Below are 144179 nucleotides of genomic sequence, written 5' to 3'. Positions count from 1 at the left end.
CATTCATAATATGGCACGTAGGGGCGTATCATGATGCCCTGCACAGAGTCACACACCGGTTATTTTCGCTCTAAAATTCAAACCTTCTACTCACCTTTTGTCGGAGTTGATGCTGCACTTTAGACAGGCCACGTAGGAAACAGGGAGAGGCCATCTCTGCTCACTGGTTCCAACTTGTTTAAAGTTCGTGCATAAACTCGGAGACATTCAGAGTTAAATGTTTTAACTGTAGAGGTCTCCAGCTCAAAAGAACAGACGATCTGCTCTGCTAAAATCCAGCATTGTGCACCCCTGGTTTTCTTTAGGAATGGTGTACTCTATTGTATGAACTTCGTTAAAACAAAATACCCTGCATTTGGTCTTAGAGAATACATGTTTCTCCAAATTAAAAACATTCATGGATCAACATGAGAAAGCATCTCATTGCATATTATTTGAAGGAATTGTCCCTGACAAATACGACAACCCCATATGAAAAAAAACTTGACATTGCAGCATTCGAATATGTAACATCGATTGCGATACATGGGTATAGCAGAGCCTTCTTGTATCTCCCAGCGGAGAGACTGACGGAAATGAAGCTGCCACTGTACCTTGTCCCTTTGCCGAGCCCCGATATAGCACCGGTTATCACCACCACTCTGTTGAGCACAGCTGGCTTGGGCATCAGTCTGACAACTTCTCGATGGGCTCTTGGGGGCGACACTCGCAGAGTGTTCGCCCCCGGGCAGCTTCAGGCGATGGTACGCCCTGGTGTCACGTGCGGGCGGGGACTGCGGGGATTGGACGGGGGGCGCGAGACGCGAGCATTAGGCTCAAGCGCCGTTATGCGAAGAGAAAGGGCATCGGAGGCGGTTGAATTCTATTTCAGGACAGGAGGCTCCGATTATGCTATACTCATTTCTTTATTAGAAATGCCCAGCAGCCAATAAAAACACATAAAAAACTACAATACCCATGAACACTTGGGTAACAACCATAGAGTCTGTAGTATATAAGGCCAGGTAGATAGTCACACTTCCTCTTTCTTTGCTGCTCCGCTGCCAGTTAAGTACTTTATTATTCTACTTACGATTTAATGTCATTTATTTGCCCTTTTGATATGCGCTTTGCTCGCACTCTGTGCCGCACTGTGCTCCGCGTTCTCTCGCGTCTGTGCCGTTTACGAATTTGAATTGTGCAGTTTCGGCGTTGCGCGGCTGGGAGCGTGTGTTCGCCTCCCTTGCTGTCCGGGTGCTTTGTGCCCGGGGCATTTATTTGTGGAGTGGGAGTTGGGGTTGTAGAGGACCAGGGGCGGTGCTAACATTTGAAAGTGGTGGGGCGCAAAGTGATTTGCATACAGCACTGTAGCGAGCGAGCGCAGCGAACGAGGCCGAACCCCAAAAGGGGGGTTTGGGGGGATGACCCCCCCCATGAAAATTTTGAAAAAAAAGGAAGAAAAATCGTGCATTTTCAAGCAAATTTGAGAAAGCAGGAAGGTTAATAAAGCAATTGTGAAAGTGCAGTTATTACATTAATAGATGGCATAACATAGGTAGCTGCTTATTCAGTATGACCACATAGCTTCATAAATTCCGTCCTATTATGCTCAGACTGAATCCTGTCACCAGGCCAACTGGCTCACTTTCAAGAACAGGACCGTATTCAAACCACTTACATGGACATACAAATCAGCAAATGACATGGCATTCAACCTACTCTCCGACACCCTATCATGCTACACACCAACTCGGAACTTTAGATTCACCAATCACAACTTTCAAATCAGCAAATGACAAGGCTCCCAACACCCTCTCTGACACTCTACCATACTACACACCAGATCAGAACCTTAGATCCACCAATCACAACCTTCAAACAACACCAAAGCCACCATTTTTGCCTCCTAGTTCTGGGACTTTTACATCTCTGTCCTTCTACACTGAAACTCCACATCACCCAATATGTGGCCCATCCAATCTCTGCAGGAATTTCAGATGGCATTGAAAAGACATGTGCTTCAAGGAAAAAGCACAGCGGCATGGCGGATGTCGACAATGGCATTTAAAGAACGTGCAATACAAAATAACGTTATATGGGTAAACATTTTTGTTGTTTTCCCCAAACATTTTTTATTAAGTAAATAGAACACTATGAGCGATCCGTACAGGAGAGCTGCATAATTGTGACCAATTGACTACAATCAACATTCAAGGGGAGAGGATGTAGCCTTACGGCTAGAGCGGTCGGCTTCGAAGCTGGGTAACCTGGTTAGAGTCTCAGCAACAACACTCTTCATCCTGTGATTCAGGGCAAATCACTTAATCTGACCGTGCCTACCAATAAAAAAATGAAGGTGTTCATCTATAACGAAACTGGTGCTCATGTAAAGCGCTCTGATACCCGATGTCTCAGGTCTAGTTCGTGCTATATAAAACTCCAAAAAGAAAAAATCTGAACTTCAAGGTCTGCTTAGCCATACAATATGACTATTCAATGATCAAATTATACAGGTCCTACACACGGTCACTGCAAGGAACCTATGAAGCAATGACTGATGACTCATATGCCTTCCCCATAGGCCTATACACCCAGGAAGCATTACGTGACTCTTGCTGTAGCTACTCTGCGAGTCACTCTTGTGGAATGCTCAAGAGGAACTGACCCTTTTCTAAGCGGAACAGCTTTGAAAAACCGGAAAGAGAATGAGCTTTACTCTGTAATGCTAGGAGTGTTGTCTTTATATCTTTGGCACCTCACCTGTTCTAGGGCCCTCCGATACGCATGCTTGAGCCTGGAACTTCCCATTATCAGAATAAGTGAGTGGATGTGGTTGTCTGCTTGTTGGTCAACAGACCCCCAGGCACACAGAACAACAGACCACCCCAGGGACACAGAACAACCGGCCCCCTGGCACACAGAACAATGGGCCCCCTGGCACACAGAACAACCGGCCCCCTGGCACACAGAACAACCGGCCCCCTGGCACACAGAACAACCGGCCCCCTGGCACACAGAACAACCGGCCCCCAGGCACACAAAACAACAGACCCCCAGGCACACAAAACAACAGACCCCCAGGCACACAGAACAACAGACTCCCATGCCCACAGAACAGACCACCCCAGGGACACAGAACAACCGGCCCCCTGGCACACAGAACAACCGGCCCCCTGGCACACAGAACAACAGACCACACCTGGCACACAGAACAACAGACCACCCCAGGCACACAGAACAACAGACCTCCCCAGGCACACAGAACAAGAGACCCCCAGGAACACAGAACAAGAGACCCCCAGGAACACAGAACAGACCCCCCACACACAGAACAACAGACCCCCCCCCACACACACAGAACACACCCCCAGGCACACAGAACAACAGACCCCCAGGCACACAGAACAACAGACCCCCATGCACACAGAACAACAGACCACCCCAGGCACACAGAACAACCGTCCCCCAGGCACACAGAACAACAGACCGCCCCAGGCACACAGAACAAGAGACCCCCAGGAACACAGAACAAGAGACCCCCAGGAACAAAGAACAGACCCCCCACACACAGAACAACAGACCCCCCCACACACACAGAACAACACCCCCCATACACACAGAACAACAGACCCCCAGGTACACAGAACAACAGACCCCCAGGCACACAGAACAACAGACCCACAGGCACACAGAAAAACAGACCCCCAGGCACACAGACCAACAGACCCCCAGGCACCAAGTTCAGAGAGGGACATTTTGGGTCACCCTTACAACGAAGCACCATGAATGAGCAGTTGCATCCAGGTAAAGAACTAAAGAAGGCGTAGACACACAAATAAAAGGTGAAAAGATGTAAAGTGAACTGTGTGGGTCTGTTAATTAAATTTGTATAGTTATAACTCTATTAATTCTACAGTCAGGGGCCCCAATGCTGTCACACTACGAATACATACTATACAGTGTGTTACGTTTCTACTGATACCTAGGTGGTACCTCTATGTTATGTGGGCATGAGTGTAATGGGAGGCGGGGGGGCCGGAGAAGTTGTAGATACAAGTAGCTTCTCCAGGCGACTTACACCCCTGTCAATGGAAAGGTGCTAGTTGAGGGGTAGAGTGAAGCTAAGTGAATTTGACCTGCAGCAGCTCCAAGTCCTATCCAGAAGTGAACGACCAAAAACATTTTTCTCTGGCTTTTGCTCGGCTTATTATCATCAACCATGAGTAATGCAATCCCTACCCAGTTGCTAGGCAACATAAGGGATGTTAACCTTCTTTCCCGCCCTGTAGTGATCAGATTCTATTACACGACCAGAGGCCTAATTACTGTTTTATCTCCTTACTGAACTACTTTGGCAGCAAAGATAAACTATAACAAATATATTTCTTCAACACGGATATCAGATAACAAGGCAGCATCTGCAGTCCAGGCCTCCATTCTCGATGACATCACGGTGAAAACGATGACATCACAACCCTCTGCATGAATAGTCCAGAGGTGGCTATATATATGGGCTTTGCTTACTTACTATTTATTTGTTACTGTACTTTGAATTCTCTGAAGGACATCAGTGTCGGCTTGCCCGCCAGCTATCAGCGCATTTATATCTTGGTTTAGACGGGAGACAGTGCAGAGTGGAGTTAGAGACGAGCAGCAAGCGTCTCCTCGATCCCATTGTCCGCGCGCCAACCGACCCTGCAGGAGAGAAAGAGGGAAGCTGTCAGGCTGCCTTCGGGGGAAGCGAGTAAATGCCCGCCTTTACTCCTGACACCTTCCAAGCGGTGGACTAGCCAATCCTGGCGCTGCATGCAGCGCCAGGATTGGCTAGGGGGGCACATTTACTACTCGCCCTTTTTCAACGTGTTTTCAGCGGCGGCGCCTGTAAGAAGCAGCACCCCCCTTGGTTCCTCTCTATGGGGAAAGTCTAGCGCGCATGCTCGGGCAAGGTGGCACCTCAACTTGTCATGCGCAGTACTGCTGCAGCTGAGTGTGGACTGTCACTCAAGCTGCAGCAGCCCAGCCAACCCCACCTCCCTGCGCACTCCCGATTGAGTTGCGTGTGTCCCACTCCCGGCGGATTCCCGGCCGGTAGCGCTGATAATAACATAGAGGTAATTATTGCCAAAAATACCACGGTGCGTCCATGTGGCTTAGTGGGGCTACGCCCCAATGGACGCACCGCGGCTGTAGAGGACTCGCGCTGCTTGAGCGAGCTCCTCTCATCAATTTGAGGCTGCCAGTCTCCGCGCATGCACAGTGGGTATTTCCGGCGCTCCGTGTGGAATTGAAACCGGAGCCTCTCTGACAGGACGTCCATTGCGACTCTCACGCCCACAGCCTCTCATTTAACCCCTACTAGACGCCGGTTGCTGGAAGAAGCTTCAGGCAGGAATAACTTGCATAGGCTCTGCCTAGAGTGCTTTTTTATTAGACGGCAAGCCCTCCCTCCACTTTTTAATTGGTTTTGAAGCATTTTGTCAGCTTTCCTTGGCTTGCTGTGGGGTTTTCGTCACTCCCGCTGACCTTTGCCCTCGGCAAATTTATTTACAGTCATCTTGTGGGCAGAATAACACTATTGGTGTGTCATGGCTGAATACTATTATGAAGATGACAATGATTATGAAGATGAGGCCTCTGAGTCTCTTGAATATGACTTGGAGGAAGCCCTTGATAGGGGTGTACAACATTCCATGAACAGGGCATTGGTTTGTGCAATACATCCTCTAAAGAGACATTTAACCCAATATGCTCAACAACAAGGTTGGGTCCTTACATCGCGTAAGTCTTCCAGTTCCCCAGGAAATCCCCATTCCTCTGACTTTCAGCAATTGGCTAAGTCTCTGTTCGCTGCCAAGTCCACATCTGCGGCTGTTGAAGTAGACAATGACGATCAGCTCTCCTCCTCTTCCTCAGAGCACGTTCCGCCACCTCCGAAGAAGAGGAAGTGCAAGGTACATTTTGTGGATGCCCCCACTCATCCTCCAGTCCTCACCTTTGATCCCACGGAGATTGTCCACCCCAATTCCACAGCTTGGCTCCCATCCCCAGCGGTGGCAGAGTATGTGCAACATCACATCCATCAACCTTTTGAAAAAGAGGTCCGTGCATGTCTCCGTTCGGAGTGCCCTAGACCGGATTTGGCAGACAACTTGGCAGACACACCGGAGGTGGATCCCACTATGATCACTTATCTTCTCAAGTTTGCGAAAGACCCGAAAAAGGGCCTGGATCGTTCCTGGCGTTCATGCCAGGACAAGGTCCTTGACATGCTGGGTCCCCTTACAAAGATTTTGGATCTTGGTTTCCAGGCCAAAGAGTCATCGGCGATGGTGGATCCGGATGAACTCATCGAGTGGGCACAGAGGGCGATTTGCCAACTTGGCAATGTCAATTGCGCACTCTCCAGTGAGAGGGGTCATTCTATCCTTTTGAAACTCGATCCCAAACTGGCGGAGCTTTCCACTTCTGAGTCGGGTCCTGCTGCACAGGGCTTGCTTTTTGGTCAGCCTTTCTTGAAAGAACGGACTCAGTTTGTCAACACTTTTAGTGGATTAGACAAACACCAGGCCTCGCTTCGCCGGACCTTGCGTCCGGTTTTCAACAAGGGGACGCTCGTTCGGCCATGGTCAACAACAGCCCAATCAGAGAGGGTTCCAGTCCCACAGAGGAGGGAATCAGGTTTCCGGCAATTATCAAAGGTCCATCTTCTATCCCTCTAGAAAGGGCCGCGGCCAGTACGGAAAGGGACGTTCCGGTGGCTCCTCCGGTGGATATCAAGATTCCGCAACTTCAGGTGAGCCTGATACCTGCACGCAGTGTTGTTCTGGGGGGCAGGATAAGTTTTATCCTAGACAATTGGCGCTTGATCGCAAGCGATGCATGGGTGCTGGAGACGGTCCAAGGGTACAAGATAGAGTTCTATCAACCCCAGTAGTCTCATCTTCCTTCTCCTCTTTGTTTTTCCCAAAAGGATCAGGAGTTCATCACCGAGGAGCTCCAGTCACTTCTCTTAAAAGGGGCGATTGTTCCAACCGTGCGTCATCCGCAGGGGTTCGTCAGCAAAGTCTTCCTTGTGGAGAAGAAGGGAGGGGGCTCAAGATTGCTGCTGAACCTAAAGGAATTCAACGGGGGAGTGGTCTACAGACACTTCAAGATGGAGGAAATCCATCTGTTGCGAGATCTTCTGCGCGAGAAGGACTGGATGGTTCGTCTGGACCTCAAGGACGCTTACTTGTCCGTACCCATCTTCCGCCCGTATCGTTGCTTCCTTCAGTTCTACTGGCGGGGGACTTGGTACGAGTATCAAGTTCTCCCGTTCGGCCTCTAGTCAGCCCCTTGGTGTTTCATGAAGTTGTTGAGGCCGGTCGTGGAATCTCTTCGCAGACGAGGAGTTTGGTTGATCATTTACTTGGACACATCCTCCTTCTGGCAGATTGTCCGGTCAAGCTAATGTCTCATCTGGAGTGGACCATAGAGTTCTTGCAATCTCTCGGCTTTCTGGTGAATGTCCAGAAGTCTGTGTTGCACCCGACTCAAGTGATAGATTTCCTGGGTTTCAAAGTCAACACTCTTACATGTCAGCTTCTCTTGCCCAATTTGAAGATTCGGTATATCAAAAGGGAATTGACTTCCATTATTACGAAACCGACTGTGTCATTGAGATCGTTAGCACGAGTTGTCGGACTCTTGGCTTCTTCCCTTCAGGCGATCTTTCCGGCCCGCTGCATTACAGAGCTTTGCAGCGCATGAAGATTCGTCATCTCCAAAACGGCGTCCGATATTGGGATCATATTCCTCTCTCGGAGGAGGCACGGTCGGAGATGCAAAGGTGGCTGGATCCTATGGAGGCTTGGAATGGGCGGGCCCTGTTCGGGTCCACGCCAGAGGTGCTGATCCAGTCAGATGCCAGTCGTTGGGGCTGGGGGGCCCGTTGCGGTCCTGTCTTGACCGGGGGACGGTGGTCTCCCCAAGAGCTCTCCGTCCACATCAACTGTCTGGAGCTCTTGGCGGGATCCTTTGCGATTCGTTGCCTCTCTCCCTTTCAGTCAAACTGCTGTATACTCCTCAGCATGGACAACGTATCGGCAGTCTGCTACATCAACAAACTGGGGGAGACTCAGTCGAGGTTACTGGCGGAGATTGCCAAAGATTTTTGGCACTTTTGTCTGCAACACAAGATCACGGTTATTGCAGAATATCTCCCTGGTTGCAACAATATCATTGCGGATTGGAACTCGAGGCATCTGAGGGACTTCAGCGATTGGAGGCTTCATCCTCGCGTGTTCCGTCATCTCCTCCGGACGATGTCAGATAGACCTCTTTGCATCCCGCCTCAACACGCAACTTCCATTGTTCTTCAGTTGGAAGCCGGATCCGGATGCCCTAGCCACGGATGCCTTTCTCCAACCGTGGCCGACAGCGCTGTGTTATGCCTTTCCCCCGTTCATGATGGTCCCCAGGGTCCTGGCTTATACGAAGCGCTACCAATCAGAGTTAATTCTGATTGATCCTCTGTGGAAGGCTCAAGCATGGTTCCCGGCTCTCCTGGAACTGGCTTGTGCGCTACCGTTCCTTCTTCCCCAGAAGTAAAATCTCCTGTTAGATCCTCTTCTGAATCCGCATCCCCTGATTCTGTCAGGCTCTCTCCTTCTCTGGCGTGGCGGATTTCGGGGAACACTGGTCAGTCCCGGGCCTTTCGGCAGACTGAGGTTACGTAGTTTTTCGGCTCTGCTTCGCATATCGCCACCATTTTATGCTTAGCCGCCATTTTGTGTTGCCTCAACTCAGGCAGCACGGCTAACACGGTAAATATGGAATTTTTGCCTTTTCAGCTGCTCTATGTCTTTCCTGTTAAAGACCAAACCTTGTCCTTGTTTACGAAACTGATGTCAGGGTCTGGCCGAGTACGTAAAGCCATGTCTAGACTGATTAATCCATGTCTTACTCCACTGCTTGGGTCCCACCATTCTTCTCATCTCTTTCTTGTTTAACTGGCCTTCACCATTCTCTTCGTGTGTTCTCTTGTTACATAGCCCTTCCTTTTGAAGCATGCTACACATGTTTTACCACCTGCAAATTGAATTACGGGCACTAGTGTTGATTAACCTGAGGGGAGGAGAGCACGCGGGGTCTGAAAGGAAGGTGTGTTTTAGACATCCGATAGCTTGTTTTCGAACTATTCCTATTTGTCTGTTTTGTGTGTATTGGGAGTTGCCATTGTAAACTTGTTCTGTATAATAGACTGTGCGTCACAGATTGAAGTGGCAGTCTCTAGAGAACCTACCTGTGTAGTACTTCTTAGATAACTGTGCTTAGCTGCAGCTAATAAATCTACTTTTCTACGCCTAACAGAGTGTCTCGTGTCTCTGTCTGTCGAGGCAGGTGAACCCGGAGATCATAGGCGTGCCCTGCGCTGCCTGGCCCATAAGGTCAGGTTCCCCATGACGCTTCCAGATTCATCAGTGAAGCCTGGTCTCCAGGTACCCACAAATGCTACAGAGGCTCTTGGTAGCGATGGTGTGACTGGTGTGTTCCAACGGCAAGTTGATGCAACATCAGCTGATGTTTCTGTGATGGTCAATTTTTTGGCCTCGCTTGCTTCTTCTGGTTTGGCTTATCACACGGTGAACAATTTCCGTTCGGCTATTTCTGCGGGTCACCTCCACGTAGACGGTAAAGCGGCGGGTGAGTATCCTTTAGTAGATTCATATAAACAAAGAGATTCTATCAAGAAAAAGTGCAAGTGTTTATTTTTAAGGGTTTTCATATATATATTTGAAAGAGAGGTTGGCTCTTCATCGGACCAGTGGGATGAAGGCACTATGTGCTTTTAAAATACCCCTCACACACTAAGAGTCCCTTAGTGTCATGCTTCATCATGGGGGTCTTCCCGTCCCTCTACGAGGGGGGGCGTGCTACGACCTACGAGCTACGCGGGAGCACTTTAATTTTGTGGTGAAAGACTATGTGTTTGTGCAGTGACAGTGGAGGTGGTGAGGTGTAGGGACCTAATAATGTGATTAAAAAAGTTAAAAATTCCCTGGCTAGTGGAAAAAATAATTTTATTCGCTTCCCTGGCTGGGAATATTAATGATGAAGCATGACACTAAGGGACTCTTAGTGTGTGAGGGGTATTTTAAAAGCACATAGTGCCTTCATCCCACTGGTCCGATGAAGAGCCAACCTCCCTTTCAAATATATATATGAAAACCCTTAAAAATAAACACTTGCACTTTTTCTTGATAGAATCTCTTTGTTTATATGAATCTACCAGGAGGGTGATTCTATCGCTTCCTCTACACTTCCTTTTTTGATTAAGAGTATCCTTTAGTTTCTAAATTGCTCAAAGGTATCCGCCTTGCGAATCCTCCACGTCCTAAATACATTTCCCTATGGGACGTGTCTATTGTTTTGCGTTTTCTGGAGGATTGGCCGGTCAATTCTTTGCTGTCCCGCAAACAGCTGTCAGCCAAATTGACTATGTTGTTGTGTCTAATTTCCTGCAAGCGGGTGTCTGATGTCCGTACTTTGGACCTCGCCGGACGCAGTTTTACTCCTGAGGGCGTCACGTTTCGTCTCTCCAGGCGTACCAAGACCAATACTGCGTTTATTTCTTATCCGTCTTTTCACGCACATCCTAACCTTTGTGTTGTTCAAGGTCTTAAAGATTACGAAGTAAGTACTTCTTCTTTTCGTTCTGATATGCAGGGTCATTTGTTGATTGCTTTGCAGAAGCCCTTTCGCCCCGTTACCCCGGCTACTTTGGCTCGTTGGGTACATTGGCTCATGGCAGAAGCTGGTATTGATGTGTCTGTGTTTGGGGCGCACTCTGCAAGGGGGGCTATGGCTTCTAAAGCCTTCTCATTGGGTGTTACGTTGTTTGATATTATGAAGGCCGCTGATTGGTCCTCTGATTCTGTTTTTAAAACTTTTTACTTTAAGCCTATTGATCATGTTGCTTCTGTTGTGGAGGATCAGCTTTAAACAAGCATAATCGGAGCCTCCTGTCCTGAAATAGAATTCAAAATTTGCAAACATACGTGACAAGAATTTTCAATTCTATTAAGGACAAGGAGGCGAGGATTATCCCACCCATTGTTGTATTCATTATTGTTACTGTTCAAGATTTCCTTGCTGTGGACATGCTGCAATGATCTTGTTTTCTACCCACCCTTCTTTATGAACGTTTTGTACAGGCTGTGTATTACGGCTTTCTGTCTCTTTTCAGGATCTGATCTCAAGTGATGATTCTTCGTGGAGGCCTGGATTTCCCTGCCGGCTCCTTTGAGGATTATGGTTCCTGCCTTCAGTTTGGTTGTCGTTCTGAGTTTTCCTTGACTGTCCCGGATTGGCGATGGTGTTATACCCTGATTGACTTTCCATGTTACTTTTTCTACTTCCTGAACAAAACATTTTTCTCACCAAAGAAAGAGGAAGTGTGACTATCTACCTGGCCTTATATACTACAGACTTTATGGTTGTTACCCAAGTGTTCATGGGTATTGTAGTTTTTTATGTGTTTTTATTGGCTGGTGGGTGTTAGACCTGGCACCTTGGCGTGAGTCTCCCTTCCTCTTTTTGCTGATGTGCCTCCGATGTTTTGCTGGTATTTGATGCTCAGGGCACTGCGCCACGGCCATTCTGTGCCGCAGTGCAAGTGCTCCCAATGTAAAGTGTATGTGCAATTGATTTCCATGATTGGCTTATTTGGTTTACTATCAGTCCCCAGTAACGTGCACGAGGAGTGCCGGGGCTTGTATATACAAATGCTGCTGGTGGGCTTGCAGCGCTGATTGCGCCACCCACAGAAGCGGCCTCGTAAGATGTGTCTCGGGTCCGCCAATGCTGACCCCGCGTACAGTCTCCTACTGCACGCTGATTGCACAAGTGCCCACACTTGCCAGTCCCTAAACCTTCCCTCACCTTCATATCAGTCACCCCTATGGTAGACCTACAGGCAGGGTGCGTTGCACGCCTAATGTAGGACAAGCCTCGAGTGTGGCATGTCCTAGTAGTGAATTACCGCCATTTTGGTTCTTCACTATTGAAGGGCTACCTGTTCTGTTAGGCCAGACGAGCTGTCGGAGCTATTACACGCTATAGTCCTGGCAGGCTCCGGGAACACGGTAGCAGGTCGAGTTTAGTATGCCTGAACTCAGAATAATAAAATACTTCCTTTAGTAAGGTTTATTTTAATATCCTGTGTTTGCAAACGCTACTTTTAGAAAGTTAGCCTTTGCTCAACTAACTGTTCAACCGCCTCTGCCAGGATGTGTATCTGCTGTCTGGGTTTGTGTGAGTGACAGGGCTGGGAGATTCCCGGGGATAGTCGGGTGCTCCAGGTGGTGAATAGGGTGCTTACACCTGGATGGGTGGGCGGAGTAGTCCTTGACTCTGAATAGGGTTGTGCTCCTCCACCACAATACTGGCTCCACCACCCCGCAGAGCGTCTGATGTCTCTGCCCTGAACCCAGAAAGAAGACGGCAGCGTCCTGTCAACAAAGTACTCCAGAACTGGGTTGAACCAGGCTCAGGCCCCCTGGCATGCGAAGACAAAAGAATCGCAGTATAAATATAGGAGCTCCACTCCTTACAAATCAGATTCGGATTCAGATTCAGTTTTGACCACGACGAACCTCTGCCTGACTAGAAGGACCAAGAGAAGCTGAAGGACGGAAACCAGTCTGTATCCTGTTAGACTGGCCTGCAGTGGTGCCTTGCTGAGAACGGAGAGGAAAAGACCAGAAAGGACTTTGTAGACTTGTGCCTGAAACCATCTCCAAGGGCTTGATCGAGAGCTTGCCCCCTGAACGGAACCCCAGGACCATTGGGTTCTATCTGCTTGTGCCGTCTGCTGTTGGGCCTTAAGTTCTTATTCCCTCGCCAGACTTGTGACTCGGGTGCCTTAGCCTCCCTCAGGTCGTGACAGCTCTGAGCCTGGTCGCACCGCCGTAGAGAGCCCCGCTCATCCCTGAGTCGCTCTCCGCTTCAGTGCCGGGCCGCCTGCTCTCCTGTCACCTCGCCGCTAACGGAGCGCGTTGTGTGCCTCTCACCTCTCCAGCCGGAATCTGCACAGAGAACATTTCCATAGCCTCGGACGGTCCGTACGTTGCAACGTACCCGACTGTCTCGCTTTGTCCTCCTGCATACCAAGGCTCGTGCCGCACCTCAAGAAAGGCCTCCCCGTACAGTGGTACTGGAAGCCTGGTGCTGCACCGTCTGCCCGAGAACGCGACTCCCCTCACAGATCCACGAGTCAGACCCGGCGTGCTAAGAAGTCGTGCATCCCGCAGGCCTGAACGGCGCCTCGCCCAGTGAGCTGCATCGATCCCGGATCGCCGCAACCCTCCACAGTCCTGCTCCCCTGCCTCGCTCCTCGAGGGAGACCAAGCCGGAGAGATCCTCTGGAGAACCGTCGGCCTCGTTCGGGGTCAGCCCTCACCAGCCGCGCCTGAAACACCTCGGACTTCCACAGCAAGGTACACTTGAACTCCGTCCCAAGTTCATATCGGATCCAGGGTCCGCAACGTTCTTATTTCCCTGTCTTCGTACCTTGCCGAACAACGAACATTGAAAGACTAAGTTTGCCTTTTGTAATCTGGTGGCCCCCATTCGCTAAAAGTTATTGTTGGTCTTGTGATAATCCAGCTTGAATATATCTTTTATATAAAGTATACGTATTTTTGATACAACCATTTGACTGGTGTCCATTTGTGGTGAGTCAGTGGGTTTGCTGTGTGTGATCATAAATGCTTAACTTACTATCGCCCTGAAGAAACTCGCCCTTTCCCGCCCGTACCACAGCTCTTCCACGGCAGCGTTACAGGAACTCCACTGGCTGCCGGTCCATCTACGCATTCGCTACAAAGCAGCGTGCATTGTGTTCAGGGCTATCCATTGCCTGGGCCCAATCCCTTTGCGGAGAATGTTTGCCTGGTACCTTCCATCCCGAGCTTTACGTTCCTCTTCATCCAGGCTACTTATAGTTCCGCGCTTCCAGAGAGTGAGGATGGGTGGCCGATCGTTCAGAGTAGCGGCGGCCAAACTCTGGAACTCCCTGCCAATATCCCTGAGAAGTCTTGAGGATCTCTCAGCCTTCAGAAAGGCGCTGAAAACCTACCTCTTCCCTAGGACAGGCTGAGTTGCTGAATTTGCTGGATCATGGGTCAAAGCGCCAGGATGCCCTTGGTGGTGACAGGTTTGCGCTATATAAGTATACCACAATACCAATACCAATACCAAGATTAGCCTTGTCTGCTCGCGCCACGTTGCCTAGAGGGTGAGCTGGGGTTATTCGAAGGAGTAGTTCCCTTGCCCTGACGATTGGGTCTCAGGGTCCCTGCTTGTCACAAGTACCTACCTGTGCCAACCAGAGACCTTCGGGTTCCAACATTGGTACCAGCGGTGAGGATTTCGGATTTGCATTTATGATTTATATACAGTAAATTACTGATCACCACGTAGTGAGAGCAGACCAAATAACGAAGCCACAGATTATGTTCTTTCCGAGAGATCTCCAATCTCCAAACCATGCCTGGTTCAGTCCCCGTGCGAGCACCCTCTGTTGTACTCTCTGTGATCTCTGGAATCGATGATGTTGATTGGGAAGGGTTAGACAAACTCGGAGCGGAGCAACTGAAAGCTCTGTGCGGAAAGTTTCGAGTTTCCCAAGCGGGATGCACCACCAAAGCCCAACGCATCACGGCATTGAGAGCCTGGAAAGAGTCCAGAGAGCCAGCAAACCAGGTGGTAGTGGATCCACCTGACAGCCTTATAGAGGTGCACGGAGGCCCGTCGTCAGAAGAGCTGGCGGACAGGGCCGCAACCAGAGTGCATGAGGTAGAGATGGCCAGATTGAAGGGTCAGATGGCCATGGAGGCAAAAAGGATCCAGTTAGAGCATGAGATACGCTTAAAGGAATTGGAGCTGAAAGCAAAGAGCTTGGACGCAGCTCCTGGTGGCAGCACAACGCCAGCCCAGGTAGAGTCAAGGGTCTACGTACCGAAAGATGTGGTGAAGGAGTACTTTAAGGGAGATGACATAGGACAGTGGTTCCGGGCCTACGAGATAGCCATGTCTTCCCACCGGGTCCCTGAGAAGGATTGGGGAGCGGGGTTGTGGGGACGGTTCCTGACCGAGGGGCGGGATACCCTGTTAGATCTCCCTTCCGAAGAGTCCAATTCTTACCCACGAATGAAAGAAGCCCTGATGAATCGGTTTGGTTTAACTCCTGAAATGTACCAACAGCGGTTTAGGAAGTGTGTGAAGATTCAAGGGGGTACGTATGTGGAGTATGTGACCTTTTTCTGCAGAGCGCTGGATGGTTGGGTGAAGGGTAGTAAGGTAAATGATTTTCAAGGGCTTCTTGATTTGATAGCATGGGAGCACTTGTCGGATAATTGTTTTTCTGAGTTACGCTAGCACCTTATCGATAGCAAGCTGTCCAACCCGAGGAAGCGGATCGCTGGCTCAGCACCAGGGTCCACAAGGGTCCAGTGGGAGACTCAGCCAAAGGTGGGCAGGGTCCCCAGCAGAAGAGTGGGGGGGACAAGGGAAAACAGAAAGGGTTCCAGAAAGGCCCCCAAAGTAATCCCCAAGGGAACCAAGAGAAAGGTTCTCAGTCTTCTCCACCCCCGAAATCAACCGGGGCCCCGACAGGTAAACCTGTTCCAAAGGGGCCCATCACCTGTTTTAGGTGTGGCGACCTGGGTCACATTGCCTCTGATCCTAAGTGTCGCTTATTTGCGAAACCCGCACCCACTGGTGCTCCCCCCCGGCAACTAGTAAATGTTAACTTTGTGGAGGAAGTTTCCGTCCAAATGGGTGGGGATCCCGTTCAGATGACCCTAGTCTCGCTAGGAGACAATGAAATGGTCCCCAAAAACTACCTGCCCAATAACACTAAAAAGTATGCGCAGGTAGTGACCATCAACGGTAAGAAGGCGGAGGCTCTTCGAGATACAGGAGCCACCGTGACTGCAGTGAGGCAGCACCTGGTGTCTCAAGAGCAGATCGTACCGCACGCATACTGTAGGGTTGTCCATGCGGACAATTCTGAGAGCCAGTGTCCGATGGCTCAAGTTCCCTTTGAGTGGGGGGGGGTCTCAGGTACTCTGCAAGTCGCTGTGAGGACCTCCATGCCTGTAGATTGTCTGCTAGGGAACAATTTGGAGAACTCCCTTTGGGAGAAGGTGGAAAAAACGACTCATCTGCGGATGGTGGGTCTACCCGACTGGGCGTGCGTGACCACACGGTCTATGGCAGCCAGTAGGGGTGTTGAAGAGGTTCTGGAGCCTGAAGGAGAGGCCCAGGAACCGGCCTTAGAGAGGCGGCACCGGGGGCGCGGACAGCCGGTCCCCGATGTTCCCACGGTCCAGGAGGAAGCAGACCTCGAGGGGAATGCCCTGGAGCCTACGGGGGAACAGATCGCTGAACTGGGAGACTTGCCTGAGCTGACCCATTGGCAGCAAGAAGGAGGTCCCTCCAGGGAGGAATTCTGTGAGTAGCAGAAGAAGTCCCTTCTCTAGCGGGTATGCGGCAGCAGGCTGCAGACCAGACCAATAGTGTTCGGTCCGGAACTCACTTGGTGTACTGGGAGAACGATCTCCTGTATTCAGAGCCTAAGGCTGCTGAACCTGGGTCTGCCCGTGTGCTGGTGGTACCCCAGAAGTTCAGAGCCTTCCTACTGAGTTTGGCTCACGACGTGCCGTTAGCAGGACATCTGGGGATGGACAAGACCTATGACAGGCTTGTCACCCACTTTTACTGGCCCCAGATGCATCGGAGCTCAGACGCTCATTGCAGAACTTGCCAGACTTGCCAGGCAAGTGGTAAGTGCGGAGGGAAGAACAAGGCTCCCCTCCAACCATTCCCCGTCGTCAGTACCCCATTCCAGTGAGTGGGAATTGACATTGTGGGGCCTCTGGACCCCAAGACAGCCCTGGGCAACAGGTTCATCCTGGTCTTGGTGGACCATGCCACCCGGTACCCTGAAGCCATCCCTCTGAGAACAGTGACGGCCCCCGTGGTGGGACGAGCACTGATGGGAATTTTCTCTCGAGTAGGATTCCCTCTAGAGGTGGTGTCTGACAGAGGTAGCAACTTCATATCGAAATATATGAAGTCCCTTTGGCAAGAGTGTGGTGTAACGTACAAGTTCACCACCCCTTACCACCCCCAAGGAAACGGGTTGGTTGAAAGGTTCAACCGAACCCTGAAAGGCATGATTATGGGCCTATAAGGACCAGTGAGGCGTAAGTGAGACGTCCTCTTACCATGTCTACTGTTTGCGTACCGAGAGGTGCCACAGAAGTCGCTTGGGTTCAGTCCCTTCGAGCTACTGTACGGTCACCCGGTCCGAGGACCTCTGAGTCTGGTTAGGGAAGGCTGGGAGCAATCTCCCAGGAAGCCTCCCCAGAATGTATATAGCTACATGCTGGCCTTCCGAAACCAGACCAGGTGATTCAGGAAACTTGATGAGGCAAACCTGGAAGCCAGCCAGGAGGAGATGAAGCGGTGGTACGACCAGAATGCCACTCTGTTAGAGCTTCAGCCTGGACAAAAGGTGTGGGTCTTGGCCCCAGTGGAGCCCTGTGCACTTCAGGATAAGTGGACGGGTCCATTTGAGGTTGTGGAGCGCAAGAGTCCTGTCACCTACCTGGTGAACTTGCAGACTCCCAGGAACCCTTTACGGGTCCTACATGTTAACCGCCTTAAGCCCCACTTGGAGAGGCCAGAAGTGGGCATGCTGTTGGCAACCGATGACGGAATGGAAGAGGAGAATGAGTCTCTTCCGGACCTCTTGGTAGCCTCTGAGCGAGATGGGTCAGTGGATGGAGTTAACCTCTCACCCTCCCTGACCCCCGAACAACAGGACGATTGCCGCCAGCTGCTGGGGCAATTCCCTGACCTGTTCTCCCTGGTTCCGGGTGTCACAGATTGGTGCGTCCATGATGTGGACACCGGAGACAGCTTGCCGGTGAAGCACAAGGCTTACCGCGTAACTGACAGGGTACGAGCTTGTATCAAGGAGGAAGTCTCGAAGATGTTTGCTCTTGGGGTGATTGAGTCCTCCAGCAGTCCTTGGGCCAGCCCAGTGGTCTTGGTCCCGAAGGCTGCGACGCCGGAAGCCACACCCAAACTCCGGTTCTGTGTGGACTATCGAGGACACTATTCGGTCACGAAGACCGACGCACACCCCATCCCCAGAGCTGATGAGCTCATCGATCGGTTGGGAGCTGCCCGGTACCTCAGTACGTTTGACTTAACGTCTGGGTACTGGCAGATTGCCTTAACTGACGGGGCCAAAGAGAGGTCAGCGTTTTCAACCCCAGATAGGCACTACCAATTCCGGGTCATGCCCTTCGGGATGAAAAACGCCCTTGCCACCTTCCAGAGGTTGGTCAACCAGGTGTTGGTTGGACTGGACGCGTTCACTACCGCCTACCTGGACGACATCGCAGTGTTCAGTGGAACGTGGGAGGAACACTTGCGACACCTATGGGAAGTGTTGGCGGCTCTGCACAAGGCAGGCCTCACGATCAAGGCAAGCAAGTGCCAGATCGGGCAGGGATCCGTGGTGTATTTGGGACACCAAGTTGGGAGCGGCCAGGTGGCGCCCCTGCAACCCAAAATTCAGACCATCCTGGCTTGGGAAGCCCCCAAGACCCAAACGGAGGTGAGGGCCTTCCTCTGACTCACCGGGTACTACAGGAGGTTTGTCAAGGGATACGGCACCATCATCGCCCCCTTGACAGAGCTGACTTCGAAAAAGCAGCCCCGGAAAGTGATCTGGACCGACGCTTGTCAGGAAGCCTTTGACACCCTGAAGAAAGCCATGTGCACGGCGCCCGTGCTCCTGGCTCCTGATTTCTCCAAAGAGTTCTTAGTGCAGACAGAGGCTTCAGAGCATGGGATTGGGGCTGTCCTTTCACAGACGACTGAGGAGGGCTGGGATCACCCTGGGGCCTTCATCAGTCGGAGGTTACTTCCACGGGAACAGAAGTGAAGTGCGATCGAGTGAGAAGCTTTTGCTGTGGTCTGGGCACTGAAGAAGCTAAGACCCTACTTGTTTGGGTCTCACTTCCGAGTTCAGACGGACCACAGGCCCCTCAGATGGTTGATGCAAATGAGGGGTGAGAACCCGAAACTGTTGAGGTGGTCCATTTCTCTACAGAGTATGGACTTTACGGTGGAACACCGCCCTGGCATAGACCACGCCAATGCTGATGGTCTGTCAAGGTTTTTCTGCCTTAGTGATGAGGAACTCCCTGGGCAAGGGTAGTTCTCCTCACATTTCAGCTGGAGGGGACACGTGTTAGAGCTGTCGGAGCTATTACACGCTATAGTCCCGGCAGGCTCCGGGAACACGGTAGCAGGTCGAGTTTAGTATGCCTGAACTCAGAATAATAAAATACTTCCTTTAGTAAGGTTTATTTTAATATCCTGTGTTTGCAAACGCTACTTTTAGAAAGTTAGCCTTGGCTCGCCTAACTGTTCAACCGCCTCTGCCAGGATGTGTATCTGCTGTCTGGGTTTGTGTGAGTCACAGGGCTGGGAGATTCCCGGGGATAGTCGGGTGCTCCAGGTGGTGAATAGGGTGCTTACACCAGGATGGGTGGGAGGAGTAGTCCTTGACTCTGAATAGGGTTGTGCTCCTCCAACACAATACTGGCACCACCACTCGCAGAGCGTCCGATGTCTCTGCCCTGAACCCAGAAAGAAGACGGCAGCGTCCTGTCAACAAAGTACTCCAGAACTGGGTTGAACCAGGCTCAGGCCCCCTGGCCTGCAAAGATAAAAGAATCGCAGTATAAATATAGGAGCTCCGCTCCTTACAAATTAGATTTGGATTCAGATTCAGATTCAGATTCAGTTTTGATGATGACAAACCTCTGCCTGACTAGAAGGACCAAGAGAAGCTGAAGGACGGAAACCAGTCTGTATCCTGTTAGACTGGCCTGCAGTGGTGCCTTGCTGAGAACGGAGAGGAAAAGACCAGAAAGGACTTTGTAGACTTGTGCCTGAAACCATCTCCAAGGGCTTGATCGAGAGCTTGCCCCCTGAATGGAACCCCAGGACCATTGGGTTCTATCTGCTTGTGCCCGTCTGCTGTTGGGCCTTAAGTTCTTATTCCCTCGCCAGAGTTGTGACTCGGGTGCCTTCGCCCCTCCCAGGTCGTGACAGCTCAGAGCCTGGTCGCCCCGCCGTAGAGAGCCCTGCTCATCCCTGAGTCGCTCTCCGCTTCAGTGCCGGGCCGCCTGCTCTCCTGTCACCTCGCCGCTAACGGAGCGCGTTGTGTGCCTCTCACCTCTCCAGCCGGAATCTGCACGGAGAACATTTCCATAGCCTCGGACGGTCCGTACGTTGCAACGTACCCGACTGCCTCGCTTTGTCCTCCTGCATACCAAGGCTCATGCCGCACCTCAAGAAAGGCCTCCCCGTACAGTGGTACTGGAAGCCTGGTGCTGCACCGTCTGCCCAAGAACGCGACGCCCCTCACAGATCCACGAGTCAGACCCGGCGTGTTAAGAAGTAGTGCGTCCCGCAGGCCTGAACGGCGCCTCGCCCAGTGAGCTGCATCGATCCCGGATCGCCGCAACCCTCCACAGTCCTGCTCCCCCGCCTCGCTCCTCGAGGGGGACCGAGCCGGAGAGATCCTCTGGAGAACCGTCGGCCTCGTTCGGGGTCAACTCTCACCAGCCGCGCCTGAAACGCCTCGGACTTCCACAGCAAGGTACACTTGAACTCCGTCCCGAGTTCATATCGGATCCAGGGTCCACAACGTTCTTATTTCCCCGTCTTCGTACCTTGCCGTACAACGAACATTGAAAGACTAAGTTTGCCTATTGTAATCTGGTGGCCCCCATTCGCTAAACGTTATTGTTGGTCTTGTGATAATCCTGCTTGAATTTATCTTTTATATAAAGTATACGTATTTTTGATACAACCATTTGACTGGTGTCCATTTGTGGTGGGTCAGTGGGTTTGCTGTGCGTGATCATAAATGCTTAACTTATTATCGCCCTGAAGATTAGACTTGTCTGCTCGCGCCACGTTGCCTAGAGGGTGAGCTGGGGTTATTCGAAGGAGTAGTTCTCTTGCCCTGACAATTGGGTCTCAGGGTCCCTGCTTGTCACAAGTACCTGCCTGTGCCAACCAGAAACCTTCGGGTTCCAACACTGGGCATTTCTAATAAAGAAATGAGTATAGCATAATCCTCGCCTCCTTGTCCTTAATAGAATTGAAAATTCTTGTCACGTATGTTTGCAAATTTTGAATTTTGGCGGCGAGTGGGACATTGCACAACTTTAATTAAACGCAGAGTCTTTCGTTAACATGGAGCAATCTTCTGCTTCTGTACTTGAAGCGCTCCTCATGCTGGCAGCGGCAGGCAGAGAAGACCTTCTCATTCCTGGCAAGCTTTGCTAGGCGTGGGTAGGAATGGAGAGAGGGGAGCGTCTAGCAGCAGGAGGTGTGTCAGCAGCTGTTGCTGCATGTTTATCTAGAGGGCTCACAGTCTCCTTCGAATTTAGGTTTACCCTCAGGAATTCTTCCGTGGTGACGCAGGTACCTTCTCCTGGGCCCCTTAAAGTTAAAGGTAAGGCTAAACCTGGGAAAGGAAGGAGGGGCAAAGTGGCAACAGTGTATTTCCTACGATTAATGTGGGAAGGCTCAATTTTTAAAAAGGCAAAATAAGGACCCAGTTTATATCTAAGAAAGCTAATTGTGTGCAGATGGCGCCATCTGGTGGCTTCATTAGAATGAGCTCAGTTTACCTGCTAATACAGTGGAGGCCAGCAATAAATGTGGCATTTTTGGCAAGTTTAAGGCAGGGGAATCTGGTTTTTGCAGTCAGCAAGATAGATAGGGGTTTATCGCCTGTGATATCATCTGTGCATGGCGAGGACTTTGTGAGTCCAGATGCTTCCTTCAAGAAGCTAGTATATCTTTTATGTAACACATGTAATCCTAAGTCCTTATGTTTTGCAACAGGTTCTCATTTAAAGCGCTCTGACACCTTCGGGTAAAGTTTGCGCTATATAAAATCACATTAAATAACTAAATAAAAAATAAAACAAGTGGCCAGTCTTTAAACACGCTCGGGAGGCTCCTAATTTCAACAGCATGCCAGTTGCTGCGCAAATTTCTTAATCTTTACCAGACACGACACTTCAGGGGGTGCGACTCATGGCTATGGTTCCCAGTGCCTAGGTGACCAGGGTAAATGGGTGTGGATTCCACAGGGCGTTTTCAGATCAGAGCAGGTTGTCGTCGTTGCAAGGGAGCTGTAGGAACACGGCTGCAAAATCAGGCGTTTTGCAGTCCCCCGTGGGCACAATACTGTCAGACGCAAAGAAGGGCAGTGAGAGTGACATAACCAGGCATCAGGCGTCCTGCACTGCCAGAAGTAAGAACACCAGGAGTATTCCAGCGATATTTCCTACACCACTGGATGCCAGGAGAGCAGCTCGATTCCAGATAGTTGTGAGCTGGAGGGAGTTTGATGGCGGAGTTGAGGATGGTGAGCTGCACGGTAGTAGCAGTGGGGGGGGGCAACGGTCGTAAGGAAGGGGTGGTAGGTTCTTTGGCATGAGATGAGGATGAAGTTTCTTTAGCGGACGGGGAAATATCAGTTACTGGTGAAAGAACAAATGGGTTGGATAACAGCTGGGCAGGGGTGGCGGGGGGGGGGGGGGGGGGCTGCTAAGGAGTTTTTCCAGCTTATCTTTTCTACAGAATGCCCGGTCGTACAGTGATTCAGCTGGAAGTCTTATGAAGTAGAGGAACAGAGGGGTGAAGCAAGGTCCAGTGATAGCATATCCAGCAATGAATACGTCAGGAGAGGATTCATTAAGGTTTCAGAAAGGTTTAAGAGGGGATAGGGGTGTCGGTACTGATGTGTCACATTCTGCTTTTTCTTTGATTAGTGACGCTTGTTATGTTCCTGAAGGTCCGCCCCCGGCGCCCCGAGGGCTGGACGTGTTGGACATGTGACTCCCTATAATAAAAAGAGGTCTAGCACGTGCGCGGGCGTTCAGAGAGAGAGACGCACAGACCGAGCAAGCAAACTTATTCCCAGTGTTCGACTGAGTTTATTCTAGGGCCACGTGTCAGGCCTAGTCAGGTTTAGATGCCCCTGAGTGCAGGTCCCAGAGTGATCTCCCTAGGGCAGTCCTGTCCCCATCACCCGACACAACAATTGGCGACGAGGGTGGTTGTCGATCCCTCGCTCAGGGTGTGTGTGTGCCCCTCCTGGGGTGAGGCGGCTGCGGGCGCTCCCAATTGCCTGCGGTGCTCGTGCCTTGCTGCCACACACGCCCCGCACTGCTCGCCTGGAGGAACGACTCTGATCCCTGGCCCTCGACAGGTGAGCAGCGCTGGCTTGCACCTCTCTGCTGCGCACAGGAGCTCGATTGGTCGCGCGAGGTCCTCCCTCTGTGGACCCTCCACGCCCGGTGCCGCACTGTGCTTGGCTGCACGTGCGTGAATCGCACCTCGGTCCTCCCTCTGTGGACCCTCGGCGCCCGGCCCTGCCCAGCTGTTCGAGGGGACGTGGTGCTGACCCGTCCCGGGCCTTCATCCTACCACCCGACTCTGGAGCGCCAGGGCCATCATTGACTCGGCCCGTGGAAATTACCTCGCCGGAGCGCGTTCGCTGCTCCCTCCGCACTAATCGGGGTGCCCCTTCGGATCATCCCCCGGCCGCCCACGGACCTACTCCAGAGCGTCCATGGCGATGGCTACCATTCCGCCCATTGAACCGTTTGTGGTGGAGGGTGCGCCCTCCACTCTCGCACCGAAGTGGAAGGAGTGGGTGGACAGGCTCCTAATATTCTTCGAGGCCACCAAGGTCCACAAGGAACAGAAGCGCGCTATGATCCTTCATCTTGGTGGCAAGGACATCCACTCTATCGCCCGGACCCTCACGGAGGCGACTCCCAAAACCCATCACACCTTAATCAATGCACTCAACGCGCACTTTGAACCAATGGCCAACCAGGATTATGAACGATTCATTTTTCGGCAAGCACGGCAACTGCCAGACGAGTCGCTGGACGCCTACCACTCCAGGCTAAAGAAACTAGCACTAACATGTGGATTCCAGGACGTCACGGAAGAGATCAGGGGCCAAATAATCCAAGGATGCACCTCTGCTAAGCTGCGCGAGAGGATACTGGAGGAGTCGGGGAAGCCTCTGCCAGATATCCTCATGCTGGGTCGCACAAAGGAGCTGTCCAAGGCCAGGGCAGCCCACATGGAAGCGGCACTACAAGCCAACATGAAAATGGAGCCGGTTAACAAACTACAAGTCCGTCCACAGCCCAAATGGGCAAAACGAACAACAACTCCTCAGGGCGGAGCTTCAGCGCAGTCATGTGGCTACTGTGGCGGCCCCAAACATCCGGCGCCAGAATGCCCAGCACGGGGCAAGAGATGCTCAGGGTGCGGAAAAATGAATCACTTTGAAAAAGTGTGCCGGTCCAAGAAGTTCGGCAAGCCTCGACAGACAATACACACGGTGGCTGAGCCCGAAGGTGCTGAAGGAGAACCCAGCAACAGTGATATGGACGATGATGAGGAAGAGCGATCCGTACACAAGGTGCACATGATCGGCACCGCCACCAGACGCACCAGGACGCTGCCACAGTGCGCCATACAGGTGGCCGATCAGGACATCATGGCGACAGTCGACACAGGCGCCTCGATAAATCTCATGAGTGCATCCCTCTACGGAGACATGGCTACTCCTCCCAGCCTCGGCTCCACTCCGATCACCGTTTTTGCCTACGGTCAGGACGTTCCCCTCCGCATCCGGGGAAAATTTAAAGCAGCGGTCCGACACGGGGACAAAATCACGCGAGCCAACATCTTTGTGTCGGAAGAGGGTCAAGGTATGCTCCTGAGTTGCCGGACGGCAGAGGATCTGGGGGTAGTCACATTCGCATTTGGTGTGCATGAGGAATCGGTACAGCAACTAATTGTAGACTTTTCTGACCTATTTGAAGGAATTGGCTGTTTCAGGGGCCGGGAGATACATCTGCACGTGGACCCCACTGTTCAACCGGTGGCCCTGCGACACCGTCGCGTTGCGTTCCACTTGAGACCACTGGTCGAGGAAGAGCTGCAGAAGCTGGAAGCAGCGGGGATAATCGAGAAGGTGTCCGGTCCCACCCCCTGGGTGTCGCCCATCGTGGTCACGAGGAAGCCAAAACAGCCTGGAGCGGTCCGGATTTGCGTGGACATGCGCTTACCCAATGCTGCCATCAAGAGGGAGCGTCATATCACCCCCACGATAGATAACCTGATTGGTGAGATGGCTGGCGCCCGGTGGTTCTCCAAATTGGACCTTCGGGCAGGGTACCATCAACTTGTACTAGACAAGGAGTCCCGGAACATCACGACGTTCTCCACCCACATTGGACTGCGCAGGTACACCAGGTTGAGTTTTGGAATCTCCAGTGCTGCCGAAGTTTTCCAAAATGTCATCCAGGAACTGATCGCTGGCATACCGGGGGTAATCAATGTCAGTGATGACATCATGGTGCACGCAAGAACAATCCCAGAACACAACCAACGCTTGGCGCAGGTATTCCGCAGGCTCCGAAGTGCCGGGCTCACCTTGCACCGAGACAAGTGCGAATTCCTCCAGCACAAACTAGGATTTTTCGGGTACGTGTTCTCAGCCGACGGCGTCAACCCTGATCCTGACAAGGTCAAAGACATCAAGGATGCACCACCGCCCACGACGGTCACGGAGGTCCGAAGTTTTCTCGGGATGGTAAATTACTGTGGCCGTTTCATAAGGGACTTAGCCAACCTGACTCTCCCTCTGAGTGAACTAACCAAAGACTCCACCCCATGGAGCTGGGGACCTGAACAGGAAAGGGCATTTCAAGACATTAAGAGCGCACTCTCCAGCAGCACCACGTTGGCGTTTTTTGACCCATGACACTCCACTCTCATTGCAGTAGATGCCGGACCGGCGGGACTGGGGGCCGTTCTGATGCAGAGAGCCCGAGATGAGATAGACTGGGCCCCTGTTGCTTTTGCCAGCCGGTCCCTCACGGACATAGAACAAAGATATTCCCAAATCGAGAAGGAGGCCATCGCAATACATTGGGGATGTCGTCACTCCCATTTGTACATCTATGGCAAGCCCTTCACAGTGGTGACGGACCACAAACCGCTGCTGGCTCTGTTTTCAGGCACCTCCTCCAAGCCACCCCCTAGAATTGAAAAATTGATTTTACAACTGCAAGAATATAATTGCACCATCGAGTACCAGCCAGGGGCAAAGAATCCGGCGGATTACCTATCACGGCACCCTAGGCCCGCGACCCCTGAGGAGAAGGATGAGGCAGAAGAGACGGAAGCCTATGTACAGTGGGTCGTGGCCAGATCATGCCCGCGCCCCATATCATTGGAAGAGGTCGTGAGCACCACGGCTCAGGATACTTGCATACAGCGGGCCAAAGATCTGCTCCGAACAGCCAACTGGCAGAAGGCCAAGGAGGGCTGGAGGGTACTCACACCAGAGGCTCAGAAGATAATGGACAGCTTGTACCACGTGAGGGCTGAATTAAATGAAGATGCGGCGGGATGCCTCCTGCGGGGGCATCGCTTGGATAATCCCGACGGCTCTGACAGGACGAGTGATTCAACTGGCCCACATAGGACACCAGGGGATGGTCAAGACGAAGGCCGGGCTGCGGACGAAGGTATGGTTCCCGCTCATGGATGACATGGTGGAGAGCGTGGTGCGATCGTGCGCGGCCTGTCAAGTCACGGGCGACAACCCCCGTGAGGCCCCCATCATTGTGGAACCCAGGCCACGAGGACCCTGGGAGAGAGTCAGTATGGACTTTGGCAGCCTGCCGGATGGAAGACACACGCTGGTAATGATAGACGACCACTCAAAATATCCTGAAGTCGAAATTGTCACAAGCACCAGTGCAGACTGTGTCATCCCCAAAATAGAAAAGATCATTGCCACTCATGGAGCCATGAGAGAGCTCAGAACAGACAATGGACCGCCATTCCAGGGTCAAGACTTTGCTGAATACCTTGCGTCTCTGGGAACCCGTCACAGGCGCATAACACCTCGGTGGCCTCAAGCCAATGGGGAGGCCGAGAGGTTCATGAGGACTTTGAACAAGGTTATCCGTATCGCCCATGACAAGGGGCAGTCAGTGGAAATGGCCATTTTCACATTTCTCCGAAGTTATCGCCAGACCCCGCACTCCACAACTGGGGTGGCCCCCGCACACCTCCTCCTAGGAAGGGTGATAACTGACTCCATTCCTCATCACCCCCAGTGGGCACCTGCAATGATAGATGAGCACGCAGTGGAGAAGAAAAGAAATTCTGCATGCGAAAAGATCAGTAAGAGAGGCCGGGCTGTGGCCCGCACTTCAAAAGAGGTGATGGGGTGCTCATCAGAAATCGTGCAACTGGGGGCAAGTTTAAACTTAACTACGAGAAGCGACCATGGCGAGTCATTGGAGTGAAAGGCACCCGCCTCACGGCTATTCGAGGACGAGACAGGGTGACTCGCAATGTGTCTCATTTCAAACTGTATCATCCTTCAAGCCTTGAGCCAGGGCGCCAGCAAGGCGGTGAACAAACCGAAACCGCAACCACTGTGCCGGCCGTTGAATCAACACCTCGTCACGAGGTCAGGCAAAGTAGCGAGCATCAGGTTTCCAGCGAAGAAGTGGGAGGTGACGCGGAGGCCCTGGATGAGGCCCCAGATCCGGAGGGGGCAGACAGAGAGGCGCCAAGACACGAGTTGGAGGTTGGAACGGAACTGATGACTCACCGGGGATCCCAACGTCAGCTACGTGATAATCCCACCCCCTCCGGCTGGCTGAGAGATTACTTTACGTAAGACTGTTCCCATTTACATATATACCTGTGCTGTTTGAACTGAATGCGCTGGCATTTAAAGGACGCTGAAGGTATCGGTCCAAATGTTTCATGAGCAAGAAAAGTTATGGTTTAATTGTGTTCATTGTTTGCATTCTTTTGGTTTTTCCTTATTTTTAGGAGGAATGTTATGTTCCTGAAGGTCCGCCCCCGGCGCCCCGAGGGCTGGACGTGTTGGTCATGTGACTCCCTATAATAAAAAGAGGTCTAGCACGTGCGCGGGCGTTCAGAGAGAGAGACGCACAGACCGAGCAAGCAAACTTATTCCCAGTGTTCGACTGAGTTTATTCTAGGGCCACGTGTCAGGCCTAGTCAGGTTTAGATGCCCCTGAGTGCAGGTCCCAGAGTGATCTCCCTAGGGCAGTCCTGTCCCCATCACCCGACACAACAACGCTCAGGAGGGTAAACACGAGGGTTCAAGTTCGGACAAGGTTACGTCATCCATAAGGGAAGGGTCTGACGGAAAATTAGAATCTGATCCAAAAAGGTCAACGTTTTTAAAAAGATTACAATTTATGGGTGTTGCCATGCCTTTGGGCGCGCATTTGAGCAAAACTACAAAGAAAGGATATGGAAAGGGGAGTTAATTTATGTTTTTAAGCTACGTCCAAATGAGATACAGGCTAAAGAAGGTTCTAAAGAAGAGGCTTGGGAACTTTCAAAAGGCCGAGGGTACCTACTAACATAGATTTATGGACGTCAGCTCTTCTCATATCTGCTAGTGTGTATTGTGAAAAGTTTCCAGAAAGATCTGTTTCTATTTTTAAATATATTGATCTCATTCGGAAGGCAGCTACTGAATTTGGGGGATACGCATGGCTTCATTATGAAGAAGAGTTCAGGGCAAGTTTAGCATTACTGTTGGACGAGCCTTGAGGGGAGGTTGACAACGAATTATGGTTACAATGGAGGTACCCCCAGAGACTGCCCCCTTCCTTGCATACGGCCAGTGGTTTGGCGGTAGCTTACCGGCCCTTTCCGTTTAGGCCCACCCCGTGGGGGGAATGGGGGCATGGAGCAGACCTCAACCCATATTTTCAGGTGAATGATGGAATTTCAATACAGGTACTGCGTTCGGAATCTTTGCTAGTACACGCACGTATGCTCTAGATGTGGGGGTAGGCATGCAGTCACACAATGTTTCGGGGCGCAACCACATAGGGGGTGCAGCTTTTCAGGTAGTGAGAGAGGGTTTACTCCACAGCTTGGTAACAAGGGCTTTTACACCGGTCAAGGTGAACATTTTATGTAAGTGGTTGCAGTCCTAACCAGATACTCAGGCCGCTGTGATACTCTATTGGGGTTTTCGAGAAGGTTTCATGTTAGGTTCCCAAGGCCCAAGGAGTCTCAGGTTTGCACAAAATTTTAAATCAGATTCTTTTCCACACATAGTTCGGGGGAAAGTTGTCAAAGAAGTCCAAGAAGGCAGAATGGCAGGTCCTTTTCGGCACTGCCCATAGGCAAATTTGATTGTTTCTCTTTGTTTCTCTTTTGGGAGTAGTGCCGACGAAAGCGGAGGGTGACTGCAGGATAATTCAACTCTTATCATGGTCTCAAGGTTGTTCAGGTAACGATTTCATTGCAAAGGAGGATTCCAAGGTGCACTTTGAGTCGGTGGATTCTGCTTTACTGATGGTCAGGGATATGGGCGTCAGGTCACAGTTAGCTCAGTGCGATATCACACGCCTTCCGGCTGTTGCCTGTGCATCCGTCAGATTTTTCATTGCTAGGCATCTTTTTTGCAGGTACATATTTTGTTGATAAAACTCTTCCTATGGGTTGCGCCATATCATGCAAACCTTTTGAGGCTTTTAGTTCATTTCTGCAGTGGTGTTTTTCTTTGATCACAGGACATACGGGCATTACACATTACTTGGATGCTTTTATTTCTTGGGCTCAGCTGAATCTCACCACTGTGAAGCTGCTTTGCATGATTTTCAACAGTTTGCAGAGACACTAGGAGTGCCGCTGGCAGAGGACAAAACCAAGGGACCTTGTGTTGCCTTACGTATCTTGGCATAGAGATAGACACTATCAAGATGCAGGCTAGGCTTCCTCCAAAGAAGATTGTCGAAATAGCAGGCCTTTTCGGATCATGCACGCACCTTACACAAATTGAAGCTGGTGGAGGCATAATGTTTTGCTGGGGCATCTGAACTTTGCATGTACAGTCATGCGCGCTGGTAGGTCTTTTGCAGACGGTTGGGTTTATCTATGGCTGGTATGAAGCTTCCTCGCCACAGAATTAGAGTGACAGCGCATATGTGAGCTGATTTTGAGGTTTGGTCAACATTTTTAGCTGATTTCAATGGCGTAACGCTTTGGTCCCGGGACGAAGATTTTGTTTGGCAGCTGCAGCTTTTTTCTGATGCTTCTGGCGCTCATGGTTTCGGTCTTTTTTGGGATGGTACATTGTGTGCGGAAAGATGGCCGGAGAATTGGTTTGCTACATAGAAGAGCATTGCTTTTTGGGAATTTTTTCCTCTCATAGTAGCTCTTGCAGTTTGGGGTCCCAATTTGGCTAATAGAACAGTTTTGTTTAATGTGGACAACAAAACAGTGGTGGATTTGGTGAACGGTCACAGGGCAAAAGACAAACCGATGTTAAAGTTGCTGCAGGGGTTTATTCTAGGAGGTTTAAAGCTTAACATTGTTTTCAAGGTCAAACACATTGCAGGCATTGCAAATAATATTGCGGATGCACTTTCTCATTTTCAGTGGGAGAGATTCAGTGGTTTGGCGCACGGAGCGGATTTGAGAAGGACTCCCATTTCCCAGCTAGGTATGGAGTTTGGGGCTGTGACTGCTTATCAGCTAGTTGGAAGATTCCTTGGCACAAAGTCCCATATTGGCTTACAGGTGAGCGTGGCTGAAATTTTTACAGTCAGGGGCCATTTTTCGACGTCACGATGGATGGGGTGTACGACAGCATAGAGATGATGTAGTAAATATCATTATGCTTAACATCAAGAAGAATGTTTCCGCAACCACTATTGCTGGTACATTACCAGGCATTTCTTTTTACGGAAAATCATTCTGGGGATATTAGCCTTCAACGAGAGAGATGGGTAAGCATATGCTACAAGGTTGGGCCAAGTCACGTTAGAGGGGTTCTTATCAATGGGAGCCAATATCTGTACAGTTGTTCTCTAGGATTCTCCAAGTCCTTCCCCTGATTTGTTTTCCAACTTTGAATTCCATCTGATAAAATTATGCATGTTGTGGTCATTTTTTAGAGCTTTTCGGGTGCCAGAATTGCTGGGTTCCGCCATCTATAATGATCTGCAGACTTTACAGGTGTCAAAATTTGATTCCCACATTGAGATTTTCCCAGAGCATTCCAAAACTGATCGGATGGGTAAGGGTTCTACAGTAACTTTACAGGCTTGTAAAGGCTTGTAAAGGCATGTAAACTTTACTCTCCCTGACCAACGACCCCGCCGCCGCCAGAGCCAACCTTCACGAAGGGATGAAAGAGGTAGCCGAGTGGATGTCGACCAGCCGCCTGAAGCTGAACTCGGACAAGACGGAAGTCCTCATCCTGGGCTCCTCGCCCTCCGCCTGGGACGACTCCTGGTGGCCCCCCGCCCTGGGCACCGCACCCAAACCGACAGACCACGCACGCAACCTGGGCTTCATCCTGGACTCCTCCCTCTCCATGACCAAACAAGTCAAAGCCGTCTCCTCGTCATGCTTCAACATCCTGCGCATGCTACGTAAGATCTTCCGGTGGATCCCCACCGAGACCAGGAAGACGGTCACCCAGGCCCTCGTCACCAGCCGACTGGACTACGGCAACGCCCTCTACGCCGGAACCACTGCCAAGCTCCAGAAGAGACTCCAACGGGGGGGGACACAGTCCAGGACCAGAGGCACGGAGCAGGAGGGACTCACCGGGCACACTCCGTCGCTGCTGCTGGGGCCCACATGCTGTGAGTGCTGCACGCCGCCGTTGCTCTCCACCTACACGGCCGCCGGCAGACTACAGCTCCCAGCAGCCTGTGAGGGTCATTTCCGGTTGCTGAGCGCCCGGAGGCGCTGATAAAGGACGAGGCTCCCTCCGCGTCGCGGGACGCGCGCGGGACTGCGCCGGGCTAAGCCCGGGCAAAGGGCGGGCCCTCTACGGCCCTCAGAGGCACGAGGAGGACGGGACGGGCCACCCCCCCTGGTCATTTTAATTTTCATCAAAGAGGTACTGTGATTTCCCTTATCATTTCCATCGATCCCCTTGGTGATTTGCATCATACCATGTCTATCTGGGAGGAGCTCAATGCCCTGTGTGGAACTATATATATACCTGACTTGCTACCTACTAAAGGCATAGCCACCAATCCAGATGATGACACCGCCACCCTACAGATGCCACCCCTTTGCTCTAATAAACCTCAATCTCGAGCCAAAGCATTCCGGGTGGGCTCAACCCTAAGAGAAAGAATGATGATGCTTTTGTCAACGGGAAGCCTGCCAAAACCCAAAAACTATGCTCCAGTCCCTCTCAGCCCCACTCCAACCTTAGCTCTATGTCGGGGGATATTGAGCATGGAAAAATGGAAAACTGCCCACCACCCCCTCAACCAACTTTATTGGCTCAGCTTGAGCATTTATTAACCTCCCTAATGTCACCTCTGGTGGCAAAAATTAACGACCTGGGGGACAGGATATATAGCATTGAACTGATAATAAAAACACATATTCCATCAGGAACCAAACCAGTATTATCAGACCCTCCTATTCCCCTCACTGTCCTGGAAAAACCCAAACTGAATACCTGCAGGAATTTGCATTCTCAAACTATACCATTTGTGCAAACTAACCACATTGAGGCTATACCTGAACCTGTTAGAATGCCACAAATTAATTTACCCCCTGAAGCCGCCCCTTATGTGACCGTTGTCTCTGGAATCCCTCCACTAACTTGCGGAAAACTTGAAACACGTCAAGATCTCTTACATAAGGCTATGTTTTGGTTACAGACCAATAGACCCCTGCCTCCTGACCTAGATGGGGGGATCCTAAGCGTTAGGAGGGTGGGGTGGTTGGGCACTTTGCAAAAAACCATTCCAGGGGACTTGGTGCTAATTAGATTCAAGCACAGGAAAATAGTCCCTTATTTACGATCCTGCAAGTATAAAGAGGGGGATGGCCCAATTCGTATCTGGGACTTACATGACTTTTATCCAAACATCCCACCTACCCAGCTACCAAGAACAGCAGTAAAAAACTACAATGCTTGGGGCGGGGGACTCCGCGCATCTAATTGCCCATAGCTTACTAGATGATTCACCCTAAATCCCTACCCCACTATATTGCACTTAATGCACGATTCCTTTTTATTTATTTTTTAATTGTGCTTTTTTTGACAGGGAATTGTTTTATATGGATTAGCTGATTTGTTTTATTAATTCAATTATGTTTTTAACAATTGATATGTAATGAAATCTGATGTATTCATTTTTGCTATACTGTTGCTTTTATGATTTTAAATCAAAAATCGAATAAAGCTAATCTGAACTGAACTGAACTGACTCCAACGGATCTAGAACGCCTCAGCCAGACTCATCCTCGACGTCCCACGACACAGCCACATCTCCAGACACCTGAGAGACCTGCACTGGCTCCCGGTCAACAAAAGAATCACCTTCCGTCTCCTCACCCACGCACACAAAGCCCTTCACGATCAAGGCCCGAGCTACCTCAACAACCGCATCAACTTCTACGCTCCCAAACGACACCTCCGATCAGCCAGTCACGCCCTCGCCGCCGTCCCCCGCATCCGAAGAGCGACAGCAGGAGGAAGATCCTTCTCCTACCTGGCCGCAAAGACCTGGAACTCCCTCCCGACCGACCTGCGCCTGACCCAAGATCACCTCGCCTTCAGGAAGAAGCTCAAGACCTGGCTGTTCGAGCAGTAGCAGCACCCCCCCCCCCCCCCTAGCGCCTTGAGACCCTCCGGGTAAGTAGAGCGCTCTATAAATGTCTATGATTGATTGATTGATTGATATAGGTGGTTCCCTTTGTCCTTTGCAAGCTTGGTTGGATTTTTTGGGCGCGGGTGGGGCTATGTTCAAATTTCTTTTTTGCCATCAATATGGATCACGTCTTTCAGCCTCGCCATTACTAGCAGTGCTTAGGAAGTCTTTGATGAGTATTACGAGAACCCACAAAAATTGGGGAAACACTCTTACCACATCGGGGCGGCTTCCGAGGCAGCTAGCTGGGGTTTTTCAGTGGGAGACATTAAAACATTCGGGAGATGGTTTTCTGATTGTTTGTTGCGTTACATCAGGAAATTGGAACATGTGGTTCGAGTTCCGTGATACTAATTGTCATTTCTTTCCAGGTGTGCCCTTCTCCTGCAAGCAAGTTTGGCTCATCGGCCATTCGTTCATAAAATGGGCAGCTATATCATCCTCACTGCACTTCTGCCACGGAGAGTATGGCGAGGGGCGGACAGCTTCGTGGCTGTAGAAAGAGCGGGCAGGAAGGTCAATTGGGATTGGCAGCGTTTCTGTTTTGTACATAGAATCTTTTGGCTGGTTCATGAAGAAGTTAATAAGGGAGACTTTCAGTACGATGGGGTTCATCTGTCGTTTACTGGAAATGAGATTTACTTGCTACATATTTTTTTTTAAATGATTGCCGGCATTTTGAATATTAACCCATGGTGTTAGGAAGTTACTGTTATAGCGACAGTGTAACTGCTTGTTTTAGCATTATGGCGATGTATTTTCCTTTGCTTACTGTTATCCTTTATACCCCCTCCTCTTATTTTTTCCTTATGTCCTTCCTCTCCCCTTTTTCATCCCAATTTCGCTGTATTTCTTCTTTCTTTTTCTTGCTCTCTCTTACTATGCCATTTATTGAGACAGTCCACAGTATTTCATCCGCATACTTCAATTTAGATTTGGGTTCGTGGATACTTTTCTTCTGGGTACTTATTTATTGCCCTAATGCGATTTCACTGTTATGCGACAGTACAGTGCGGTTTTGCATGTTTTATGAATCTATTTTGCTATGTTATGAATACCGTTACTGTTTGGCGACAGTGGTGTTTTCTCTACTGCCCTACATGTGGTGCCAGTTCAATCCCTGGGGGGAACAGGAAAAACACCTGTGATGGGTTTTTTCCTGGTGGCAGATCTTGAGGAAATTAGGACAGGCAGGAAAGGTTTGGGGGCATGAGGAATAGGTTTGGGCAGAGGGAAGCAGGGGAGAGAAGTTGGAGTCCAGAGGTAGGCAGGACACTGAGATAGGCGTTTGGGGAGGAGGTTTAGGATGAACAAGGTGGGCAATTTAGTTGATAGGGGTCAGGGCTTAGGGGATGGGATGTTAGCTTGGGTAATGTTATATCTGATATTATGCAATTGTATTGTACTGCCTACCTATCCAATAAAGTGGCCTTTTACCCTCTTTGGCGTGAGGCGTGGTTATTGCCCGATAAATGTAAATGATCCCACTGATTCAAAACAGAAGCAGCAGCAAAACCAGAAAAGCCAAGACACCCATCGATCACTGCAGAGGAAGAAAAGGCACGTTTGCTTTACAGGCCCTATGCTAGGAACACAACCGTTAATATCTGACAATATTTACACCACTCCCAATCGAACCATTCTATCCGAACCATAACGACTATGGTATAAATGGTGGAAGCAATGCTATTTTTAGATTGCCAAGTTGTCCTGCCCGTAGCAGGACAAAAGTTCCTGTTTTCCTGTTTGAGGTGGAAGTAACACGCCCTGCCAACCACAACCAGGCAACTGCTGCTTGACTTCTGGGGCCCTGCCAACCACAACCAGGCAACTGCTGCTTGACTTTTGGGGCCCTGCGAACCACGACCAGGCAACTGCTGCCTGACTTTTGGGGCACTACTTTCATCGTCCACTCCTGCAGCCTCGCTCAGACATGCTGAAGTGTATGCCTGCTTGTGCCCGGGGGACAACACAGTGCATTCTAATAGAAATGCACTCAAGTAGGTCCCTGCTTGTCCCCCAGGGGCACTGTAAAGTGCAAGCAATGGAAACAAAGATAACCCCCTTTAAGGGGCTTGTCTTGAAGCAAGGAGAAAACAATTAAAAGGTCCACGTGGGCTGTGTTAATCATATATAATTAAACAGAGATCTAAGTTGAGAGACAAATAAAAAAGCATTGGCAAAGACAAATAAAACAAGCAATGACAGAAACAAATAAAACAAGCATTGGAAATAAAACAAGTATTGGCAATGCAGTGGGGGGGTGTGTGAGAAGGCATCGGAGAAAGTTGTCTGTGCAATGGCCGTGGAAGGACACAAATGAAAACATGTCCATCATAAGGTGGGACTAACAAGCCTACAAACCAATCAGAAGTCACCATTTAAGACACCAGCCAATGAAAATGATGGGTGGAGAGTGGGCGGGGTTTATATACACTATAGTGTATACAGCATGTCTCAACGAGACAGTGCAAGCGCTGCCTAGTCGAGACCTAAAAAGTCAGTCTTAGAGCTTGGAGTGAAATTTATTCCAGTAATAACAACAGACCTAGTCAATCTGAAAATCGAACGATTAGAATTTTGCCGGAAAATCCTGCTCAAAGCCTTTTTCCACAGCAAAGAGAGCGTTGAGATTCCAGAGCCATCGGGCTTATCCAATAAATCTTCTTTCATACTCCCGGCATATACCATTCCTAAAGAGACAGTTCTATCATCTATTACACAACTTGAAAAGAAAAAGCCATACTACAAAAGAAATATCACACGACACCAACAAGCTGCCATCAGAGACTTACGAAATGATGATACAATAGTGATCAAACCCACTGATAAAGGGGGAGCTCTTGTCGTGTGGTCGAAGGAGAAATACATTGCTAAAGCAAACAGCCACATATACAATGTTGAGTGGTATAGACAGTTGAAGGAAGACTCCACTAGTCATATACAGGGAGAAATACATAACAAACTCACATGGGGGCTAGAACAAGGGATTTGGGGCCAAAAGGAGTTTGAATTCTTAAATAAAGCCAACCCACGCACCCCACTCATTTATTTTTTACTGAAAATACACAAAACCCTCAAAGAACCACCCGGAAGACCAATTGTGTCCGAGTGAACTCAGTTCTGGAGCCAATTGCCAAATATGCGGATGTCTTCCTGAAACCGTTCATGAACCAAGTTACATCATACCTTAAAGACACCACAAATTTCATCAGTAAAATTGACGGCCATCCATTTGACGTCAACAAAGAATGGATGGTCTTGTTCAATGTCACTTCTGTTTAGACCCAGATCCCTCAGGATGAAGGTCTGGAAGCGATAGAACTCTTTCAAAAAACCCGACCAAAACCGCAAAGATTTCATTCAGAATTCATAATGGACTCAGCTAGAATAGCACTTCAAAAAAATTACTTTCGATTTATTGACACGGTCTTCATGCAGGTGAAGGGGACCGCCATGGGGTGTCCCTAAGCTCCGGAGATGGCGGTCCTCTTTATGGCCCTGTTTGATTACGTTTCATTCACCAAAACAACCCTTACTGTCAATACATACAATGTTGGTATCATTACATTGACGATATATGGTGCCATTGGGGAGGCACAGCCGAACAACTATCGCAATTCTATGAGCGGCTAAACACGAGACACCCAGACATCAAATTCAGCATGACTAAAAGCCAGACGCGGTTGATGCTCTTAGATGTGGAGGCTTTCCCACAAGATTAGCAATTGACAACTACATTACATAGAAAACTCACTGATAAAAATACCATCCTTCATTATCAAAGTTTCCACCCGCAAAGTTTGAAAGCAAATCTTCCATACAGTCAATTGCTAAGAGTAAGGCGCAATTGTTCCCGAAAGGATGACTTCATGGGGCACACTGATATCCTGTGCGACCATCTGAAGGCAAGAGGCTACCCGAAGAAGATGCTCAAACATGCCAAAAAAAGAGCATGGTATACACCGAGAGAAGAATTATTAACAAAAAAACAAATAAAAAACCTCTCGATAAGCTCATGTGCGTGACAAGATACGGTTCACACACTATTAAATTCCGAAAGATCATTTTGAACAATTGGCATCTATTGTACAGATTAGAGTGTCCAATGGAAAGACCATTATTTGCACTAAAGAAAAATAGGTGCATCGGACAACAAATCATAAGAGCTGACCTGGGCACCTCCAACGTCAAGACGGATTTATGAACAATATGGAACCTTAAACCAGAGAAAGGAGACCACAAATGTGGTAATTGTACATCATGCACCAACACAGTGGAAGGGATAGAGTTTGAATTCAACTCTATTAAATGGACTCACAAAGAGTTCACACATACAGTGTATGCAATTATGTGCCCATGCCCCAAGCTGTACATTGGGAAAACCAATCAACAAATAAATCAAAGACTGACACAACATCGGTCTAGAATTAAACAAAATGTGTTGACAGCACTAATGGTTTAACAATTTATTGACATGAATCACACTGAAAAAGATCAAGTGGACAGTGCTCTCGGGTATCAAAACCCCACCCCGAGGAGAAAGTGTGGAATCAATACTTCTCAAGCGAGAAGCCTATTTAATACTAAAATTCAACTGTGTAGTAGACGGGTTGAACAAAATGACAGAACTTCAACAAACATTGCGTTGAGCCCTCTGTACTTATGACTCACCAGTTAATTCATTTGCTTAACCTAATCCCAAACAAGCTTTTTATTTTGCTCAAGTAAATAAAGTTATGTTGTATACATAATTTGTTTACACTAACTAGTCAGCCACCACAGGAATAAATTTTTTTCAGAAAGTATGTAAATACAACAAAATGAATATACACTCAGAGCAGGTAAACCGTCGTGGCCACACCTCCTTCCAAACACAGAAACCACAACCACCACAATGCAATGCGCTGACATAAGCACTTCCTGTTCAAAGGTACAAATTTAAGTAGTAGTCTTCGCGCTCCCGCTCGAGACAACAGAACGACAGGACGACCGTTAAGGCATGACAAAAATTATGAGTTAAGGTAAGGTCCACTGACCCTGTTAAAGCATTAGTGAGAAAATATCCTAAGGCGCACAAACTAAAATGCTCATTTGTGTTTCCCTTCCTCCTTTGATTAGACTAACTGAATCAAGTATGTGTTAAAGGTTTCCTGCATTTCCGAATACAAAGACCCAAGAGAGCTCTCAGTATTGTAAGTAAGTCCAAACGCGGCATAAACATACATATTAAAACAGCACACCACTTTTGTGTGCATTATTCAGATTAGCAAATATGTGTCACAGGATATTCTTTTAAACAGAAGGTGCCACAAACGAGAAGCGCCCTTCCCCTTCACACAGCATGTAGCAGAAAACTACTGACACGCTCTGAAGTAAGTTTTTTTTAAAAAAGCCCATCCTTACGATTCTGTTTTACTGCTTTATTGAACTAAAACATGGTGGTGTTTCTGTCTTTAACTCACACCTAGGTTAAACTGTTGAAAAGACTTGAGGCCAACTATCCACAAACAACCCAAATCAACATAAGTTTCTACGCTTTTTAGTTTTACTGGAGCAATATATATATTTCATGGCCAAATATCAATCGATACTGAGACAAGATGTCTGTGTCTCTTTCCGTTTTTTCCACTACAGGTCCAGCCTTAAAGTTCTTGAGAATCCTGACTGAGTCTCTTTACTGATAAAGGTACTTTACCCACTACAATAATTAATAGTCTCAATAGCGAGAAAGAGCCCATATTTATGTGTCCATTCTATTAAACCAACAGATTACACCGTGACCAGCCCTGATGAAAATCCCACAACATAACAACGGGATTGGGAACACGTCGGCTTTTCCTTTTCATTCACAAGAGGTCATTCACTAGTCAATGTCTAGCTAGTTTTCTGAGGAGGCCATCACCTAAAGATTTAGCCCCACAGAAACACTGCTCTTGTGATAGCAGTCCTAACTAACTAAGGCATTAAGTAGCAGGCTTCAGGATTGCTTGTTGTAACTGATTATGCTGGTGTAATTATTACATGATGTAATTTAATTTTAGTAACAGTATTTGTTGTAGCTTGAATAATTCATGTCTCTTGTTTACTATTCTTCAACTGTTAATTGTTTAAAATATTGGATGTAAACTGATTGAGTTGCGCTCAGATATATGTAATTGTAAAAAAACATTTAAGTACATAAGAAATGAATGTGATAAAAGTCACATTTTGCATATGAACAGTGTGGTCAAGGCACTAAGTCGGCTTAAATAAATAGCAACATTCTAAAGTAATAACTAGGGGATCTTCTTTCTTTCTTAATACTTTCTAAAAGTGGCATTTTCAAACGCACAATTTAAAAACCATCTTTAGTAAAAGATGTGTTATTAAATTCTGAGTTCAGAGAGCGTAAACTTTATTTTTCAAACTTATCCCTATGGGAAGATATGCTTGTAAAATGTTACAAAGCATTCTCCATTCTGTCCTATGGGGCAAGATAGCCTTTCAATCGTGAAAAATGAAATTGCCAGTATTTCACTATCAGGATATGTTACAAACATCAGTACATGTCCTACCTTTCACATACACTACACCTTGGCCGGGGGGGGGGGGGGTACCTTGGGCCTACCATAAGAGTGTCCTATATGTAAGAAAAGGGAAGGTTAGGGCCTGGCAAGTGTGTATACTTGCCAAGGCGACATGGCAGTTAGCAGACTGCGCACTGGCACTTCAGTGGCAGACCTGAGACATCTTTTTAGAGCTACTCATGTGGGTGGCACAATCAGTGCTGCAGGCCCACTAGTAGTATTTGATTTACCAGCACCGACACACCCAGTGCATTTTACTAGGTACTGACCAGTAAATCAAAATATACCAAGCAGGGAGAACCAATCATAATACCAATTTACACAGAGAGCATATGCACTTATGCACTGATTAGCAGTGGTAAAGTGCCCAGAGTCCTAAAACCAAGAACAACAGGTTAGGAAAAAAATAGGAGGAAGAAGCAAAAAGTTTGGGGATAACCCTTCAAAAAGGGCCACATACAACAGCTCTCAAGACCTGGGTGTTCGAATAAACCTACAGGACCTGCAAGCGCCTGGATAACCTATTGGCTGATTAGCCGCGCTTTATGAATCCTGCTCAATTGAAGCCTTGATCACTGTGGAATTAACAGTTATCCTTTTCATAAACAAGTAAAGTGAAGCAACCAGTTTTTTTATAGTCTCTATCTAAGTATCGATGTCTTCAAGATGGTGAAACACTGACCCATCAATTGCTCCTTTTTTCCATTGAAGGACTGAAGATTTAACTTCGTATACTTCCTGCTGCAGTTCTTCGGTCACCAAATGGGCCCATACAGTTCATTAGTTTTATGTTTTTTTATCATTGTTACTTAATGGGAGCCCAGTCGGAGAGGAGTGTGGTACAGCGCTGTTGAATTTGTCATTACAGTTTATTATAGTAGACTCTGGAACAGGAAAAGGGCTTTGTCATGCTGCTTAGTGACAATGAGCAGGACACATCACTGGATGTGTTATCTCGTCACCACACCCAGCAGTGACATCGTAGACCACCTCAATCTATGTATGCGGGAATTAAGTTGATAACATTGATACAAGGTCTCTTGTCTTGTGTTGATGGTTAAAATTTGTATTGTGCTTATATACATAACCAAAATACACACAAATGATAGACAGAATTCGGAATAATTCAAACATTCACCCCCAGTCAAGCGATCTGGGTAAAATCCATTGGTCTTTTGCTCACCATGCCAGGCCAGTTAAGACTTAGCCATATTCAAATCATTGGCCCTGCTCGACATGGATACAGTTCATCTTGAACTTTCAAGTCAGGTCCTCCCTGGACCAGAAACAAGCATACTGGGACCGGTTTCTGGGTATCACCCCTTATCAGTCATCTTGAATCCAGTGTACAGTGAACCCGGGACCCACGTCTAGGCATAGCTGTGGCCCTTTATATGGTTCCTCCCCAGGGTGGGCTTTCCTATGGTACATTGGCTGTGCGGTGCCCTTCTAATAAATGCCTTGTCACTTTCTGTACATTCATATGGTTACTTCATTAAGAACACTTTGTAACATTCTCAAGGAACTCGCCCAGAGTTCTGCAAAGTCAGCCCTTACTTCATCACCTAACTCCCCATTGCCTCCGAACACAACATATTGATAGCAGATCTCAGCTTCCACATGGAAGACCTTGACGACGTCAGCACAGCCAACCTAATAGAAAGCATGAACAACATTGGCCTCATCTAACTCGTCATCGACTCAACACACATCGTTGGGCACACGCTTGACTCCATCCTCATCTCCAGAGAAACAATCAAGTACCACCATCTCACAGAACTTACCTGGACCGACAACTCCATTGTCCACTTCACCATCACAGGGCACAATACTACGGAAAACTAAGCCAAACAACCCAGCACAACTGGAAAACTGTCTCAGACGAGAACTGAAACACTCTCCATGCCAACTGACTGGACACAGCTCCAGACCTTAAACAGGAACTTCACAGACTTGATCACCGACTATGTCACCCCCACGGAGCTGACCAAGATCAGAGGATCGTCAAAGAGTGTCAACTTCTTAACCCCAGAACTTCAGACCTCTAAAGGAGACTGTTGTTGGCTAGAAAGAAGATGGCGTACCAATAAGGATCCAGTGCACTACACCACCTTTAGGACATCGATCAACCACTACCACCTCCTCCTTAAAGAAGAGAGCCCTCACATGCTGGATAAAGATCAGATCAAACCACAGCAATGAGCTTTTCACCATCATTATGGAATTCAGCAACCCTGCAGCCACTGAGAATATCATAACTCTCTCCTAGTATCTGTGCTACACGCTTGCGGACTACTTCCATTAGAAGATCGCTATCATCTACAGGGACTTTGAACCTCAGCTCTCTTCCAGTGACAGCCTCGACCTCCTCACACCCACTGACACTAACTCTGACCTCCGGCACGCTTCCTGGGATATCCTCATTGCAAAAGACACCACCTCTATAATGAACTCCATGCAGTCTGGGGTCCCCACTGATCCATGCCCCCACCATATCTTTAACCTCAGGAGCAAGGTGATCAGCTTAGAGCTCACAAACCCACCTAACAGATCGATCACCTTGGCCTCCTTCGCAGAAGAGTGGTAACATGTGAAACCCCTCCGAAAAAACATTCAGCAGACCTAGAGCAGCTGAAGAACTCCTGACTGATACCCATGCTCTCGTTCCTGGACATAGTCTTCGAGGACAATCAACAGCAAGCTCAACAGACACCTGGAACACAACAACCTCCTGGACTCCTCCCATTCAGGCTTCCATGCCAATCAAAGCACAGAGACTGCCCTGATAGCAGCCACAGATGAGATCAAAGCCCTCCTGGACCTCAGTCAGAATACAGCCCCATCCTCCTTGACCTCTCGGCTGCCTTCGACATGGTCTCTCACCAGATCCTGATCAACAAGCTCCACCACGTCGGAATCCAAGGAAATGCCCTCAAACGGAACGCCTCCTACCTCACCAGAAAAACTCTACGAATGAGCCCAAGGACATCATCTGTGGTACCCCACAAGGATCCTCCGTTATCCCCACCTTCTTCTACACTTACATGATACCCCTAGCCAACATTATTAGTTTGCACAGGCTGAAAGTCATCTTCTACACCCACCTCACCAACTCCAGAGACAACTTACACAGGTGCCCGGCCAACATCACCGACTGGATGAAGCACGACTGCCTAAAACTGAACACAGACAAGACGGAAGTCCTCATCTTCAGTAACTGCGCATCTCCTTGGAGCGGCGCATGGTGGTCAGCAGAACCTGGCTTCTTCCCCTCCCTTATAGACCATGCTCATGACTCACAATGCACATGCACTGTAGGATCTTTAGATCTTGCAGCTCTCAATCAGCACCAGACAAATGATCACCCAAGCCCTGATGACCAACTGGCTTGGCTACCTAAACACTGTAAGTAGGAATCAACACTAACCTCCAGAGACAACTGCAGACAATATAGTACTCAGCAGCAATGCTAATCCTCAACGTCCTGAAGCAGACCCACATCACTCCCCACCTCAGTAAACTCTACTGGCTCCCAGTCCAGAAAAGAGGCAAAATACCGACCCATGCTTATAAGGCACTCCACAATGAAGGATCGTCCTACATCAGCCAAAGTGTATTCTTTAACCAGCCCACCAGACACCTGCATTCTGCCTCCCTCTTGCTCGCTCACACTCCCAGTGTCAAACCAGGCACAGAGGCTGCACTTTCTCCCACCTGGCTGTTAAGACCTGGAATTTATTTATTTATTTAGTCACTTGTAGAGCGCGAACAGCTACCCCCAACGGGGGTGTCCCGGAGCTGACAGCGTGTGTGGTCCTAGAGAGTCAAACAGGAAGTTCCAACCGGCTAGATCTGAGAAAAAAAACAGGTTTTAAGTTTCCTGCGAAAAGCAACCTCGGATGAAAGGAGTCTGAGTTCTACTGGGAGGGCATTCCACAATCTGGAAGTGGCTATAGCAAATGCCCTACCGCCTGTGCGAGATAGACGAAAACGTGGGCAGAACATAAGCCCAAGATGGTTGGATCTAAGATCCCTTGTAGCCAAAGATCGTCTGACTCGGAGCCTTAGGTATGCAGGACCACGACCATTGAGGGCTCTGAAAGCAAGAAGGCCTTGAACTGGATACGGAATATCACAGGTAGCCAATGGAGTTTGGCCAGATGGGGTGAGATCGAGTGGCGGTATGGGATGTTGCAGATCAGCCGGGCCGCAGAATTCTGCACTAATTGCAGTTGATTAATGAGATATGCCGGGGCGCCAACATATAGACTGTTAGAATAGTCCAGATGAGATGTGATTAGAGCGTGTACTACTGCTCTGCGGGAATCAAGAGGTAAGAAAGGAATGATTTTTTTAATCATTCGGAGTTTTCCGAAGCAAGCAGATGACACCTTATTAATTTGGGACTTGCAAGATAGTGCTGTGTCAAATTGAAAACCCAGGTTGCGGGAGGCAAGCACCGGCACAGGGGGGGGATTGAGTTGAGATGGCCACCAAATATTGGAGGGGATGGGAGATTTTTGATTAAAAAATAGCACCTCAGTCTTGTCAGTATTCAATTTTAAATTGTTGATGGACATCCATGAGGCGATGTTAACCAGACAGTGGCGGAAGTCAGCCATAGCGCTGTCAGAGTGATCCCTAAAAGAAAACACAAGCTGAGTGTCGTCAGCATAAAAGATCACTCTGACGCCCCATGCCTCGACTAACTCCGCCAAAGGCCTCAGGTACACAATAAATAAGAGAGGACTGAGGGCAGATCCCTGCGGAACCCCCCATCTCAAAAGTTTTTTAGATGAAATAAAGGGTCCGAGGGAGACCTGTTGAGATCTGTTTGACAAAAAAGATTTCACCCAAGCCAGAGGAGTTCCACCAACACCTACCTCCTGTAAGCGAATCAGTAGAGTGTCGTGCGAGATGGTATCAAATGCTGCGGATAGGTCGAAGAGGACCAACATGGCCTCCTCGCCCCTATCCACACACTCGCGGATAGATTCAGACACTTCCAACAAAGCTGATTCTGTGCTAAAATCAGGCCTAAATCCTGACTGAGTGTCATGAAGGAGGTGATTGGTTTCTAGATATTCAGAGAGCTGCTCCTGAACCGCTTTCTCTAACACTTTTGCGGGCTTGGGGAGCAGTGAAATGGGGCGGTAGTTGTTAAAGCAAGATGGGTCAGCACCAGTTTTTTTTAAGATGGGTATCAGTAGTGCCTGTTTCCATAGAGAGGGAAAAAAACCAGACTCCAATGAAGAGTTCCAAATATCCAGAAGGGGCTTAATCAATAGGGGTGCTAAATCACTCAGGACATGAGCTGGGGCAGGGTCCAAAGGAGAGCCAGATTTACATTTCAAGTACAAAGATAGAGCATGGTCTTCCGTTAGTGGCCTGAATGAGGTCAACACTTCCGCACAGTTGATGGACTGGGCTGGCGGTACAGCGAAAGAAATAAGCTGGATGTTTACTGTGATCTTGTTTATTTTCTCATAGAAGAAGTCGGAAAGTCCTTCACTGAGTGATTGGCTTGGGATGATACAGGAGGCCATTGCGGGAGGATTAGCAAAATCCTTAACAATATTAAAAAAAAGGGCCTTAGTAGAGTTTTCTGCTCTTTGAATTTTATCTGCAAAGTATTCTTTCATAATCAGACGTTTCAGTTTGTGGAATTCTTTTAGCGCAGATCTGTAGCGGGCTTTGGCTGCTGGGTCATAACCCGGCGCCAACTTCGCTCCAGTTTCTAACAGTTACTTCTGTTTTCTCGCAATGACTTAGTGAACCAAGGGGAATGAACTTCCCCTGCACTGGAGATCCGACTCATCAGTGAATCTGGAAAGATCTCAAGATCTGGCTGTTCAACTGATGAGCCCCTCCAGACAGCAACTGCTCCCCCAGCGGCTTGAGAATCTCACGGATGATTTGCTGCGCTTAATAAATAACCATTGGTTGATTTGAGTCCGTACATTCATATAGATGTTTCCAAGTGGGGACTTGGATGTTGTTTAACTTTCCCTTGCTAACAAATGCCTTGCTACAAACAGTGCAGTCTTCAGGGTGGACTTTTGATGTTGTGTTAACTCTCCATTTATGAATTAATGGTCACATTCAATACATTTATAAAGTGTCTCTCCTGTGTGAACATTCTGCTATATTACATTTTGTTTTGTAATTGATCCCTTGCCACATTCTATTTATTAATAGGGTTTCTCCCTAGTATGGATATGTTGATGCTGCATTAGCTTATTCTTCCTCGGAAGAGTTTATTACACTCTGTAAATACATAGGATTTTTTGCCATGTAAATTTTCAGACATCGCTTCAGTTGTCCATTTATTATGAATGCTTTGAGGTATTCAATACATACATTTTCTCTCCTGTGTGAACTTTCTGATTTTGTATTAAATTTTGCTTTGTGATGAATGCCTTGTCACATTCTGTAAACTGCTAAGTCGCATTCAGTACAGCCCTATCGTTTCTAACCAGTGTGGAATTTCGGATGTACTATTATGTACATTCATAGGGTTTCTCCCCTGTGTGCACTATCTGGTGATGCATAAAACATGACATTATAATAACCACCTTCTCACATTCAGTGCAGTTGAATGGTTTCTCCCCAATGTGGATTTTCTAATGTCACTTCAGGTCTACATTTGTTATAAATGCTTTGTCACATTCAGTGCATTCATAGGGATTCCCCGCCAGTGGGGACCTTTTGATGTTGCTTTAGCTGTCTATATTTTATAAATGCCTCGCCACATTCTGTACGTTCACACGGTTTCTCCCCAGTGTGGATATTTTGATGTCGCTTCAGCTCTACATTTCTTATAAATGCTTTGTCACATTCTGTACATTGATACGGTCTCTCTCCAGTGTGGACTTTTTGATGTCACTTCAGCTCTCCATTTGCTATAAATGCTTTGTCACATTCTGTGCATTTATATGGTTTCTCCCCAGTGTGGATTTTCTGATGTCGTTTTAGCTCTCCATTTGTTATAAATGCTTTGTCACATTCTGTACATTTATATGGTTTCTCCCCAGTGTGGGTTTTATGATGTTGTGTTAGCTGTCCATTTGTTATAAATGCTTTGTCACATTCTGTACATTTATATGGTTTCTCCCCAGTGTGGGTTTTATGATGTTGTGTTAACTGTCCATTTGTTATAAATGCCTTGTCACATTCTGTGCATTTATATGGTTTCTCCCCAGTGTGGGTTTTATGATGTTGTGTTAGCTGTCCATTTGTTATAAATGCTTTGTCACATTCTGTACATTGATATGGTTTCTCCCCAGTGTGGGTTTTATGATGTTTCATTAGATGTGACTTTCTAATGAATGCCACATCACATTCTGTACATTGGTACGGTTTCTCCCCAGTGTGGATTTTCTGATGTTGTGTTAGATGTTCATTTGTTATAAATGCTTTGTCACATTCTGTACATTCATACGGTTTCTCTCCAGTGTGGATCATTTGATGCCGTTTTAGACTCTTCTTCAATCTGAACAATTTATTACATTCTGTACATTTATATGGTTTCTCCTCTACGTGGACAATATGATGCTGCATTAGGTCTTTCATTGAAAAGAACACGTTTCCACAGTCAGTCCATCGATCTGGTTTTTCTCCAGTATGAAGTTTCTTATGTCACACTTGCTCTTTTTTTGCCTAATAAATGTTTTGTCACATTCTAGAAATTCATTTGGTTTTTCTCCTTTGTGTTCTTTCTGATACCAGGTTATCTCTTTATTCGTAATGAGCACCTTAGACTTGCTTCAGTATGCCAGTGTGTTGTGTCTCCAATGTCTATCAGCTGATATCTAAGAGCCAAGTACAGACCTCATTGGGCAGTTTGGGTTTTCTGCCATAGAAAAAGACTTCGGCGAGGCATTAGCCTTCAAGGGAAGAGTTTTTGAGGCATACTGTTTTTACATCACTCCCCACACCAGTGATGTTTAATAGCTTTACTTTTGTCATTCATTACTGCATTTATTTCACCTGTTAGATTAAGAAAAAAAAACAATGATTAAGCTTAAATGCAAAGCCCATCAGAAAAACCTATTGGCATTTAATGATACATTTAAGTGTCCATATAGACAAGTGCGCTGAAGAAATTCTAGATTCCACTTTCAATGTAAAGATGCGATCGGCAGAGTAAGGGCATACGATCTTTCTGTGATCTCCTTCTATTGAGGAGTGTGGACTCAAGGAGAAACCAAGAGACCAGAGGCTGTTGATTGTTCAGCGTTCAGTGAGTGAGATCTTCTCTCACGACGCACTACAATGTTAAATTCACAGCAACAAGATGCCGCCCTTCTTATCCAGGGAACGGTTCCTATTATCACACGGCCTAACGAATAATGCAAGATGGAACCTGTTAGAAACCTGGTCTCTAGTTGGCAGAGGTATGCACCATGTCCAGGTAGGGCCAGCAATCCTAGTCAGGGTAAGTCACAACACAATTCCAAATTATCCTGCACTCACCCCCTGGTAGCTGGGCACAGAGCAGGCAGGCTTAAAAGGAAATGTTTAAAGGGTTTGTGCAATAACTCATGCAACAGCACAGTGCATACCTCACATAAAGACTCATTTTTGAAATATAGAGAACATTTATCTGAGTAGAACAAGTCCAAAACGATCATCAAAATCAATCAAGTAGAAGCTATGATATTGAATTTTGAAGAAATAAAAGCTTATAAAATGATTAAAAGCAGTTAACACTAAAAAAGGATACTTCAGGTTGCTCAAGAGGGACCGGTACAAATTGAAAGTGCAGGCGGACTACAATGGCGCGTAGAAAGACTACAGGGACCCATTTGGGCCCACTGAATACAGTACCTTGGAGCTTGGGGTGCAGTGTGCGTGGGGAGGCCATGTAACATCTAGCGGAAGAGACTTTGCTGGGCTTCGCACTGCGTCACATCAGATTTGGCAGAGACTCAGCTGCAGAAACCACTTCTGAGGTCCAGAACTTGGAGGGGGCACCTCAAACAAGGGTAGGACTTACAGAAGGGAGAGTCCAGCAGCATCAGCAGAACTGCAGGAAGTCTTTTGTGTCTCTGACACTTCAGAAACAGGAGGCAAGCTAACAAGCCCTTGGAGCACACTTTGGAGTGAAGGCAGAGTCTAGCTATCCTTCCAGCAGTCATAGAGCTGCACTCCACAGGGAAACACACAGAAAAGCAGTTCTTCCACAAAAACAATCCACTTGAGTCTTTTCTGCAGCACCACAGTTCTTCTGACAGCGGTTCTGTGTAGATCCAGATCTGTCAGATTTGACGGGGCCAAAGACTTAGCACTTACTTCCAAATATGCCCTTGATATGAGGGAAACTCTAAAGAGTGGTTTTGAAGTGCACCAGTATCTCTTTCAATCCCAGCACTCACTCCAGACTACCAAAGGGAGTTATCAGTAATTTGTATGGGTCAGTCCACTACCCTGTGATGTGTAAGGGTGGGCCCCTTCCTCCCATCTGCCCAGGAAAACCCATCAGAATACAGATGGGTGCAGATGGGTGCTAAATCACACCCAACCCCTGCACTGCTTGTGGCTGTCTAGACGGAAGGCACAAAGGGGTTGGTCACCTAGCCCAGACGTGTATTAGAGACAGGGTAAAAGGCACAAAGAGCAGTACAAGCATAGAAAAGTCCACTTTCTAAAAGTAGCATTTTTAAAATAGGAATGTTAAATCAGACTTTACCAGTAACTAGGATTTATCATTACTATTCCAAAGATATTAAATATGAAACATGAAACAGTTCTAGCCAATGAAAGTCGGCCTGACAGCAGTGAAAAATGAATTTAGCTATTTGTCACTACCAGGACATGTAAAACATAGAGTATATGTTCCAACTTTTACTTACATAGCACTCTCCCTTTGGTTTACCAAGGGGCAGTTTATATGTAAAGAAAGGAGATTTGAAGGCTTGGCAAGTAGTAATAAATATAAAGCTGATGTGGCAGTAAACTGCATACACACAGGCACTACAGTGGCAGGCCTAAGACATGGTTTCAGGCTGCATATGTGGGTAGCACAATCAGTGCTGCTGACCACTAGTAGCAAATAATTAGCAGACCCTGGGCACATGTAGTTCACTTTACTAGGGACTTATAAGCACATTAAATATGCCAAGTGAGTACGAGCCCATGTTATCATGTGTAGGGGACACAGCACAAACACTTTAGCACTGATTAGCAGTGGTTACGTATGCAGAGTCCTAAAGCCAGCAACAATGAGCACAGAAAATGGAGGGAGTTGGGTAAAAAGTTGGGGAAAGACCAGCCTAAGACTGTCAGGTCTAACAGAACCTTTTCCAGTGAATGGGCCACGCAACAGAGCATCACAATAACAGCGGGAAACATAAGCAACTGCCGCAAGGGAGTACTTTATACTTTCAGTCCAACAGTCACATGTCTACCAGTCAAATGAACTCAAATTTCACTATACTAATCTACCACTAGTCCTTTTTGGGTTCCGGAGTAGCGCAATACTCACCGAAAAGCGCGGCAACACCTTGTCGGGAGAAGTAAGCGCTATATAAATGCAATTACAATACAATAAAATCAGAGGAAGACAGAGCATATAAACACCTCAGCCAAACCGTGTGTCTTGGATGTTAAGATACCCATAAAAAGTCAAACCCTTCATCCCTTCTTAAACTCTAAAGACTTTGGAGCAAACTTTAGTCCTCCCAAAGTTAGACTACAGCAATAATCATGGGCACCACAAAAACAGACCTTGGACCCCTGAAAGACACACTCCATGCAGCGGCCAGACTTCTGTCCGGGGAGAGTCGCTTCAACCACATCACTCCTGCTCTCAAGAATTATAACTAGCGGCCAACAGAAGCAAGAGCTACATTCAAAACTGTGCGCATAACCAACAATGCATTAGACACTGAAAACCCAATTTACCTCACAGATAAATTAACAAAAGCTGTCCATAAGAGACCCCTCCGAAGCTCTAACAGTCTACTCTTGATTCCACCAAAATTTAAGAGAGCGAAATCTTGAACATGTTGTTTCTCCGGAAATGCCCCAGAGAATTTGGAACTCACAACCGCAAGATTTACGGGACAATCAGTCATTCCCTCACTTGAAGAAGACACTGAAACTGCTTCTCTTCAATAAATACCTAAACTTCCCTTTTAAACCGCCAGTCCAAACTACTTGCCTCCATCCCACACCCTTTAACTTAGTATATTGTGGGGCTTTCATACTCCTTTTAATAATTGTATTCAATTTAACTATCCCAAGTGCTTTCCAAAAAGTCTTGTTGTTTTGGTGCTAAGGATTAAAATAAAATATATCCCACATGCATAAAGATTCTCATGAAATCCCTATTTTACGGCACGGACTTCTGTGGATTTGGCTAATGTGAACTATGGTTAGCTAAAAGAAAACAGATGCTGATTTTACTCACATATCTGTAAAGTATAATGTGCATAGAATGTAATTATCTTTTATAAAATAAGTGTTATTCTCAAACAGTTGAATTCCTATTTTAGACTTTGAATTGACACGTTGCCAGCGCTCCGAGACTGAGGAATTCGAAATAGTGGCAAAGGTGTGCTATTTATAAGTTATCCACTTCCTACATCCAAATATACCTCTAGTGTGGTAATATTACATCCAATAAAAACTGCACCCTGCAGTTTCACATTATTTATAATGCAGTAGTATCCCAACAAAATTTGCACGCCTTTGAAACAAGGGTCTTATTCAGCCCCACTGGTGTTCAAATCTTTTGACCTCTGCAGTATGCTCCGTTCTCTGAACCTCACTGGTTTGTTAAAAACTCACCTTTGTGAATAGAACCCTCTGTAGAGTTGTCATACTTTAAATCCCTCCCAGTTCCAGGAGTCGGGTACTTTTCAATCATGACACTTGAGGAGGAAGGAATAACCAGCACTTTTGGCATGCAGCTTATCTTCTCAAATTGCTTGTGTTTTTAATAAGACAATCTAGTCATTCGATACATATCAATAACACATGCCTTCCTAACTAGAGCATTATTATTTTATAAAAGTGAGTTTAATTTTGGATATGATTATTAGCATCAAAAAGATGCCTGTTCTTCTTGTGGAGGCATAGTGATAATTCTTTCACATTGTTTATAAATTAGGGTCATCCAACGCAGGTTGACGAGGGCCAGACTACACACCCATTCTGGTTCCCATTTTCATTAACAACATGTAAATAAAATTCAGGTGGATGTTGTGAAAACCTAACATGGCTCCACCCTGTCTTTACTGACCAGGTAGGTTTACATGATGGCTCCATGTCAATGAGAATGCCCTGCTCGTCGTGTCCCTGCTCGTCGTTTCCCTGCTCGTCGTGTCCCTGCTCGTCGTGTCTCTGCTCGTCGTGTCTCTGCTCGTCGTGTCTCTGCTCGTCGTGTCTCTGCTCGTCGTGTCCCTGCTCATCGTGTCCATGCTCGTCGTGTCCCTGCTCGTCGTGTCCCTGCTCGTCGTGTCCCTGCTCATCGTGTCTCTGCTCATCGTGTCTCTGCTCATCGTGTCCCTGCTCGTCGTGTCCCTGCTCGTCGTGTCTCTGCTCGTCGTGTCTCTGCTCATCGTGTCTCTGCTCATCGTGTCTCTGCTCATCGTGTCCCTGCTCGTCGTGTCTCTGCTCATTGTGACTCTGCTCATCGTGTCTCTGCTCGTCGTGTCCCTGCTCGTCGTGTCTCTGCTCGTCGTGTCTCTGCTCGTCGTGTCCCTGCTCATCGTGTCCCTGCTCATCGTGTCCCTGCTCGTCGTGTCCCTGCTCGTCGTGTCCCTGCTCGTCGTGTCTCTGCTCGTCGTGTCTCTGCTCGTCGTGTCTCTGCTCGTCGTGTCTCTGCTCGTCGTGTCTCTGCTCATCGTGTCTCTGCTCATCGTGTCCCTGCTCATCGTTTCCCTGCTCATCGTGCCCCTGCTCATCGTGCCCCTGCTCGTCGTGTCTCTGCTCGTCGTGTCCCTGCTCGTCGTGTCTCTGCTCGTCGTGTCCCTGCTCGTCGTGTCCCTGCTCGTCGTGTCCCTGCTCGTCGTGTCCCTGCTCGTCGTGTCCCTGCTCGTCGTGTCCCTGCTCGTCGTGTCTCTGCTCGTCGTGTCTCTGCTCGTCGTGCCCCTGCTCATCATGCCCCTGCTCATCGTGTCCCTGCTCATCGTGCCCCTGCTCATCGTGTCTCTGCTCATCGTGTCTTTGCTCCCCAAGCCTATGCATCCATTGCTTCCCCAGTCTGTCTCCATGCTCATCCTATCATTACAACCTCCGACTATGTTTCATTAGTCTGTGCACAAACCTACTAGTTACAACTTAGAATTTTCTCTTTATTCTGCTCGTTGAGGAGCCCTAGGGATACTCGCATCAGATTCATAGCAGCCACCCAACAGGGTGTTAAAAACCAAGTAAAATTAGCACCATCATACTGCTTAACATTATTAAATACCCACAAATAAAATAATCAGGGAACTCCTCTTCTCTTGGATTCAATATGTCCATACAAGGCATTTCCCTTTATGTAATAAAGCATTCTCGTTGTGTCCTTACTAAATGCATAGTATTAATTTGCTAAAAGAAATCCTGGATTGCTTTAAACTGTATCCCTGTAAGCCCCATACACCAGAAACCCAATGGATACGCTATCTTTAAGATTAATGGTAAAACACACAATTGCCATCACATCCATCTACTACTAAACACATAAGTAAAAAATATGTAAATTTACAATGCCACTAGTCCTAACTCTAACAAATGCGAGACCTATTGATTTGCAAATGCTTGTTTTTTTCTTGATGTTGTGCAGCATTGGAAAAGCTTATACATCTAAACGTTGAGACTTCTTGACTTTGCCAATGTGTGTTTATTATGGTTGTAAACCTCCTGTTCCTTGTGTAGATCTGCTCAGAGCCTCTGATCTCTGGGTATTGCGGTGGGTGCAGCTGGCTGCAGCACACTCCGCAGTGCAAAAAGGGAACACTTAACAATTCCCTGCCCTTCATGGCAGGCACCACATGGTGCAGAGATATGTCGTGCCCCCAAAACCCACAGCTGAGGGCCAGGAGGGAGACCCGCTACGGTCCCCAATGTCCCTTTCGGTCTCCCTTTTCATGGCAGGATAACTGCCATGAAAAGGCGGGCGCAAAGGGACACTGTAATCCCTGAGGTTGTGCCTGGCAGGCACTGCAACCATTTTCGTGAATACAACCATGAAATCGGGCTCACCTATGGATATCATCCCAGCTAGGATTGCTGCCAAATTTGCCGAACAGCTGGCCCCCCATTTGCTCAATCCTTAACTGCTCCCTTAGCGAGGATAAACTGCCCCCTGCTTGGAAAGATGCCCAAATCAAACCTATACGCAAGGACCCCAAGATCCCCACCACTGAAATCAGCAATTACTGATCCACATACCTTCTACCCCTACAATCCAAGCTTATTGAGAAACACATTAATAGACACCTGTCAGAATATCTGGAGACCTACCAACTTCTGGATGTCTCTCAATCTGGGTTTCGGGCTAAACATAGCACCAAATCCGCCCTCATTGAGGTCACTGACAACATTCGCATGGCTGCTGACAAAGGTCAGGTAGCTCTATTGGTGCTGCTTGACCTGTCAGCAGCGTTTGACACTGTCTCCCATCACATTCTTCTGGACAGATTCTATGACATAGGTATTCGGGGTTGGCTCTGAAGTGGCTCACCGACTTTTTAACAGATAGAACTCAGACTGTCACCATGGGATCTTTTAAATCCACTACTACCAAGGTTAGCAAGGGGGTCCCGCAGGACTCCAGCCTGAGCCCAACCCTTTTTAACATTTATGTCACCCCTCTGGCCAGACTCATGAGATCCTTGGGATTTACCACCATTTCATACACCGACGACACTCTGCTCCTACTTACATTTGATAAAAATACACCTGACATCGAACTTAGGTTCTCTGAAGGCATGAAATCCATCGCTGCCTGGATGCGTAACAAATATCTACAACTTAATGCGGGCAAATCTGAAATCATGCAGTTCGGAGGAGCTGCCACTTATTGGTCACCTACCTGGTGGCTGGAGAGCTGGGTACTGCCCCTACTCCTAAAAAAGTTGTCAAGAACTTAGGTGTCAGGATTGATCACAAACTCACTCATCACACACACGCCAATGCCACGGCAGGCTCTTGCTTCTACATTCATGGTCTCCTGCGAAGGATCTTTCCCCTTTTACCCTCTTCCACTAAGAAAACGCTAATGCAGGCCTTGGTACTCAGTAGACTCGACTACTGTAATGCCCTCCTATTCTCAGCCAGCCATTAATAAACTTCAGGTGGTACAGAATACTGCTGCCCGACTCACTGGCAACGCCCCAGCGAGAACACCCTCGGCACCGCTCCTGAACCATCTCCACTGGCTCCCTATAAGGAAAAGGGTGAAATTCAAAATAGGCTGTATTATTTATAAAGCCTGCAATGGTCAGGGTCCTACGTATCTCAATAACAAGCTCTCTTCCTACACCCCTTCACGAACTCTTAGGTCCAGCACTGAGCATCTGCTCATCGTCCCCAGAGTCAAAAAGGCAAGTAGCGATGGCAAGGCATTCTCCTATCTCGCCCCTCTATTTTGGAACAATTTACCATCTCATCGTTTGGCCGAATCCATAACAAAGAGAGCGCTTTCTAGACAATGATCCCCGCGAGGCTGTCCTGCTAAGGTCAGGCTATGTGCCAGAGGTACCACCTCCGTGCCTTGCTAGGTGCCAGAGGCTGCCACCATGCTCAGGTCAGGCTATGTGCCAGAGGTATCACGTCCTTGTATTGCTAGATGCCAGAGTCCGCCATGCTCAGGTCAGGCTTGCTAGGTGTTAAAGGTACCCTCCCCTGAGCAGGCTGTGCCCCAGATGTTGTCATGCCCTGACCAGGGAAAGTACCAGAGGCTGCCATCCTCAGCTCCAGACGTGTATTAGCTGTATCTTGCTGAGTAGGCTGAGTGCCAGAAGTGGCCAAGCCCTAGCCAGGGAGGGTGACCAAAACAGTCGATTTTGACCGTTAGCAGTAGCCCTTGCAGGTCACGTGACATGTTGATGCCAGTGCAGGCTGCCCTGGAGCCGCCGTCCTTGGATTACGCTGCGTGACAGAGATGCAGTGCCTATGCATACCTGACTGGGTGCCAAAGACTGCAGTGCCCTGGGTTCGCTTGGTGCCAGATGGAGCAGTGCACTAAGCACCTGCCATGCCCAGTGCAGATTGGATGCACTGCCAAAGACGGCAGTAATGAAGGCGGACAGGGTACCAGAGGCTGATGTGACCACGTCAGGACATGCTCTGGGCAGACATAGTTGCAGAGTCTGTGCTCCCAGCTGGCGCTTCCCTACACTTCAGTACCCAATACAGGCATTTGGCACGGGATTCCGTGCCCAGTAAGGGCTGGTGGCAGAGCATGCCTGCCCTCCAGGTTCGCAGGTCCGCATCTTTGGCTGCTGTGCCATCCACGCCCCTGCCTCTCTGTGCTCGGAACAGGCAGCATGCCAGGGCACCCGTGCCCAGAGCAGAGAGGGAGTGGGGGAGGAGGGGTAAAGTGACACTGTGTTGAGGTCCATTGGCGCATATGTCACTCTGTGCTGCCAGCCATGCCGCTCTCTCCTCCCCTGCCCCCCTCCGCAGTCCCTGCAGCTGCTGCCACGTGTGTCGTGACTCACGCAGCCACTCGCTCAACTCACTCCAGCATGTGCCCTTTCCACAAAAATGAGCATTTAGAACACCTACTTTCCCATTTAAATAACACACTTCGCAGCCTCTGGAAACTCCATTACCAATCTGCCGAACACAGAGTCGTGGCATGCTCCCCTCACGCTGCACTCTCAGCAGTAATTAACTTTTCAGACTGTCTGGAATGACAGTTGCATGGGGGCATGTAAGTACCTCTAACTTCACACATCTATACACACATGAATGCAATTAATCCAGCACTGCTCGATTACCCACTTCTGGAAGCCGAAGTGCACCGACCTGCCTTCTCTGTGTGAAAATTGACAGCAGCCTCCCTCAAACACCCCACCCCCTTTCCTGTGCACCCCACATTCACCTGGCAGAAGCTGTGTGCTGCTAGAACACAGGGTAGAAGCCACCTCATCCCTGTCAGCTGGGGCTAGATGCATTGATTGGACCCAGAATGGCACCGGCGTTTTAAAAACAAAAAAACACCACTTAAGAAAGTTAACAGCAATCCCAGCCTGGAAGGTCCCGGCACCCAGCTCTGTCCATTCCCCAGCTCTTTAGGGTTTTATTAAAAGGCGGGTCTGACGTCATTCAGGAAGAGGGACAGGCCCTGCATTTCTTCTCCAAGGAAACTTTTTTTCCTGCCTTGAACTTGCTTTTTTCTTCCCACCTCCACTATTCTCTGCAATGATGCGACTAAGGATTCTTAAAAGGAAAGTAACCGAGCACACATTCTGCGGTGCACCGGGCCATCACACACTCTAGCGTGGCTTGTAGCGCTGCAGGACAATGTGGTGTGCGCTCTAGTCTATGAGCGTGTACGCGATGACGTGTCACGCCATAGACTGGAGCGGAAGGCGCGCGCATGCGCAGGAGAGAGAGACTGGAAGGCGCGAATGGGGAAACAGCAGTTGGCGACCGGAGCTTACAGCGAACAGACGCTCGGCGCCCTATGCTCATGATTACTTTTGTTAATGAACAATAAAGCAGTTCTTCACCATATGAGGCTCAGTGCAGTGAGTTTGGGGGCAAGGAAGGAACATTACATTGGCGACGAGGCTGGTACCACGAACACCATCGAGCACAGTGGACAGGAGCAAGCACCCCCAACAACCCCACACCAGCCAGAAGGACAGAACAGCAACAAGGAAGAGCAAAGGGCGTGGCAGCAGCGAAACAGCTCAAATATAAGCCAGCATACAATCAAGCATTCAGGTCAGTGCTGCCCAAGGGATAAGAGCCTACAGCCAGCATCCTGGCAACCAAAGGCACCTCCCCCAAGCCAGAGGAAGGGGCGCAGACTGATAACCCCACGCAAGCTATAAGGGATAACACCCCAGGCAGTCCTAGAGGTCAGGGTGACACGGCAGGGAGTGCAGGAGCACCCGGTGTGCCCGCCCAACACAGTGCCCAGGCGGTAGACCCCGGAGGCGAGGCCAAGATGGCGAATCAAGCTTCAGCCCTGATGGCCCCCGTCCCATTCCTGCCCAGACCGGGGGAACCACAGTTAAAATGGGAGGATTGGAAGGAATACTTTCAAAATTACATTGAGGCACTCGAGGATGAAAATGAGGGGGAATACACTCCGGCAAGGAAAAATAGACTGTTACTCCACAATTTAGGCCCAGAAGGGGTGAGAGTGTTCAAAAACTTGGTGCCCAAGGAAAGGGATGCGACGGAGACAGATGTCTTCAAAAATGCACTAGAAGACTTGGACAGTCATTTCCGCCCAGCAGTCTGTGTCTCCATAGACCGTTACAATTTCCAACAGCGGAAACAAGAGGCAGGTGAATCCATTGACGACTACGTGGCTGCGCTCCGACGACTGGCCATCACGTGCAAGTATGGTGCCCTACAGGATGAATACATAAAAGACCAGATCGTTATGCACACCACTAGCAGGGCCGTGCAAGACAAGCTATGGGCGCAGAATGAAACCTCGCTCAAGGAAGTCGTGGCAATGGTGAAAAAGGCTGAAATGTCTAAACGCGGCGCAGATGCGGCCAAAAGGGAAGGCACGCAGAGACAGATGATTAACAAAATAGACGAAGCCTCACAGCTCAGTAATCAAAAGGCGACGTATGGAGAACAGAGGAGGGATACAAAATGGAAAGGGAAACAGACGGTCCGCCCTAGCACAGGCAACAAGTTCTCATGTTATAGATGTGGAAGCACGGCGCATTCCGCTCAAGATAAACGCTGCCCCGCGTTTCGCGCCAGATGCGCGTTCTGCGGCCTGGTCGGCCATTTTGAAAAAGTATGCCGCAAGAAGGGGAAGAAATCCACGGTCAAGTGTGTTGAATCTGCCAATGCGGAAATAAGTGAGGAAGACGACTTAGAAGAGGGTGATATGGTGCTGTGTATTGAAGACCAGGTGCTGGAGGTGTCAGGGAAGCGAAGAGATAAGCCGCGCACGGACATGCTCATAGGTGGAGTGAAGGTACACGTGGCCGTCGACTCAGGATCTCCCTGGACCATTGTACAAAGATCCATATGGGACGAAGACTTCGCACCAGTAGTGGGACCGGACCTACTGCCACCGGACATCAAACCCATCTCGTACACTGAGAACGCCATTCCCCTGGTGGGGTGCCGAGACTTCACATTTGAATTCAGAGGGAGGTCGGCCACATGCACCCTGTACGTTGCTGAGAAGGGCCCATCGGTGCTCGGATGGAGAGACGCAGGAGATCTGGGAATCATACTCAAACCAGGCGGGAAAGAACAAATATTGTTAACAGACGAGTGGCCCCTCACGAAAGAAGAAGACTGGAAATCTGCATACCCCAAAGTTTTCGAGGGTACGGTCGGTAAACTGGACAAATTCGTCCACAAAATGGTCCTCAAGGAGGGAGCAATACCAGTAGTACACAAAGTCAGGAATATACCCATGTCCACTAGTGGAGCGGTGCAACAAGAACTTCTCAGGCTGGAGGAGCAAGGCATCATAGAGCCGGTGGACAGTTCGGAGTGGCTATCCCCCTTGGTGGTAGTCAAGAAACTTAATGGAAAGGTTCGTCTCTGCGTGGACCTCCGGGAACTCAATAAAAACCTCGTCGTGGAGAAATTTCCCCTTCCCAGGATCGAGGAGATGCTGGCAAAGACAAAAGGTGTCACCCATTTCTCCACCATAGACCTCACGTCGGCGTACTATCAAATTGAGCTGCATCCCTTGAGCAGGAAATACACCTCCTTCATTACGCCCTTCGGGTGCTACCAGTTCCGGAGGATGCCCTTTGGTCTAGCATCTGCAGCGGCCGTATTTCAGAAGCTGATGCATCGGTTGTTCAAGGACATCTCAGGGGTGCAGTACTTCCAGGATGACATTCTGGTGATGGGTGCCACCAAGGGAGATCACGACAGAAAGCTACACAGAGTCCTAGGAGTGCTGCAAAGCAAGGGACTAACTGCAGAATGGAGCAAATGTAAGATTGGGACTCACTCGGTAACGTACTTGGGCCACGAAATCGGCACACATGGCATTTCACCCAAGGAAACAAAACGTGAAAGCCATCAGGAATGCCAAAGCTCCAAGTACCAAGGAGGAAGTGCGGTCATTCCTCGGAATGGCTGAGAATTACAGCAAGTTCGTGAGGCACTTTGCCACCAGAACATACAGAATGAGGCAACTCATCAGAGACAAGGCAAAGTTTGATTGGGACTCGGAAGCGCAATCTGAATTTGACACGATAAAGGATTGCATCAGCCAAGCTGTTCCGCTGCAAGGGTACGTCCCCAATGGCAAGACCATAGTGACGACGGATGCAAGCGATAAGGGCTTAGGGGCAGTCTTGGCACAGGAGAGGGAAGATGGATCCATCGAAACCATCAGCTTTGCCTCCCGCGCGCTGTCCCCGACGGAACAAAGGTACAGCGTCATTGAAAAAGAGATGCTGGCGGTCACTTGGGCCATGGGCAAGTTTCGGCAGTTCATTTGGGGTACGAGATTCAAGCTTCAAACAGATCACAAACCCCTGATTAAAGTCCTGACGTCCTCGGGCCATGACACGGCGACCCCGAGAATTGCGAAAATGACATTAAAACTACTTGATTACACCTATGACGTGGAGTACCTACCGGGAACGCAAAACAGGGTCGCAGATTACCTCAGTCGGGCTGCGGCGATGGAGGATGCGCCGGAGGAGGCCCCGGACAAAGAGGAGATGGTGGCCAGCATGGCGGACCATGAGACGACGATAAGCTGTCAGGAATGGGCGGCTGCATATGAACAAGATGCGGAGAAGGTGGAGATAAAAAGACATCTGACATTGGGATGGCCGGACAAAAAGAAGCTCAAGGAAGGAGTGCGAAGGTTCTACGAGACGAGAGAGGAACTGTCCCTGAGCGATTCGGGAATTTTCCTATACAGAGGAGAAAGGGTAGTGCCACCGGAAACACTGATACCCAGGTTGTTGAAACAACTGCATGAAGGACATCTGGGCATCGTAAAGACCAAAGCAGGAGTCAAGCAGATGTATTGGTGGCCAGGCATGGATGTCCACATAGAAAGACAAGTGAGGGAGTGTGGGCAATGCCAAGGAGCGGACAAAGTGCTACGACCACTCAGACCAGCCTTGGGGAAGTTTGACACCCCACAAAGCCCCTGGGAGAACGTGGCCATTGACATACTGGGGCCCGTCCTGGACAGCAGAGGTGTGAACAAATATTTATGTGTGGTGATAGATAAGTATTCCAAATGGCCTGAAGTGGACATACAAGAGTCCATGGATACGGACACGATACTGAAATTTCTGACGTCAGTGTTCTTAAGAGAAGGCATACCCAAATACATTCTCAGTGACAATGGACCGCAATTTGTGTCGGACAAGTGGATTCGATTTATGAGGAGGAACGGGATTGAGTCAAGACACACGGCTGTCTACCACCCAGCATTCAACGGCCAAGTGGAGCGGTTTAACCGCGTGCTAATGGGATCCATACAGGCAGCCATCTCACAGGGAAAAGACTGGGAGATCGAAGTGATGAGCATGCTGTGGGCCTACAGGATCACCCCCACGGCGGTGGGGTACAGTCCGTTCTAAGTGCTAAGAGGACGACATCCGTTCACCCGGGACAATGTAGTGTGGAGAGAAAAGACAATCACTAGCAAGTGGTCCCCTGCAGTGGTCCAGCACAACCTGGAGAAGGCCCAGAAGATTTACGCGGCACACTATGACAAACGACGCAACGCAAAGGAAACAGAGTTGGAAGAAGGAGAATGGGTCAGGGTTAAACTCCCTACCATACAAAAGAAAGGTGAAAGCAAGTTTAGCCAGCCCTTACAGGTCAAGGAGGTGCGAGGCAGGGCGGCTCTCCTCAGCGACGGCAAAGTGTGGTCCCAAGACCGCATGGCCAGAGTCAACAAAATAGATACAGGAGGAGTTCCAAGAATCAAGACCTCCACTGGGACACAATGCCCAAGACCTGTGGGATGGTGTAGGAGATGACAGAGAAGTGGAAAATCCCAACACAGAGTCTACCGACAGAGAAGGTACACCGGCCGGTGTAGCACAGAGAGGAGATCAGAGAGACGGCGAGGAATCACGAGGAGAGAGAGAGGTGGAAGAGAACATGCCGGTAAGACACACCCGAAGCGGCAGGGCAGTTACAGTGCCCTCTCGATATAGAGACTTTGAAATGAGTGGACACTAGTCATGATGTACTGATACCTCCCAGGTGCCCTCCAGAGACATAGACGTTGGGACTGGGGGACACCCAGTGGGCTTGGGGGGAATGTTATCTGGTTACTGTTAAAGGGGGGAGATATGTGGTGTGCGCTCTAGTCTATGAGCGTGTACGCGATGACGCGTCACGCCATAGACTGGAGCGGAAGGCGCACGCATGCGCAGGAGAGAGAGACTGGAAGGCGCGAACGGGGAAACGGCAGTTGGCGACCGGAGCTTACAGCGAACAGACGCTCGGCGCCCTATGCTCATGATTACTTTTGTTAATGAACAATAAAGCAGTTCTTCACCATATGAGGCTCAGTGCAGTGAGTTTGGGGGCAAGGAAGGAACATTACAGACAACACTTTTCACTTCTCACAGCTCTGCTGATGACATGGAGCACTAGTGTACTCTGCTGCAGGAATGCCTCTAAGATCAGATAGCGAAGAACTCCGCAGACATACTCCAAGTCCAGATAAGATGTTTTCAAGTTATAACACTTTCCTTATTTTGAAATTTGTTTCATACATTTTAAATTTGAACTATTTAGTGATATGTTGTGAAACATTGGGCCCCGCCTTTTCCGCCTTTGCAGGTGAGAAAACTGATTGCACATTTATTGCACAGTTTTGGCAGAAACGAAAAGCGAGGAGCTGGGATTCTGTGACCTACCCAAGATAAGAGAGTTTGGTGAGGTGGGTGTAGACACGATTATAACCAGTGGATGGATTCCCCTCCATCGTGTCCAGGCCCCGCTTGCATCTGAGTGCAGGCAAAATATGTCAGTGCGATTACACGCCTTGTCAGGGTCACTTCTGGGGCATCCTGCAGACCTTCTCTTCACAGGGGACGGCAGAGACAAAGGACCCACTCGCTGTACTCCTCTCTCTGATGCTCTACAGGGCACTCATAGCCTAAGGGGATCGCAGGACACTCCCTGGGACATTCAGTCGGGTCTTCAATCGACTTCTGGGGGCTGGGGGCAAGGAAGGCCTAACTGCTAACGGCAGAGCTGCAATAAGGAACGTCTACTCAGGCACTCCGTTCGTGCCGTCAGCCAAGTGTGCAGACGTCACCCTTTATTATATACTCCCCGGTCCGCCCCTGGCCCAGGGAGTTGATTGCGCTACAAAGTATTGCAGTGGCGGGGTGGCTCACTACATCCCATCCAACCTAAGAACCTGGAAAAAAACTATAACAGAGTCTCATGATGTAACTTCCCTGGGGATGGCTGTACTGACTGTGGCCAAAATCGCTTTGTTCGGCCACCCCCCTTGTCTCTCAGGGGTAGCCTCGACCGTCAGGTCCCGATCGATCAGCACTTCTGCTTATGCCTTGTCCCACACCTCTCTGTCAGGCTCTTATGCCGCCGCACTAGGACCAAGGGCCTTCTTGAAACCATCTGTCACAGAATAAAGTCCCCTTTGGAACAATTATAAGCAGTCAAACACACATACACATAGCACATTACTAGTTAGTACATTCTTTCAAATTTGAGCAATACTAAAGATGATGCAAAAATAGTCAGAAATCATAAAAAGTACACAATTTAATATTTTAAAAAAACCATTTACATTAAAAAAGGATAAACAATATATCCTGATACAGTACATGCAGATAATGATCACACAGTGGGAAAAAAAAGACAACACAATGGTTAAAAGATAACACAGGGATACGATAATGCAATTTCAGTAAATCATGTTCCAATTTTGTGATTATATCTATCCAATTGGAAAAGTTGTACAATCCAATGATTTAGTGTATCCCAGTACACAAGGGCATCGACGCGTTTCGGTTTTGGCAAATTAAATTTCCAAGCCAACACCTTCATCAGGATAAAATTTTACATTCCCACAATATAAGAAACATCTGCAAAGAATATAAAAATATAATATCAAAAACATTGGCACTAATATATTATTGCTAACCAAATATAGCATCATCATCATATAGCCGCTCAATAAGTGAAACATACTAATCTCTATAACACATACATACCACATCCTTAAAAGCAGTTAAGCATGAGTCTTCAACATGAAGAATATATTTTAGGATTCTCAGACATATAGATTGAAATATAATATTTGTGACCATTCTCAATTCTAAATCAAAGATGGTAAACTGGGTTTTCACTATGGTCATACCACTCACCAATTTGCAGTATAGAGGGTAAGGTAGGGTCGCCTCATAGGTGTACTTTCTTATCAAATTAAACCCTCACCCCTGTGTTGGTGGAAGTTTACCTCATAAAGTTGGTAGCCACAGGCCAGTTTTGGTCCTTCCAATATTTTATCACAAGGTAGGAAGTGATTAAATGCACAACCCACTGCTGTCGCCTGTGAGATTTATACAGAAGATGAATTAATAATCATAAGCAGAGGAGGAGCTTCGCGGGCAACCAAGATGGCCGCGTGAGCTCGGAGCTCCGAAGACCTCCCGATCCTCCGCAATTATCCTGCCACCCATCCTGTCCCACGTTTGTGGGGATCTATTGCTGAGCCGGTGCTGAAGCGGTGCCCGCTTTCGGAATGAAAATCCGACATTCCTGGACTTAGCTAGCTCGTCGGAACTCTGGTGGCTCCGCCTGCGACACTGAAGACTGTCGAGGGGCGCAGCGTTGTCTTCTTGTGGACCTCCCTGCCCGCGCTTCGTCTCCCCGGCGAATAACACCGGAACCTGAACTCTACTGCTGAGTACCTTCCTCGGTGACCTTCGGGGTCCCTACCACGCCGGCTGAGTGCACACCACACGGCTCCTTCACCCCCCTGGACCACCCTGCCCGGGCGTGCCAACATGGCGGGCAGAGGGGACTCGGACAAAGGCAAGCCCCCGAGAGTCAGTAGGAAACCGACCCAGTCCCAATCCACCATCCCAGAACGATTCTCCCAGTCTAAGGGGTCACCGGGACAAGTGGGCCGCGCTAAGGACCCGATAAGGGACGACTCTCCTGACGACTCCGAAATCACGCTTCGGGACGTGATGGGTGCGATAACTGGGGTGAAGACGGAGATGCACGCTCTCCATGAGGCACTGTCTAGCAAGGTCGACTCTCTGAAGATCGAGTTGAACCTCATCAGAACTGACCTCGGAAAGACCAATGACCGGGTGAAATCATTGGACCTCAAGACATCGAGCCTGGTCAATGATGTGTCCGACATTCAAACTGAGGTCCGCGACTTGAAGATGGCGAACGGACTGATGGCACGCCGACTGGATGAGTTCGAGGGTCGTGCGCGACGCCAAAACGTCAGCATCACTGGTGTACCGGAGAAGGCCGAGGAGGACTCGACTGAACTCTTTGTTGAGGACCTTGTGGTCAAGAATCTAGCACCGGGGGGCCTGAGCAAGTTCTTCTCGGTGGAGAGGGCCCACAGGATACCGGGTGGGCCGCCAAAGTTGGGCGCTTCCCCTTGCCCCATCATTGCAAGACTCTTTAATTATAGGGACCGGGACGCCATTCTGCAGGCATCGAGGTCCGCAGGCCCGCTGCGCTTCCAGAACTCGGACGTCAACTTCTTCCCTGACTTTACCCAGGCTGTGCAGAAACGTCGCCAGAGCTTTGCTGGGGTGAAACGAAGGCTAAGAGACTTGGGACTGCGTTATTCTATGCTTTATCCGGCCAAACTTCGCATTGAACACAATCACCGGACTCTGTTCTTTGACTTTCCGGGCGCGGCAGGAGATTGGCTTGATACTTTGTCCCAAGAACGACCCGCCCCGGCAGACCGGACGGAGGAGGCCACCGGCGGAGCGGACTCTCAGGAATGACTGCCTAGACTTTAGTCTTTCTGAAGGGTTGCGGCTGCGAAGGGCATCGGCTGGAGACATTGCAGCAATTGGTTTGGATATCCTTGTTAGCTATATGGAGGGTGACGGGAGGGGATAGGATGCCTCCTTTCTCCTCTGTGGGACTTTCTGTAGACTGCTAGTTGGGGTGGCTATTAGTCTAATGCAGGGGTGCAGGGTGGTGGGTAGTTGGGGTGTGATTTTTCTATTTTCTTTCTTGTTTCTTTCTCTGTTCTGGCTGGGGTCTCAATGGAATGTTGTGATTGCTTTGCGGGCACCATTGCTGGTGGGGGGGAGGGGGCGTAACGTCCTTGATGATGGGGGGTAAATCTCTTAATTTGCTGAGTTGGAATGTGAACGGGTTAGGTGACCAAATTAAAAGGGGGGTTGTACTGCAACTGCTCAAACGTTGTTCGCCTGATGTTGTTTTCCTGCAGGAGACCCATCTTGTGGGAAATACGTGTAAGGCTTTGAATAGGCGGGGGTTTAAGATGGTGGCTCATTCGGGGTTCTCCACGGGATCCAGGGGGGTGGGCATCATGGTGCGCATGTCCCTCCCGTTGGAGGTGGAGTCTATACTTGTTGACGAGAGGGGCCGATATGTCGCGGTGGTGGGTAAATGGGAGGGACGCACTCTGGTTTTGGTTTCTGTTTATGTTCCCCCGGGGCTGCAGGAGACTACTTTTCGAGATCTGGGTAGCGCCATTTTGAATCTCCCTGAAGGATTGCTGATCGTGGGTTGGGACTTTAACTCTGTGGTATCGGGAGACTTGGACCGCTTCCCATCCAGAGACTTGCGTGCCTCCCAGTCCTGGCTCTCTGACTTCCTGGGCTCCATGGGGTTGATTGATTGCTGGCGTCTGTTACACCCTGCCCTGCGACAGTATACCTTTCTTTCGGGTGCCCACGGCAGCCTGTCTCGTATCGACTACGTCCTCACCCCCACGGCCCAGGCGCAGTCGGTCTCTACCGCTCGTCTAATGGCCAGGGGCATTTCAGACCACTCCCCGGTTTGGGTGTCCTTTGATTTTCAGATACCCGCGACCACGAGAGTGGCTCCTATTAATCCGTGGTATTTTCGAGACCCAAAGACTAGGGATCTCCTAGCTAAATCTATAGAGCGGTACTTCGCTGAGAATACCGGTTCGGTTGATTCTGCTGTCTCCTTGTGGGAGGCCTTTAAAACTGTGCTCCGCGGCGAGGCCTTCTCCCTGATCGCAGAGGCCCGCAGACGGCGGGATGGGGACGTGGTGCGGCTGGAGTCCGAACTCGCTGACTTGAACTCCCAGCTGGCCCTGGGGCCGACTCCTGAGCTACTCCATGCCCTCTCCCTCAAACAATCCGAACTCCGGGCCACTGCTGCTGACGCGGCGAGGGCCTTGAGCAGGGAACAGCAGGGCAGGATATATGATTCTGGAGACAAGGCCGGTAAACTTTTGGCCTGGCTGGACAGACGAGAGCTCGCGTCTCGTGTGGTCCCGGAGATACTGGGTGACGATGGCCTGGTCCTTACGGACCCGGCCGCCATAGTTGGGTCATTCGCAGAGTACTTTGAGGCGGTATACACGTCTGCGACTTCCCTACCGGAATCTGCTTCGACTTCCCTTCTGGAGGGCATCGAGCTTCCCTGCCTCTCAGATGTCGAGCAGGAGGACATGGACCGAGACCTGACGGTGGATGAGGTGGCGCTGGCGATTCGATCGTTGCGTTCCGGCAAAGCGCCGGGGCCCAACGGCATTCCTGTTGAATTGTACAAGCTCAAGGCCGACACGGTGGCCGCGCCCCTGTTAGAAATGTTCCTTGAAGCCCGTGAGGCCGGAGAGCTCCCGCTCGACCAAAGACTCGCCACCATAGTGGTGATACACAAGGAGGGGAAGCCACGTGACCTTTGCCGTTCGTATCGACCCATCTCACTTTTGAACGCCGAACCCAAGATCCTGGCCAAGTTATTGGCCAACCGACTAGTGGGGGTGATCTCGGACTTGGTTCATCCGTACCAGTCTGATTCATACCACACCGCAACACGGCCCTCAATCTTCGACGACTTCACGCGGTTATGGCGCGAGCACACCTTCTTACTGAACCCGCGGTACTCGCTTCGCTCGATGCCACCATGGCCTTCGACTCGCTGGAGTGGAACTACCTGTGGGCAGTGCTTGCTAAGATGGGGTTTGGACCCGTTTACATTGGCTGGGTCCAGCTCCTGTATTCGGCCCCGCTGGCAAATGTGACTGTAAATGGTCGGCTGTCGGCCTCCTTCGCATTGCGCAGAGGCACCAGACAGGGATGCCCGTTGTCACCACTCCTGTTCGCCTTGGCACTTGAGCCCTTGGCGGCATGGATTAGGGTGCATCCCGATGTCACTGGGATAACATGGTCTCCGGGATTTGAGGATCGGGTGTCGCTATACGCGGATGATATCCTCCTGTACCTCACCTCCCCTTGCCGCTCGCTCATAGTAGTGTTTGATCTGTTGGGCACCTTCAGAACCTACTCGGGCCTGGTTATCAACTGGTCCAAGTCCTCACTGTACGCATTGTGTGGGGACACTCCGCGCCTTCCCCGTGGCTGCTCAATACAGATTGCCCAACAGGGCTTTAGGTACTTGGGTATCTACGTTTCGCGGGATCCCCGAGCACGGTACTCGCACAACCTGCTTCCGCCTCTGGCGAGGTTACGTCGAGATGTGGAGGGCTGGAAAAAACTGCTGATTTCCTTAATGGGCAGGGCGGCGCTGTTCAAAATGATGGCGTTGCCACGGTTCCTCTATGCACTACAAAACACCCAGGATCCGACGCCCGCTAAATATTTTGGGGAGGTCGAGTCCTTGCAGCGAGCCTTATTGTGGGACGGTAGACCGCGGATCTCCCTGGCAAAACTGACCATACCGTGCTATGACGGAGGCATTGCCCTACCGGACATACGGCGTTATTACTGGGCATCCCAGCTCGCGGCTATCAATCATGGCCTATACGGCCCGGCAGTCAGCCCAGGCTACGCCATGGACCGGTGGCTCATGAACGATGGGAACTATTACAGGGCGCTATATTCCAAGTCTCTGGATCGGAAGTTGACAGGCCCCACTAAGACGGCAGTGCATTTGTGGCGGGCGGTTACCAAAACTCTGGGCTGTCAGGGTAGGATTTCCATGGCCACTCCGCTGTACGATTCTGACCTGTTGGGGAAACTGTGGCACACCAAGGGCTTTGATAGGTGGGACACCATTGGTATATCGAAGGTGGGGGATGTGATGGCCGGGGGCGGGATCAAGTCTTTTGATGCGCTGCAGTCTGAGTTCCAACTGGGGGCGACAGAATATTTCAGGTATGCACAGCTTAGGCACGCTCTCTCCTCCCGTGTAACGGCGGGAGAGACGGTGCCCGAATCGTCACCCCTGGAGGACAGGGTGCTGGACGGCCATATGCCGGACAGCACCATCTCCCTAACCTACAAGAAGCTCATTAACACACGGGCTGACCTGCTTCAACGGTTGAGAGAGCTCTGGGTGAATGATGGCATTGAGGTGGATGATGAGGAGTGGCAGTCGGCGGTCTCTTCCCCTAGGGAGGTGGCCATATCGGCGAGACTCCGCCTTGTCCAGCTGAAGATACTACACAGAGTTTACGTTACGGGCCCCAGACTCATACACATGGGGCTCTCGTTGGATGGTACTTGCCGGAGAGGATGTGGGATGATTGCGACCTTCATGCACATTATCTGGGAATGTCCTGCAGTGGCTCGATTCTGGGTGCGTGTGCACGAGGTGATGAAGGATGTGACTGGTGTGGCTTTACCCGCGGAGGCTCGGCGCTGCTTACTTAACATTTGGGGCCCGAATGACTATAATATGGCCCAGACCCGCTGGGTCACTCTGGGCAACATGATAGCCAAAAGAGATATAGCTCAGAGATGGGGTGCGCCAGTTCCTCCCACGATTGGTTTGTGGGAGACCAACATGGACTGGTGCATGCTACGCGAGAAAACAGTATATGTAGCCAGGGGCAAACCGAAAATGTGGAGGTCCGTGTGGGGTGCTTGGAACTCGTGTCGAGGTGACATTTGTACGCCCCCTGTGGAGATGGAACTTGATGTCCATCTGTCTCCGTAGCGTCCCTTTCCCGTGGTTCCAGGACTGCTATCCTGTTGTGTTACTCCCCTCATGACCCGATGTCGATGCCTGCATTGCAAGCTGTGTAGGGTGTGCGGCCCCCGATCTCCCCCAGTGATGTAAGCCCAACGTATGTGATGTGTCCTCAGCCTAATTTCCTTTTCTCCCTTTCTTCTCTCGTTCTTCCTTTTTTCCTTACTTTATTTCTAGCAGCTTTTGTTGTTTTATGGTTTATTTATTTTAATGTTCTCATACAATTGAAATTAAACCTGACTGCTCCTGTCTATTGTTTGGTGCACGAAAAGAAATGCTACCTTAATGCTGCCTGGCCTCCGGGATGTATGGCTGAATAGTGGTGTACCTTTTCTACAAATAAAGGTTTTCCCAAAAAAAAAAAAATAAATAAATAAATAATCATAAGCAATTTCTTTTCCTTTTATAAACACAGTTCATTTTTGCATAGATAACGCTCACCCGTGAGGACTTTGTTATATATTTCGTCTCTCAGCGCTTAGCTAGATGAGTTTGTTAAATTGAAGACAACTTACCGTCTATCTGGAAATAAATTGCAAATTGCAAAAATAAAAATATCAAATTTGAACACATTGCCAAGTTAAGCAATATATACAAACGTTATCATCCTAGTCGAGTGAGTGTTGGTTCAACTAGAACTCCACAAAATGCATAGAGGTTTCACTAGCATGTTACGTGGAGTTTCAATGCAATGCTAATGTGCACGAATGACACATTTCCATAAGTTAAATGCAATCTATTTCGGGAAAATTTCCTAGCAAAGACAGTTACTCTAAAACCTTATTAAAGTAGAATACATATAGTAGATTTTCATAAGGTCAATATCACTATACTTTAAACCCTTGCAATCCGGTAATTTTCACCTCAAAAACCCTTTAAATAATAAAGGGCGGCTAAACGGCACATTACATGTCTCTCTAGAAAACGGGCATGCAGTAGACAGGAAGTATACCTTAAAATATTTGGCTCGGCGTTGAGTGGCTAACAGCTCTTTTTCGACGAAGCTTAAAAAGCGAGACCGCCAGCAGTCTACAACATAAGTATGACGATCAGTATATAGAACGCATATATATGCAGTCCGTTTTTTAATTAAATCAGGAGGCGCCTAAGCAACGTACCTGCAATCGAGTGGTGTGCCTTCCTACTTGTGGGGTTCTGTTATTCAAAATCGGTATCATAAACTATCAGGTCAAGTAAATACCTAGAGTTTGCGCGTACTTTTCTGACAAGCGCGAAGATCCTCTTCCGGTTTGTACGTCAAGCAGAGAGATAGAACTGGAAAACAGACTCGCGAGATCAGTCCGTTTACCGAGGACAACTTATTTTCTATTTCTGTCCTATATTTCGTAAACACCCTATGATTATTAGAATGTATACAATTCTCCTTATGTAAGATTTATGCAAGTTAGATTTCAATTAAATACACCTATAGTGTTGTTACTCCATATTAAGATCGTATTTCGAATTTGGTTTTTATAATTTGAATTTGGCTTTCATGATTCGACTTTAAATTAAAGAATAACATACATAACAAGACCATAGGACCAACATGTAGCCCTATGTTATATCTTGCCAAGATATTTAGGTTTAAATCACCTACACGTTATGAGCTTTTGATTCCAACATGGCGCTCAATATTATGGTGGTGATTGTTGTTGTCTATCTACACCAGTATATTAGCCTCATAGTTTTAATGTCCCATAATTTAAGGATTGTTGTATTCAGCTTCTAAGGATTTTTAATATTAGCTGGACATACCTGTAAGTTGATTCATCTTCAGTACATATTTTAACTTCAGTGCATGTTTAACATCACAGGACTATGAAGTTTACAATTGGTTTATAAATCCAGACATTATGCATAGTATTTTTTAAGCATTTGTTCCTATCATAGCATTATTACACAAGTACGGTTACATACGAGGTTAATATATCCATACACAATGTATTTTAACTATAGTACCAGTTCCAATGTAAACTAGAATCTCAAAGAATATTTAGAATAACATTGTTACAAAGTGATATTATACCAACATGTGGATTTACATATAAGGGAGATACATTTGAACAGTACAATGGGACTATAGAAGCTTGTTCCAATGATACATAGAATCTCTAGAGCTATTATACCTAAACAATTTATATATATAGGGAGATAATCATAGTTGCAATGCCCAACATCAGATATTATCATTGGGAAGTTCCTGATGTTTCACTTGGAACCATTGTAGATACACTCCTCACCTGTCGGTATGAAGTGCAATTGGAGCCTTCTATATATCGTGTATTCAATATCATAGAGAGCTCAATCCTATATAGCAATTACAGAATAGGTAGATTTTTTACGGTTTGATTAGACGTTCCCATTCCTCTTTTGAGTTTAATCCTGCTCTGACAGTATTCAGAAGGGAAATATACCATTGTTCCCGGGCTTTGCGCTTAAGCAGTATATTGCCACCTCGCTTACCTATTTTGATTTTCTCAATAATGAACCACTTGAAATCATTCTCACTGTGGACCATTTTGAGAAAATGTTCAACGAGGGGTGCAGTTAGCTTTTTCGTTTTAATGGCTGACCTGTGTTCTTGAAAGCGTGTCCTAGCTTCTCTGCAAGTTTCCCCAACATAACAGAGACCGCAAGGGCACTGTAAAAGATATACAATATTTTTACTTTTACAGTTGGTCAGACATTTACTTTTCAATGTTATACCGTTTGTTTTCATCTCATTCACCTGTAGGCATTGTGGACATATATTACAAGTTCCACAGCGAAAATTAGCAACAACGACACTATTATCAATCGTTCGCTGAGTAATTTTGGGATCTTCACGGTATGTATTAACTAATAGGTCTCTAAGATTCTTGTTCTTTTTAAAAGCGAATAATGGCTTTTCTACTTTAGTGAGTACTTCATGATTAAGAATGTGCCAATTTTTATTGACCACATTTTTAATTTGATTACTAATTGTTGAAAACTGACTGACAAAAACAATCTTGGTCGTTGGTTCTTTATTTTTTTCTGCTTTGTTTTAAGCTTCGTCGAAAAAGAGGAGCTGTTATCAACTCAACGCCGAGCCAAATATTTTAAGGTATACTTCCTGTCTACTGCATGCCCGTTTTCTACAGAGACATGTAATGTGCCGTGTAGCCGTCCTTTATTATTTAAATGGTTTTTGAGGTGAAAATTACCGGAGTGAGAGGGTTTAAAGTATAGCGATATTGACCTTATGAAAATCCACAATATGTATTCTACTTTAATAACGTTTTAGAGTAACTGTCTTTGCTAGGAAATTTTCCCGAAATAGATTGCATTTAACTTATGGAAATGTGTCATTCGTGCACATTAGCATTGCATTAAAACTCCACGTAACATGCTAGTGAAACCTCTATGCATTTTGTGGAGTTCTAGTTGAACCAACATTCACTCGACTAGGATGATAACTTTTGTATATGTTGCTTAACTTGGCAATGTGTTCAAATTTGATATTTTTATTTTTGCAATTTGCAATTTATTTCCAGATAGACGGCAAGTTGTCTTCAATTTAACAAACTCATCTAGCTAAGCGCTGAGAGACGAAATATATAACAAAGTCCTCACGGGTGAGCGTTATCTATACAAAAATGAACTGTGTTTATAAAAGGAAAAGAAATTGCTTATGATTATTAATTCATCTTATGTATAAATCTCACAGGCAACAGCAGTGGGTTGTGTATTTAATCACTTCCTACCTTGTGATAAAATATTGGAAGGACCAAAACTGGCCTGTGGCTACCAACTTTATGAGGTAAACTTCCACCAACACAGGGGTGAGAGTTTAATGTGATAAGAAAGTACACCTATGAGGCGACCCTACCTAACCCTCTATACTGCAAATTGGTGTGTGGTATGACCATAGTCAAAACCCGGTTTACCATCTTTGATTTAGAAGTGAGAATGGTCACAAATATTATATTTCAATCTATATGTCTGAGAATCCTAAAATATATTCTTCATGTTGAAGGCTCATGCTTAACTGCTTTAAAGGATGTGTTATGTATGTGTTATAGAGATTAGTATGTTTCACTTACTGAGCGACTATATGATGATGATGCTATATTTGGTTAGCATTATTATATTAGTGCCTATGTTTTTGATATTATATTTTTATATTCTTTGCAGATGTTTCTTATATTGTGGGAACGTAAAATTTTATCCTGATGAAGGTGTTGGCTTGGAAATTTAATTTGCCAAAACCGAAACGCGTCGATGCCCTTGTGTACTGGGATACACTAAATCATTGGATTGTACAACTTTTCCAATCGGATAGATATAATCACAAAATTGGAACATGATTTACTGAAATTGCATTATAGTATCCCTGTGTTATCTTTTAACCATTGTGTTTTTTTTTGTTCCCACTGTGTGATCATTATCTGCATATACTGTATCAGGATATATTGTTTATCCTTTTTTAATGTAAATGTTTTTTTTAAAAATAATAAATTGTGTACTTTTTATGATTTCTGACTCTTTTCGTATCATCTTTAGTATTGCTCAAGTTTGAAAGAATGTACTAACTAGTAATGTGCTATGTGTATTTGTGTTTGACTGCTTTTAATTGTTCCAAAGGGGACTTTATTCTGTGACAGATTGTCTTTTGGAACCCTACCACTTTGGTATTTTGGGTCCCTCTCTTTAATTAGAGATACTGTGCATGGCCCTTGTGGCTGGAGAGATAACTAGGAATCTTTATTCCAGGTTACAAACATAATGGATCAGTTTAAAACCTTTGGGTTTAGCGAAGAACAACTACAGAAGATCATAAATACTAAAAATGGTAACAGAATCACAGTCTTAACTGGGAAAGGTGAATATTGGGGTAAACTTTTAAATTTAAAAAAGAAATTGGTTCGGACTGAAGCCCATGCAGACTTTTTGGTTGCATATGTAAAGTCAGGAACCATCCCCATTGGCCTACAGGTACGTAATGAACCTGGGCTATTTGTTGACAATAGAAAATTCCTAGAAACATGGACTATGATTTCTAACAGATGCAGCCGTGAATGGATGCTACTTATAATCGAAACAGCCCAGTCACTTATTATTATTGAAAAAGAAGCCATCGATAAGTTAGAATTAGAACTTAAAAACTGTCCAGCCTTGGAACAAGCCAAAAAGAAATTAGAAGATATAAATAGGGATGTTGATGGATATAGTGAGTACCTGACTAATAAGAAAACCAATAAACTTAAAAAAGACATTGAAAAATTCTCAGATGAGAGAGTCTACCCTTTTCTAAAAGAGAATTATTATCAACAACAGAAAAATTAAACTAATTGGGACAGACCACAACATAGACAAATGTTCAATAAAGGGGGAAAAAAACATATCACCTTCTCAGAATCTTCAGGTTCTAGTAGTGAGGAAGAAGGCCCAGAAAGAGAAGAACAGACAAGTAGAAATTACCCCAATGATCAGGGGAATTTTTTAGGACAGCGACCGAAGAGGGGTCGGCGCTACAATGGGAACTCCGGAAGAGGCAATTTCAACCGGGCCCCTCCACAACAACAGGAGTACATAAATACAAGGAGCAAGCGCTACTGGAGGCCGACAGAATACCAGTCATAAATCTCTCCAGTCGACCCCTAAGTGACATAGAGATTAGAGTCCTTAGTAGGGGTTTAAGTTTTGTCTCATCTACTAAAGTTGATCAGTTTCAATTAGAAAAAGACATGAGGTCCTTTTTTAGAAAAATTAGACTGAATAAATTCTTTGAGAATAGAGAACCTAGAGAACGATGCAATATCTCAGGCTTAAAACCAAAGTCTTCATTTACTCCAACTCTATCTATGGTAGGGAAAACATAGAGGCTTTTGAAAAAGCTGTAGAATGTGGCATATCCAACGTCTTAAGTAGAACCAACAAACCTAGTACCCACAATATCAGTAGAGAAGAAAGAGCTTCACTCAATTCCCTAAAAGATGATGTTTCTCTGACCATAAAACCCGCAGATAAGGGTGGTGGGATCGTGGTATTTGATACCGCAGATTATGAAAACCATATGTTAAGTCTTTTGGAGGTAGGTGAACATTACACCCGCACCAAAGCAAGTAGTTTATTGAAGATATCCAAAGAATGTATTGAACTGCTAAATATAGCTAAGGAATCCAATAGGATATGCAATGATGAGTTTAAATATTTGAACAATACTGAACCGAGAACTCCCGCGATCTATGGTCTCCCCAAGACCCATAAAAATCTGGAAAACCCGCCCATGCGTCCCATTGTAAGCAGCATTGGATCACTACTTGAGCCTATCAGTAAATATGTAGACCATTTTTTGAAACCAATTGTCTGTCAACTGAGGTCATATGTGAGAGATTCAGCTCATATGATATCATTAATTGAGGGGAAATGTTTTTGTGGAGAGACTCAGTGTTTAGTTACTCTGGACATTGAGTCTTTCTACACTAACATACCCCAGATTGACACAGTTCTGGTTATTGATCGTATCCTTGACTCCTGTGATCTAGCAGGAGCGAGTAAGGAATTCATTGTGAGAGGCATCGAACTCATCCTCTTCAACAATGTTTTCCTATTTAAAGATGAATACTTTAAACAACTGAAAGGTACCAGTATGGGGCCACATGTGCCCCCAGTCTGGCTTGCCTTTATGTAGGTGAGTTCGAGAAGAAACATATTTACAATGAGCTAGCGCCCTTTTTCGAAAATGTAGCGGGCTGGTACCGCTACATTGATGATATTTTTTTCATTTGGGATGGCCCACAAAATATTTTGGAAGAGTTTTTGGTTTGGCTCAATTTAGGTGACCCCAATCTAAAGTTTACTTCTACATATAGCACTACAAGTGTAGATTTCTTAGATATTACTATTAAAAACGTTGATGGTTCCCTTGAGGTTGAGCTTTTTACAAAGCCAACTGCAAAAAATACCCTTTTGCACTTTTCAAGCTTCCACCCAAAAATTCAGAGGGAAAGTATTCGGTTCAGTCAATTTCTCCGCCTGCGTAGGAATTGCTCGTATTTAAATGATTTCTACAAACACTCAGAAGTTTTAACGAAAAAATTCAAAGATAGGGGCTACCCAAGAAACTACTATCTCATTCGATGAAAAGAGCTAGATTCTACGACCGTGAAGCTGTGGCCACAAAGCAGAAAAAAATAAAGAACCAATGACCAAGATTGTTTTAGTCAGTCAGTTTTCAACAATTAGTAATCAAATTAAAAATGTGTTCAATAAAAATTGGCACATTCTTAATCATGAAGAACTCACTAAAGTAGAAAAGCCATTATTCGCTTTTAAAAAGAACAAGAATCTTAGAGACCTATTAGTTAATACATACCGCGAAGATCCCAAAATTACTCAGCGAACGATTGATAATAGTGTCGTTGTTGGTAATTTTGGCTGTGGAACTTGTAATATATGTCCACAATGCCTACAGGTGAATGAGATGAAAACAAATGGTATAACATTGAAAAGTAAATGTCTGACCAACTGTAAAAGTAAAAATATTGTATATCTTTTACAGTGCCCTTACGGTCTCTGTTATGTTGGGGAAACTGGCAGAGAAGCTAGGACACGCTTTCAAGAACACAGTTCAGCCATTAAAACGAAAAAGCTAACTGCACCCCTCGTTGAACATTTTCTCAATATGGGCCACAGTGAGAATGATTTCAAGTTGTTCATTATTGAGAAAATCAAAACAGGTAAGCAAGGTGGCAATATACTGCTGAAGCGCAAAGCTCGGGAACAATGGTATATTTCCCTTCTGAATACTGTCAGAGCAGGATTAAACTCAAAAGAGGAATGGGAACGTCTAATCAAACCGTAAAAAATCTACCTATTCTGTAATTGCTATATAGGATTGAGCTCTCTATGATATTGAATACACTATATATAGAAGGCTCCAATTGCACTTCATACCAACAGGTGAGGAGTGTATCTACAATGGTTCCAAGTGAAACATCAGGAACTTCCCAATGATAATATCTGATGTTGGGCATTGCAACTATGATTATCTCCCTATATATATAAACTGTTTAGGTATAATAGCTCTAGAGATTCTATGTATCATTAGAACAAGCTTCTATAGTCCCATTGTACTGTACAAATGTATTTACCTTATATGTAACTCCACATGTTTGTATAACATCGCTTTGTAACAATGCTATTCTAAATATTCTTTGAGATTCTAGTGTACATTGGAACTGGTACTATAGTTGAAATACATTGTGTATGGATATATTAACCTCGTATGTAACCGTACTTGTGTAATAATGCTATGATAGGAACAAATGCTTAAAAAAATACTATGCATATTGTCTGGATTTATAAACCAATTGTAAACTTCATAGTCCTGTGATGTTAAACATGCACTGAAGTTAAAATATGTACTGAAGATGAATCAACTTACAGGTATGTCCAGCTAATATTAAAAATCCTTAGAAGCTGAATACAACAATCCTTAAATTATGGGACATTAAAACTATGAGGCTAATATACTGGTGTAGATAGACAACAACAATCACCACCATAATATTGAGCGCCATGTTGGAATCAAAAGCTCATAACGTGTAGGTGATTTAAACCTAAATATCTTGGCAAGATATAACATAGGGCTACATGTTGGTCCTATGGTCTTGTTATGTATGTTATTCTTTAATTTAAAGTCGAATTACGAAAACCAAATTCAAATTATAAAAACCAAATTCGAAATACGATCTTAATATGGAGCAACAACACAATAGGTGTATTTAATTGAAATCTAACTTGCATAAATCTTACATCAGGAGAATTGTATACATTCTAATAATCATAGGGTGTTTACGAAATATAGGACAGAAATAGAAAATAAGTTGTCCTCGGTAAACGGACTGATCTCGCGAGTCCGTTTTCCAGTTCTATCTCTCTGCTTGAAGTTCAACCCGGAAGAGGATCTTTGCGCTTGTCAGAAAAGTACGCGCGAACTCTAGGTATTTAAATGACCTGATAGTTTATGATACCGATTTTGAATAACAGAACCCCACAAGTAGGAAGGCACACCACTCGATTGCAGGTATGTTGCTTAGGCGCCTCCTGATTTAATTAAAAAACGTACTGCATAAATATGCGTTCTATATACTGATCGCCATACTTATGTTGTAGACTGCTGGCGGTCTCGCGTTTTAAGCTTCGTCGAAAAAGAGGAGCTGTTATCAACTCAACGCCGAGCCAAATATTTTAAGGTATACTTTCTGTCTACTGCATGCCCGTTTTCTAGAGAGACATGTAATGTGCCGTGTAGCCGTCCTTTATTATTTAAAGGGTTTTTGAGGTGAAAATTACCGGATTGCGAGGGTTTAAAGTATAGCGATATTGACCTTATGAAAATCCACTATATGTATTCTACTTTAATAACGTTTTAGAGTAACTGTCTTTGCTAGGAAATTTTCCCGAAATAGATTGCATTTAACTTATGGAAATGTGTCATTCGTGCACATTAGCATTGCATTGAAACTCCACGTAACATGCTAGTGAAACCTCTATGCATTTTGTGGAGTTCTTATTGAACCAACATTCACTCGACTAGGATGATAACTTTTGTATATGTTCCTTAACTTGGCAATGTGTTCAAATTTGATATTTTTATTTTTGCAATTTGCAATTTATTTCTAGATAGACTGCAAGTTGTCTTCAATTTAACAAACTCATCTAGCTAAGCGCTGAGAGACGAAATATATAACAAAGTTATCTATACAAAAATGAACTGTGTTGATAAAGGAAAAGAAATCGCTTATGATGATTAATTCATCTTATTTATAAATCTCACAGGCGACAGCAGTGGGTTGTGTATTTAATCACTTCCTACCTTGTGATAAAATATTGGAAGGACCAAAACTGGCCTGTGGCTACCAAATTTATGAGGTAAACTTCCACCAACCCAGGGGTGAGGGCTTAATGTGATAAGAAAGTACACGTATAAGGCGACCCTACCTTACCCTCTATACTGCAAATTGGTGTGTGGTATGACCATAGTCAAAACCTGGTTTACCATCTTTGATTTAGAATTGAGAATGGTCACAAATATTATATTTCAATCTATATGTCCGAGAATCCTAAAATATATTCTTCATGTTGAAGACTCATGCTTAACTGCTTTTAAGGATGTGTTATGTATGTGTTATAGAGATTAGTATGTTTCACTTATTGAGCGACTATATAATGATGATGTTATATTTGGTTAGCAATAATATATTAGCGCCAATGTTTTTGATATTATATTTTTATATTCTTTGCAGATGTTTCTTATATTGTGGGAATGTAAAATTTTATCCTGATGAAGGTGTTGGCTTGGAAATTTAATTTGCCAAAACCGAAACGCGTCAATGCCCTTGTGTACTAGGATACACTAAATCATTGGATTGTACAACCTTTCCAATTGGATAGATATAATCACAAAATTGGAACATGATTTACTGAAATTGCATTATAGTTTCCCTGTGTTATCTTTTAACCATTGTGTTGTCTTTTTTCCCACTGTGTGATCATTATCTGCATATACTGTATCAGGATATATTGTTTATCCTTTTTTAATGTAAATGTTTTTTTAAAAAATAATAAATTGTGTACTTTTTATGATTTCTGACTATTTTCGCATCATCTTTAGTATTGCTCAAGTTTGAAAGAATGTACTAACTTGTAATGTCTATGTGTATGTGTGTTTGACTGCTTATAATTGTTCCAAAGGGGACTTTATTCTGTGACAGATTGTCTTTTGGAACCCTACCCCTTTGGTATTTTGGGTCCCTCTCTTTAATTAGAGACCTTCTTTAAACCATGACATATTCCTGGCTATTAGAGATTTCCCTTCTCTGCCACGACCAGAGGTCCTTTGACCCTCACTACCCTCCTTAGTTCGTGCTCAAATGGTGTGCGAAACTTGGATCCCGGGTGTCGGTCTTTTCCCACCACGTAGTCTCCTACCTGGATGTAAGCCAGTCGAGCCCCTATCCTCTTACTGTCCCGGTCATTGTTATTTTGGCGGCGGGCCTGGGACCGTTCCACATCCAGAACCGCAGGGTCCACACTTCACTGTTGGGTATACCATCCTGCACCGCTCTTTTCAGCAGGAGATTGATGGGTGCATATTTGGTTGTACAGTGAGGCGTTTGGGAGTATGCACTCAAAAACTGGTACAGTAGGATTCCAAATTGATACCTTGAGCCACCCCAATACTTTGTGCTTTGTTTAATGTTCCCATGAAAAGCTCCACATCTCCATTCGCCTGGGGCCCTTAAGGTGTTATTTTCCAATGTCATATGGCATGCTGATCGAGGAAATCATGGAATTCCTGTCCCTGAAACGGCGGCTCATTGTCTGTTGGGAGCTCCTCCGGCATTCCCAGCAGGGCAAAGTCTTCTCCAGTACCGGCTGAATGGACTCAAAGGCCGTCGAAGCAACCACCTCCACCACTGGAAACTTCGAATGGCTGTCCACGAACACTACCATTTGCCTCCCATCAGGAAAACTTCCCAAATTCAAGTTCACTCGTGCCCTTGGTGACATGCTCGGTCCTTCCGTTATGATAGGGGCTTCGGGAGGGCCAGCCCTCATTATCAGGCATGCATGGCACTTCCGTACTCTGTCCTTCATACCCGGGAACCATACTTTCGCTCTCAGGCGGGCCTTGGTCTTCTCGATTCCTTGGTGCCCCTGGTGCGTCAGATCGACCGTTCGGCCTCGTAGCGCTGCTGGTATTACTATACGTGGGCCCCGCAAGATTATACCGTCCTCCGCCAAATTCAGCTCCTCTCGGCACTTCCACAGGCTCTCCTAGAATTCCTTGTCATCGGCTGATCTTCTGTTATTTCCTTGTAGGAACCACTTCCACTGATGGTCACTTAGCGTGCGGGCAACCTCCTGTAAGCACCCATCTTGCAGCAATGCCTTCTTAATAACTTCTAGTAGTAAGGCCGGGGGGCGGGCTTCTTCTAACAGTTGTCTCACAAATACCTATGCTCCTTCATCCACCTCCTGCCCATAGACTCCACTCGGAGCCAGAAGGTGCTGTGACAGATAGTCAGCCGAGTTGCTTGCTCCCAGGCGGTATACCACCTCAAACCTGTATTGCTGAATCTGGACAGCCCAACTCCCGATTCGTGGAGGTCCATTCCTTGCCGTGCCCGCGAAGAAAGGCACCAGCAACTTGTGGTCTGTTACCACTGTGAACGTGTGCCCATAAGGTATATGTTGAAGTGTTGGCACGCCGACCGTATGACCAAAGCCTCCCTCTCAATCGGTGCATATCAGGTGTCCACTGCAGTGAGTGCCCGGCTGGCATATGCAATAGGCACCCACTCATCCTGGTCTGTCCTCTGTAGTAGCACGGTTCCTAGTCCCACAGAGCTTGCATCCACAATAAGCTACGTGACCGCTCCCGGACGAAAATATGCTACGGTCGCGCCTTTCAGAAGAGCTTTCTTTACGTCGGCGAACACTTGTGCTTCCTTATCCAACCACTGCCACGTGACATCCTTTTGAGCTTCCGGACAGGTTCCGAGATAGGGGCCAAATGGGGAATGAACCAGCCACAGTAGTTGGCCATCTCTAGGAAACTTTGCACTTCGGAGGCCGTTTGAGGAATTGCTGCTGTCCTGATGGCCTCCACCATAGCTGGATCCACTTGCAATCCCAGGGCCGAGAACCGATACCCAAAGAACTCGACCTCTGTAGTATAGAAGTCGCACTCTGTTTGATGCAGGGTTAGGCCTTGTTCCACCAGTCGCTGAAGAGTAGCTCTCAACCTCCCATGGTGCTCCTCCAGCGATTTCGAGAAGATCAGGATGTAATTGCTGACATTGATGACTCCCACTAGGCCTTATAGTGCCTCTTGGACTGCTTCTTGAAACACTTCGCTGCCGAGGATACTCTAAAGCTCAGCCTTTTGGAGCGGCGCAGCCCCACATGCGTGGAGAAAGTGGTGATGTATCAGCTCTCTTCCTCAAGCATCAGTTGATGGTACCCAGAGTTCAAGTCCACTTTCAAGAACCACTGTGCCCCATTTAGATCGGTTACAATTTTATCAATGGTCGGGGTGATGTGCCTCTCCCGGCGAATGGCCTTGTTCTGCAGTCTCATGTCCACGCACAGCCTGATGGCCCAGGCTGTTTCGGCTTGGGTGCTATTACCAGTGGAGACACCCAAGGCATTGTGCCTGACACCTTCTCAATTACTCCATCACGTTCAAGATGGTCCAGCTAGGCTTCCACCAGTGGTCTCAGATGGAACGGCACTCTTCAGTGGCAAAGCGCCACCGGCTGAACAGACTCATCAATGTGCAGCTGGACCTCTACTCCTTTCAGGCAGTCCAACCCCCAGAACAGCTCAGGAATCTCAGCAAGTATCTGGTCCGCCTGCAACTGGTGTATATGGTTTGCGAACATCACCAACCCCAGATCATCAACCGTGTGGCAACTTAGCAATGATCCAGCTCGATCACATGTGACATAGAATCGAGTGGCAGTGATTCTGTCCTTATACTTGACCTCCCCATCAATGACTCACTGAAGCGGAATCGGAGTGCTCCCTCCATAAGTGAGAATTTTGGCTGCAGTCGGCATCAGTCGAGGCCTCGGGCTGAGCCTCCTATATTGATCAGCATCCAGTATGTTCACAGACGCCCCTGTGTACCCTGTGTCAATCAGCGCCCTTACACAAGACTCCCCTATCCACACTTGGCACGTAGGCGGTGGCCTCTTGGCGGTGTTGAGCCCCGGATGTGTGAGCTGGCAAACACATTTGCCTCATCGTCCTCAGTGACCGCCAACTTTTGACATCGGCTGTCCAAGTCGTCCTCCTCCTGCACCGCCTTCGCAAACTTCGCAAGTCCCTGTCCTGGATGCCTTCCTCCTCCCTGCTGTGTCCCACTCTGGCATACCTTTGCAAAATGTCCATATTTGGAGCATTTGAGGCCCTGCTTCCCTTGTGCTGGGCACACTCTTTGTGCATGCGCTCCCATTCAGCAGTTCCGGCATCCGTGTTTCTGGCGCCTCTCCTCCCGTCTGGCGCCTGCTCCGGCTTCTTGGCCATATGCTTTCTTGAGCGCATCGACCCTCCCTTCCTTGATGGGCATCCGGAACAGCGGCTGTGCTCGTGCAGACTTTTTTGCCAATAGTTTGGAAAGAATGGGGACCCCTACATACTAGTTAGTTTTTGCCAATGCCACCTCCATCTCGCAGGCCCTTACATCAGCCAGCTCATGCGAGCTCCCCAAGACCAGAATCTCATCCAAAGTGATCCTCAGCTGTCGCAGGATCAGTTTGCGTAGTTCAATGTACTTGCACCCCACTATCAGCTGGGATCTGGTCTCGAATGCTCGATCAATCCCCACACAGGTGCTGGCTAATTTCCTCAACCTCTCAAAGAACATGTCAATGGACTCACCGTTGCGTTGTTTTGCCTGCCGCAGCATGAAATGTTAAAAATCTGCGTTAACTTGCGGATCAAAATGGCAATTAATGGCCTGGACCGCCTTCTCGTAGTCGTCACTGTCACCAGGGTCGGGCAGATCCTGGGACTGGTCATCGCCCCCATCAACAGCATCGTCGATCTCTTTACTGCGTATTGATTCTCCCGTGTGGCAACAAAATAGTTTTCCAACTGTCCTAGCCACTTCTTCCAGTGCGGAGCCGCCGTTGCTGGGTCCACTAATTGGCTGGATTCCGGGAGGGCTTTCACGGCCATGCAACCAGGCCAAAATCATGCGGCACCCACTCCGGGGTAACCCCCTATACGGTGAATCTAGCAACACCGCTGGGAACTCCCCACACTCAGGCAGGTCCCACTGCCCTGCCGGGGCAGTCGCTGATTTACCAGGGCGCTGGGCGAAAGAACGACAACACTCTGTCCTCGCCAGGCCCCGCCCTTTCCGGGCAGGCACAGACAACTTTCGCCCAGCGATGAGCTGAGCAGGCCAGGAAACCACGCTGGATCCTGAGTGGGTTCTCTGCTCACCAACCCCCCAGTGTAGCCCCTCACTATGCGCGCAGACACCACCTGCTGCCTCTCAGCAGGTCCCAACCACTCAGCCGAAGGCAAAGGCCGTCCCACACACTAAACACCTGGCCGCCCGCGAGGTTCGTGTTCACCTTGTCGCCAATGTGATGCTCTACAGGGCACTCGTAGCCTAGGGGGATCGCGGGACACTCACTGGGACATGCGGTCGAGGCTTCAACCGACTTCTGGGGGCTGAGGGCAAGGAAGGCCTAACTGCTAACTGTGGAGCTGCAATAAGGAATGACTACTCAGGTAGTCCGTTAGTGCCGTCAGCCATGTTCGCTGACATCACCCTTTATTATATACTCCCTGGTCCGCGCCCGGCCCAGGGAGTTGATTGCGCTACAAAATATTGCAGTGGCCTGGTGGCTCACTACACTCTCTTCAGTACGGCTTATCAAAATTCCATCTAAACTAAAGTGCCCAATTGCTGTGCCCTCATTAGCCGATCTGGTACAGCCCCCTCTGTGCGGGTTAACCCTTCTGAAACATTTCAGTTTGTTCATGCCTGCATACACTCCCAAACATATATTCAAGAAAAATCATTTAACTTTTTTGTATACATGTATGTATTCCATAAATAATTTTTGTTTGATGGTTGTAAATTACACTCTTGAAGAGACAGTTCAAGAGAAAGGCCTACATGATTTAACAATTCTTTTATAATTTATAAAGTAACTCTATTGGCCTGGACAACAACATGAGGTCTTTACCGAGAGAGATTATCCAGTGCTTAAACAGAACTAAAAGCTGACACAAACATTAACATGAAGTCTCTTATTAGAGCCTACAACCCATAATGATGGACATATTATTTACAAATGTGATCTCTTTAGGCAAATGCCAGATATTCTATTCAGACTCAATTTTCTACGATGGGCTTGCAGGCTCCGGCGCAGGAAGGGGATTACTCTGAGGTGAGGCGATGTTTACTACAGGCCACCTCCAGAAGAGCGCAAATAATAGCTCAGAGCGGTTGTTGTCACCGGCTGGAGGGAGGAGATGCTTTCTTTCTTCAGAAGGGGAGGCTATTTTTGAATCCCGGCATGTCTCAGCGTCAAGGCATCTTTTTACTAATTCAACCCGCCACCAGGCTGCAAAAGGCATGGAATGTGCTTGCCGTACTTTATGTTATCACCAGCCGACATTTTGGGGACGTTTCACGGCTGCAAATCGTGTGTTATTTAATTTCTAGCAGATGTTTGTTTTTTAGCAATTGCTGTAATGTGTGGATCCCTGGTATTATAGAGTCTCCTGACATCCCTTAGGACAGTTAAAATACACTGGAACCAAGCTGGGGTGGTGTTCTTACCCGTGGGAGAAGATCTTCGCATGGGTATTTATAAAGAACCTACTACCACTGATGAGGCGCTGAGGTGTTTAGTGCAGATATTTTCAAGGTTATATCTCCAAGGAAAATAGTGGATTGGACTAAAATATTCAAAGCGATCTGAAAAATATAAGAACAACATCTTATTTGAAAGCATTCAATGTGTTAATATTATGAGAATATACATTTTATTTTACAATTTAATTTTGATCCGCGGTGAAACTATAGAATTGTTGCAAAATGTTTAAGATGTGATTTTGAGATATTCCTTTTTATGACGGGCACATGCTGATGAGCTTTGCGGGGGTCAACAGGGGGTAAAAGACATTGTCATTTACAACGCCATTACTTGATTAATAGCCTCCAAAGGAGAAAAAAAAAACAATAACATTTTTAATGCCAATAGCTCAAAACAATTTAATTGTGAGACCTATTGCATTGTAAATGCTTGTTTAGACAGAGGTTGGGGCAGAGGAAGAGTGAATCAAAGAGAGTACAATGGCAGGAACAACCAACCCTCTCGGTAGAGACGAGGAGCCAGACAAGAGGGAAGAAAAATTGATTGTTAATCTCTCCTGTAGGACTCTTACCTCTTCCGAAGATAAAGTACTACAGAAAGGTTTGGGTTATGTCCCTACCCCTACGACTGATAAGTTTTGTGACACCTGTGAAATTCAAGGCTTTTTTTGTAAGATACGCCTCAAAGCCTTTTTCCAAGACAAACCAACCATCCCGACTGAGGCCTCAGGGCTACAAAAACCATCTGCCTTCACACCAAACAGTAGCATGGTACCAAACGAGGTATTGACATTTGAACAGACTGTACTCCTAACCAGTGACATTAAAGCCACTACCTTTCACAATTTATCCTCAGCTGAGCTGACGGCTGTCAGGGCTCCGGCGGATGACCTCGACATTACCATTAAACAAGCCGATAAGGGAGGGGCCACAGTTATCATGTCAACTGTTGACTACGATACAGAATGCCTACGACCACTCAGCAACCAGAGATATTACACTCCCATAACAGATGACCCCACCCCGCAACTAGCCACCATTATATCAACTGTGGTCTTCTCTGCTGAGACTGAGGGGTGGATCACTAAGAAGGAAGCAGAATTCCTCATCACCAGTACTTAATTTGAGCCGGTGTTTTCCGGTGCTAAGCACCGACACTTAATTGGTTCTCAGTGCTCGGCACTGGCACCTAATCGTCAACGCCATACACAGAACAATCTACCACATGGTGGCGCTGCTCATCTAATTTAGAGATGAGCAGAAAAACTGTTGTTTAGGAATGCAATATGCATAAAAATTGCTAATTACCTGCCTCCCCAGCCATTCCTTTAGCTTTGGGGACCTGGAAAAATCCGAACTGTCACATTAACATGCGAGAGAGATGGTTAGTAGTTGTTTTGGTAGCAATGACAAGGGTGGTGGGTGGTGCAAGCTGCAGTGGCCTCCTGGTCAGAGCCCTGGCACATAATATGTTACAAATTAAGCACTGCTAATCACCAAGGACCCAAGACACCCTTCTTTTACATCTTGCCAAAGATTCACAAAGGGGTTACTCCAGTACCCGGTAGGCCAAACGTCTTGGGGATTGGGTCAATCCTCGAACCACTCTCTAGGTTCTGTGATTTTTTTTTTGCAACCCCTGGTTACAGCCATTCCATCGTTCTTACAAGACACCACTGATGTCCTCCGCCTGATTGAGGGGTCCAGCATCAAGAAGAAATTAACCTCCTGGTTACCCTGGATGTTGAGGCCCTCTACACCATCATCCCACAACGTGCCACAAAAAGTGTCATAGAGGATACACTGACTCGATCACATTGGGGCTCACCGACTCCAGTGCCATTCGTGCTCGAACGTGCCACGCTGGCATTGACTGAGAACTGTTTAGAATATAATAAACTACACTATCATCAGACCCAGGGCACTTCAATGGGAAGCACATTCATGCCGAGTGTGGCGTGCTTGTATATGTCTGCCTTTGAGGAAAGAAATATCCACAGTCCATCGAACCCCTACCTCACTTATGTGGTTTTGTGGAAGAGGTTTATTGATGACATCCTCATCTTGTGGAAGAGGGAAGGATCGAGATGTGATGAATTTTGTCACTGGATCAACACCTTAAACCCCTATATGAAGTTCACCAGCACCATCTCTGACAATAATATCCCTTTCCTTGACCTCAGGATCATGTTAGACGAAGGTCAAATCAGTACTGCACTGTACAGAAAACCCACCAACATTGTAAGTGCAGTGCCGCCATTAAGAGTATATGGTGCTGGTAGCGTGTCATTAGGAGCTCCACAGCACCATAATGGTTACACTGAAAACTGAGAAGTTTGGTATCAAACTTCTCAGCACATGCCAGTGTGGGATTTAATGAAAAATGCAAACAGAAGGCATCTTTTAGATGCCCCCTGAAAAACGACCAGCATCTGGAGGGTTCCCTGACTGGCACACACCAGCCTGCCACCACAAGACATGTTTCTGCACCCCTAGGGTAGGAGCCTACGCTCCCTGAACCCAGAAACAAAGCCTTTCCTTGGTGGAGGTGCTCACACCTCACCTAGGCCAGGAAGAGCCATCTGTGGCACGGGAGCGTCAAAGGTTTGGCAGCCTTTGTAATGCGAACCCGTCTCTCCTGCTATCAGGATCAGGCCCCCTTCCTGTCTTCCCTCCTTTTCGGCGGGAAGACAAGCGGAAAAAACTAGCCAGCCCAGGAGGTGTGCCCACCTCTGCCAACTCCACCCCTCAGGTGGGAGAGGCAAAGTGAAGCCCACTCTCCAGTGGTCACAATCTTGCAGATGGCAGGCACTCCCCAATCAGGACTAGGGATTGTGCTCACACCCCCAAGTGGGGTCAGCACACCAAGGGTGTAGTCATCCTAAGGTCAGTAGCCCATTGGCTACTGACCTCAAGACCCCTAAAATGCCCCCTAAATACAGCATTTGGGGGGCAGCCCTGAACCAAGAAGGCATATCCAGACTAACTACAAGAAGAAAAGAAGAAGGACAAAGAGCTGTGCACAGCTAACAAGAGGACATCGCCCACTGACTTGGCCCAAGTCCTACTGGCCTGTCTCCCGTCGAACCTGCTCCAACGAAATCCAGGCGTGTGCAGCATCCAGCAACGTCACAAACCCTGGAGGAACTGCCTGCCTTCACTTCCCAGACTGTTTCTACCGTGAACACCAGAGGTGTTTAAACTGCAGATTCTGGTGCTAGCGAGAGACCGCAAATCCAGCCCTCTCTGCACCCGCCGAACCCGGCCCGAGCTTGAGTGGAAAAACACCACGAGGAGGTCACCCCAGCGATCCTAACCTGAGACCGATGACCCCTGACCTGCCTCCAGACTAGGCCTGCAGCCTAAATCCAGATGGCGCCCCTAAATGCGACCAGGAGCTGGTAAGAAGATCCGACCCCAATGTACTGCTACAAAATGTTTCTAAGTGTGGAGTTTTGAAAACTGAAAATATTCTTTAAAATCATTCGAATAACCAAAACGTAATTACTTACTTGTTTCTAGGAAATGTCCCAGTGCTGAATCTAGGTATCCCGCACTGAGTTAGTAAAATAATGTAAAAAGTAAGTTACCTGCAATTAACTGAAAAAGCCTATTCAATTCCATGTACTGTATTTGCTAATTGTTGCATTCTACTGCTCCCCTGGAAATCAAACAAAGTACAATTTCTATTGCATTTTCAAACTGTTCTATATCCAGTAACTTATTACTGAAAGTATTTAATGCTTACCTGTACCAGGCTTGCTTGGTTTTAAAAATAAACAGTATATTTTTATACAACAACAATTGGCCTAGAGTTCAGTTCTTGAGTGTGTGAATTCGTTTGCTGACTGAGTGGGTACATCAAATGCTTAACACTGTCCTCCAATACTGCCTTACTGCTCAACCAAGCTACCAATATTAGGGAGTAAGGTTCTATCTAACTTTAACCTCTGCTTACCTTTTGGGACTCCTGTACCTCACTTTGGTGCAATATATATATATATATAGAGCCAGTTTCTTACAGTCAGTTCCTCCGAATTAGGAGGAATTGCAGTTCAGTGGCCGGCTTTAAAACTGTTACAGCAAACAAATGATTGAGGGAATGCTGACAATGCAAACATTCTCCCCTAGTCAAAAGATCTGGGTTAAATCCATTGTTCTTTTGCTCACCAAAGTTCCCAGTTTAGACCCGGCCATATGCAAATCAGTCTTGACCGTGTGCCTCATGGGAACAGTCCAGACCGAACTGCCAAGCTACACTTAACCTGCCCACTCCGAGGTATGCTTTTAAAGGTCACCAGCAACCTTGAGGATATGCTGATACATACCAGGCCCAAAGTCCACAATACCACCACACAGAGATCATTGTGGGACCTTCCACCTGTTGTGGTACACTACCCATGCGGTGCCTGTACAGTTTGCTCACTTACAAAACCTACTAAAGATATCACATTTTGCAGTGGGTTTAAATGGCAGCGAAGGAGGCACACTAACTGCAACCCTCCTAATCACATATACATGCTCACCTGCCCCTGTGGACTCCGTTTTATAGGCATGACCACCAAACCTATCAAGACACGCATTACAGAACACGGGAGCAATATCCTATGTCATAAAACTAACACCAAGATGACAACATATTTTGAACTCCTGAAACATTCCCCAGATTCACGGTGCAAGTGCTACTGGCCACTCAGACTGCTGAAAGTGCAAGGGACACGAACACTGGCTGCGTGCCCACCATGTTGAGAAAGCTTCATCACCTTTGTTTTTTGATCAATGTGTGAAGCAAGAAACTTTTAAATTGGAAATGAACAAATTCCACAGCAAGTATCTTTTAATGATGGTGAGCTGATTTGAGAAGGAGCAGGGAACATCCACTGGGCAACTTCACTCCTGTTGAGTCTAAATTGATACCAATACCTCTATTTGAGCATCCGGATTGTGATTGGCCCAGGTATCATTTGAGACCTAGGACTGTCAAAAACTATAGACTTTGAATGAAAAAACTCTCTCTGGAGAATTAGCAACCCATGCCGGAGGTCAAGACCGCCAACGTCTGGACCTGCACATAAGCTTGCCAGTGAGGCTTTGAAGTAAAGGAGAATGGGAACTCTTGATGTTCTTTGGTAGAATAGAAAAGGATTTTATTTTAGGAGGTCTTAGCGACGTTACTTTGTTAGGTGTTTTTTATTTGGTTCTCTTTTTGTAAAAGAAAAAATGGAGAATGGTCTGAGCATAAAGACAAAATATTAGGAGAAGCAATACTCATCAAGAACAAGTATGTGTACATCATACAGGGGCCTCATCACCATGCCCTGGACAGTTGACAGAACATGGCAATGAGACCAACTCACACCTAAGCAAGAGACAGGTGGATAATGGAGTGTGTACACAACCAGTCAGACAACCGTCTGTGAGGCGACGACCCGCAAACCCCTACCAGGCGGCCGCCCTCTCCCTCGCGTACCTTGTCCGGCACCCCCGGGACTGACTACCTGTCATGAAAACGCCGCCACCGAGGCAGGACGCCGAACACCAGCCATCACCAACGAAACCCCGCCCTTCTCTCTTCCACAGGAGCCAACCAGAACGACAGGGCCGGAGGAACCACATCACGATGACCCCGGAAGTCCCGCCCCAAAGGCAGAGCCAGCACAGGATAAAACCAGGGATTCAACACAACCCGTCGTCGGAGCTTCGTGGCAGGACCCTCTGGCTGGAGACGGAGACGGAGAAGGAGAACAGACGTGCGAGGACGAAGTGTGGACAGAGGAGTGGTGGAGTCCCTTGGAGGTGGCTGTAGAGCGGCCGTAACTCACTGGAGAGTTACGGCGGACCGCGTGAGTGCCTTTTTGCCTCCTTTATCCCTACTCATTAGGAGTCCGTGTTAAAGTCCCTGTACATATACCCTCTCTCCATAGTCTCACCGCCCCCTGCACTGTATAATACGTATATAGCACTTCACTTCAAGGACCCTTCCGCTACTCTCACGCCCCACCCCAGCACCCTCTCTATCTTCCCGCCCTACCTTCCGTCCTCCCGGTACCTTCCTTCCCGCACTGTCGCTTTCCGCCCCTTCCCACACTACCCGGGTGACAGTATACAGTTGAGTCTCGGTACTTGCTGGATAGGACTAACGGTCCCTTGTTTTTCCTCTCTCTTCCGGTCCTCCTGGGAGCCTCCCCGTCATCGGAACCTTCCCCGGACCATCGGTGGACGCCAAGTACGAGAGAAGACCAACCCAGAGTCCATCGCCTGGAGCCACACCTTCCGCCTGTTGGAACTATCTGTACTGTACAACCGTAATAAAAGCCAACTATTGCCCACTACATACGGCCTCCTCGCCTGCTTTTCCGGCCCGCTACACCCACTCCACCACATCTGGTGTCAGAAGTGGGATCTGCTGGAGGTATGGAGGCCGTAGTGAGGAAAATGGCGGAGTCCCAAGAACAATTCGGGAAACTTATGGAGCAGTTCCTGAAAACTGCCGAAGACGACAGAGGGCAGCTCCACGATGTCCTGAAGGGTCAGGGGGGTGACTCATGAACAGACTATGACAAAGCTAACAGACGCTCTGGGTCAACCAAGACCGATGACCTCTCTCCCCTCTGTAGTTCTTCAAAAGTATGTCCCCGGAGAAGACCCGGACTACTTTTTCACAAACTTCGAACGAATAGCCCAAGCTGCTAACTGGCCTGCTGATCGTTGGGGACAGTATCTAGGTCCGCTCCTCACCGGTGACCTCCAAGCAGCCTACCAACAGGCCAACATCCAGGGTAATACGCCCTATGCCGACATTAAAAGATGTATATTAGAACGCCTTGGCATTGACGATGATACCTACAGGGTGAAACTACGCCAGGCCAAGGAAAAACCCTAAGAGAACCCCAGAGCTCTCTCTTTCCGGATCCGGGATCTCGCAAACCGGTGGTTGCGCCCGGAAACCTCCACCAAGGACGATATTCTAGAAAAAATTTATCTGGAGCAATTCCTTAACTCATTACACCCGGCCACCCAGCGCTGGGTGAGGCAGCACTCCAGACTCACGCTAGAGACAGCCATAGAGATAGCGTCTGCCTATAGCCGGGCACAGGAACTTCAACGGGGTAAGGACGACCACCCGCACAGGCCCTTGCCTACTGCGACTACTCGCCCGATCCGACCTCCCCAGGGACGCCGACCTAAACCAACCCCCCTATTTCCTTCCCCGGTAGTGTTCCGAACCCCCTCTCCTGGTCCCCAGTGCTATTCCTGTGGAGGGTTCGGACACATCGCCCGGATGTGCCCGCAGAAAGAGGAACCGATGGAGGTCGGCTTTGTCAGAAACTATCTGTGTACCCCTCCTGGGTATTCCCCGCCACCGTTCTACTGTCCAGTGTCCATCAACGGACAGCCACTGAGGGCCCTCGCCGATACCGGATGCCGGCAGAGCGTCCTTCGACCACAAGACCTCGCACAACCCCTCAGCAATCCCACGGGGGTCGTAGCCATCCAATGTGTACATGGCGATACCAAACAATACCCCACGACTCAGGTACGAGTCCAGAACTCCCAAGACCCCGGCACCTCTCTCACCGTGGGCCTGGTACCTGCCCTGCCAGAACAAGCTATCCTAGGGAGCGATTATCGGGGACTACCAACCCTCCTGCAAAAGACTTCCGACTCTCTAACCCAGTGGTGGAAAGATGCTCCCTATCCTGAATATCCCGATCCAGTACCCAAACCCAAACCCCACAAACCTAGGAGTCAGAAAAGGAGAGAAAAGAAGGAGCACGTCAGCGCTTATCCCGCCATCATTGAAGAGCACCCCTGGCAGACCGATCGCGAGTTCAGGGCCGCCCAGCAGGAAGTTCCTCTCCTACAGGAGGCCTGGGGAAAAGCACTTGATCACGAAGACCCCTTACAAGTAGGTCCTTACTTCTTTAAAAAAAGTGGTTTGCTATACCGAAAAGGGGGGCCCCAACAAAATGCACAGTTGCTTATCCCCGGCCCCTTCCAAGACAAAGTCCTTTTCCTGGCACACAGTCATCTCCTGGGAGGACATTTCGGGGACGAAAAAACCAGCCAGGCCATCTTGGAGAAGTTCTATTGGCCTGGGGTGTATCAAAGGATCAAGACTTACTGTCGCGAATGCGTAGTATGCCAAAAGAACAGTCGACACAGGCCACCCCGGGTCCCTTTACAACCCCTCCCTGTCATAGATGTGCCCTTCAGCCGCATAGGGATGGATATAATCGGTCCCCTCTTGCCCTCCCGTAGCGGGTGTCGCTATGCGTTGGTCATAGTCGATTATGCCACCCGTTTTCCGGAGGCCATACCTCTCCGCCAACCTACTACCCAAGCTATAGCAAAAGCCCTGATCTCCTTGTTTTCTCGGGTTGGCTTTCCCCGAGAAATACTCACCGACCAAGGCACACCGTTTGTTTCAGCCCTTATGAAGCGGGTATGTGCGGAGTTGGGAATCAAACAAATCCGGACGTCCGCTTATCACCCGCAAACAGACGGGCTGGTAGAACGATATAACGCGACATTAAAACAGACGCTAAAAAAACTCATAGGCCTAGAAGCATAGAGATGGGAAGACATGCTCCCTTTGGCCTTATTTGCGATCCGTTGCAAAACCCAGAGCAGCACCGGATACTCCCCTTATGAATTGCTGTACGGACGACCCCCTCGTACCCTGCTGGACATGGCCCAGGAAGCCTGGGAAGCTGAACCAGACCGGACCCGTCCGCTCCCTGAATATATGGAAAACCTAAAGACTCACCTGTCTATGATACGGGATATCGTCAGGCAAAATCTAGAGACTGCCCAGGATAACCAAAAGAGACAGTATGATAAGGGCACTCGCAGTCGGGTCTTTTCTGTTAACGACCTAGTTCTCCTTATGATGCCCTCGTCAGATCATAAATTAATAGGACAATGGCAAGGACCCTACCCCATCCTTCGGCAGGTGACACCAGTCACATACGAGGTGGAGTTGGATCCCACACGGGGCACCTCCCAAATCTTCCACGTCAACCTGCTGAAAAAATGGGAAGGACTCCGTCCGGTGCTGTCAGGAACCAATAGAAGTCTCCAGTTCTCCTTCGACCCTTGTCTTGACCCAGAACTAAACTCCGTACAAATCCAGGAACTACGACACACCTTGGAACCCCTGAAAGACGTCTTCTCCTCCTTCCCCGGTCGAACCACGGTCACTGAACACAAGATAGAAACCGAACCGGGGAAAGTGGTCCGCCTGAGGCCTTATAGAGTACCAGAGGCCCGTAGGAGTGTTATCCGACAGGAAATAGAAGCCATGCAACAAATGGGAATAATTGAGCCCTCAGCCAGCGAGTGGAACTCTCCTATTGTTTTGGTACCGAAACCCGACGGCTCGGTCCGTTTTTGCATCGACTTCCGGGAGGTTAATAAGGTCTCTAACTTCGACACCTACCCCTTGCCCCGGGTCGACGAAATGATTGAAAGAATAGGCCAGGCCAAATTCATCAAAACACTCGATCTCTGCAAGGGGTACTGGCAGATACCCCTCCGCGAACAAGACAGAAAGAAGACGGCCTTTTCTACCCCTGATGGGTTGTACCAATTCCTCGTCATGCCCTTTGGACTTCATGGCGCACCCGCCACTTTCCAACGGGCTATGAACCACGTCTTGAGACCCCATACCCCTTACGCAGGCGCCTATCTAGATGACATCGTCATCTTTAGCGACAGCTGGCCCCAACACTTAAGACACCTCTCCAGTGTCATCACCTCCTTAGGGTCATACGGATTCGCCATCAATCCAGCCAAAACCACATTGCCGGCGAAAACGGTGAAATACCTGGGATATCTTCTGGGGGACGGCCTGATAAGACCCCAAGACAGTAAAACTGCGGCTATCCGGTCCCTTCCGTTTCCTCAAACAAAGAAGGATCTCCGAGCCTTCCTGGGTCTCCTTGGGTATTATAGGCGCTTTGTGCCCAATTTTTCCCAACGAGCGGCAGCCCTTACGGACCTGCTTAAAAAATCAAACCGGTCAGATGAGATGCTCCGGAATCCCTCCTCTGAAGCCTGGCGGGCATTTACCGACCTTAAAAGCGCCTTGACCTCCGGTCCGGTGTTGGTACCCCCAAATTATTCGGTCCCTTTCATCCTACAAACGGATGCGTCAGACCATGGGTTAGGGGCCATGTTATCCCAAAAAGATGCCCTGGGGAACGAGCGTCCCATTCTCTATGTGAGCCGCAAACTATTTCCCCGAGAAAAACAATATGCAGTTGTAGAAAAAGAAGCCTTAGCCATCAAATGGGCAGTGGAAAGCCTGCGGTACTACCTAGAGGGTAGAGATTTTATCCTCTACACAGACCACGCCCCTCTGGAGTGGATGGCTCGGAACAAAGGGCAAAATGACCGGGTCCTACGATGGTTTTTGTCTCTCCAACCCTTTCATTTTCAAACCAAACATAGAAAGGGCTCCGACCAAGGTAATGCAGATTTTCTGTCCCGGTACCCACATTCTCCCTCTGCTACAAGAAGGACAGCTAGGGGGAGGGGATGTGAGGCGATGACTCGCAAACCCCTACCAGGCGGCCGCCCTCTCCCTCGCGTACCTTGTCCGGCACCCCCGGGACTGACTACCTGTCATGAAAACGCCGCCACCGAGGCAGGACGCCGAACACCAGCCATCACCAACGAAACCCCGCCCTTCTCTCTTCCACAGGAGCCAACCAGAACGACAGGGCCGGAGGAACCACATCACGATGACCCCGGAAGTCCCGCCCCAAAGGCAGAGCCAGCACAGGATAAAACCAGGGATTCAACACAACCCGTCGTCGGAGCTTCGTGGCAGGACCCTCTGGCTGGAGACGGAGACGGAGAAGGAGAACAGACGTGCGAGGACGAAGTGTGGACAGAGGAGTGGTGGAGTCCCTTGGAGGTGGCTGTAGAGCGGCCGTAACTCACTGGAGAGTTACGGCGGACCGCGTGAGTGCCTTTTTGCCTCCTTTATCCCTACTCATTAGGAGTCCGTGTTAAAGTCCCTGTACATATACCCTCTCTCCATAGTCTCACCGCCCCCTGCACTGTATAATACGTATATAGCACTTCACTTCAAGGACCCTTCCGCTACTCTCACGCCCCACCCCAGCACCCTCTCTATCTTCCCGCCCTACCTTCCGTCCTCCCGGTACCTTCCTTCCCGCACTGTCGCTTTCCGCCCCTTCCCACACTACCCGGGTGACAGTATACAGTTGAGTCTCGGTACTTGCTGGATAGGACTAACGGTCCCTTGTTTTTCCTCTCTCTTCCGGTCCTCCTGGGAGCCTCCCCGTCATCGGAACCTTCCCCGGACCATCGGTGGACGCCAAGTACGAGAGAAGACCAACCCAGAGTCCATCGCCTGGAGCCACACCTTCCGCCTGTTGGAACTATCTGTACTGTACAACCGTAATAAAAGCCAACTATTGCCCACTACATACGGCCTCCTCGCCTGCTTTTCCGGCCCGCTACACCCACTCCACCACATCTGGTGTCAGAAGTGGGATCTGCTGGAGGTATGGAGGCCGTAGTGAGGAAAATGGCGGAGTCCCAAGAACAATTCGGGAAACTTATGGAGCAGTTCCTGAAAACTGCCGAAGACGACAGAGGGCAGCTCCACGATGTCCTGAAGGGTCAGGGGGGTGACTCATGAACAGACTATGACAAAGCTAACAGACGCTCTGGGTCAACCAAGACCGATGACCTCTCTCCCCTCTGTAGTTCTTCAAAAGTATGTCCCCGGAGAAGACCCGGACTACTTTTTCACAAACTTCGAACGAATAGCCCAAGCTGCTAACTGGCCTGCTGATCGTTGGGGACAGTATCTAGGTCCGCTCCTCACCGGTGACCTCCAAGCAGCCTACCAACAGGCCAACATCCAGGGTAATACGCCCTATGCCGACATTAAAAGATGTATATTAGAACGCCTTGGCATTGACGATGATACCTACAGGGTGAAACTACGCCAGGCCAAGGAAAAACCCTAAGAGAACCCCAGAGCTCTCTCTTTCAGGATCCGGGATCTCGCAAACCGGTGGTTGCGCCCGGAAACCTCCACCAAGGACGATATTCTAGAAAAAATGTATCTGGAGCAATTCCTTAACTCATTACACCCGGCCACCCAGCGCTGGGTGAGGCAGCACTCCAGACTCACGCTAGAGACAGCCATAGAGATAGCGTCTGCCTATAGCCGGGCACAGGAACTTCAACGGGGTAAGGACGACCACCCGCACAGGCCCTTGCCTACTGCGACTACTCGCCCGATCCGACCTCCCCAGGGACGCCGACCTAAACCAACCCCCCTATTTCCTTCCCCGGTAGTGTTCCGAACCCCCTCTCCTGGTCCCCAGTGCTATTCCTGTGGAGGGTTCGGACACATCGCCCGGATGTGCCCGCAGAAAGAGGAACCGATGGAGGTCGGCTTTGTCAGAAACTATCTGTGTACCCCTCCTGGGTATTCCCCGCCACCGTTCTACTGTCCAGTGTCCATCAACGGACAGCCACTGAGGGCCCTCGCCGATACCGGATGCCGGCAGAGCGTCCTTCGACCACAAGACCTCGCACAACCCCTCAGCAATCCCACGGGGGTCGTAGCCATCCAATGTGTACATGGCGATACCAAACAATACCCCACGACTCAGGTACGAGTCCAGAACTCCCAAGACCCCGGCACCTCTCTCACCGTGGGCCTGGTACCTGCCCTGCCAGAACAAGCTATCCTAGGGAGCGATTATCGGGGACTACCAACCCTCCTGCAAAAGACTTCCGACTCTCTAACCCAGTGGTGGAAAGATGCTCCCTATCCTGAATATCCCGATCCAGTACCCGAACCCAAACCCCACAAACCTAGGAGTCAGAAAAGGAGAGAAAAGAAGGAGCACGTCAGCGCTTATCCCGCCATCATTGAAGAGCACCCCTGGCAGACCGATCGCGAGTTCAGGGCCGCCCAGCAGGAAGATCCTCTCCTACAGGAGGCCTGGGGAAAAGCACTTGATCACGAAGACCCCTTACAAGTAGGTCCTTACTTCTTTAAAAAAAGTGGTTTGCTATACCGAAAAGGGGGGCCCCAACAAAATGCACAGTTGCTTATCCCCGGCCCCTTCCAAGACAAAGTCCTTTTCCTGGCACACAGTCATCTCCTGGGAGGACATTTCGGGGACGAAAAAACCAGCCAAGCCATCTTGGAGAAGTTCTATTGGCCTGGGGTGTATCAAAGGATCAAGACTTACTGTCGCGAATGCGTAGTATGCCAAAAGAACAGTCGACACAGGCCACCCCGGGTCCCTTTACAACCCCTCCCTGTCATAGATGTGCCCTTCAGCCGCATAGGGATGGATATAATCGGTCCCCTCTTGCCCTCCCGTAGCGGGTGTCGCTATGCGTTGGTCATAGTCGATTATGCCACCCGCTTTCCGGAGGCCATACCTCTCCGCCAACCTACTACCCAAGCTATAGCAAAAGCCCTGATCTCCTTGTTTTCTCGGGTTGGCTTTCCCTGAGAAATACTCACCGACCAAGGCACACCGTTTGTTTCAGCCCTTATGAAGCGGGTATGTGCGGAGTTGGGAATCAAACAAATCCGGACGTCCGCTTATCACCCGCAAACAGACGGGCTGGTAGAACGATATAACGCGCCAATAAAACAGACGCTAAAAAAACTCATAGGCCTAGAAGCAAAGAGATGGGAAGACATGCTCCCTTTGGCCTTATTTGCGATCCGTTGCAAAACCCAGAGCAGCACCGGATACTCCCCTTATGAATTGCTGTACGGACGACCCCCTCGTACCCTGCTGGACATGGCCCAGGAAGCCTGGGAAGCTGAACCAGACCGGACCCGTCCGCTCCCTGAATATATGGAAAACCTAAAGACTCACCTGTCTATGATACGGGATATCGTCAGGCAAAATCTAGAGACTGCCCAGGATAACCAAAAGAGACAGTATGATAAGGGCACTCGCAGTCGGGTCTTTTCTGTTAACGACCTAGTTCTCCTTATGATGCCCTCGTCAGATCATAAATTAATAGGACAATGGCAAGGACCCTACCCCATCCTTTGGCAGGTGACACCAGTCACATACGAGGTGGAGTTGGATCCCACACGGGGCACCTCCCAAATCTTCCTCGTCAACCTGCTGAAAAAATGGGAAGGACTCCGTCCGGTGCTGTCAGGAACCAATAGAAGTCTCCAGTTCTCCTTCGACCCTTGTCTTGACCCAGAACTAAACTCCGTACAAATCCAGGAACTACGACACACCTTGGAACCCCTGAAAGACGTCTTCTCCTCCTTCCCCGGTCGAACCACGGTCACTGAACACAAGATAGAAACCGAACCGGGGAAAGTGGTCCGCCTGAGGCCTTATAGAGTACCAGAGGCCCGTAGGAGTGTTATCCGACAGGAAATAGAAGCCATGCAACAAATGGGAATAATTGAGCCCTCAGTCAGCGAGTGGAACTCTCCTATTGTTTTGGTACCGAAACCCGACGGCTCGGTCCGTTTTTGCATCGACTTCCGGGAGGTTAATAAGGTCTCTAACTTCGACACCTACCCCTTGCCCCGGGTCGACGAAATGATTGAAAGAATAGGCCAGGCCAAATTCATCTCAACACTCGATCTCTGCAAGGGGTACTGGCAGATACCCCTCCGCGAACAAGACAGAAAGAAGACGGCCTTTTCTACCCCTGATGGGTTGTACCAATTCCTCGTCATGCCCTTTGGACTTCATGGCGCACCCGCCACTTTCCAATGGGCTATGAACCACGTCTTGAGACCCCATACCCCTTACGCAGGCGCCTATCTAGATGACATCGTCATCTTTAGCGACAGCTGGCCCCAACACTTAAGACACCTCTCCAGTGTCATCACCTCCTTAGGGTCATACGGATTCGCCATCAATCCAGCCAAAACCACATTGCCGGCGAAAACGGTGAAATACCTGGGATATCTTCTGGGGGACGGCCTGATAAGACCCCAAGACAGTAAAACTGCGGCTATCCGGTCCCTTCCGTTTCCCCAAACAAAGAAGGATCTCCGAGCCTTCCTGGGTCTCCTTGGGTATTATAGGCGCTTTGTGCCCAATTTTTCCCAACGAGCGGCAGCCCTTACGGACCTGCTTAAAAAATCAAACCGGTCAGATGAGATGCTCCGGAATCCCTCCTCTGAAGCCTGGCGGGCATTTACCGACCTTAAAAGCGCCTTGACCTCCGGTCCGGTGTTGGTACCCCCAAATTATTCGGTCCCTTTCATCCTACAAACGGATGCGTCAGACCATGGGTTAGGGGCCGTGTTATCCCAAAAAGATGCCCTGGGGAACGAGCGTCCCATTCTCTATGTGAGCCGCAAATTATTTCCCCGAGAAAAACAATATGCAGTTGTAGAAAAAGAAGCCTTAGCCATCAAATGGGCAGTGGAAAGCCTGCGGTACTACCTAGAGGGTAGAGATTTTATCCTCTACACAGACCACGCCCCTCTGGAGTGGATGGCTCGGAACAAAGGGCAAAATGACCGGGTCCTACGATGGTTTTTGTCTCTCCAACCCTTTCATTTTCAAACCAAACATAGAAAGGGCTCCGACCAAGGTAATGCAGATTTTCTGTCCCGGTACCCACATTCTCCCTCTGCTACAAGAAGGACAGCTAGGGGAAGGGGATGTGAGGCGACGACCCGCAAACCCCTACCAGGCGGCCGCCCTCTCCCTCGCGTACCTTGTCCGGCACCCCCGGGACTGACTACCTGTCATGAAAACGCCGCCACCGAGGCAGGACGCCGAACACCTGCCATCACCAACGAAACCCCGCCCTTCTCTCTTCCACAGGAGCCAACCAGAACGACAGGGCCGGAGGAACCACATCACGATGACCCCGGAAGTCCCGCCCCAAAGGCAGAGCCAGCACAGGATAAAACCAGGGATTCAACACAACCCGTCGTCGGAGCTTCGTGGCAGGACCCTCTGGCTGGAGACGGAGACGGAGAAGGAGAACAGACGTGCGAGGACGAAGTGTGGACAGAGGAGTGGTGGAGTCCCTTGGAGGTGGCTGTAGAGCGGCCGTAACTCACTGGAGAGTTACGGCGGACCGCGTGAGTGCCTTTTTGCCTCCTTTATCCCTACTCATTAGGAGTCCGTGTTAAAGTCCCTGTAGATATACCCTCTCTCCATAGTCTCACCGCCCCCTGCACTGTATAATACGTATATAGCACTTCACTTCAAGAACCCTTCCGCTACTCTCACGCCCCACCCCAGCACCCTCTCTATCTTCCCGCCCTACCTTCCGTCCTCCCGGTACCTTCCTTCCCGCACTGTCGCTTTCCGCCCCTTCCCACACTACCCGGGTGACGGTATACAGTTGAGTCTCGGTACTTGCTGGATAGGACTAACGGTCCCTTGTTTTTCCTCTCTCTTCCGGTCCTCCTGGGAGCCTCCCCGTCATCGGAACCTTCCCCGGACCATCGGTGGACGCCAAGTACGAGAGAAGACCAACCCAGAGTCCATCGCCTGGAGCCACACCTTCCGCCTGTTGGAACTATCTGTACTGTACAACCGTAATAAAAGCCAACTATTGCCCACTACATACGGCCTCCTCGCCTGCTTTTCCGGCCCGCTACACCCACTCCACCACACCGTCCAAAGACACAAACAGCAGAGAATGCATGCAAGCACCAACTTGAACACGCCCGTGGTCCTCACAGCCAACCTACTGCCACCATTAATGTACCCTACTCAGCCAATAAATAGCTTGGGTGGAGGGAACTCCATTAAAAACATTCTGACATCAAAATATATGCTCCAAGTGGGAGGAGGGTACACCCAATATGTGCTCTGAGTGGGGGGAGGGAACACCCAATATGTGCTTTGAGTGGGAGGAGGGTATACTAATATGTGCTCTGATTGGGGGGAGGGAACACCCAATATGTATTCGGAGAGGGGTACACCCAATATGTATTCAGAGTGGGATACACCCAAGATGAGCTCTGAGTGAGAGTAGGAGTACCCAACAGGAGTGGCAGTCTGAGCGGTGATTTTTTTATTAAATTGTTCCTAGACACCTATGTAAGATTGGAAATGTTACAAGCTGGTCGCTCCCCACGCCGCACAGCGCCACCAGTTTGTGCCCTTGCTCCCGCCCTCCCTGCGAGTTTCTGCCTGCCCTCTCATCTGTTTTTCCCCTTTGCCTGCCTTCCGCTTTTCTATTCACTTTTGATTCTCACTGCATTTCACCTCTTTTGCGTTCATTTTGCTTCTATCTGCCTCATTTGCCTTTTCTCCTATCTCTCTTGTCCTTGCTATTCCGCATATTCTCCCCTTCCCGCTGCTGCATCCCTTGAAGCCCGCCCCCCCCTTACTAGCCCATTTGCTCCCCCCTCCCGCCTCCCAGCTGCTCCTCCCTCCCACCTCCACTTCTTAATTGAGGCCGCTAGGCGCCTAAGGCAAGCCCAGATGCGCCCGCCCGTGCCTGGACTGCGCCCAGCGCCAGACCCCCTGGCCCACGCGAGTGCTACGACACCGCTACAACGCCAACATCCTCCCGCACTCAACGCCGGCCATTCATCTACCTGCTTCCAGGCCACCCCGAAGCACACCCACGGACCCTTCACCTGCCGAAACTGCAGCTTCACCAGCCAGCATACACCAGCACGACCTGCCCCTCCCACCAGGGCAGGCCAAAACCATCTCAGATGCATACTGCTCAACACCCGCTCCGTCGAACTCTGGGACCTGCTTGACTCATCCTGCCCGGACGTCGCTTTCCTGACAGAGACCTGGTTGAACCCCTCATCGGCACCCAATATTGCCATAGCCATCCCGGTTAGCTACAAGATCAGCCGCAGAGACCGTAACAACAGACCAGGAGGAGGAATCGCCATCGTCCACAGAAATACCCTCAGAATCTTGACCAACACCGAAGACAACATTCAGCACTGCCGAACTCCTGCACTTCTAGATCCACATCAATTCCAACACCACCCTCAGAGGAACCCTCTTCTACAGACCCCCTGGCCTCTGCCACAGTTCAGCGTCTCCATCACAGGCGTCTTCAGCTCGCACGCCCAGGCCCCCAGAGACTACATCCTCCTTGAGAACACTAACAACAGCAACTCCACCACCCTGCTGGACAACCTCGCTAACCTCCGACTCAAACAGCTTGTCACGACACCAACTCACTTCGCCGGACACATGCTCGACCCCATCTTCTCCGCCAGCAGCCACGTCACTTTCAGCCACACCACCGAACTCCACTGGACCGACCACCACTACATTCAATTCTCCTTCAAGAAAAACAACACACACAACCACCCACAACGGATCCCCAACCGCAGCTGGAACAAGGTCACCGAAGACCAGCTAATCACCACCCTCACCCGACACTGACCTACCAACCACACCGTCACTGACACAGCCGCCTGCAACCTCAGGCAATGGATCGACGACTGCGCCAACACTCTCGCCCCGATCAAGAAACCCTCAAACAGACGCACCAACAGAAGGGCCAATATGTTCACCACCGACCTCCAGACATCCAAGCAGACCTGCCGAAGACTAAGAAGAAGTGGCACCATGAGAAGACACCGGACAACCACGCAGCCCTCAAGAACGCCAGCCGCAGGCACCACCAACTCATTCGAACTGCCAAAAGGACCTCCTTTAAGGAACGTATCGACAACAATGCACACAACAGCAAAGAGCTCTTCAACATCGTGAAGGAAATCGCCAACCCCAGCTCCAGCTCTAGCGACATCCTGTCGTATCAAGACCTCTGAGACTCTTTAGCCACCTTCTTCCACCGCAAGATCATAGACATCCACAACAGCTTCAACACTCAGACTCCCCCGACAGCTGTCGATACCTCAGACTCACCGCCCCCCAGTCACACCAGCCTCCTGCTCTCCTGGAACCACGTCAATGAATAAGGCACAGTCAAAGCCATGAACACCATCCACTTCAGCTCACCATCAGACCCCACCCCTCACCACATCTTCAACAAAGCGAGCTCCATCATCGCACCACAACTCCGGAAGATCTCCAGCAGCATCTTCGAGACCGCCACCTTCCGGGGAGTTGGAAACCCGCAGAGATCAGCACCCTAACTCAAGAAACCCAAGACAGACCCAAAGGACCTCAAGAACTTCCATCCCATCTCCCTGCAAAAGTCATCGAGAAGATCGTCAACAGACAACTGACCCGCTTCCTCGAAGAGAATAAGACCCTGGACTCTCCCAATCCGGATTCCGCTGCAACCACTGCACCAAAACTGCCCTCATCGCCGCCGCCAATGACATCAGGACCCTGCTGTACAACGGCGAAACTGCGGCCCTCATCCTCCTAGACCTCTCTGCCGCCTTCGACACCATCTGCCACCACATTCTATGCGCACACCTCCACAACGCAGGGATCTGCGACAAAACCCTGGACTGGATCACCTCCTTCCTCACTGACAGAACAGAGAGAGTTCGCCTCCCTCCATTCCGATTCGAAGCCACCAAGATCACCTGCGGCGTACCCCAAGGATCATCCTCAGCCCGACCCTTTTCAACGACTACATGACACCTCTCGCCAACATCGTCCGATCGCACAAACTCAAAATCGTCTCATACGCCGACAATGCCCAGCTGATCCTCTCCCTCACCATGGACCCTGCCACCGCCTAAACCAACTTCAACGGAGGAATGAAGGCCATCGCTGAATGGATGAAGAACAGTCGCCGGAAACTGAACTCGGACAAGTTGGAGGTCCTCATCCTCAGCTCCACCCCCTCCGCCTGGGACAACTCCTGGTGGCCAGCCTTGCTGTGAGCTGCGTCGACACCCGACAACGCACGTAACCTGGAGTTCATCCTGGACTCATCACTGACATTGAGCCAGCAAGTCAATGCCATCTCCTCCTGCTTTAACACCCTCTGCATGCTTCGCAAGATCTACAGATGGATCCGCACCGGATCCAGAAGAACGGTCACCCAGGCCCTCGTCACCAGCAGGCTGGACTATGGGGGACCACGACCAAACTCCAGAAAAGACATCAACGCATACAGAACGCCTCTGCATGCCTCGTCCTTGACGTTCCCGCCACAGCCCCATCACTGGCCACCCGAGGGACCTGCACTGGCTCCCCGTCAACAAGAGTACCACCTTCAAGCTCCTCACCCACGCACACAAAGCACTCCATGACGCCGGACCAACGTACCTCAACAGACGACTGACCTTCTACACTCCCAACCGCCAGCTGCGCTCCACCTACCTCACCCTCGCTGCCACCGTTCCATGCATCCACCGAACGACCACCGGCAGCAGATCCTACTGACACACCGCCGCCAAGACATGGAACACCCTCCCCATCCACCTGCGACACACCCAGGACCTGCGGACCTTCAGGACACTTCTCAAGAGCCGGCTGTTGGAGCATTAGCAGCTCCCCCCCCCCCCCCCCCCCCTCCTCCTCCTCTGCGCCTTGAGACCCTTGAGACGGGTGAGTAGCGCGCGCTACAAATGCTTCCTTGATTGATTGATTGCACTGGATTAGAGACAAGGCCCTGGATAGGAGGGGTAAAAACAAAGCAAGTCTTGCTCTAGTGCAGGCGGTCTCTTGAAATACAATTAGAACAGTCTTTATGTACCCAGCGCCCGCGTCTATTACTTACAACATTACACTTCGGCTTGAAACACGCGGCTGCAAACTGCAGGAAGTACAAACACAGCACCCCCGGGTGAAAGTAATGCGAGTGTCAGTGTCTGCCACCAACAACTCACCTGCAGCAGATCACACGGCTCACCTCACCTGCAGCACATCACACGGCTCACCTCACCTGCAGCAGATCACACGGCGCGCTCACCTGCAGCAGATCACACGGCGCGCTCAACTCACCTGCAGCAGATCACACGGCGCGCTCACCTCACCTGCAGCAGATCACACGGCGCGCTCACCTCACCTGCCGCAGATCACACGGCGCGCTCACCTCACCTGCCGCGCTCACCTCACCTGCCGCAGATCACACGGCGCGCTCACCTCACCTGCCGCAGATCACACGGCGCGCTCACCTCACCTGCAGCAGATCACACGGCGCGCTCACCTGCAGCAGATCACACGGCGCGCTCACCTCACCTGCCGCAGATCACACGGCGCGCTCACCTCACCTGCCGCAGATAACAAGGCGCGCTCACCTCACCTGCCGCAGATCACACGGCGCGCTCACCTCACCTGCCGCAGATCACACGGCGCGCTCACTTCACAGGGTCTGTGTCTCCCACCCAACATCTCACCTGCAGCAGATCACACGGCGCGCTCACCTCACCTGCCGCAGATCACACGGCGCGCTCACCTCACCTGCAGCAGATCACACGGAGCCAACCAGAACGACAGGGCCGGAGGAACCACATCACGATGACCCCGGAAGTCCCGCCCCAAAGGCAGAGCCAGCACAGGATAAAACCAGGGATTCAACACAACCCGTCGTCGGAGCTTCGTGGCAGGACCCTCTGGCTGGAGACGGAGACGGAGAAGGAGAACAGACGTGCGAGGACGAAGTGTGGACAGAGGAGTGGTGGAGTCCCTTGGAGGTGGCTGTAGAGCGGCCGTAACTCACTGGAGAGTTACGGCGGACCGCGTGAGTGCCTTTTTGCCTCCTTTATCCCTACTCATTAGGAGTCCGTGTTAAAGTCCCTGTACATATACCCTCTCTCCATAGTCTCACCGCCCCCTGCACTGTATAATACGTATATAGCACTTCACTTCAAGGACCCTTCCGCTACTCTCACGCCCCACCCCAGCACCCTCTCTATCTTCCCGCCCTACCTTCCGTCCTCCCGGTACCTTCCTTCCCGCACTGTCGCTTTCCGCCCCTTCCCACACTACCCGGGTGACAGTATACAGTTGAGTCTCGGTACTTGCTGGATAGGACTAACGGTCCCTTGTTTTTCCTCTCTCTTCCGGTCCTCCTGGGAGCCTCCCCGTCATCGGAACCTTCCCCGGACCATCGGTGGACGCCAAGTACGAGAGAAGACCAACCCAGAGTCCATCGCCTGGAGCCACACCTTCCGCCTGTTGGAACTATCTGTACTGTACAACCGTAATAAAAGCCAACTATTGCCCACTACATACGGCCTCCTCGCCTGCTTTTCCGGCCCGCTACACCCACTCCACCACATCTGGTGTCAGAAGTGGGATCTGCTGGAGGTATGGAGGCCGTAGTGAGGAAAATGGCGGAGTCCCAAGAACAATTCGGGAAACTTATGGAGCAGTTCCTGAAAACTGCCGAAGACGACAGAGGGCAGCTCCACGATGTCCTGAAGGGTCAGGGGGGTGACTCATGAACAGACTATGACAAAGCTAACAGACGCTCTGGGTCAACCAAGACCGATGACCTCTCTCCCCTCTGTAGTTCTTCAAAAGTATGTCCCCGGAGAAGACCCGGACTACTTTTTCACAAACTTCGAACGAATAGCCCAAGCTGCTAACTGGCCTGCTGATCGTTGGGGACAGTATCTAGGTCCGCTCCTCACCGGTGACCTCCAAGCAGCCTACCAACAGGCCAACATCCAGGGTAATACGCCCTATGCCGACATTAAAAGATGTATATTAGAACGCCTTGGCATTGACGATGATACCTACAGGGTGAAACTACGCCAGGCCAAGGAAAAACCCTAAGAGAACCCCAGAGCTCTCTCTTTCAGGATCCGGGATCTCGCAAACCGGTGGTTGCGCCCGGAAACCTCCACCAAGGACGATATTCTAGAAAAAATGTATCTGGAGCAATTCCTTAACTCATTACACCCGGCCACCCAGCGCTGGGTGAGGCAGCACTCCAGACTCACGCTAGAGACAGCCATAGAGATAGCGTCTGCCTATAGCCGGGCACAGGAACTTCAACGGGGTAAGGACGACCACCCGCACAGGCCCTTGCCTACTGCGACTACTCGCCCGATCCGACCTCCCCAGGGACGCCGACCTAAACCAACCCCCCTATTTCCTTCCCCGGTAGTGTTCCGAACCCCCTCTCCTGGTCCCCAGTGCTATTCCTGTGGAGGGTTCGGACACATCGCCCGGATGTGCCCGCAGAAAGAGGAACCGATGGAGGTCGGCTTTGTCAGAAACTATCTGTGTACCCCTCCTGGGTATTCCCCGCCACCGTTCTACTGTCCAGTGTCCATCAACGGACAGCCACTGAGGGCCCTCGCCGATACCGGATGCCGGCAGAGCGTCCTTCGACCACAAGACCTCGCACAACCCCTCAGCAATCCCACGGGGGTCGTAGCCATCCAATGTGTACATGGCGATACCAAACAATACCCCACGACTCAGGTACGAGTCCAGAACTCCCAAGACCCCGGCACCTCTCTCACCGTGGGCCTGGTACCTGCCCTGCCAGAACAAGCTATCCTAGGGAGCGATTATCGGGGACTACCAACCCTCCTGCAAAAGACTTCCGACTCTCTAACCCAGTGGTGGAAAGATGCTCCCTATCCTGAATATCCCGATCCAGTACCCGAACCCAAACCCCACAAACCTAGGAGTCAGAAAAGGAGAGAAAAGAAGGAGCACGTCAGCGCTTATCCCGCCATCATTGAAGAGCACCCCTGGCAGACCGATCGCGAGTTCAGGGCCGCCCAGCAGGAAGATCCTCTCCTACAGGAGGCCTGGGGAAAAGCACTTGATCACGAAGACCCCTTACAAGTAGGTCCTTACTTCTTTAAAAAAAGTGGTTTGCTATACCGAAAAGGGGGGCCCCAACAAAATGCACAGTTGCTTATCCCCGGCCCCTTCCAAGACAAAGTCCTTTTCCTGGCACACAGTCATCTCCTGGGAGGACATTTCGGGGACGAAAAAACCAGCCAAGCCATCTTGGAGAAGTTCTATTGGCCTGGGGTGTATCAAAGGATCAAGACTTACTGTCGCGAATGCGTAGTATGCCAAAAGAACAGTCGACACAGGCCACCCCGGGTCCCTTTACAACCCCTCCCTGTCATAGATGTGCCCTTCAGCCGCATAGGGATGGATATAATCGGTCCCCTCTTGCCCTCCCGTAGCGGGTGTCGCTATGCGTTGGTCATAGTCGATTATGCCACCCGCTTTCCGGAGGCCATACCTCTCCGCCAACCTACTACCCAAGCTATAGCAAAAGCCCTGATCTCCTTGTTTTCTCGGGTTGGCTTTCCCTGAGAAATACTCACCGACCAAGGCACACCGTTTGTTTCAGCCCTTATGAAGCGGGTATGTGCGGAGTTGGGAATCAAACAAATCCGGACGTCCGCTTATCACCCGCAAACAGACGGGCTGGTAGAACGATATAACGCGCCAATAAAACAGACGCTAAAAAAACTCATAGGCCTAGAAGCAAAGAGATGGGAAGACATGCTCCCTTTGGCCTTATTTGCGATCCGTTGCAAAACCCAGAGCAGCACCGGATACTCCCCTTATGAATTGCTGTACGGACGACCCCCTCGTACCCTGCTGGACATGGCCCAGGAAGCCTGGGAAGCTGAACCAGACCGGACCCGTCCGCTCCCTGAATATATGGAAAACCTAAAGACTCACCTGTCTATGATACGGGATATCGTCAGGCAAAATCTAGAGACTGCCCAGGATAACCAAAAGAGACAGTATGATAAGGGCACTCGCAGTCGGGTCTTTTCTGTTAACGACCTAGTTCTCCTTATGATGCCCTCGTCAGATCATAAATTAATAGGACAATGGCAAGGACCCTACCCCATCCTTTGGCAGGTGACACCAGTCACATACGAGGTGGAGTTGGATCCCACACGGGGCACCTCCCAAATCTTCCTCGTCAACCTGCTGAAAAAATGGGAAGGACTCCGTCCGGTGCTGTCAGGAACCAATAGAAGTCTCCAGTTCTCCTTCGACCCTTGTCTTGACCCAGAACTAAACTCCGTACAAATCCAGGAACTACGACACACCTTGGAACCCCTGAAAGACGTCTTCTCCTCCTTCCCCGGTCGAACCACGGTCACTGAACACAAGATAGAAACCGAACCGGGGAAAGTGGTCCGCCTGAGGCCTTATAGAGTACCAGAGGCCCGTAGGAGTGTTATCCGACAGGAAATAGAAGCCATGCAACAAATGGGAATAATTGAGCCCTCAGTCAGCGAGTGGAACTCTCCTATTGTTTTGGTACCGAAACCCGACGGCTCGGTCCGTTTTTGCATCGACTTCCGGGAGGTTAATAAGGTCTCTAACTTCGACACCTACCCCTTGCCCCGGGTCGACGAAATGATTGAAAGAATAGGCCAGGCCAAATTCATCTCAACACTCGATCTCTGCAAGGGGTACTGGCAGATACCCCTCCGCGAACAAGACAGAAAGAAGACGGCCTTTTCTACCCCTGATGGGTTGTACCAATTCCTCGTCATGCCCTTTGGACTTCATGGCGCACCCGCCACTTTCCAACGGGCTATGAACCACGTCTTGAGACCCCATACCCCTTACGCAGGCGCCTATCTAGATGACATCGTCATCTTTAGCGACAGCTGGCCCCAACACTTAAGACACCTCTCCAGTGTCATCACCTCCTTAGGGTCATACGGATTCGCCATCAATCCAGCCAAAACCACATTGCCGGCGAAAACGGTGAAATACCTGGGATATCTTCTGGGGGACGGCCTGATAAGACCCCAAGACAGTAAAACTGCGGCTATCCGGTCCCTTCCGTTTCCCCAAACAAAGAAGGATCTCCGAGCCTTCCTGGGTCTCCTTGGGTATTATAGGCGCTTTGTGCCCAATTTTTCCCAACGAGCGGCAGCCCTTACGGACCTGCTTAAAAAATCAAACCGGTCAGATGAGATGCTCCGGAATCCCTCCTCTGAAGCCTGGCGGGCATTTACCGACCTTAAAAGCGCCTTGACCTCCGGTCCGGTGTTGGTACCCCCAAATTATTCGGTCCCTTTCATCCTACAAACGGATGCGTCAGACCATGGGTTAGGGGCCGTGTTATCCCAAAAAGATGCCCTGGGGAACGAGCGTCCCATTCTCTATGTGAGCCGCAAATTATTTCCCCGAGAAAAACAATATGCAGTTGTAGAAAAAGAAGCCTTAGCCATCAAATGGGCAGTGGAAAGCCTGCGGTACTACCTAGAGGGTAGAGATTTTATCCTCTACACAGGCCACGCCCCTCTGGAGTGGATGGCTCGGAACAAAGGGCAAAATGACCGGGTCCTACGATGGTTTTTGTCTCTCCAACCCTTTCATTTTCAAACCAAACATAGAAAGGGCTCCGACCAAGGTAATGCAGATTTTCTGTCCCGGTACCCACATTCTCCCTCTGCTACAAGAAGGACAGCTAGGGGAAGGGGATGTGAGGCGACGACCCGCAAACCCCTACCAGGCGGCCGCCCTCTCCCTCGCGTACCTTGTCCGGCACCCCCGGGACTGACTACCTGTCATGAAAACGCCGCCACCGAGGCAGGACGCCGAACACCTGCCATCACCAACGAAACCCCGCCCTTCTCTCTTCCACAGGAGCCAACCAGAACGACAGGGCCGGAGGAACCACATCACGATGACCCCGGAAGTCCCGCCCCAAAGGCAGAGCCAGCACAGGATAAAACCAGGGATTCAACACAACCCGTCGTCGGAGCTTCGTGGCAGGACCCTCTGGCTGGAGACGGAGACGGAGAAGGAGAACAGACGTGCGAGGACGAAGTGTGGACAGAGGAGTGGTGGAGTCCCTTGGAGGTGGCTGTAGAGCGGCCGTAACTCACTGGAGAGTTACGGCGGACCGCGTGAGTGCCTTTTTGCCTCCTTTATCCCTACTCATTAGGAGTCCGTGTTAAAGTCCCTGTAGATATACCCTCTCTCCATAGTCTCACCGCCCCCTGCACTGTATAATACGTATATAGCACTTCACTTCAAGAACCCTTCCGCTACTCTCACGCCCCACCCCAGCACCCTCTCTATCTTCCCGCCCTACCTTCCGTCCTCCCGGTACCTTCCTTCCCGCACTGTCGCTTTCCGCCCCTTCCCACACTACCCGGGTGACGGTATACAGTTGAGTCTCGGTACTTGCTGGATAGGACTAACGGTCCCTTGTTTTTCCTCTCTCTTCCGGTCCTCCTGGGAGCCTCCCCGTCATCGGAACCTTCCCCGGACCATCGGTGGACGCCAAGTACGAGAGAAGACCAACCCAGAGTCCATCGCCTGGAGCCACACCTTCCGCCTGTTGGAACTATCTGTACTGTACAACCGTAATAAAAGCCAACTATTGCCCACTACATACGGCCTCCTCGCCTGCTTTTCCGGCCCGCTACACCCACTCCACCACACCGTCCAAAGACACAAACAGCAGAGAATGCATGCAAGCACCAACTTGAACACGCCCGTGGTCCTCACAGCCAACCTACTGCCACCATTAATGTACCCTACTCAGCCAATAAATAGCTTGGGTGGAGGGAACTCCATTAAAAACATTCTGACATCAAAATATATGCTCCAAGTGGGAGGAGGGTACACCCAATATGTGCTCTGAGTGGGGGGAGGGAACACCCAATATGTGCTTTGAGTGGGAGGAGGGTATACTAATATGTGCTCTGATTGGGGGGAGGGAACACCCAATATGTATTCGGAGAGGGGTACACCCAATATGTATTCAGAGTGGGATACACCCAAGATGAGCTCTGAGTGAGAGTAGGAGTACCCAACAGGAGTGGCAGTCTGAGCGGTGATTTTTTTATTAAATTGTTCCTAGACACCTATGTAAGATTGGAAATGTTACAAGCTGGTCGCTCCCCACGCCGCACAGCGCCACCAGTTTGTGCCCTTGCTCCCGCCCTCCCTGCGAGTTTCTGCCTGCCCTCTCATCTGTTTTTCCCCTTTGCCTGCCTTCCGCTTTTCTATTCACTTTTGATTCTCACTGCATTTCACCTCTTTTGCGTTCATTTTGCTTCTATCTGCCTCATTTGCCTTTTCTCCTATCTCTCTTGTCCTTGCTATTCCGCATATTCTCCCCTTCCCGCTGCTGCATCCCTTGAAGCCCGCCCCCCCCTTACTAGCCCATTTGCTCCCCCCTCCCGCCTCCCAGCTGCTCCTCCCTCCCACCTCCACTTCTTAATTGAGGCCGCTAGGCGCCTAAGGCAAGCCCAGATGCGCCCGCCCGTGCCTGGACTGCGCCCAGCGCCAGACCCCCTGGCCCACGCGAGTGCTACGACACCGCTACAACGCCAACATCCTCCCGCACTCAACGCCGGCCATTCATCTACCTGCTTCCAGGCCACCCCGAAGCACACCCACGGACCCTTCACCTGCCGAAACTGCAGCTTCACCAGCCAGCATACACCAGCACGACCTGCCCCTCCCACCAGGGCAGGCCAAAACCATCTCAGATGCATACTGCTCAACACCCGCTCCGTCGAACTCTGGGACCTGCTTGACTCATCCTGCCCGGACGTCGCTTTCCTGACAGAGACCTGGTTGAACCCCTCATCGGCACCCAATATTGCCATAGCCATCCCGGTTAGCTACAAGATCAGCCGCAGAGACCGTAACAACAGACCAGGAGGAGGAATCGCCATCGTCCACAGAAATACCCTCAGAATCTTGACCAACACCGAAGACAACATTCAGCACTGCCGAACTCCTGCACTTCTAGATCCACATCAATTCCAACACCACCCTCAGAGGAACCCTCTTCTACAGACCCCCTGGCCTCTGCCACAGTTCAGCGTCTCCATCACAGGCGTCTTCAGCTCGCACGCCCAGGCCCCCAGAGACTACATCCTCCTTGAGAACACTAACAACAGCAACTCCACCACCCTGCTGGACAACCTCGCTAACCTCCGACTCAAACAGCTTGTCACGACACCAACTCACTTCGCCGGACACATGCTCGACCCCATCTTCTCCGCCAGCAGCCACGTCACTTTCAGCCACACCACCGAACTCCACTGGACCGACCACCACTACATTCAATTCTCCTTCAAGAAAAACAACACACACAACGGATCCCCAACCGCAGCTGGAACAAGGTCACCGAAGACCAGCTAATCACCACCCTCACCCGACACTGACCTACCAACCACACCGTCACTGACACAGCCGCCTGCAACCTCAGGCAATGGATCGACGACTGCGCCAACACTCTCGCCCCGATCAAGAAACCCTCAAACAGACGCACCAACAGAAGGGCCAATATGTTCACCACCGACCTCCAGACATCCAAGCAGACCTGCCGAAGACTAAGAAGAAGTGGCACCATGAGAAGACACCGGACAACCACGCAGCCCTCAAGAACGCCAGCCGCAGGCACCACCAACTCATTCGAACTGCCAAAAGGACCTCCTTTAAGGAACGTATCGACAACAATGCACACAACAGCAAAGAGCTCTTCAACATCGTGAAGGAAATCGCCAACCCCAGCTCCAGCTCTAGCGACATCCTGTCGTATCAAGACCTCTGAGACTCTTTAGCCACCTTCTTCCACCGCAAGATCATAGACATCCACAACAGCTTCAACACTCAGACTCCCCCGACAGCTGTCGATACCTCAGACTCACCGCCCCCCAGTCACACCAGCCTCCTGCTCTCCTGGAACCACGTCAATGAATAAGGCACAGTCAAAGCCATGAACACCATCCACTTCAGCTCACCATCAGACCCCACCCCTCACCACATCTTCAACAAAGCGAGCTCCATCATCGCACCACAACTCCGGAAGATCTCCAGCAGCATCTTCGAGACCGCCACCTTCCGGGGAGTTGGAAACCCGCAGAGATCAGCACCCTAACTCAAGAAACCCAAGACAGACCCAAAGGACCTCAAGAACTTCCATCCCATCTCCCTGCAAAAGTCATCGAGAAGATCGTCAACAGACAACTGACCCGCTTCCTCGAAGAGAATAAGACCCTGGACTCTCCCAATCCGGATTCCGCTGCAACCACTGCACCAAAACTGCCCTCATCGCCGCCGCCAATGACATCAGGACCCTGCTGTACAACGGCGAAACTGCGGCCCTCATCCTCCTAGACCTCTCTGCCGCCTTCGACACCATCTGCCACCACATTCTATGCGCACACCTCCACAACGCAGGGATCTGCGACAAAACCCTGGACTGGATCACCTCCTTCCTCACTGACAGAACAGAGAGAGTTCGCCTCCCTCCATTCCGATTCGAAGCCACCAAGATCACCTGCGGCGTACCCCAAGGATCATCCTCAGCCCGACCCTTTTCAACGACTACATGACACCTCTCGCCAACATCGTCCGATCGCACAAACTCAAAATCGTCTCATACGCCGACAATGCCCAGCTGATCCTCTCCCTCACCATGGACCCTGCCACCGCCTAAACCAACTTCAACGGAGGAATGAAGGCCATCGCTGAATGGATGAAGAACAGTCGCCGGAAACTGAACTCGGACAAGTTGGAGGTCCTCATCCTCAGCTCCACCCCCTCCGCCTGGGACAACTCCTGGTGGCCAGCCTTGCTGTGAGCTGCGTCGACACCCGACAACGCACGTAACCTGGAGTTCATCCTGGACTCATCACTGACATTGAGCCAGCAAGTCAATGCCATCTCCTCCTGCTTTAACACCCTCTGCATGCTTCGCAAGATCTACAGATGGATCCGCACCGGATCCAGAAGAACGGTCACCCAGGCCCTCGTCACCAGCAGGCTGGACTATGGGGGACCACGACCAAACTCCAGAAAAGACATCAACGCATACAGAACGCCTCTGCATGCCTCGTCCTTGACGTTCCCGCCACAGCCCCATCACTGGCCACCCGAGGGACCTGCACTGGCTCCCCGTCAACAAGAGTACCACCTTCAAGCTCCTCACCCACGCACACAAAGCACTCCATGACGCCGGACCAACGTACCTCAACAGACGACTGACCTTCTACACTCCCAACCGCCAGCTGCGCTCCACCTACCTCACCCTCGCTGCCACCGTTCCATGCATCCACCGAACGACCACCGGCAGCAGATCCTACTGACACACCGCCGCCAAGACATGGAACACCCTCCCCATCCACCTGCGACACACCCAGGACCTGCGGACCTTCAGGACACTTCTCAAGAGCCGGCTGTTGGAGCATTAGCAGCTGCCCCCCCCCCCCCCCCCCCTCCTCCTCTGCGCCTTGAGACCCTTGAGACGGGTGAGTAGCGCGCGCTACAAATGCTTCCTTGATTGATTGATTGCACTGGATTAGAGACAAGGCCCTGGATAGGAGGGGTAAAAACAAAGCAAGTCTTGCTCTAGTGCAGGCGGTCTCTTGAAATACAATTAGAACAGTCTTTATGTACCCAGCGCCCGCGTCTATTACTTACAACATTACACTTCGGCTTGAAACACGCGGCTGCAAACTGCAGGAAGTACAAACACAGCACCCCCGGGTGAAAGTAATGCGAGTGTCAGTGTCTGCCACCAACAACTCACCTGCAGCAGATCACACGGCTCACCTCACCTGCAGCACATCACACGGCTCACCTCACCTGCAGCAGATCACACGGCGCGCTCACCTGCAGCAGATCACACGGCGCGCTCAACTCACCTGCAGCAGATCACACGGCGCGCTCACCTCACCTGCAGCAGATCACACGGCGCGCTCACCTCACCTGCCGCAGATCACACGGCGCGCTCACCTCACCTGCCGCGCTCACCTCACCTGCCGCAGATCACACGGCGCGCTCACCTCACCTGCCGCAGATCACACGGCGCGCTCACCTCACCTGCAGCAGATCACACGGCGCGCTCACCTGCAGCAGATCACACGGCGCGCTCACCTCACCTGCCGCAGATCACACGGCGCGCTCACCTCACCTGCCGCAGATAACAAGGCGCGCTCACCTCACCTGCCGCAGATCACACGGCGCGCTCACCTCACCTGCCGCAGATCACACGGCGCGCTCACTTCACAGGGTCTGTGTCTCCCACCCAACATCTCACCTGCAGCAGATCACACGGCGCGCTCACCTCACCTGCCGCAGATCACACGGCGCGCTCACCTCACCTGCAGCAGATCACACGGCGCGCTCACCTCACCTGCAGCACTTCGGGGTGAAAAGAATTCTCCTGGTTTAGTCTGACATTCAGGACTTATGTGGTCGCTCCGCCATTGCCAGTGACGTTAGAAGCGCGTCATCCAGGGGGGAGTGGTCAGGGGGAGGTGGGGCGGGGGTAGGGGCAGTCCTAAAAACACCCTCTAGTCACCCCCACCCGAGGGATAATTGATGTTGATGACTGTCTGTTATGCCCCTTGGTTTGCGCCCCTCCCCCAAGGTAGGGGGACATGGCATGACCGGGGGCTTTACTGGACCCCCCTCCAGAGCAGACCCGGCCTGGAGCGGGCGGGGGAAGGGGAGTGAAGGCGGGGAAGGGACGGGCAGCGGGGAGCTGGGTTCAGCCCAGTCATAAAGTTAACCCTACAGAGGGGAGAGGAGGGACTGGGAGGGCTAGGGACGGAGGACATGCCATGCGAGGTGGGGAGCACCTGGATTGTGCCCCCCCCCAGAAGGCCTGTGGGGGTGGCTCTCCAACCGCGGGGCCGTGGGAAGGGATCACTCAGCCCCCTCCGTAGTGTGCGTGGATACAGGCTCACAGCAGTGCTAGAGACGGGCTTTGTAGCGCTCGGAGGCTGCACGCTGCGGCGCTGGGCGCCCGGTGGATACAGGCTCACAGCAGTGCTAAAGACGGGCTTTGTAGCGCTCCGAGGCTGCACGCTGCGGCGCTGGGCGCCCGGTGGATACAGGCTCACAGCAGTGCTAAGGACGGGCTTTGTAGCGCTCCGAGGCTGCACGCTGCGGCGCTGGGCGCCCGGTGGATACATGCTCCCACTGTTGACTGGTGCTGAGCACGATAAACCACTGGCGCAAGTGATAGTAGTAATAATCATTATTCGGTTAAAAATATACCATAAAAGATGCAAATTCATACAGATTATGCTTATCCCACGTCAATCAATTATACGTTCAATTCCCTCAGACCTGCACATATCAGGGGTGTACACAATATTACAATCAATTGAATATATACCATAAAACCTATGTTAAAAGCACTAAAACTATAAAACACGGTTGGATACAGCCAGTAGCATAGAAGACCTTGTTCTAGCATTTCGAAATGGGGCGTGCAGAGGGTATTTTGGTGATGTGCACAGTAAAGTGCATGTATTGTTCATAAAAGATTATACTTAAATCTCCCAGACTTAGACCTAAACTCATAGGGACCATACTATTCTCTAAATGCAACAAATTAATTTAGTAACATAAGAGAAAAAACATATACTAGCATTACAAAATGGATATATAAGTACATACTTTGATAAAGTGCAACTAAAGTGCATCTGCTACAAATAGGAGCATGCGTTGTACTTGGTGCCTGCTGCCTGAATCCTGAGCGCTATATATCCACGTTTTCCTCTGCTATGATGCTGTCGCTGAGCCTAGGCCTCTAGTGTGTTCCAAGAGCTATGTGCAAAACATGCTAAATAATGAAAGAATTGCAAACAAGTATATAATGGCGGCGACTAGTTCAATCGATCAATCAATTCTTTCTTTATTCGTCCTTCCAAAGACAGGACATAAAAGATACACATAGACATAAACATCATATAAAATCAATCACAGCAAATGCAAACTCATTTTCCATTTAAAAAGAATACAACAGCTCACAAATGCAGTGCTTTTTCTTGAAACTAAAGTGGAAGTGCAAAGCACTTAGGTTCGTAAGTAGTAGCAGATTTCGCAGATGTGGACTAAAGTGACAGTACATTACGAGTGGGTTCTAATATTATCTAATAGTGGAACAGAGAGGAACAACTGCAGCCATCAATAGCAACAAATATTATCAGAAAGTTCATGAATAATAAAGTAGGGCCTAAAGCAAGTCAGTAAATCAGGTAAACATTTTAGCAGCAATACCAAAGCATTCCATGCAGAAAATTATAAAATACATTAAAATTAAAACAGCATACTCCTTCTCTTTGCTAAAATGCACATAAAAAGCTGCCAAGAGCAAAACAGATATCGAGATCATTCAGTTGCTGAAAAAAGTATAAAGCCGCTTTGTACTTAGAGAATTTGTGTCTGCGCAAGAGAGGTATTAAAAATGTCCTGGTAAATGGAAGATAAAATTGACAAAAAAATACAAAATGTAAAATGGTTTGACTCGAATGTTCATCACAGGGGCAGACTATAATAGATTCTGGCCCAGGAGGAATCATATCAACCAACGAAGAGATCCCAGCCTGAATCTAGATAACAGATTCCTTTCATGAACATTATTTACATATGTTAGATACAGGGCAATGTAGGGAGGAACTTGCATGAGGCAATAATCCCTGACCGTGGGTTTGGCTACTTCAGACAATTCCCTGGACAGATCTTTGGGTTTTCAAAAGCTCAACGAAACCCGCAGTTGATCCCCTTTAACAATTTGGTCTCGGTGCTCAAACACAGAGGGATAACCAAGTTCCATAAAACATGTTGCAATGTATGGGAGCGAGGGGATACAAAGGCCTCGGGTACGGTTTAGACAGTCTCTAATAATTGCCCAATTAAAATCATCTTCTTCATTTGTCCAGATGGAACACCAAGAAGCTAAAGGTGCCCAATTTACAGTATGTTGGATATACTTGAGACCCAGCTCCAAATGGAGGGGACAATGCGGCGAAGAAGGGTGTACTCCTACGACTGAAAGGCAAAATCTGTTCGCCTCCAGCTGCATAGCATGTACATCCCTAGATCCCCATACCATATGTTAAAATCGGAATACATTTTTGCTTATAAATATCTAAAATAGGGGCTATGGGCTTTTTACCTATTGACATCGCAAGTGAATAAGTGGTACCAACTGCGCGTGTAAATCTTGTTATTCTATTTTTATGCAGGTACGCCACATAAATCTTTATTGAAGTCCAGACCTAAATACGGGAAGGAGCTAACCCTTTCCAGCCTTTTACCCTCTATATTCAAGCTACAGGACTTAGTGTTTTTGGAACACAAATCAGGACAAAAGTCTTCTTATAGTTTGGCTCCAAACCCAAATCCTTCATAAAGTTACCATAGCTGGAAATGAGTATATTTAGATCGATCGCAGTCCTTGCCATAATGACTGCATCCTTCGCATAAAGGAGCGCTGGCACAGTCTTATTCTCCGCCTGCGGCACATCTGCTCCAACCGTAACTAAAGTTTTCTCCAAATCATTTGTATAAAGGAGAAATAAGATTGGGGCGAGGACGCATCCTTGGCGCACCCCTTGCTTAATACTGAACTGTTCTGAACATTCACCAGCATTACCTTAACTCACTGAGGGAGAGAGATCGTGGTGGAGGTGCCTCAGAAAGGAAACCAGACCGCGTTGACACCCATATTTACTATTTTACTAAAAAACCTGACAGCTCCCAGTCCCCCATAGATTGCAATACCTTCCAGGGATACTTTCTAGAGAAAGTAAGAACTATTATCCAGGAGATAAAAAGTGGTACGTTAAAAGGGATGGTTATACCTACAGCCCCTCATGAACCAATTGATTGCTCCATCGCACTGTTTCCAGAGATTGACACACTGAGTCTGGAACAGCTGATGGATAGAATCAAATCCGGATCTCCAGCGGACCCGTGCCCACCTAAAGTCTTTCAGGCAGCCCGTCCCTTACTGGAGGAGCGTGTTATCTCCCTCCTAAATAGATCCTTGAAGACAGGGCAAATACCAGCAGAACTTAAGGAAGCGCGTGTAAGACCCCTACTGAAGAAGCCTGGCGCAGACCCCGCTGTGCTAAAGAACTACAGGCCGATTTCTCAGCTACCATTCCTTTCAAAAGTACTGCAACAACATGTACTAAAATCCCTGTCCAAGTACTTGGAGTCCCACCATCTACTTCACGAACGACAGGCAGGGTTTCGAGCGCATCACAGCACCGAGTTGGTGATGCTCTTGTGCTGGATGAATTGAGAAGCCTGGCTGACGGTAAGAAACCGAGCGCCCTGATTTTGCTAGATCTTTCAGCGGCGTTTGATACCGTCAGCCATGCTCTGCTCCTGGAAAGAATGAGTGACTTTGGTATCAAAGGGCTGGCCTTCAGGTGGTTGCAATGCTTCCTGTTGGGAAGGACCCAAAGAATACAACTTGGGGAAGAAACATCTGTAGTGGGGGCGCTAGAATGTGGGGTACCTCAGGGCTCGGCCCTGTCCCCACTTTTATTTAACCTATACCTGCAACCTCTGATTGCTTCCCTGGCGCGCATGGGCTGCACAGTATTTAACTATGCGGACGACACGCAGCTGTTGCTGAGTGTCGATAACACAAGTGCCGCACAACTTCACACCCAGAACATCTTGAGGTACACGGTCCAATGGATGACAGAAAATCTTCTAAAATCAACCCAGATAAGACCGAGGTATTGGTGATTCCATCTGCCACCTCACCATGGTGTGACCTCTATTGGCCCGCAGAGTTAGGCCCGGCTCCAAAACCCAGCCTGAATGTGAAGAGCCAGGGGATTAAACTAGATTGCGACCTATCAATGGTCAATCAGATCTCTTCCGTGGTGGGTAGTTGTACCAACATTATCCGACAGCTACGGAAGCTAGTACCTGTCATCTCCCAATCCATGCTACGTTCTATTGTCACAGCCACCGTGATCTCGAGGATAGACTACGGAAATGCCCTCTACCTTGGCGTGCCAAAAACCCTGACTAATAGGTTACAGGTCATTATGAACGACGCTGCTCGTCTCATTTTTAGACTGCCAAGACGATCCAAAGCATCTCCCCTGCTACAGAGCCTTCATTGGCTCCCTATTAAGGAGCGAGTGGAATTTAAAAATCTGTGCATAGCCCACAAAGCAATCTATGGTTTGGCGCCTGCATACATCAAAGACCGCATGGTGGTGTACAGTCCAATGAGAACTCTTAGATCCTCAGACTCTCAATTATTGGTCTGCCCCCGGTACAAACTTGTTACCAAGGGAGGAAGAGCCTTCTCAGCTATGGAAAACACTACCTGAGTCGCTGCGCAGGGAAGATAACCTCCTACGCTTTAGGAAGGGTTTAAAAACACTACTGTTTAGGAGGTCCATGAATGCTATCTAGACTAGAGGATGCCTTTTCTGTATTGCCAAGTTGTTGTTTGTATCATCGATTTCCGAGCGCCTAGAGACCTGTAGGTGATTGGGCGCGTTATAAATCAAAAATAACAATAACAATAACAATAATGTCCCACAACCTAGAGCTTGAGACATAGTCGAACGCGCTGATTAAATCCATGAATGCTAGATGAGTAGAGGTGCCCTTCACATATTTATATTTGGCAGAATAAGTGGAGATTAAGACATTGTTCGATCGTGCCTAGACCTTTCCTAAACCCATACTGGGTTGTAGCCAGAATATGGTTTTCAATAATCCAGACCAGGAGGCAGTTTAGTACGACTCGCCCAATAACTTTAACAGAAGAGTACAAAAGAGATATTGGGCGATAGCTTTTGGGATCATTCACATCACCCTTTTTAAAAACAGGCACTATCACAGAGGTACTCCAGGAATTTGGGACACCCTCACCGCAAACTGAGTTAAAAACAGCGGTAAGTACCGGGGACCAAAATGCGGGATCTTCCTTAAATAAATCGAGGAGAATTCCTTCTGGGCCTGGTGCCTTCCTCCCTTTTCTGTTATCTAATGCTTTATGTCCTTCCCATACATTAAAAACAAGGATTTGACAAGTTGAATTCAGCTGTAATGGGGCATTCTCTGCAGCAAGGTCAGCCGAATATAGGCCAGCATAGTGAGTCGCCCAAGTCTCAGAGGGGATATGGACAGTAACTTTGTCTGTTGGTAGAGTGGGATGTATGTCGTTACTACGCATGCCTTTACAACGCATGCCTTTACCACGCATATTTTACAGCACAAGTCGTTACAACGACTTGCATTGGGGGGCGCTGGATAGTGAATAGTTTAATTTACTATTCCAACTCCAGTCCCCGTGGATAGTAGGGAAAGTTTTGGATAGTAAATTAAACTATTCCCTATCCTACAGCGCCCCCCAGCGTAAGTCGCTGTAACGACTTGCGTTGTAAAAGTTGCATGGTAAAGGTACTGCGTGGTAAAAGTTGCGTTGTAAACGCAGTTCCCCGGTAGGGTGGGAGGTAAGATGGACCGTACGGCCTTCCAGAAGGCCTGAGGGTCTCTTGACATGTAAGCGCTCACCACTAGATCCCACTTTTCTTCCTTCAATGTTGCCTTTCTTTTCTTAATAACAAGCTCATACAGCTTCCTACTTTCTCTTATCACTATTGGGTCTCTAGGGTTTTGTTTTAAAGCCCTACGTGCGGTATAATTAGCCTGTCTCCAAGCCTTGTCGAACCAGGAATGCGCTTGATTACAGGACTGGGACATAGGTTTAGAAAGTAGATGTTTGACTTTGTCTAACAGAATTGCAAAACCATGTAAGATGCGAGCTGGCTCACATGGTATACAATTACAGCTAGACACCAGGGCAGAACTAAAGGAAATTATCTGCAACATAATACTATTCATGTTTGCTGAACACCAGACCACCCTGCGCCCAGTATCTTTAGTGGATAATGACCGAATGGATAAAGGCTTGGTCTTCGGTCCCCTGGATATATATATATAAAGGTGGCGACTAGTTATTTTCCCACCACCTTCCTTAATCTACGAGGCGATGCGATGAACCTATAGACTATGTCCGTTTGTAATAACTGTAAATATAACAGTGCAGGTCTACATTGCTTGATATTCGATGTCCTCAACAAGGAGACAAGCAAAGCCTTCCTGTTCCTTTCTTATAACCCACAAAAAAGAAAACATCCAGCTGTGATTGATCAGAGGCTGAGTCGCAAGGACACACTGTAAGGTCCTGTTCACATCTAGCTTTTGAAGGATAAGCAACCAGTAGATATGACACGCCAAAGCGGAATATGACTAAATAATACCAATAGGAACTAGGGATAGTGAACAGATATGGTTCCTTGAGCCTAGTTGTTACTAACAAACCATATGTTTGAACTGGTCATTTACTAAGCTCCACCTCCTCTCTATTTCTCATTGTGTGATCCATCCATTCTTTCTTAACCAATGTTTTCATGTAGTAGTAGAGGGCCTTAGTAAGGCCTACCAGTGCTAGGGGTTCACCCTTCTCTGCACAGAGTCCTCAGACCATAGAATAGAAGTTGGCACATAAACTGGAATAGAAAATACAAGATTTATTAAACCTCATGAGGTGGAACTACATTCACACAGCACCCTTCGGTAATGCACGAAGTAGCACACTGAATGGAAGGCACATGGTCTTTTTATACCCACACAGGGGCTCAAAAGAAGGCAGTACAAGTACAAATGCAGGTTTTCGGTACATATAAGGTCATACAGAAAATGCACAGTCAACAAGTGGGAGGCGCTTACAGTTGCTAAATCTAGAGGACACATCCTGACAGTTATATTCTAGTAGCAGCTGCAAAGACAGCTGCAAGCTCAACTGAGCAAGTGCGAAGTGGCAGACGCTAAATATATCTCATCTCTAGGCAGATTTCAAGAGCAGTTAACACTGAGGGAGGACAGAGCACATGATGAACACGAGGTAGCACATGGCATACAAAATGGCTGACAAAAATACAAAATGGCTTCCACAAAACGGACAAGATAATATCGGAAAGTAAAATGGCTTCGGCTGATGCTAACCTAATCGCTGTCAATTTACAAAAGATGACCCTTTTAGCATTAGCTGAAGACAGTCGTTCATCTGGGGTAATCTAGATATGCACCTTGTACATCTATTAGCATTATTTCGGTGACTTCTTTATTAAAAATTAGTTGGGCTTTTATTTCATCAAAATTATTTTTGGCAGGTGTACAAGCAGTGATGCAAATGGAGAAAAGCATAGGATCGCAATGAAATGAAATGAATTCGTACTTGTAAAGCGCACTGCTGCCCCAGCAACAGGGCATCCTGGCGCTGTACTCATACCGCTGTGGAACCCTTCCTGGCTTTTCCCTGTGAAATGTCCACGCCTGGGCATCCCCAAGGTGAAGCAGGCAGCCCAGCACTGTTGGGGCCGTTATGAAGATTAAGCAAGCTATTGCCCAGAGTTGCAGAGTGGGACCCATGATTAGATTAGGCACTGAGGCGAGAATTATCAGGTCCGAGGAAATTGAGCCCAAGACCCGCCGAGGCGGAAATTGAACCCTGGTCCCGGGTCTGACCTCTGTATCAGGGTCTGCCGCTCTAACCATTGATTTTTAACAACAAGGGGTGGTGATGGACAGAGTTTCTGAATTAAGCAGAATACTCTCACCCAGTCAAGAGATCAGGGCTAGATCCAACACCGTTTTTAGCTCACTGCACCATCCCAGCTCAGAACCTGGCTATATGCAAATTAGTCTGTTCCTGTCCCAGTGCATGATGGGAACAGGGCAAACCAAACTACCAAGCCAATTCTTACACTGGGAAGGAGACAAGCTTCCGGGGACCGGTTTCTGGCATTTCAGCCGTCGTCGGCCCGGCTTGTTTGAATCCTGATGGTGCAATGAGCAAGGGACTCACATCTGAGTGTGGAAAATAGAAAAATTGATGTACATAAGCAGCGTTCATTTGCCCTCTCCCGTCCCCCTCCCTGTAGGCACCACGTATACCCTGAAATATTGACCGTATCACTCCGCCAGTAAAAGCCCGTGCCCATATGTACATGACAGCCATTTTAGGCACCTTGGCCTCTTGCCCACTCATTAGAATCACTGGCTTCCCTCCTGCGCGCATTTGAGCACCCCCCTCCCACTCTCACATGCATAGACCATGAAACCCAGCACTCTGCGCGACCCTGCTATGAAAGGCAACCCTCCTGCTTGACCCGGACACCCCCCCCATTTCCCTCTTGAAGAAGCATCCTTCGCCTCAGCTGACATAGCCCCCCAGCTCTATCTGACTGCCCCTGTTCTCTCATGTACGGGTCATAAGACCTCTCTCTCTCTGTGCGACTCTGACCCTGTGCGCACCCTGACCCCCTCCTTCTCCCTCACATGGACAAGTCATAAACCTTCCTCCTCTGCAAGACCCTGTCCTTGGGAGTCACGGCCGCGCCTGACCAACACCTCCTTTCCTTTCATGAATAACCCCTCTGTTAGCAAACCCTCCCTCCGCGATGGACTGTCCACACATGTCCGAGGCCATCGCCTAAGCCGGGAGACACTGTTTACTGCCCTTTATTGTATGGAGTCACTCCTCTTCAAAGGACCCACTATTGATCCCGGCCTCCCCACCCCCTGGGCTACGATCAGGCGCACACATCCTAATAATCAGCGGAACATTCAGCTGCGTCATTGCCCCCTCTCTTATCAGCAGGTCAAGGGTCCCTATTGTGAACACATGTGGGGTAGGATTGACACGAGGATTATGGGGTTGTCTTTTCTTTGTTTCACAATGCTGTGACTGTAATGCCAAGTGTTTTGTAAAGTATAAAAGACAGAGTCTCAGCTCACTTGTTAGAGCACCTCCCGATGGCACCTTGTTTCGTGTCTGACATGACAGGCTCTCCTCATGAGAATTAAACTCTGTTCTTGATTCCTGCTTCCAGCGCCCGTCTCTTTATTTTGGTAATTATTCAGAATGGGAACTAAGAGGCGTCTTGCGCCAGCAGCCTGGGCATCGATGGTAATATGGGCTCCTGTTCCACAATTGGCGCCCAACGCGGGGCCCATCAGTGACATAAGGTCCAGTAAGAGAGATCCAGACGATGAGGTGAACATCTAAATGATCGGAGTATACCTGCCTTGAGAGGGCCCTCGTCCGGCTGCCGATTGAATGAACTTCACCGATTCTGAACGGACCTCTCTCGAGTGACCTACTGTCCTGACTGGAATCCCCACAGGACTGCTGCGGTAAAATCATGGAGTAAGAGAACGATCGGGCGCTGGAAGGAGGAAGGCGAAGAACTGCCTACACGGTCCGGTCCGGGTAAGGTCGCGTAAATGCGACAAATTGTGAAATGATTGTTTTGGATAATACTAGTATTACGCTTTGTTGAAACCTCTGGAGATTCACTGTCTGCAAACGGAGAAAACAACAGGCTCTCTCTTTGCAAGCAGTGAAGGATAGGTAACGCAGACTTTTGTCCCCGTTGTAATCCGTCGTGCCTATCTTCCTCCCCCACTGTTTCCCGAACTGTCGTTCGTGGATTATTGTCTGGAGATTCTTTGTCTGCAAACAGGGAAGAACAAGGTCTCTCTTTGCAGGTAGAGAAAGAGTAGGTAACGATAACTTTTCGTGCCCACTTATTCTCCCCACTGATTGTTTGATTGACCGAACATTGATTGTTCGATATTGGTTCGTTTGAGGTATTCACCGCCGCCAAACAACGGAGAATAGAAATATTCTGCCTAGTCTTTGCCCGCCGTGATAAGATAGGTAATGCAGACTTTTGTCCCCGTTGTAATCCGTCATGCCTATCTTCTCCCCACTGGTTGGTAGCCTGTTTAGCCCGGACCGCTTATTAGAGATGAACCATCCAGCTCCACTGGAGGGCACACCTAATAAGGACATGTTCATTGAGTGTGGACTAGTCGCTATAGCTTATAATAGGTTATGGCACAAAAATACAAGGAAAAGAGTTGAGCGAAATCAGTAGGCCACTGATGAGTTATCAACTTCGCTAAAAATAAAATAAAAATAAACAACTTTAGAAATAACCCGCAATAAGAAACATAAAAATGGCGAGGGAAGACAAGCTTGACACCAAGGCAGCCACGAGGTAGCTAGGTTCCGTTGCCTATTCCTGCCCCAAACATGTCTGCCTCATTGCCCACCACGCCCAAATAACGGTCACATGAAATAGATACAAATCAATAGGTACCTACCCCCATTCCGGAAGCTCCCGAAGTGCAACAGGTCCGCGGTTACGCCCATCCGGAAGGCGAGGCCTCGATGCATGCAGGGCTCGGCTGGCCGCAGTCGAAAGGGGAGACTGTAGGGCGGACGGCCCGAAAAATCATGGAAGTCTCCCCTTTCCCCCTTCTGCTGCCCTGCAGGCCACGGGGGGGGGCTGTCTTACCACAGCCACCGACCACCCCCCCACCCTCTCTCTTGCCTGATCTGGCCATCGATGAGGACCGGAGCCAAGGCGAGGTCGGACAACGCTGAGAGTTGCAGATAGTCCCGCCACATGACCACGCCCGAAGATTACAGGTAGTCCCGCCACATTTCAATGCCTGGACAATTACAGGTAGTCCCACCACATGTCAACGCCTGGACAATTGCAGGTAGTCCCGCCACATGTCAAGGGGGAGGGGGCTGTCTTGCCTCAGCCACCGACCACCCCCCCCCCCATCTTCAATAGCCGGCACGGCCAATATCGAAGCGGCGGAGCCGAGGATCGGCGCGGGGTCGCTGGAAGGGGGAGGTGGCGCGAACGAGCCTCCCCCACCTCCCTCCAGGTGGAGGCTTCCAGCAACGCCCCAACGCTCTTACTCAAAGAGGGTCCACATCGAAAAGCGGTCTTTTTGCCCGGGACGGGCACACGCCCCATGCCTTCTCTCCTCAACTTTGAAGATTCTATGAGAGCCGGGGGGGGCTCCCCGACCCCTCCGCATGGGCGCCCCCGTCCCCCTCACTGGGAACCGCGACATCGACGCACTCCTGTCGGCGCCAGCCTCAGTTTGGAAATGGCTAAACGCTCAGCCAAGGTACAGACTTGTTCAGTTCCGGTGGAACACCAGAATGACCCGGCAGGAAAATTGTTGCAGCCCTCCCCGCTTTTGAACTGATGGTCCATATTGTTAGACTGTTACCACATTGCGAAAAACTTTTTGAACTACCAATGGAAGGTTCTGGTCCAACCACGAGTCCTCGGAGACATTCTGACTATGCTGGAACCTGCCTGACCTCACCCAAAATGGCGCCGATGCACGAAACAAAACTTTCAAACTCCCTGTTCACCCGGATTGCTTGAATCTTGATGCTCAGAGATACGTGTGCATTTTTGGACAATGAAAGTCGATGAGATGGACAGTGATTATGTGCTTAGAGAAGAAAGCAATACAGATATTGATCATATGTTTGGACAATGAACTGACTTAGAGTGGGTACTAATTATGATTTGGAAAATGAATTGGTGTAATTTAGACAGTGAATGAGCATTTAGATAATGAATTAATGAATTAATTGAAAAACTGAATTCTTGACATGCATCATGCTTGCTCTGTAGGGAAGTTTGATACGATTTTATTGCACTGCTGCTCTTTATGCAATGAACTGCCACCAACTTCGTTCTTCTTATGTACAGTTTCAATCTGCTCCGTGGCCGGTCCACTGGGTTGTAGGCCTGTATTTATACGCCAACACTTTTTATTAAAGGTATTTTGAAAAAGAAAGCATAGTTGTAGCGGTTGCATTAATGAGTTTTGGATGTTTTGCTACTGTGAGCGAAGAATAAGTATGATGAAAGCTGAAGGTTAAAAAGGACCAGATATTTAGCAGCTACATTATGTGTCACAGGCAGCCGGAAAAGTGTTTTAGACGCCCTTAAAACGACACCACAGAAATGCCACCTGACCGCCACCCTTGCACCCAACAAAAGGGGTTGCGACCAAGTAACTCATGTAGATACGCAGATCGTCAATGATTATCTATCTGACATTACTGGTCCCTCTGGGCGTATACGCCGAGATGGTAAAGAAATGCAGTACGTGGAGATAGGTCGAGTATGTGGTAGGTAAAAACATTTTCGGACTACTGCATGCTGATGTGCTTTGAATGCTGCCCCCCCTCACCCCTTCTTTCTCCTCTGCAGGTCGCGTTGGAACATTGACTGAAGTATGGGAGAACGATGATCAAACCACCGACGAAAAAGGGAAGGAGGGAATAGGAGCATAGTCCTTATGACGATAAGTTTTTAAAAGACGTAGATTTAAACATGACTGTTCCTCCTTAGAACATAGCGACTGGGAGGATGGACTGACGTAGAAAATTGACGGGTACTGTATGACGAAAAATTGACTAGAAATAACACGTTAGATAATGTAACTAGACGTTTGACTAGGTAGGGAAAGGACAAAGAAAAGTGTGTGGGTAAGGGTTACCACGGCACCACCCGTCTGGGAAGTTAGAAATGTTGCTGATGTTCAATGTACTGCCCCCTTCTCACACTCTTATAGATCTAGCCAAGCTGTCCGACTGTTCTCCCGATCAATACTTGCCGTTGCCTCAGCCTGGAGAACTTCCCACCAAAGGAAGAAAACTGAAAAATGGTTTAAGATCGAACCATGGGTAAAAAGCACGACCAGGTTAATTTCTGATCGACTAACCGAGGTGTAAGTATTGGCAATTGAGAACACTCAAAGAGATAACAAGCAAGAGGGAAAAGGAGGGAAAGGTAAAAAGAACTAAGCACGTAGATAAATAGGATAGTAAAGATAGGAAGGATATATAAAAAAATAAATAAATAATAATATGGATTTTGTTGGCCAACTATTGTTTTCTGTTTTGTCGTGAATGTCTTATACATGTACTGTCTTCCTTCGTCTGAGTTTGTGTGTGTGTACTGTAGGGATTTATGTCCTCCCTCTGTTTGCGTCTCTTCGTTACCTGACCCCCCCCTGCTGTTCTGTGATGTGAGCGCACTAAATGACCTATTTTCGTACACGTCTCTCTCTCTCTCTCCCCACCCCCTTATCTGTCTCTCTCTCTCTCTCTCTCTCTCTCTCCCTCTCTCTACATGTCATACGTGTACCGAATGGCTCGTTTAGATTGCGGACGACTCTCACTCTCTATGAGAGTCTCCCTATTTCCTCTCCCTCCTTGTGGTAAAATTGTGCCCCACCGGCACCAGTGTGATTGGATACTTATTGAACGCGAAGGTGTTCAGCGAAATTGACCGAAACTAAAATGATCGTATCTCGCCATATTACTACCTCTCCTTTCTGCAAAATGAATGAACTCGAATTGGCTGAAAAGGAAAGGACAGGTAAGACGACTAAGGTCCCCCAATCTGGCCATTTATAGGGGAACTGTATGTCAATGGCACCTTATTTCTGTTCATCAGAGACGAACACCAACGTCTAGATTGACCCCCAATGCCCAGATTGCCCCACCCCCTTTTGCACCCAAGCGCGAGCGCCCGAAGCATCCCCGCCCCATTTGATAGACCCCAGCTGCTGTCCCGGATATAAACATGATGACCATGAGTAACTGTCGTCCCTCGAGAAACCCCTGTTTTACCTGACTCTCGATGATAGCGCCCCCGCCCTGTTTGAAAAGGTTAGCTAGCCTTGAAGGGAAATGTTCCGAAATGTTGAATATGATGAAATGCCCAGTTGATGGGAATCTTATTTATCCTCACTTGAGTTATAAATAGGACGATGAATAAACTTGGCATGAACTCAGTAGGAATGCCGACATATGCACTGCTTGGTAATAGACCTCTGACTGTGACCGATGAGCGTATCTCCCAAATGCGTAGGATTGAGGGAGGAATTCACATGCATAGATGTCTTCTTCTGCCAGTTCTCTAAAAACTTGTTTTGTACCTATTCAAAGATTCACGACCACCGAAGGAGAAGGGTCGGATGTGACGTACAGCCTGGCTGCAGATCTTGAGACACGTGTGACCTCGACCAAAGGTGGAGCTGCAGAGCAACAAGATGCGGGACGAGACAGCAATTTCAAACGTGGAAAATGAAACTTGACGGGCTGCCCTGAAGCCCTCCGTCTGCTAACTCACGTGTGCCTGGAGTCTCCGTCCCCCTTCTTTGGGCCCGATTGATGGGCCTGCCTGCTTGTTATCCTTTGCTCCCTTGGTCTCTTTTGTGTGTCCCAGGAACTCTGACCCAACTCCTCCTCTCTCCTATCGACTGTTTGAACAACACACACCCTCTTTTCCATGTGACTTCACGCCAAAAGGAAGAACGGCATTCAGGTGGGAATAGGGTGTTGCCACGGAAATATAGGTGCCGAGCATAAGGCGCCGCTAAACGGATTGTTTAGGGAACAGGACTGTGGTCTAACAGCAGAGGACTGACTGCACCCTGCAACGCGTAAGGATAAGACCCGAGCTGGACCTATAGCTCCACCGCCGGTGCTCAACAGCGCCAACGAAAGGACACGGACTAGAGCCTACCAGTGATGGCTCACTGCTAAAAGACACTGTGACGAAGAGATCTTGTATATTGAACTGATTCCGCCCTCAACTGCTTGGTCAAAATGTTCATTGGTCACATTTTTAAGTCAGAAACATTTATGCTATGTAGTGCTTTTGAAATGATAGGAACTCGACAAATGCAATTTCCTATGTGCTGCATTCTGCCCACCACATCAACTGTTCATGATTTTTGTGCAATATGTTAGTATTGACAAATGCTATTTCATCAACCACATGTTTATATGTACGCCCCTTAACTGGGAGGGATAGGAAAATGAACTTTGTTGTTTATATATACCCCCATCAATTAGAAAAATGAACTCTGTTATGTAAAAAGGGGCGACTGTGGAAAATAGAAAAATTGATGTACATAAGCAGCGTTCATTTGCCCTCTCCCGTCCCCCTCCCTGCAGGCACCACGTATACCCTGAAATATTGACCGTATCACTCCGCCAGTAAAAGCCCGTGCCCATATGTACATGACAGCCATTTTAGGCACCTTGGCCTCTTGCCCACTCATTAGAATCACTGGCTTCCCTCCTGCGCGCATTTGAGCACCCCCCTCCCACTCTCACATGCATAGACCATGAAACCCAGCACTCTGCGCGACCCTGCTATGAAAGGCAACCCTCCTGCTTGACCCGGACACCCCCCCCATTTCCCTCTTGAAGAAGCATCCTTCGCCTCAGCTGACATAGCCCCCCAGCTGTATCTGACTGCCCCTGTTCTCTCATGTACGGGTCATAAGACCTCTCTCTCTCTGTGCGACTCTGACCCTGCGCGCACCCTGACCCCCTCCTTCTCCCTCACATGGACAAGTCATAAACCTTCCTCCTCTGCAAGACCCTGTCCTTGGGAGTCACGGCCGCGCCTGACCAACACCTCCTTTCCTTTCATGAATAACCCCTCTGTTAGCAAACCCTCCCTCCGCGATGGACTGTCCACACATGTCCGAGGCCATCGCCTAAGCCGGGAGACACTGTTTACTGCCCTTTATTGTATGGAGTCACTCCTCTTCAAAGGACCCACTATTGATCCTGGCCTCCCCACCCCCTGGGCTACGATCAGGCGCACACATCCTAATAATCAGCGGAACATTCAGCTGCGTCATTGCCCCCTCTCTTATCAGCAGGTCAAGGGTCCCTATTGTGAACACATGTGGGGTAGGATTGACACGAGGATTATGGGGTTGTCTTTTCTTTGTTTCACAATGCTGTGACTGTAATGCCAAGTGTTTTGTAAAGTATAAAAGACAGAGTCTCAGCTCACTTGTTAGAGCACCTCCCGATGGCACCTTGTTTCGTGTCTGACATGACAGGCTCTCCTCATGAGAATTAAACTCTGTTCTTGATTCCTGCTTCCAGCGCCCGTCTCTTTATTTTGGTAATTATTCAGAATGGGAACTAAGAGGCGTCTTGCGCCAGCAGCCTGGGCATCGATGGTAATATGGGCTCCTGTTCCACATGAGTATACCCTTCCACGCTTAGGGTGGACAAAATATTTAACAACAAAGGGTGGTGATGGACAGAGTTTCTGAATGAAGCAGAATACTCTCACCCAGTCAAGAGATCAGGGCTAGATCCAACACCGTTTTTTAGTTCACTGCACCATCCCAGCTCAGAACATGGCTATATGCAAATTAGTCTGTTCCTGTCCCAGTGCATGATGGGAACAGGGCAAACCAAACTACCAAGCCAATTCTTACACTGGGAAGGAAACAAGCTTCCGGGGACCGGTTTCTGGCATTTCAGCCGTCGTCGGCCTGGCTTGCTTGAATCCTGATGGGGCAATGAGCAAGGGACTCACATCTGAGTAGACCCTTCCACGCCTAGGGTGGACAAAATATTTAACAACAAGGGGTGGTGATGGACAGAGTTTCTGAATTAAGCAGAATACTCTCACCCAGTCAAGAGATCAGGGCTAGATCCAACACCGTTTTTTAGCTCACTGAACCATCCCAGCTCAGAACCTGGCTATATGCAAATCAGTCTGTTCCTGTCCCAGTGCATGATGGGAACAGGGCAAACCAAACTACCAAGCCAATTCTTACACTGCGAAGGAAACAAGCTTCCGGGGACCGGTTTCTGGCATTTCAGCCGTCGTCGGCCCGGCTTGCTTGAATCCTGATGGTGCAATGAGCAAGGGACTCACATCTGAGTATACCCTTCCACGCTTAGGGTGGACAAAATATTTAACAACAAGGGGTGGTGATGGACAGACTAATTTGCATGTAGCCAGGTTCTGAGCTGGGATGGTGCAGTGAGCTAAAAAACGGTGATGGATCAAGCCCGGATCTTTGGACTGGGTAAGAGTGGTCTGCTTAATTCAGACACTCTGTTCATCACCACCCCCTTTTCTGAATCGTTTTTGGCCACTATAGGTGTGGCAGGGTATACTCAGACATGAGTCCCTTTCTCACTGCACCATCAGGATTCAAGCAAGCCAGGCCGAAGACGGCTGAAATGCCAGAAACCGGTCCCCGGTAGCTTGTCTCCTTTCTGGTGAAGAATTGGCTTGGTAGTTTAGTCTGCCCTGTTCCCATGATGCACTGGGCCAGGGACAGACTGATTTGCATATAGCCAGGTTCTGAACTGGGATGATGCAGTGAGATAAATAACGGTGATGGATCAAGCCCTGATCTTTGGACTGGGTAAGAGTGGTCTGCTTAATTCAGACACTTTGTTCATCACCACCCCCTTTTCTGAATCGCTCTAACCATTGAGCCACACTTCTCCACATATACAGCATGTAAATAGTATTGTAAATATTACACACAGGATGGTTAGTAGCTTCCAGCCCCAAGCGATAAAGAGTGTCCATATCCAGCTCAAAAATGTCCATGTACCAGTCTCTGGATGGATTTCTGCAGCAATTTTGTGCAGTTTAGAAATTGCATCATATACTGAAGGTGAGTGGTCTGGGATGAAGATACAGCAACTGCTCCCGAAGATGTGACATGCACCACCTCAATCAGCCAGTACTACATCTAGAACCATTCTGTTTTGAAGAGCTATGATTCTTGCAACTTGTAGCTCCTATGTAATGTTCTCAAGTGCCATAGCTGTCTGATTGGTAACAGCTTCCACAACACGAGTCAATCGCCTTATCTATCTGCTGTTTAAAGCAGCACCCATGAAGAAAAACAGGCCCAAGTTGAAATCAACAAACTGTTGCAAAGTGGTATCGCTCTGCTACACTTCATCCATACTTATAGTCCTTTTATTTCTGTTTCTCGAAATATCGTTGTACAGTCAATAGTCCTTATGATATGATGCAGGTGCCAAAAACACAGGGGGAAACAGAAAAGATATATAGCACCCTCCTGACCAACCCACTGGAAGCTGATAATATCCTTTATTACCACATACAAAATAGGTATTATGGGAAGCAGTAAAACTGCTGTTGTTTACCCCTTCAATGGTCAGAATGACAGTACACTCACTCCTCCCCACTGGAATTCTCCCAATATTACTAATACATAAGTCTGCTTTTGCTCTAGTAACAGACATTACAAAAAGTCCATTATTTTTAACAGTCCTTGTTTTAGTGAAGACATATGGTGTCGAAACATTGTCAGGTTGATATTCTTCCCATTCCCATTTAATCCCTTTGGCTTGAGGGTACCCATCTTTATCTTGGTAGCAGACCTTATTAAGGCGCATGTTAATACCGCCTACTGAAGGGTTTCCAGATGCAAACAAAAGTGCATACCACGCTTGACAAGAACCATTGTGAGAGAAGGGAAGAGGAATGAAAGGGGTTCCTCCCTTCTTCTGGTGGGCAGGAAGCATCCCACACATCCAACAGTTGGTGGTATTCGTGGCATTATGCGTATGATGCAACATTTGAATAAAGGTGTTGTTTAAGTAAGATTGTCGATGCTTCTGCTCATGATAGGGAAGCGTAAAATGGTAATGCTCAATTGGTGCAGGAGTAGTGGCAAGCAATAGTTGTCAAACAGGGGCCACCTTCTCCACGAACCAACCTATTATTGCTATAGCCACCATAGCAACAACCAACCCTACAGCACAAATGATTCTTTTGCTGTTCATTCTAGCAACAGCGATAATCGATCTTTCTACAAAACTCGTTGAAATAATCATTGGAGCTCTTATCCCTGGGCAGGGTTGACCCCCCCCCTTGCCTCATCGGCGTGCCGTTTTCACTAACCCAGGGCGGTTGCTCAACCAGTCTTTTTCACAAAACCAGATTCTTTCCGTGGTCTCAGATGGTATCGTGATGCTCCAGAGATCGTGTGGTCCCGGAAGACCTCCTCAGATTCATCAGGTGAGATGGCTTGGTTGTTCTCCGTATCCAGGATATCTCAATGGTCGATCAACGCAGAAGGTTCCACCAAGGTGGGCGACACACGTTTACAGTGTGTGCTGTGGACCCAGTTCTTTCTATTTGTCACTAGAACTGCTGTCCTCGTCGCTAGTAGTACTTGCTCCGGACTTTGCCACCTCGGCTCCAAGCTGTTTGACCTCTTGAAAACCTTTTTCATTACGTGGTCTCCGGGCCGGAGACCATGGGCCTCACCTTTGGACCTGTCAGGAAGTGTTCTCGAACCTGTTGGTGAATAGAGATCAAACGGTCAGTTAACTGTGCCAAGTAATCATTCATCAGAACACAGGGTACATCATGGGTACCTCATGTATGGGGCGTGTATTAGGAACTCCTCAAATGTTCATTGGTCTCCCAAACACCACCTCATAAGGCGTAAGTCCAGATTGTGAGTGTAGCACCGATCTAATAGACAATAATGCCAAAGGTAATACATCTGACCATTTTAAAGACGTTGAAGTCAGTATTTTCGCTAATTTCAGTTTCAGAGTAGCGTTATACCTTTCCACTAAACCTGCTGACTGAGGGTGGAAGACTGCATGGAATTTCTGCTTGATCCTAATCCTTTCAAGACATGCTCAACAACTTGCCCAATAAAATGGGGTCCGTTGTCACTCCACAAAAGCTTAAAAACACAATATCTAGGGAAAAACTCCTTTAGAAGCACCTTTGCTGTAGTGAGAGCTGTATTATCCTTCGTAGGGTATGCCTCAATGCACTTACTGAAGGCACATACCACCACTAGGACATACTTCAGGTTATTGCAGTGTTCAAGTTGGATGTAATCCATCTGCAAAACTTCAAAAGGTGCAGTCTGTGTCCCTTTACCAGGATTATACTGCCAACAAATCAAACATGGCTGTACTACTCTCTTAGCTGTGCTGGCAATCTCAGGATGGTCCCAAACTTGTGTAAGCAGTTTCGCTATCGCTAGAGCTCCAACATGTGCCAGCCCATGTGCCATTTGAACCATAGGTTGTAAATAAGCTGCAGGCAGTTTCCACTTATCCATATCGTTGTTGCACCAACAACCTTCATCGTCCAATATTCCTTCTTTTGTCCATTGCTCAAGTTCTGCTACAGAACCAGATCTCTGTACATCTAAGATTTCCTCTCTAAGATCATGCCATTGCTCAGCTTGAGACTTCACTACGTACATGGAAGTAGTGCTTTGTTGCATTGCAGTCTCACGAGCTACGCAGTCTGCAAAGGCATTGCCTTGTCCTATCTTGTCAGTCACTTTCTTGTGTGCGCTACACTTCACAATCGCTATCTTCTTTAGATATGTCAGTGTAGTCAAAAGGTTATGCACCAATTCCCAGTGCATTATCTGCATCCCGTGGGGTGTAAGAAAGCCTCTTTCCTTTCAAAGAAGGCCAAAATCATGGGCCACTCCAAAAGCATAGCGGCTATCTGTGTAAATGTTCACACACAAGTCAGTGCTAAGTTTGCACGCTCGTGTCAAAGCTATTAGTTCAGCTGCTTGAGCCGACTTCTGTGGTATACGAGCTGTCTTCACTATTGTCTCAAGTGTCGTAATCGCATACACAGCTGAGGTCGTGCCATCTGGTAACTTCAAACAAGACCCATCAACCCATAGGTCCCCATCTACATCTGAAAGGGTCTGATCTTGCAAGTCGATGCAAACCTTTGTCTGTTCCTCAGTAAGGAATATACAATCATGAGGCTCCTTTGACTGAGACTGAGTCGCAGGATAAGGCAACAAAGTGGCTGGGTTTAGCGTCGCACACCTCTTGAAGGTAATATGAGGTGCTGACAGTGTCAATTCGTATCCTGTCAAGCGAACACTAGTTAAGTGCTCTTGGGTCTTGGGCTCAATGTCCGCGGACTCGATAATTCTCGCCTCGGCACCTGCTCTAATCATGGGTCCCACGCTGCAACTCTGGGCAATAGCTTGCTTAATCTTCACAACGGCCCCAACAACACTGGGATGCCTGGCTTCACCTTGGGGGTGAACAGGAGGGGCATCTCACAGGGAGAGCCAGGAAGGGTTCCACAGCGTTATACAGCGCCGGTACGCCCCGTTGCTGGGGCAGCTGTGCGCTTTACAAGTATACTACATTTACATTTGCATTTACATTTAAGTGTTGTGTCTTGGTCTGATTCAAAAGGGCATCGACTGCATGGGGTACTAGCACCAACAGCTTATGTGACAAAACTATCCCTTCACTCTGACGTATGAACACAGCTGTTGCTGCAACTGAACAGACTGGTTATAGGGGTGGGTAACCCAATAAACCCTTGCGGGCTTGGGCAATCAATATGTTTAAAGAAGAAAGTACCAGCAAGGGATTTATTCAAAAACCAAAGTTATGCAGTGTGATGAAGTCTATATTATTAAGACTTGTCAACTGAACAAAGCAGTCACTGTTCTTTGTGTTATTGTCTGTTTTCAGACCCCATAGAAGCTACCACACTAGCCCTATAAAAGTCAAACAATTGAAACAGTTTGTCAACACTTTTTGTAGTTTTGCTCAACAAATGAACTTTCGAGAATAAAGAAGAATGTAAAGCAACACGGACAGGTTTGTTCTTCAAAGGAAATTATTATTTATATTCTTTTGCGTTCAATTTATCAAATTTACAAGGGTACATAATCAATGATAGTTGCATATAAATCTTCGGTAAACGGAAGTGGCAAAACAATCCATTAGTACATAAGAAAAACAATCCAGTCTGACAGAAATATATATAAAATTGACTTCTTTTAGAAATATTAAATAGAAAGTCAAAAGCAGAATGTAGACTTGGACTGGTATGTCGACGTTTCGGTCTCAAAGGTAATATCCAAAGACCGCTCAACAAAGGAGGGTGCTGAACTGTTCCTAAAAAAGATTAAACAGATTGGCGTGACCGTAGGTGTTTGTCTTACACCTTTGGGCATCCATTATGTTGGACGTGTTTGCCTCACACACCCGAAAGGGTGTCATGCTTCATCATAGGCGTTGCTCCTCATCGGGGAGGCGGTGCAATCCCCGACGGGCTCACCTCAGAGAGGGGCTCTTTGGCGGAGATCTTTTTGTCCAACAGCCTATGGGTGAAGTGCGGGTATGTGGGTCAGGGCAGTCAGTATCCTAAAGAAAAAGTGATTTAAAATGTAGCAAGGGGTGCCGGAAAACACTTTATTCTGGGGGTCCCCTTACTGCAGTTAAAAAAGTGGAACTAGCTCGCTGGGTGACGGCAGATTAGGTAGCGTAACCCTAGACGAGACTAGAGTGAGGGTTGGTCAACATGTTTCTCGCCTGGGAAATTGCCCGCGATTCGTCAGGACCTAGTGAAGGTGAAATTAAAAAGAAAGAATTGAAACCATGCTGGTGTCATGTGTCTCGTGTGATTTTACCTCAGGGGTTAATCCTATGCCTAAACAATGGAGAAAAAGGAACAAGGTTAAACATATTTAACATTCCTTGTAGGGGTATAGGCGGTCACAGCCAAGACAACAACAAAGTGCAGTGAAGTAGCGGCAGTGTGGGGATATTCACACGACCATAGCATGCCAGTGTTGTCGTCGGGTGTTGTGTATAGTGAACACTCTTCCACACTTTGTACGTGAAGGGACTAGTGTGGTGTGAATTAAAAACGTTATTAAAAAGCCGCAGCAGCAATCTCATGGAGAATATCATGGCTATAAAAGAGTGGGAGCCAACAGTGGTGGTGATGGTATGATGTTGACTCAAAACTCACCTAATGGTCTTGGACTAATTACCACCTGAGTAGTCGGCGGGTCGGTACAACGGGGTAGTGCCTACAGTTCTGGCTGAGGGAAAGGAAGGGACTGTTAGCTTGGGAAGGTACAAGTAAGAGTAACTCCTGAAAGAGGTCAAGGATGTGTTGGCTCCGGCACTAAGTTCTGCCAGAGATTGGATAGGAGGGGACTGTCTTACCTCAAGTTTTCCGTGTCTGTGCGGAGTCACCTACCCATCACCGCCGAGCTCGAATAGGTAAAGATGCTCGGGGGCGTGTACTATTTATAGGTGACTGCGTCATAGGGTTGCGCCAGTGGACGCCAACTGTGTGGATCACGTGTTAACTGGTGGGGTGGAGACGGCCATAGTTAAGTGGTGGTAATTAGAGTTGAACTATGGAGCCAAACTACATAGGGTCAGTAATATTCAGGGTACGTAGGGGAGGCAGAGAAAATTCACAGGGAGTGGTCTAAGGATTGTAATATACAGCATAGAAATAGCAAGGTTTATTGTAAAAAACCAGATGGTAGATGGATGAGACAGACAGTAGCTAGTTTATAACGAGTGCCAGGGAATGTCTTCATTAAGTCCTTGTTTATCTGTAGAAAGGCGGTGGACCCACCTTTGTTCTTTTCGGAATAGGGCATTCTTGGGGCAGTTAGGGCTGGATTCAAGTACCACCCACCGAATTGAGTCCTCGTTGTGGTTGTTTTCCACATAGTGCTTACACATTTTGGTGTGTGTTTTCTTACACCGAAAATTACTGCGGTGTTCAATGATTCGTGTTTTGATTGGGCGGGTTGTCATCCCAATGTATTGAAGACCGCATGGGCATGTTAGCATATATATGCAGTTGGTGGTATTGCAATTAGTGTGGCCCCGGATTTCCCACTTAAAGGTTTCAGAAAGCTGGATTGTTTTTTGGGGTGTGGTGTATTTACATACCCCGCAAGTGCCGCATGGGTAATGGCCGGTGACGAGAGGCAAATTCCATAGGGTCTGGTGGGTGCATTTCTTTGTCGTTTTAGGTCTAGTGTTAATGAGAATGTCTTTCACGTTTTGTGACCTTTTGAATGCGAACCTGGGTTGTTCAAAGTTTATATCACCTGTGTTAAGGATCCCCCAGTGGCGTTTGATTGTGCTCTTGATTCTGTTAGATATGGGGGTAAAGGTTGTGACACAGGTGATAGGCTGGTTCTCGGTAGGTGTTTTTTCCCGTCTCTCCAGTAGGGCTTCTCTGTTATTGTTTCTGGCCCGTTTGCTAGCTTTAGCGACCTCTCTTTTTGGGTAACCTCTGTCAAGTAGATTCCTAGACAGGATGGTGGACTCTTTTTTGTAGTCTGCAATATCACTGCAGTTCCGCCTGATCCGGAGGAATTGCCCGAAGGGTAAATTCGAGCGTAAAGCTTTAGGGTGGTGGCTTTCGTAATGTAGCAAGCTATTACGATCTGTGGGCTTCCTGAACATTGTGGTGTGAAGTCTGCCCTCCAGCAATTTTATCGTCAGGTCGAGGAAGGCAATTCCATTCGCTGAGGAAGACATAGTAAAATGTAGGTATGGGTTGAGTGTATTAACCCATTGAAAGAAAGCCTCATGCGAATTGGGTGGGCCCGTCCATAGGATGAGGATGTCGTCTATGAAACGTCTCCACATTTTGATATTGTCTGAGAACGGGTTCGGTTGGTGGTTTATGTGTTTCTATTCAAAGCCGGCCATGTACAGACATGCCACTGACGGGGCAAAAGTGCTGCCCATCGAGGTCCCTTGGGTCTGATGAAAATATTTGCCCTTGAACTCAAAGACATTTTCGGTGAGTGCCAGGGTGGCACATTCCATGATAAATGAAGGTGGGGTGTTTGAGTTCCATTCCTCCAGTCTCAGTCGTGACTCAATTACCTCTAGTGTGGCCCTCTGGGGGATGTTGGTATAGAGGAC

The 144179-nt window shown here is 48.7% G+C and overlaps 1 protein-coding gene across 1 annotated transcript; it reads right to left on the bottom strand.

The window, feature by feature from the left end:
• Window positions 1–46696: 46696 nt before the first annotated feature.
• LOC147666542 (uncharacterized) lies at window positions 46697–119177 on the bottom strand. The gene is made up of 2 exons (XM_086949000.1): window positions 119097–119177; window positions 46697–48433 (listed from the first exon to the last, which is right to left on the bottom strand). The coding sequence occupies exon 2, from the start codon at window positions 48014–48016 to the stop codon at window positions 47327–47329; it is 690 nt and encodes a 229-aa protein (XP_086805126.1). The 5' UTR covers window positions 48017–48433; window positions 119097–119177; the 3' UTR covers window positions 46697–47326.
• Window positions 119178–144179: the final 25002 nt, after the last annotated feature.

The sequence above is a fragment of the Lissotriton vulgaris genome, unplaced genomic scaffold, assembly GCF_964263255.1.
Source record: "Lissotriton vulgaris unplaced genomic scaffold, aLisVul1.2 SCAFFOLD_2915, whole genome shotgun sequence".
In the NCBI taxonomy this organism is placed as follows: domain Eukaryota; kingdom Metazoa; phylum Chordata; class Amphibia; order Caudata; family Salamandridae; genus Lissotriton; species Lissotriton vulgaris.
This window is presented reverse-complemented; position numbering and strand designations above follow the sequence as displayed.

Excerpts from the sequence above, each read along its gene's own strand:
- LOC147666542 (XM_086949000.1), bottom strand. The coding sequence starts at position 48,016 with ATGAAAGACCTAATGCAGCATCATATTGTCCACGTAGAGGAGAAACCA.